The sequence below is a fragment of the Salvelinus sp. IW2-2015 genome, linkage group LG11 (genome assembly GCF_002910315.2).
Source record: "Salvelinus sp. IW2-2015 linkage group LG11, ASM291031v2, whole genome shotgun sequence".
NCBI classification, from domain to species: domain Eukaryota; kingdom Metazoa; phylum Chordata; class Actinopteri; order Salmoniformes; family Salmonidae; genus Salvelinus; species Salvelinus sp. IW2-2015.
Window position 1 is genome coordinate 2104211 of NC_036851.1, and position 115627 is coordinate 2219837.

Genomic DNA, 115627 nt, shown 5'->3' on the forward strand with positions numbered 1-115627 from the left:
ATTCACAAGATCTGTATCTTTCATCTGGTGTCTTGGACTTGTGATTTAATGATATTTAGATGCTACTATCTACTTGTGAAGCTATGCTAGCTATGCTAATCAGTGTGTGGGGGGGTGGGGGGGTGATCCCGGACCCGGGGTAGAGGCTCGTTAGAGGTTAAGTGTACGTCCTAGAACGTTGAGACATATAGAACCTATTTTTAAAACCTCTTATGAAGTTGGTTTTGTAGCTTAAACTGGGAATTTGAATTTTGATGATATTTATGATTGTCTGTTTGTTTGATATCTGCACCTAAACTTTAGGTCACCGGTTACTTTGTGTTCTAAACGTGAAATGTTTTTGGCAATGGGAATTAATATTTGTACATTTCAATTGGGAAATGCAGTTTTGTTTTTCTATTCTATGATTGGGACCTACTGGCTTATTATGTCAGAGTTTATGGACTGCTTATCCTTTCACATCATGCTGTGTGTGACTGCTGTCTTGCCTGATGTAGTGGTGTAGTAGTGCCTGGAGAACTGGGTATACTCTCATTTTGTCCAAAAGTTCCCAAACTGTGTTTTCCTATGGTTTTTTATGAGTTCTCCTTATGAGTTTTCACATAATAAAATGAAATAGAAAAATACAACCATGTCTACTCCGCTGATGCAAACAGCACATGATGACAATTGCACATCACAAAATACCTACTAGCCAACACTTCTGACTAAACTCTGACTACCTGGTTTGCATACCCATTGTTGCCTTAGTTGGCATTTACTTGTAGATATCATAATTAGAAACCAATGTTAAAACTAATTGAGAGCTGCACACACTTGCTGCTTGCAGACGATATTCCACTCAAACTTTGCGATTGTGATTTCTCTATTGTACTACATAATTAAAAAGTCGTATACCTCCACTACACTACTTTGATACGCATCAGTAGGGATTAAGAAGTGAGTATAAGCAATTCCCACAGGACAAATGTGGGTATACAGCTTATAGTACATGCATATACCCTCCTCTACACCACAGGCCCTTTGTGTTTTACAAAAAGTGCACTCTCCTACATCAGTGCGCTGGTATTTCGGTTGCTGTCCTTTCAGAATCACGAATCTGTCACACACTGAAGGCCTATAGGTTCGCCACTGCGCAAACATGTATATAATAGATATAAAGGCTGTTAAGATATTAATGTTTCAAGAAAGGAGTGAATGTATTTGGCTTGGTGGAACGGTTTTATGATCTGACTGAATGGAAGCTGATAATTATGAGTTTTTTAAGTCATTTGAGTCCTCACTGTCTGAGACCGAGTCAAGACCGAGTACAAATGTATCAGACACCAAGACATTTACATTTACATTTAAGTCAGTTAGCAGACGCTCTTATCCAGAGCGACTTACAAATTGGTGCATTCACCTTATGATATCCAGTGGAACAACCACTTTACAATAGTGCATCTAAAACTCTTTTAAGGGGGGGGGGGGTTAGAAGGATTACTTTATCCTATCCTAGGTATCCTAAAGAGGTGGGGTTTCAGGTGTCTCCGGAAGGTGGTGATTGACTCCGCTGACCTGGCGTCGTGAGGGAGTTTGTTCCACCATTGGGGTGCCAGAGCAGCGAACAGTTTTGACTGGGCTGAGCGGGAACTGTACTTCCTCAGAGGTAGGAGGCGAGCAGGCCAGAGGTGGATGAACGCAGTGCCCTTGTTTGGGTGTAGGGCCTGATCAGAGCCTGAAGGTACGGAGGTGCCGTTCCCCTCACAGCTCCGTAGGCAAGCACCATGGTCTTGTAGCGGATGCGAGCTTCAACTGGAAGCCAGTGAGAGAGCGGAGGAGCGGGGTGACGTGAGAGAACTTGGGAAAGTTGAACACCAGACGGGCTGCGGCGTTCTGGATGAGTTGTAGGGGTTTAATGGCACAGGCAGGGAGCCCAGCCAACAGCGAGTTGCAGTAATCCAGACGGGAGATGACAAGTGCCTGGATTAGGACCTGCGCCGCTTCCTGCGTGAGGCAGGGTCGTACTCTGCGAATGTTGTAGAGCATGAACCTACAGGAACGGGTCACCGCCTTGATGTTAGTTGAGAACGACAGGGTGTTGTCCAGGATCACGCCAAGGTTCTTAGCACTCTGGGAGGAGGACACAATGGAGTTGTCAACCGTGATGGCGAGATCATGGAACGGGCAGTCCTTCCCCGGGAAGAAGAGCAGCTCCGTCTTGCCGAGGTTCAGCTTGAGGTGGTGATCCGTCATCCACACTGATATGTCTGCCAGACATGCAGAGATGCGATTCACCACCTGGTTTATCAGAGGGGGGAAAGGAGAAGATTAATTGTGTGTCGTCTGCATAGCAATGATAGGAGGAGACCATGTGAGGATATGACAGAGCCAAGTGACTTGGTGTATAGCGAGAATAGGAGAGGGCCTAGAACAGAGCCCTGGGGGACACCAGTGGTGAGAGCACGTGGTGCGCGAGACAGATTCTCGCCACACCACCTGGTAGGAGCGACCTGTCAGACAAGACAAGACCCACACACTCGAAATGTGGTTTCGAGACCAGACTAGAGGCCGAGACTTGTCTTGAGTAATACAACACTGCTCCCTCTATTTAGTATGATATGTTACATTTCATATGGTATGTATTCATTTGTGGATGTCCATCACCATTTCATTTGATATGTTAGAAATTAGAATTCGTATGATATACTACAAATGACAATTATTACAAAATGTTACGAATTTTCAACACATATGATATGTTACGAATTCCAATTGTTGTGGCTAACTTTAGCTAGGTGGCTAACGCTAACATTAGGGTTAACCGTTGTGTAGTCTTAACATTCTGTATACTCCCCTTGTCCTAAGAGTAAAAAATTACCCTCTTTCACTAAACCCCTAAAATAAAGCAGCTTAATTGAATTTTAAACCCCAAATCTATTTTGCATGAAGAAACAACCTGTCATTCATCACAACACACCTGTCATAATTGTTTTCTTTACTAAAGTACAGGTTTATTATTATTATTGCTAAAGGCACTGCATAGGTGTAAAAAATTTTTTTTTAGCAAGAGATAGCACTTGTATAGCCTAAGAAAGTAGAAGAAATGTGCAGAAAGTAGTTTGGAATGCATTTAATTGAAGGGAACAATAACAATCTTGAACTTTATTTGCAACATAGTGATATTCTTATTTACTGTACAATGAGGAACTACAAATTAGAGGTCGACCGATTATGATTTTTCAATGCCGATACCGATACCGATTATTGGAGGACAAAAAAAGCCAATACCGATTAATCGGCCGATTTATTTAAAAAAAAACATTTTTTAAAAAATATATAATATATATATATATATATATATATATATATAATATATATATATATATATATATCATTACACACACACACATTTTGTAATAATGACAATTGCAACAATACTGAATGAACACTTTTATTTATAACTTAATATAATACATAAATACACACACGCACACAGCTCTGAAGTGACAATGATACTGAAGAGTCTGCTTAGGAGACAAATACTCTCAACTGTTTGAATAAAAATAGAGTTTAAGTTACCTGTGATGAATTTGAAAACAAAAACTTTAATTTCTATATGCAGGAAATCCTATTTTAATAATGGGCATGGTAAGAATTGACAACCAAAGTGCGAGTCATAATTCCCATGACACCTAGCAAAATCTGAAAGCGGTTCCTTCATTTGTTCCATAGGATATTTTTAGATTCACTTAAAATAAGGTCTGTGTTTCGTGTAGGCTTACATCACCATGGCCAATTTTATAACTGTGTAGATATCCATAGGACAAGGTAACTCTGATCAATATTGGCTAAATATAAGCGAAGATAAAAAAATTGTAGAGTGGATTTATGAAAATTATGTTGACAAACGTTACCTTATCCTAGTGAGATTTACACGGGTATCAAAACGTCGAGGCGCGTTTAACTTGTTTGTTGGCTGCAATCCCCACACAGGTACACCTATGACAACTGCCATTTCAAGTGCAGGGCGCGTAATTCAAAATCTATTTTTTTTTTTTATATTAACTTTCACACATTAACAAGTCCAATACAGCATATGAAAGGTAGACATCTTGTGAATCAAGCCAACATGTCCGATTTTTAAAATGTTTTACAGGGAAGACAAAATATGTAAATCATTAGCTAACCACGTCAGCAAAAGAGAGCACTTTTCTAACTCCATCAGTTTTTTTACTCCGTCACTAGCTATCACTAATTCGACCAAATAAAGTATATATAGCCACTAACAAGAAACCACTTCATAAGATGACAGTCTGATAACATATTAATTGTATAGCATATGTTTTTTTTTGAAAATGTGCATATTTATGGGATAAAATCATAAATTACATTTCAGCTACAATCAGAAATTGCACCGAAAGCAGCCATAACATTTACAGACACCAACGTCAAATAACTAATTACTCATCATAAAACATATCTGAGAAATACATACTGTGCAGCAATTGAAAGACAGGATTCTTGTGATTCCAGACAATATTTCCGATTTATTAAATGTTTTACAGCGAAAACAAAATGTAGCGCTATGTTAGCATAGCCACATAGCCAGACACACTTGGGCCGCAGCGACCAGTTGACATGCACGACAGATATATGAAAAACATTATAAATTGGGTCTTACTTTGGCTGATCTTTCATCAGAATGTTGATCAGGGTGTCCTTTGTCCAGATGAGTCGTTGTTTGGAGTCAGGATGGCAACTGTCCCTTCTCACTTAGCATTGGCTACTGGTCGACTGGCACGGATTTGTCCAACGTTAAAAAATCAGAGACCGAAACACGGCAAAACTCCCGAAAAAATTCAAATAATCTGATTAAACTATATTGAAAAAACATACATTACGATGATATGGTCTCATTTATCAAATAAAAACCCAGCCGGAGATTGTTCCCGTCCAAAACAGCAGCAAAACAGACACAATATCACTCCCAAGACGCGCGCTTCAGACTTCCGGAAGTGGTCGGTCACGTCAAAGAAATAGCTCTTATTCAACCTCTGAACAAGATATTCACTAAATTTCTCTCTCTCATACCCTCTGACACCCAGAGCAAGGCGTACGAGGAGTGTACGTAGGGTCTTACGTATAATGACCATGTATAGGCATAACGTTGAAGCGAGCATAGATTTCTGACATTCTACTTCTTGGTCTTTGAATTCCATGCTGTCACATTACCAGCCCTTTCAAGCTTAACATCCTTATCATTTATCGCCTCCAGGTTCCTTGGAGAGTTCATCAATGAGCTTGACGCCCTGATAAGTTCCTTTCCTGAGGATGGCTCACCTCTCACAGTTCTGGGTGATTTTAACTCCCACGTCTACCTTGACTATTCCTCTCTGCCTCCTTCTTTCCACTCTCTGCCTCTTTTGACCTCACCCTCTCACCTCCCCCCTACTCCACAAGGCAGGCAATACGCTTGACCTCATCTTTACTAGATGCTGTTCTTCACTAATCTCATTGCAACTCCCTCCAAGTCTCCGACACTACTTGTATCCTTTTCCCTCTCGCTCTCAATCCAACACTTCCCACACTGCCCCTACTCGGATGTATCGCGCCGTCCCAACCTTCGCTCTCTCTCCCCCGCTACTCTCTCCTCTTCCATCCTATCATCTCTTCCCTCTGCTCAAACCTCTCCAACTATCTCCTGATTCTGCCTCCTCACCCTCCTCTCCTCCCTTTCTGCATCCTTTGACTCTCTATGTCCCCTATCCCCAGGCCGGCTCGGTCCTCCCCTCCTGCTCCGTGGCTCGACGACTCATGGCGAGCTCACAGAACAGGGCTCCGGGCAGCCGAGCGGAAATGGAGGAAAACTCGCCTCCCTGCGGACCTGGCATCCTTTCACTCCCTCCTCTCTACATTCTCCTCTTCTGTCTCTGCTGCTAAAGCCAATTTCTACACTCTAAATTCCAAGCATCTGCCTCTAACCCTAGAAGCTCTTTGCCACCTTCTCCTCCCTCCTGAATCCTCCCCCCTCCTCCCCCTCCTCCCTCTTGCTGATGACTTCGTCAACCATTTTGAAAAAAGGTCGACGACATCCGATCCTCGTTTGCTAAGTCAAACGACACGCTGGTTCTGCTCACACTGCCCTACCCTGTGCTTTGACCTCTTTCCCCTCTCTCTCCAGATGAAACTCGCGTCTTGTGACGGCCGGCCGCCCAACAACCTGCCGCTTGACCCATCCCCTCCTCTCTTCTCCAGACCATTTCCGGAGACCTTCTCCCTTACCTCACCTCGCTCATCAACTCATCCTTGACCGCTGGCTACGTCCTTCCGTCTTCAAGAGAGCGAGAGTTGCACCCCTTCTGAAAAAACCTACACTCGATCCCTCCGATGTCAACAACTACAGACCAGTATCCCTCTTTCTTTCTCTCCAAAACTCTGAACGTGCGCGTCCTGGCAGCTCTCCTGCTATCTCTCTCAGAATGACCTTCTTTGATCCAAATCAGTCAGGTTTCAAGACTAGTCATTCAACTGAGACTGCTCTTCTCTGTGTCACGGAGGCGCTCCGCACTGCTAAAGCTAACTCTCTCTCCTCTGCTCTCATCCTTCTAGACCTATCGGCTGCCTTTGATACTGTGAACCATCAGATCTCCTCTCCACCCTCTCCGAGCTGGGCATCTCTCGGCGCGCCCACGCTTGGATTGCGTCCTACCTGACAGGTCGCTCCTACCAGGTGGCGTGGCGAGAATCTTTCTCCGCACCACGTGCTCTCACCACTGGTGTCCCCAGGGCTCTGTTCTAGGCCCTCTCCTATTCTCGCTATACACCAAGTCACTTGGCTCTGTCATATCCTCACATGGTCTCTCCATCATTGCTATGCAGACAACACACAATTAATCTTCTGCTTTCCCCCTCTGATAACCAGGTGGTGAATCGCATCTCTGCATGTCTGGCAGACATATCAGTGTGGATGACGGATCACCACCTCAAGCTGAAACCTCGGCAAGACGGAGCTGCTCTTCTTCCCGGGGAAGGACTGCCCGTTCCATGATCTCGCCATCACGGTTGACAACTCCATTGTGTCCTCCTCCAGAGTGCTAAGAACCTTGGCGTGATCCTGGACAACACCCTGTCGTTCTCAACTAACATCAAGGCGGTGACCCGTTCCTGTAGGTTCATGCTCTACAACATTCGCAGAGTACGACCCTGCTCACGCAGGAAGCGGCGCAGGTCCTAATCCAGGCACTTGTCATCTCCCGTCTGGATTACTGCAACTCGCTGTTGGCTGGGCTCCCTGCCTGTGCCATTAAACCCCTACAACTCATCCAGAACGCCGCAGCCCGTCTGGTGTTCAACTTTCCCAAGTTCTCTCACGTCACCCCGCTCCTCCGCTCTCTCCACTGGCTTCCAGTTGAAGCTCGCATCCGCTACAAGACCATGGTGCTTGCCTACGGAGCTGTGAGGGGAACGGCACCTCCGTACCTTCAGGCTCTGATCAGGCCCTACACCCAAACAAGGGCACTGCGTTCATCCACCTCTGGCCTGCTCGCCTCCCTACCTCTGAGGAAGTACAGTTCCCGCTCAGCCAGTCAAAACTGTTCGCTGCTCTGGCACCCCAATGGTGGAACAAACTCCCTCACGACGCCAGGTCAGCGGAGTCAATCACCACCTTCCGGAGACACCTGAAACCCCACCTCTTTAAGGAATACCTAGGATAGGATAAAGTAATCCTTCTAACCCCCCCCCCCCCTAAAAGAGTTAGATGCACTATTGTAAAGTGGTTGTTCCACTGGATATCATAAGGTGAATGCACCAATTTGAAGTCGCTCTGGATAAGAGCGTCTGCTAAATGACTTAAATGTAAAATGAAATGTAATGGTCAGGGAAAGTGCTGCCAAATGACTCTCTGTACCACTCAGAGAAAAATTAGAACGGTTTTAGAAACTAGAGATTGTTTTCTATCCAATATTAATATTAATATGCATATTGTAAGAGCAAAAATTGATTAAGAGGCCGTTTGAAAATTGGCACAATATTTTCCAGTTTTTCCAATACGCCCCCTGCAGCATAACACAGACCTTATTTGAAGTAGATCAAGACATTCTCTATGGAAGACATGAACGGTAAAATAACGAAGGAACCCCTTTCAAATTCAGCCGCAAGTTATTACAGGAATTTATAACGCGTCGACTATTTTCTCTCAAACCATAACCTTTGACTAATCCGAAACTATCACCTCGAAAACAAAACGTTTATTCCGTCCGTATTTTATCTAACGGGTGGCATCATGAGTCTAAATATTCCTGTTACATTGCACAACCTTCAATGTTGTCAAATTACGTAAAGTTTCTGGCAAATTAGTTCGCAAACAGCCAGGCGGCCCAAACTGTTGCATATACCCTGACTCTGCGTGCAATGAACGTAAGAGAAATGACACAATTTCACCTGGTTAATATTGCCTGCTAACCTGGATTTCTTTTAGCTAAATATGCAGGTTTAAAAATATATACTTGTGTATTGATTTTAAGAAAGGCATTGATGTTTATGGTTAAGTACACATTGGATCAATGACAGTCATTGATTGATTGTTTTTTATAAGATAAGTTTAATGCTAGCTAGCAACTTACCTTAGCTTACTGCATTCGCTAACAGGCAGGCCCCTCGTGGAGTGCAATGTAATCAATGCAAGATTGGATCCCCGGAGCTGACAAGGTTAAAAATCTGTCGTTCTGCCCCTAAACGAGGCAAAACGTTCCTAGGCCGTCATTGAAAATAAGAATGTGTTCTTAACTGACTTGCCTAGTAAATTTTAATTTTTTTTAATCGGCAAATCGGCGCCCAAAAATACCGATTTCCGATTGTTATGAAAACTTGAAATCGGCCCCGATTAATCGGCCATTCCGATTAATCGGTCGACCTCTACTACAAATACTAGTCTTCTCCCATTTTTTAAACCATTGCCCCCACCCACAAGGTGTATAAACAACAACAATAAGAATAAAATAAGATCATAGATACAAAACAAAAACGTGAAGAACATAAATCAATCAACTCTAATTAGCACATGTAGGACAGTATGCAAGTGTGTGTGCATGGACTTGCAGATGTATATCTCACATGTACAGCACATTGTATTTGTTTTACAGTCCTTCTTTGGGAGACAGAATTGGCATCTCCTCCTCTTGCCTGCCCCAGCTGCAGCCTCAGGTGGATCAGGACAAAAATCAGCCAACTGAACAGCTTTCACACAGCCCACTGAACAGCCTTCACAAGCGCTGCAGAGGCTGCTGTGCCAAGGAGGTGCTCCCTTCTTTGAATGTGTGGGGTTACAAAGCCTTTCCCAGCTGCTCCAGGAACACCCTCCTCTTGTTCCGCTTATCAGGGATCCAGGTAGGGTTGATCTTGTTCCATATCATGAAGGCATTGTATGAGGACACATCAATGATGTTATGGAAGATGACCAGGGACGAGTGGGCAGTCATCCTCCTGCATCTGTAAGTTCCAATCACCTTGTACATGTTGTCCACGCCTCCTTTGTTGTGGTTGTAGTCCAGGATGATGGCTGGCTTCCTGTCCTCACGATCACTGATCTCAGCTGTTTTGTGCAGTGTGCTCAGGAGGACCACATTCTTGTTCCTCTTTGGGAGGTAAGAAACTAGAGTGGTGGTGGGGGTGAAGGCAAACTTTGATGAGAAGGCCTCTCTCCCCCTTGCTGCGAGGAGTGCAGAGGGCAGCTCAGGCTTGTTCTTTCTAACTGTGTCAACCATGGTGTTCTTCCTCTTCAGGAGCTGCTGGCTGAGTTCAATCAGTAGCACACATATTCTCAATTTCTCATTGTGTGTGTGTCTTTGTGTTTTTTGTCGTGCGTAAATGATTTCAATCTTTGTACCCTGGTGGTGTACAGCTTTTTTTTACAGCGATGTTTCACTTTTTCTAATGTTGGAGTCACACTAGGAAAAGCCATCAGATTTCAAGTTGAAAAAATATAATTTAGGTGGTTTTCTCTGCTGTTAAACATTGAGGGTAATTTTTTACCCTTAAGACAACCCAAGGTTTAAGGTTAGGGTTAAGAGTTAGGTTAGAGGGTTCGCTAACATGCTAAGTAGTTGCAAAGTAGCTAAAGAATATGTAGTTTACGAAAGTTCAATCAGAAAGGCTGGTCTGAATGGCTCGTCACTTTTTTCATCATCTAGTAAACACATAATTCACATCGCTTCCTATCTCACTCATCAGCATAGAAGGCATTTATAGGGTTATGTTATGTTACCTCATAAGCATAGCAGGTATCTATGGTAGTGTCATAATCAGTGGTAGGAAAAGTACCCAATTGCTATACTTGAGTAAAAGTAAAGATACACTAATTGAAAATGACTCAAGTGCCCAGTTAAATACTACTTGAATACAATTCTAAAAGTATTTGGTTTTAAATATACTTAAGTATCAAAAGTAAATGTAATTGCTAAAATGTACTAAAGTATCAAAAGTAAAATAGAAGTATAAATCATTTTGAATTCCTTATTTTAAGCATTTTCTAGTATTTATTTATTTACCGACAGCCAGTGGCACGCTCCAACTCTCAGACATAATTTAAAATGAAGCATGTGCTTAGTGAGTTCGCCAGATCAGGGGCAGTAGGGATTAACCAGGAATGCTCTCTTGATAAGTGTGTGAATTAGACCATTTTCCTGTCCTGCTAAGCATTCAAAATATAACAAGTACTTTTGGGTGTCAGGGAAATGTACATGCTACACACATGAAATGCTACACACAATACCTTATGACGTCAAAGTGGAATTATGTTTTTAGATTTTTTTTTAAACAAATTAATAAAAATATAAAAAGCCGAAATGCCTTCAGTGAATAAGTATTAAACCCCTTTGTTATGGCAAGCCTAAATAATTCCGGAGTCACATAATAAGTTGCGTCGATTCACTCTGTATGCAATAATAGTGTTTAACATTATTTTCTTATGTCTACCTCATATCTGTACCCCGCACAGACAATTTTCTGTAAGGTCCCTCAGTCGAACAGTGAATTTTAAACACAGATTCAACCACAAAGACCAGGGAGGTTTTCCAATGCCTCGCAAAGAAGGGCACTTATTGGTACATGGGTAAAAAAACAAAGCATTATTTGAATATCCCTTTGAGCGTGGTGAAGTTAAGAATTACTCTTTGGATGGTGTATCAATACATCCAGTCACTTCAAAAATACAGGCATCCTTCCTAACTCAGTTGCCGGAGAGAAAGGTAACCACTCAGGGATTTTACAATGAAGCCAATGCTGACTTTAAAACAGTTTAATGGCTGTGAGTTATGGCTGGGGGCATTATTGAGTAGCTTGGATGAATAAGGTTCCCAGAGGTGCCCAGAGTAAACTGCCTGCTACTCAGTCCCAGTTGCTAATATATGCATATTATTAGTATATTTGGATAGAAAACACTCTGAAGTTTCTAAAACTGTTTGAATGATGTCTGTGAGTATAACAGAACTCATATGGCAGGCAAACACCTGAGAAAAAATCCAACCAGGAAGTGGGAAATCTGAGGTTGGTCGTTTTTGAGGCTCATACCCTATTCAATATCCTATACAGTGGGATATTCGTCATGTTGCACTTCCTAAGGCTTCCACTAGATGTCAACAGTCTTTAGAACCTTGTTTGATGCTTCTACTGGGAAGTGGAGGCGAATGAGAGGGGAATGAGTCAGAGGTCTGGCAGAATGCCTTGAGCTCGTGACGCTCGTTCACGTGAGAGCGAGCTCTGTTCCATTGCTTTTCTACAGACAAAGGAATTCTCTAGTTTGAACATTATTGAAGATTTATGTTAAAAACATCCTAAAGATTGATTCGATACTTCATTTCACATGTTTCTAGGGACTGTAACGGAACTTTTGACATTTCGTCTGCTCCTAGTGAACGCGCTTCGTGAGTTTGGATTTGTTTACCAAACGCGCTAACAAAAGTAGCTATTTTGACATAAATGATGGACATTATCGAACAAAACAAACATTTATTGTGGAACTGGGATTCCTGGGAGTGCATTCTGATGAAAATCATCAAAGGTAAGTGAATATTTATAATGTTATTTCTGACTTCTGTTGACTGCACAATATGGTGGATATCTTTTTGGCTTGTTTGGTCTCTGAGCGCTGTACTCAGATGATTGCATGGTTTGCTTTTTCCGTAAAGCTTTTTTGAAATCTGACACAGCGGTTGCATTAAGGAGAAGTGTATCTAAAGTTCCATGTATAACACTTGTATTTTCATCAACATTTATGATGACTATTTCTGTAAATTGATGTGGCTCTCTGCAAAATCACCAGATGTTTTTGGAACTACTGAACATAACGCGCCAATGTATCCTGAGATTTTTTTATATAAATATGAACTTTATCGAACAAAACATACATGTATTGTGTAACATGAAGTCCTATGAATGTCAACTGATGAAGATCATCAAAGGTTAGTGATTAATTCTATCTCTATTTCTGCTTTTTGTGACTCCTCTCTTTGGCTGGAAAAATTGCTGTTTTTCTGTGACTTGGCTCTGACCTAACATAATTGTTTGTGGTGCTTTCGCCGTAAAGCCTATTTGAAATCGGACACTGTGGTGGGATTAACAAGAAGTGTATCTTTAAAATGGTGTGAAATACATGTATGTTTGAGGAATTTTAATTATGGGATTTCTGTTGTTTTGAATTTGGCACCCTGCACTTTCGCTGGCTGTTGTCATATCGATCCCGTTAACAGGATCTCAGCCCTAAGAAGTTTAAATGGCTGTCGTAGGAGAAAACTGAGGATGGCTCAATAACAATAACACTCCACAATACTAACCTAAATGACAGAGTGAAAAGAAGGAAGCCTGTACAGAATAAAAATATTCTAAAACATGCAACCTATTTGCAATTGAGTACCACAGCATGACTCATACCCATAAAACCTGGCGGTAATACCCGGAAATGGGTCCAATCGTTTTTCCACGGGTGATTTTAGAACTACTTCATATAAGGTCTGTGTTCCGTTTAGGCTTACCCTAGCGTGACATTTTGATAACCGCAAAAATCTCTCTCTGACAAGGTAACTTTTATCAATATATTTGCCTGTAATTACCCCCCGAAAATGAAATGCTAATTAGCCACTAATGTGGCTATCATACAGAACTACACATCCTGTCGCAAGCTTTGACGTCATCACTCAAGGCAGTGTTGGAAAAAACTCAATTTCTTGACGCAAACTCTCAGCAACAAGTAGCAAGGAATCTAGCAAGTGTAACAGTATAACTTTAAACCGTCCCCTCGCCCATACTCGGGCGCGAACCAGGGACCTTCTGCACACATCAACAACGGTCGCCCACGAAGCATCGTTACCCATCGCTCCACAAAGGCCACGGCCCTTGCAGAGCAAGGGGAAACCCTACTTAAGTCTCAGAGCAAGTGACGTAACTGATTGAAACGCTACTAGCGCGTACCCGCTAACTAGCTAGCCATTTCACATCCGTTACACAAGTACCAAGTAGATATTATAGCCTTTTTGTAGTTTCTCATTTACATGATTGAAATTGTCTATTGTTGTTTGGCATCTTTCCAATTAGCTACCTTAGCATGTTTTTATTACTAGAATTTTGGGAGTTATACTGGCCTTTGTAACTAACTAACCAACCTTAGGTCAGTCTGTCCGTCGATCAGAAGCAAGGGTGGTAACCACTAACGTTACTCCGATATTATCGTTTTCCGACCTCTGTAATCGGGATGCATCGTTGGAGCCATGTGTTAAATGTAAGCCATGTTTTCTAGCTGCTAACAAGTTATTTTGGTTAGGTCAAATATCTGTGGTTAGCTAGGTACTTACGTGTACAATGCATGTTACCTTCATTACAAGTAAAAAGAAAGTCAGCATAATGACTGTTGTGACCTTTTTATTGACAAGTCTTTAGTGAGCTAGCCAGTTAGTTGACCTTAGCTCACGGTCTGTGTAGTTATAATTTTTCATGTGGTAATATGCTAGCTAGTATTAGCCCACCAGAGAAGGGATATTTAGTTAAGCACCTTGGTTAGCTAGTTGGCTACATTAGCTAACGTTAGCTAGCTGACGTTGAACTGCATCTCACTGTGGTGTAGTCAGACTTTCCCGACAGGCGATGACATGCTAGCGAATGTGCCTAACATGAGTAATTAGCGCTAACTAGCTAGCGTTAAATATCCCTGATCTGGTGGACTAGCTAACATGTCACCATGGGGAAAAGTCTGACTAAACGAACGATGAGCTAACGTAACTAGCTAGTAAACATTAGCTAAATATCCCTGCACAGGTGGGCTAACATTAGCTGGCATGTCACCACATGGAAAAGTGTGACTACACGAATGGGTGAGCTAAGATTAACTCTCTGGCTAGCTAGCTCACAAAATACTTTTTGTTTTCCCCATACAAAGCACAGAAAGGGTTTTGTTCCACTAGTGAATCTGTTGTACATGACTAATCAAATGACCTGTGAAGTCTGTTAGAAATGTCAGCAGGGATGGAAATTAACCTAGCCCAAGGCTAGCACTTTTCAGACTGGGCTAGGAGACAAGCTGCTAAACTAGCCTGACACAGCAATGAAGTCTTCCTTAACAAACATTGCATGCCACAGATTTAGGACCTGAATTTTGCCCGGGCTGGTAGAAATCATGGCCCAGTCCATTTTACAGTTAATATATTCAAGTCTTTAGTAATCTATAGTAATCAACCTAGCTATCTAGTTAAATGTTAATTTTTTTGGTCTTTCAGACGGGTGGACCGGAACCCCAGTGACAACACTCGGATCTGCAGCTGCCATTTTCCGGTGGGGAAGAGAAATGGCCCATGTATTTACCAGAAAAGGTGGCACATCCACCATGGCAGAATACAAATAAATTCAATTGTTACAAATTGAACTTTTTTTTAACTAGGCAAGACCGTTAAGAACAAATTCTCATTTACAATGACGGACTACACCGGCCAAACTCGGAAGCTGCTGGGCCAATTGTGCGCCGCCGTATGGGACTCGGCCGGTTGTGATACAGCCTGGAATCGAACCAGGGTGTCTCTAGTGACAGTTGAACTGTTAGCACAGTTGAAGGTTCTACAGGAGAATCAGCTGTATACCCACAAGAGGTGTTCAGCATCACAGATAGTATTTAGGATGGAAACAGGATTTCCAGACAATAACTTGGAAGGACTGCGTTGCCTACTTTGCCAGGTGGAGGGTTGAGATGCTGTCATTTGAGGATCAAGTGTTCATGGCACTTATGAAGTTGCGTCACAGCTACGCTATCTTGCACCTGGCTCAACTATTCCGTTGTAGTGCAAGCACTGTCAGCAATGTTACCATCTCTTTCATTCACGTGATCCACAAGCTTAGTTTAATTAGCATCATGAAGATTGTTCTAAGTCGGAAGAATAACCAAACGTGCCTGCCTGTGTCTTTTCAGGGGTCCAGCAGAAACTGCATGATGATCATGAACTGTAATGACATAGAAGTTGCTACTCCAAGTCTGCAGAAGAGAACCTACTGTTCAATGCACTCCTTCAAACTACTCCTGAGAGTTGCACCTAATGTGGTGATAACATACTGCAGTGATCTGTATCAAGGATCTCTGTCATACAAAGCCATTGTCCAGAAGTTGGGGTTTGAGATAATCTCCACGTCTGGAGACATGATGTTGGCATACAAAGGCTTGTTGTTCCAGAGCTTGATGCCTGCAGGAGTCACTGTGAATATTCTTCCATTCCTGAAACACAGAAGGTTCACAGAGAGTGAGATGCATCTCATGAAAGACATTGCGAGAAACAAGATCCATGTTGAGAGGGTAAATGCTCGACTAAAAGATGGAAAAAACCAACAACCTGAGATTCATCCCACCTCATCTGCGTTGATATAGTAATGTGCTGGTTCAGACTTGCTGTGCACTTGTACATCTCCAAGACCCACTCATCAGAGAAGTAGCTGTTAATTGGGAAACAAGAACAAACAATGAGGCATGAGGATTGAGTGTTGAGGGACCACTTATCCAAGGTGGGTTTGTGTTATAAACAATGCATTTTCTGTCCAGATAAAGATGTTGCTACGGCATTGAAAAAGCCCCACCACTGACCAAAGGTCTCTATGTTTTCCAGTCCAACAGGAGTGCATCCCTCAGGCCAATCCTGAATACAGTAAATTAGCAAAAATGTCTAAAAACATGTTTTCACTTTGTCATTATGTAGATGGCTAAAAATTGTTTTTATTTAATCCATTTTGAATTCTGGCTTGTGAACACAACAAAATGTGAAATAGGTCAAGGGGTATGAATACTGAAGGCACTGTATCATACCAATTTGAGTGTCCTAGATTAATGTTTGCTATGTCTATGTCTATGAGACCAGGCTATGTCAGACATGGAACGGAGCAGCTGCCTGCAGCTACCTCCCTGGACCAGGAAGGAGAGGGAGAATAGGAGGAGGGGGCTACCGTGGAGAGAGCAGCTGTCAAAGGCAAATCAATGTCATACAGGTCCTGTTCTACTGAGGAGCAGGTTGGCATTTATTGTAATGAATCTTACCCTGGAAGCAGCTCTGCAGGGTGGTCACCAGCTGGCAAAGCCACAAATTCATAAAATCTGATTTTAAGCTTAACCCAAAACTTAACCACCCTTCTAACCCTAATGCCTAACCCTAACCTTACATTTTAAGACCAAAAAGCTAATTTTTAAGTTTTCATACGTTTTTACGATATAGCAAATTTTGATTTAGCAGCTGGTCCAGCAAGCGGAAATCGCTCAGTTCGGACTTCATGGCAAGATTCATGACAGTAAACGTCAACCTGCTACAGAGGAGGGCTGCACAGAAGCTGCTCTAATCACGTGCATGCAAAAATACGAACCCGTTCCCTTGCTCATAGGCTTCCAACAGTCCCCAAAACCGAACAATGCAGCTAACAACCTTTATTGCAGCTGGAACAAGTAAACACAAATGACTCAAATATGATTTATGGTACATTATGACCGAATCTCAAAACCTCAGCAGCTAACAAGCATTGAGAGAACAGCTTAGAGACTATACAGTATGCTACACAGAAGACCTGGGTTCAAATACTATTTGAAATCTTACAAATACTTTTAGCATTTGCTTTAGCCTGCCTGTGGTGCCAGATGGGCGAAGTTTGCACGTGTGCCAATATTCTAATGGTTCCATTGAATCCAGGTCTACCACACAGTGTGGCAGTTCTGTAGCTGACAGTCACAACAAAGAACAATATGTTTTAACATAATGTAGGACCACTGCTGCAAAGGGTCATGTTTGAATGCGTGAATGTGTTTAATTACTTTGCGAAGACACTTCCCCTCGCCATGTCTCTCATTGTTGGGGTGAAGGAGCCCAGTGATGTTTGGATGGCCACGATGGAGAAAAAAATGAATGGTGTCGTGTGCTCTCTATGCCATGTCATGCTGTCGATACACAAGCTGCTTGAGTGATGCTACAAACGTGCAGAATTAATCATGGTGTATCCCCAAGGAGGAGGACACAGCATAAACATAGGTTCAGAAATACTGTAAAGGCTCACCCTTCAGTTATAATACAATGGGATTACATTTACATTTAAGTCATTTAGCAGACGCTCTTATCCAGAGCGACTTACTTGTATGGTATTCTAAATTAGTGGGAGAAATACGGGTTATGTGTTATTTTATTGTCACATTTTACCTGGTGTTTATTAAGAGGTTGTAATATTTACCAAACAATTGTGTTTCAGTTCATCTGGGATTCACTGTAACAAGCTGCACTACATAACATTTGGTATCAGTATGAGGTAAGTTATTTTATAATCCTAATTTAACTAACTATGTGGTAGCAGATGGTACCATACTGTAGTGATAGTTTCAATGAACAAACCAAATAAACCCAAACAGAAATGCCTTATTTACATAAGTATTCAGACCCTTTGCTACGAGACTCAAACTTGAGCTCAGGTGCACCCTGTTTCCATTGACAATCCTTGAGATGTTTCTACAACTTGACTGAAGTCCACCTGTGGTAAATACAATTGATTGGACATGATTTGGAAAGGCAGACACCTGCCGAAATAAGGTCCCACAGTGCATGCAATGCAGTTGACAAGCCAAGAGGTTGAAGGATTTGTCCATAGACCTCTGAGACAGGATTGTGTCAAGGCACAGATCTGGGGGAAGGGTAACAAAACATTTCTGCAGCATTGAAGGTCCCAAGAACACAGTGGCCTCCGTCTGTTCGTCTGTATGCGAAGTGGCCTCCGTCTGTTTGGAAGTTTGGATCCACCAAGACTTTTCCTAGAGCCGGCCGCCCGGCCAAACTGAGCAATCGGAGGAGAAGGACCTTGGTCAGGGAGGTGACCAAGATCCTTTATTGTACACTGGCCAGACAGAAGCCACTCTTCAGTAAAAGGAACATGACAGCCCGCTTGGAGTTTGCCAAAAGGCACCTAAAGGACTCTCAGACATGAAAAACAAGATTCTCTGGTCTGATGAAACCAAGATTGAATTCTTTGGCCTGAATGCCAAGCGTCATGTCTGGAGGAAACCTGGCACCATCCCTACGGTGAAGCATGGTGGTGGCAGCATCATGCTGTGGGGATGCTTTTTAGCAGCAGGAACTGAGAGACCAGTCAGGATCGAGAGAAAGATGAACGGAGCAAAGTACAGAGAGATCCTTGAATAAAACCTGCTCCAGAGTGCTCAGGACCTCAGAATGCGGTGATGGTTCACTTCCCAACATGACAATGACTCTAAGCACACAGCCAAGACATCACAGGAGTGGCTTTGGGTAAAGTCTCTGTCATTGAGTGGCCCAGCCAAAGCCCGGACTTGAACCCGATCGAACATCTCTGGAGAGACCTGAAAATAACTGTGCCGTGACGCTCCCCATCCAACCTGACAGAGCTTGTGGGTCTGCAGAGAAGAATTTGAGAAACTCTCCAAATCCAGGTGTGCCAAGCTTGTAGCGTTATAATCAAGATGACTCAAGTCTGTAATCGCTGCCAAAAGTGCTTCAACAAAGTACTGAGTAATGAGTCTGAATACTTATGTAAATGTGATATTTCAATTTTATACACTACTCATTCAAGGGTTTGTCTTTATTTTTGCTGTTTTCTACATTGTGGAATAATAGTATAGACATCAAAACTATGAAATAACACATGGAATCATGTAGTAACCAAAAAATGTTTTATATTTGAGATTCTTCAAAGTAGCCACAGTTTGCCTTGACAACTTTGCACACTCTTGACATTCTCTCAACCAGATTCACCTGGAATTCTTTTCTAACAGTCTTGAAGGAGTTCCCACATATGCTGAGCACTTGTTGGCTGCTTTTCCTTCACTCTGCAGTTCAACTCATCCCAAACCATCTCAATTGGGTTGAGGTTGGGTGATTGTGGAGGCCAAGTCATCTGATGCAGCACTCCCTCACGCTCCCTCTTGGTCAAATAGCCCTTACACAGCCTGGAGGTGTGTTGGGTCATTGTCCTGTTGAAAAACAAATGATAGTCCCACTCACGGAAAACCAGATGGGATGGTGTATCGCTGCAGAATGCTCTGGTAGCTTTGCTGGTTAACTTCTTTGGGATAGGGGGCAGCATTTTCACCTTTGGATGAAAAGCGTGCCCAGAGTAAACTGCCTGCTACTCAGGCCCAGTTGCTAATATATGCATATTATTAGTAGATTTGGATGGAAAACACTCTGAAGTTTCTAAAACCGTTTGAATGATGTGTATAACAGAACTCATATGGCAGGCGAAAACCTGAGAGTAATCCAACCAGGAAGTGGGAAATCTGAGGTTTGTAACTCCTCGCCTATCGAATATACAGTGTCTTTGGGGTCATATTGCACTTCCTAAGGCTTCCACTAGATGTCAACAGTCTTTAGAACCTTGTTTGATGCTTCTACTGTGAAGTGGGGCCGAATGAGAGGGGAATGAGTCAGAGGTCTGGCAGAATTGAAGTGCAGGGCGCCAAATTCAAACAACAGAAATCTCATAATTAAAATTCCTCAAACATACATGTGTCTTATACCATTTTAAAGGTAATCTTGTTGTTAATCCCACCAAAGTGTCCGATTTCAAATAGGCTTTTCAGCAAAAGCACCACAAACGATTGTTAGGTCACCACCAACTCAAAGAAAAATTCAGCCATTTTTCCAGCCAAAGAGAGGAGCCACAAATAGCACAAATAGTGATACATTTTATCTCTAACTTTTGATCTTCATCAGATGACACTCATAGGACTTCATGTTACACAATACATTCATATTTTGTTTGTTAAAGGTCATATTTATATAAAAAAATTGAGTTTACATTGGCGCGTTACATTCACTAGTTCCAAAAACATCCAGTGATAGTGCATAGCCACATCGTTTCAACAGAAATACTCATCATAAATGTAGATATACACATGGAATTATAGATATACCTCTCCTTAATGCAACCGCTGTGTCAGATTTCAAAATAACTTTACGGAAAAAGCAAACCATGCAATAATGGTAAAATTAGCCGCAATGTTGGATTCAACAGAAACCAGAAAATACATGATAAATGTTTCCTTAACTTTGATGAACTTCATCAGAATGCAGTCCTAGGAATAATAAATGCTTGATTTGTTCGATAATGTCCGTTATTTATGTCCAATTAGCTACTTTGGTTAGCGCGTTTGGTAAACAATTCCAAAGTCACAAAGCGCGTCCACTATAACGTGACGAAATGTCCAAAAGTTCCGTATTCAGTAGAAACATGTCAAACGATGTACTGAATCAATCTTTAGAATGTTGTTAACATACATCTTGATTAACGTTCCAACCGGAGAATTAGATTGACTTCAGTTGAGCGATGGAACGGAGCTGCCTCCCACGTGAACGCGCGTGGTCACCTCATGGCTTTGGTTACTCATTCCTGTCTCCTTTGGCCCCCCTTTACAGCAGAGTCATCAGACAAAGTTCTATTGACTGTTGACATCTAGTGGAAGCCGTAGGAAGTGAAAACTCATCCATATCTCGCTGTAATTTCAATGAGAGCTTGGTCAGACATCCTCCAGGCTTGCCTGCCACCCGGGCTTCCGTTGGACCCTGGCCTTTGTGCGGTAAAGCTTTTGGTGGACGACCATGGTCCCAGACATCTCCACTTTCATCGCCGTCTGTGCGCAGAACAAGACTCCTCTGCAATCTCTGGCTGGTCTCCTACAACCACTGCCTGTCCCTCACCATCCCTGGTCTCGCATATCTTCCCCTATCTGATGGCAACACTGCCATCCTGACAGTAGTGGACCGGTTTTCCAAAGCCGTCCACCTCATTCTCCTCCCCAAGCTACTCTCTGCCAAAGAGATGGCCCAGCTCATGGTGCAGCATGCCTTCCGGATCCATGGACTCCCGGTGGACATGGTCTCTGACCGGGTCCTCAGTTCTCGTCCCGGTACTGGAAGACGTTCTGCATGTTCATTGGGTTGTCGGCCAACCTGTCCTACGGGTAACATCCTCAGTCCAATGGCCAGTCGAAGCGAGCCAATCAAGACCTGGAGATGACTCTTTGCTGCCTTGTCTCTGCCAACTCACCACTTGGAGCCAGTAACTCGTGTGGGTTAAATACACCCGCAACTCACTCTCCTGCTCTGCCACTGGGCTCTCGCCTTTCGAGTGTTCCCTGGGATATCAGTCCCCGCTCTACCCGGAGCAAGAAGAAGAGGTTGGCATACCCTCGGCCCAGATGTTTGTCCGCCGCTGTTGCCGTACCTGGAAGAGAGCCCGGGCAGGCCTATCTCAAGACCACCTGCAGGTATCAATGACAAGAGGACCGCCACCGGACCCCAGCTCCCTGGGGTCGTCTTGGGCAGAGGGTATGGCTGTCCACTCGAGACCTGCACCTCGGGGTGGAGTCCCGCAAACTTTCCCCTCTTTTTTTCACCCCTTTCCCCATCTCAAGTTATTAGTCCCTCTGCTGTTCGTCTTCTTTTGCCCCGTACCCTCTGCATACATCCCACTTTTCACGTGTCTAGGATTTAACCTATGTCTCACAACCTTTTCTCTCCCGTTTCTAGGCCCCCCCCTCTTCCCCGTCTCATCGATGGCCAACCGCCGTTCACGGTGAAGCGCCACCTGAAGGTTCGACCGCGGGGCAGGGGATTCCAGTACCTGGTTGACTGACAGGGTTATGGCCAGGTTTATGGACATCCTGGACCCAGGCCTCATCGCTGAGTTCCAACGCTGGCACCCTGGTCAACCAGGTAGGACGCCAGGTGTACCTTGTAACACCACCCTGGATTACTGACCTCTGCCTGCCCTAAGCCTGCCTGCCATTCTGTACCTTTTGGACTCTGCTCTGAACTACTGACCTCTGCCTGCCCTTGACCTGTTGTTTGCTTGCCCCTCTGTTTTTGTAATAAACTTTTGATACCTCAACTGTCTGCATCTGGGTCTTCTCCCGAGCCTTGACACTGATTGGCTCAAACGCATTAAGAAGGAAAGAAATGCCACAAATGTACTTTTAACAAGGCATACCTGTTTATTTAAATGCATTCCAGGTGACTACCTCATAAAGCTGGTTGAGAGAATGCCAAGAGTGTTCAAAGCTGTCATCAAGGCAAACATATATTTTTACTTGTTTAACACTTTGTTGGTTACTACATGATTCCGTGTGTTATTTCATAGTTTGGATGTCTTCACTATTATTCTACAATGTAGAAAATAGTCAAAGTAAAGAAAAACCCTTGAATGAGTAGGTGTGTCCATCCTTTTAACTGGTACTGTATATGAAGAAAAGAAAAAAATCATAATGCAGTAATCAAAATACAACAATGCAAATTGCATATTATCATCCCAATTGAAACTAAATACATATGGGCTGCTGTCATAAAATGCATTTTTGTTTTCAGTGCTGAGGTAGAGCCAGGTAAACTGAAGAGGAGTGCATACTGGAGCAGTGGGGTAAAGTACTTAAGTGAAAATACTTTAATGTACTAAAGTAGTTTTTTTTGGGGTAGTTGTACTTTAGTTTTGACAACTTTTACATTTATTTCACTACATTCCCCCCAAAAATAATGTACTTTTTGCTCCATACATTTTCCCTGACACAAGTATTTGTTACATTTTTAATGCTTAGCTGGACAGGAAAATCGTCCAATTCACGCACTTATCAGGAGAACACGTGGTCATCCCTACTGCCTCTGACTCACAAAACACAAATGCATCGTTTGTCAATTATGTCTCAGTGTTGGAGTGTGCTCCTGGATATACGTACATTTCCAAAACAAGAAATTGGTGCCATCTGGGTTGCATAATAAGGAATTTTAAATTATTTTTACTTTTGATACTAAAGTATATTTTAGTAATTACATTTACTTTTGATACTTAAGTATATTTAGAACCCAAAAAATTTAGACTTTTACTCAAGTATTTTACTGGGTGATTTTCACTTTTACCTTAATAGAAAGTTAAATAAGTATCTATACTTTTACTCAAGTATGACACCTGGTTACTTTTCCCACCACCACTGCACTGGAGCCTATGCAGTCGAGTCACATACTCTCGAGCAGAGGCACTGCTGTGAAGCCATGCATTTGAGGCAGATTCTTGCAGGAATGACCAGAGATGCTAGTTTTGTGCGACTGGTCCTTAAACCACCTATCTATCATGATTTGATTATGTACCACCCCTCCTTCCACATTCACCCTTTTTTCCTTCACCTAACCACCAGGAGATAGATACTGTGTCCCAAATAACACCCTATTCTCTATTTATTGCACTACTTTTAGTAGACACCATAATCTCAATACCCTCATGGGCTGCTCTGTTGATTGAGAGTGTGGGGCAGGAGTACACTGTACATACTGTACTTTCTAATTATTGGTGCTGTTCACTCTTGGACAACTTCCCAAATGATTCAATGGAGTTGCCAAAATTATGTCTCCATTTGGCAAGAGGTGCAACACTGGTCACATGAAAGGACTGACTAGACTGAAACATGGTGGTTAGATTAAAGGACTCTGTGTATCTATGTTCTAATCTTGTCTATTGTGAGATTTGTGATGTACTGCGTCGGCAAGTACGATTCTCCTGTGGCTTGGACATTAGCAGGGTTTTACCTAAGCTATTGTTGATGCAACAGAGACTATAAGTTCACTGAGGTCCAAAATGGTTTTCTACAGAGCTCTTTACAGTATGGGCAGACTTCAGTTTAAATAATGTAGCTTGGAAAATACAGGATGTCTGTGGCTGCTTGCTTTCTCTGGGTATTGTGGAGTGGCCTACAACTGTCCTGTCAATGAATGATCTATGATTTTCACATTTCAATGACATTATTGAAATGTGACTCGTCCCTGACAGTGTTAATTGCCATACTAAAACAGGACAGGTAAAACATCCCTGAGAAATGGCGCCACAGAAATATGATTACAACTTTGCCCCCCATAAAGTTCTGCATGTCTCACCAACAGCAGATATTCTAAAACAACAAATTAGAATATTCAAAATCGGGGCAAACCAGTAGTTCCGGATGAAGTACTCCTTGATTTAGTAATGGTTGTGAATGCCAGTAGCTGTTACATAAGTATTATTCACATAATTTACCAAAAATAAATAGAAACCCTTCCAAGAATGAAAGGATGCTTAGAAATACAAACACGCACATGGACAGCATTTACTAATGAAAAAGTTATTAAAAAGTAGTGGAATATTATATGATGCCATTCATTTTTATACACAGGTGACACTCAGCACAAGTCGGCTGGAGGATTTATGCAACAATGACAGGGTTGTTTTGCAGCTACTGTGACAAAGCATAGAGTCAGCTATGATTCCAGAATTAAAGCCTGTCTCAGATGTCAAACAGCATCTAGAGGAAGAATACTGGGTAGAATTTACCTGAGGCCTGTAACCATGGCTGAGTCACTGAGCACAGCGAGAACCAACATAAAAAAACAACGTAACTGCCTAGCCAAAATGTCAAACATGCCTGGCATTTGAACAATAAACCACTGAAGGCTCGTCCTTAAAGAAGGACAAACGCTACTCTCTCAATGAATTAATTTCAGGACGTTGTTACCTGCAGGGGGCGAAGTATGGTGCATACCAGAGGAGGCTGGCGGGAGGAGCTATAGGAGGACTTGCGCATTGTAATGGTTGAAATTGAATTAAATGGAACGGTATCAAAAACATCAAACATGGAAACCACAAGTTCTATTAATTCCATTCCAGCCATTACAATGAGCCTGTCCTCATCTAGCTCCTCACACCAGCCTCCTCTGGTGCATACTAGCCTTTTTGTTATTATTTTACATTTAATTAATCACACAGTCGTCACTCAGTGTAATTTATCAAGGCCGGGATTCAATCTAAGGAACATTCTGGAGCAGTGCACTAGACAGTCAACATTGCACCTTTTAAAGAGCAACTGCCCCTAAAGACAAACTTGTCATTTAGAAAATGTATAGGCTCATCGATATGAGTCAGAAACATTCATTCTATTTTAACTATTTACTACAAAGTGTTAATAGGATCATTTTGGTCATTAAAGTTAGTCTCGTCTGAGATTAGTTTTTATAGGGCTCCCGAGTGGCGCAGCAGTCTAAGGCACTGCATCTCAGTGCTAGAGACGTCACTACAGACCCTGGTTAAATTCCAGGCTTTATCACAACTGGCCGTGATTCCCATAGGACGGCGCATAATTGGCCCAGCGCTGTTAGGGTTTGGCCGGGGTAAGCCGTCATTGTAAATAAGAATTTATTCTTAATTGTGACTTGCCTAATTAAATAAGGTTAAATACAATTTAAAAAAATACATGAGTATGTCACAATTTAAATGAAGGTTGGAACTAATGTTCCAACATGTCAAAATTACAATAGCTCCAAATTTCAATGACTTAAAAACATCAAACCATCTATAAATTGTAGAAATTCATATACAAATATTGAAAGCGTTTATTAATGAGAAAACAAAAAGGTGTGCAACATGAAAATATTGTCTCATTTACATTGTGACTTTCCTAGTTAAATAAAGGTAAAATGAATAAATAAATCATTTATTGATGGTCCCTAACTAGCCCCGGAGATAGGCTATCCAAAGTTAAGCCAACTTTGCCACGATCGCACACCAGCCGGCTAAAGCTAATTGGCTAAATAATTGGGCTAACTCTTCCCACGTGCGAACACACACACGAGTCACCCACATCAGACCACACCCCAAAACCAACTCACGTTTGAATTCAGTCATGGCCGCTAGAATTTCTTAATGAACCAAATCTAAAACGAGGCCAAATCAGGAAGTGCAGTCACCCTTTTCCACAATGTTTGCAGATATTGCATTCACAGTAAATGCTGCGTATGGTAAAGTGTGCTGCTGTATAAAGTGCCTTGCATAGCAGCACCCACTCGTAGCACGCGCTCCAGCAGGTATATCTCACTGGTCACCCCCAAAGCCAATTCCTCCTTTGGTCGTCTTTCCTTCCAGTTCTCTGCTGCCAATGACTGGAACGAACTGCAAAAATCTCTGAAGCTAGAGACTCATATCTCCCTCACTAGCTTTAAGCGCCAGCTATCAGAGCAGCTCACAGATCACTGCACCTGTACATAGCCCATCTGTAAACAGCCCATCTATCTATCTTCCTCATCCTCATACTGTATTTATTTATTTATCTTGCTCCTTTGCACCCCAGTATCTCTACCTGCACATTCATCTTCTGCACATCTACCATTCCAGTGTTTAATTGCTATATTGTAATTACTTCGCCACCATGGCCTATTTATTGCTTTAACTCCCTTATCTTACCTCATTTGCACTCACTGTATATAGACTTTGTTTTCTTTTGTTCTACTGTATTATTGACTATGTTTTGTTTATTCCATGTGTAACTCTGTGTTGTTGTATGTGTCGAATTGCTATGCGTTTATCTTGGCCAGGTCGCAGTTGCAAATGAGAACTTGTTCTCAACTAGCCTACCTGGTTAAATATCGGTGAAATAAAATCAAATAAATAGCCGCGGGAAGTAGGGATGCTGAGCATGCTGCAGCACCCCCCGAAATTTTTTAATAATAATAATGAAAAAAAATATTACTCGAATTATTAGCAGACCGATATAGCCGTTTGTAGCATGGGCAAAAATAATAATGCAGCTCTTAGCCGCCAATGTTGTTGACCATGACAATAAACTAAACCTTAAAAAATGTAGATGGTGTAACTAGCGTTTGTGTTGATGTGGTCCCCCTTGAATAACAATTGCGCAGGCCAATGCAAATCCTAGTCTCTGAACTTTAAACTGCGTTTTTAGATGTTTTAAGGTCGTTTTACGTATTGTAGGGACACGAAGAGGCAGTTCGTCCGTGAGAGGGTGGCCGAGCACCTTGTTGTAGCAGATTTGTTTTCTAGAAACCTGGCTTGCAGGTTTAAGAGTACCATAACTTAGCCATTTAGGGGTTTTTGCCTAACCTTATTTGAGGATCTTGCATCCTCTTTCGTGCACAAACATTTGACAGCCTCGCAATTTCACATTTGTGCCAGTTTTGACGTATCCAATTTCACGTTTGGGCCAAATGTCAAGAATCTAAGTGAGTTTGCAAGATCCTATTGAAATGCTAGCCTACAGTTGCCCTGCTCTATTTGTTACCCTTCATGTGTTACCCTAAATGTTGTCCCCAATGGAAATGCAGATGTTCTACAGTACATTCCTTGCATTTTGCAACTTGTATCAAAACTTACTTGACTGTCTTGCAATGTTAGAGGAATTTGAAAATTGCATATGTAGCCAATCACATCGTGTTGTGCCACCCAAAATGGCACTTTTTTAACATACTACACTGTACATACACAATAACAATCTTGTACTGAACCAAACATTGCAGTAAGCCTGCAGGTTACCATTTCCCAAGGTTGCAAAAAAAAACTGTTGAACTGCTTTACGTACATATAACAGTTGGAATGTTAATACCGACAGAGTCGGGATTACTTGGAAATAACAAACATTTCATTGCATAATCCCCACAGGCTAAACAGGGGCAGTTTTGGCTGATGAACTGAGCATTCTGTGGTTTTGGAGAGGCCCTTAAAGACTTGGATCAGACAATGGACCTGCACATTGTAAATCTTAGCTGAGTTTCCTCTACTCCACTCGCTCTACGGAGTCCCATTGAAATTTCATTGGGAGGATGAAAGGGACCTGCTGGTAACCAGGTACATAGGCCAGGAGTAATCCAAATGCTCCTGGTCTGCTGTTACTACAGAAAAATCTGTTTGGAGGATTTGCCAGTGAACGGACACAATGTTCACCTAATCCTTTAATTGGATTCTGCATTGGTATGAGTGACACTGTGCCATAGCACAACTGCACTGCAGATGCTGGCGTCAGACAGTAGTTGGTCAAAATGGGACACAAAATGAGCCAGCATCCGTGTCAAAATCAAATCTTTGTTAAGTATATGGCTCCCCTTGAAAATAAAGTATTTTGGGACTTTGGAAAGAAGGATATCAGATCTTCTCCATTATGCAAGGTATGTCAATACGAACCCATTTTCCCCTGGACTTCACAGATGGTCATTTGCTCATCAGTTGCCCACAAACTGTCACATCACAACCTCAGTCGTTAAAAGCTCGTGTTAATCTAACTGAAGTTTCCAGTAGCTATTACAGTAAAATACCATGCTATTGTTTGAGGAGAGTGCACTAAACACTTTTATCATGGCAACTGGTTTGATACAATCCCATCTGAAGGTAAATAATGTACTTACATTCAGTAATCTTGCTCTGATTTGTCATCCTGAGGGTCACAGAGATAAAATGTAGCATAGTTTTGTGTGATAAAATCGATTTTTATATTTAAATGTAGGAACTGGGATCCACAGTCTGAACCCCTGCTGTGTTTGATACACACAGGAAACTGTTGAGCGTGAGTAACCCAGCAGCATTGCAGTTCTTGACACAAACAGGTGCGCCTGGCATCTGCCACCATACCCCATTAAAAGGCACTTAAATATTTTGTTTTACCTATTCACACACTGAATGGCACACACAATCCATGTCTCAATGGTCTCAAGGCTTAAAAAGCCTTCTCCTCGCCTTCATCTACAGTAAACTGATAGAAGTGGATATAACAAATTACAAATCAATTAGCTATCATAGCTTTCACCTGGATTCACCTGGTCAGTGTATGTTATGGAAAGAGAAGGTGTCCTTACTGTTTTGAACACTCAGTGTATATTTACACACTAAAATACAATTTTAGTGTAGAGCTGTTTGAAAAGACTGGTCTATTGGTCTATTAAATAAGTTAATAGACCAATAAGAAAGAGTTCCTAACCTCTCTGTCAAAAACAGCACATTTTATGTTTTCCCCTCCCCATTCAGACCACTCCCAGACAGTCCTAGCAGGTTTTAATCAAGGAACTCTCTGTACTTTGCTCCCTTCATCTTTCCCTCGATCCTGACTAGTCTCCCAGTTCCTGCCTCTGAAAAACATCCCCATAGCATGATGCTGCCAGCACCATGCTTCACCGTAGGGATGGTGTCAGGTTTCCTCCAGATGTGACGCTTGGCATTCAGGCCAAAAATATTAATATTGGTTTAATCAGACCAGAGAATCTTGTTTCTCATAGTCTGAGAGTCCTTTAGGCGCTTTTTGGCAAATTCCAAATGGGCTGTCATGTGCATTTTACTGAGGAGTGGCTTAAAGGCCTGATTGGTGGAGTGCTGCAGAAATGATTGTCCATCTGGAAGGTTCTCCCATCCCCACACACGAACTCTGGAGCTCTGTCAGAGTGACCATCAGGTTCTTGGTCACCTCCTTGACCAAGGCCCTTCTCCCCCGATTGCTCAGTTGGGCTGGGCGGCCAGCTCTAGGAAGAGTCTTGGTGGTTCCAAACTTCTTCCATTTAAGAATGATGGAGGCCACAGTGTTCTAGGGGACCTTCAATGCTGCAGAAATGTTTTGTTGCCATTCCCCAGATCTGTGCCTCAACAAAATCATGTCTCAGAGCTCTCCGGACAATTCCATCAACCGCATGGCTTGGTTTTTGCTCTGACATGCACTGTCAACTGTGGGACCTTATATGGACAGGTGTGTGCCTTTCCAAATCATGTCCAATAAATTGAATTTACCACAGGTGGACTCCAATCAAGTTGTAGAAACATCTCAAGGATGATCATTGGAAACAGGATGTACCTGAGCTCAATTTTGAGTCTCATAGCAAAGGGTCTGAATACTTATGTAAATAAGGTTTTTCTGTTTTCACTTTGTCATTATGGGGTGTTGTGTGTAGATTGATGAAGAAATTGTTTTATTTATCAATTTTAGAATAAGGCTGCAACGTAACAATGTGGAAAAAGTCAAGGGGTCTGAATACTTTCCAAATGGACTGTACATGTGACACGTTAGGCTGCTGCTGGAAGAGCCAACGCTAGGCGGATGATTGGATGTGGTATGCTATTCGGCGGAGCAAACATTTTGAAAGTGAAGGCGCGGTGTTTGAATGTTGACATGGAGGTGGTTGAGCAACACTGGGCTGAACAATGACGGATGGAGATAGAGGTACTAAAAAATAGTAACAGAGAGAAAGAGGAGAGACAGAGCAAGAGAGAGAGAAGGAGACACAAATGGAAGTCCAGAAAAGAGAGAGAGAGAAGGTGAGTGAGAGAGAAAGACAGATGCAGAGAGAGAGAGAAAAAAAAAAAGATAGCCAGTGAGAGCGAAAGATGGATAGGGGATGTAATAAACTTGCGCAGCCCCATTGTGCCGGGGGAGTTCTGCTGACAGCACTAAACCACACCCAGTTTCCCACATCGGCTTTCCTATTGGCTGATCCGCAAAATCCCAGCAACAGCCTGCTCTCTCTCCTCCCCCCCCTCTCTTTCTCCACAAAGGACTTACCAGTGAATGAACTGAGTCAAGCACAAGCTGTTGAAATAGTAAAAGCCTCTCTCCTCCGATCTTTATCACCCAGAGCAACCAGACAGACACCGACGCCATTGCAGTGCACAGGAGAACCCTACCCTGGGTGAAGCTACATCAATAGAGCATGCTACGTAGGAATATACCTTCTCTTCAACAAAACAACAGACTCCACTGAACTGAGAGTCTGTTTTTCCTTTCAATTCTCCCCAGAATTATTCTATTTTCTCATTCTAGGACAGCATTGTTCCTCTCCTCAGCGACTACCCTCGGAGCAGACACTCCCACAACACACCAGGACACCCCAGTCTGACCAAACAAAAGTTGTGGAAACCTATCAACTTTGGAGAGAAGCCTATCTATACGGCCGGATATACGGTGGCCTTCCAGTGCAGAGAGAGAGTGACATTTGGGGAGAGAAAGAGGGGATTTGGGGATTTTTCTCTCTTCTGGTGGGTCTGTGAAAGTCTGTCAAGACGCCGCGTGCCGTGCTCCGCGTGAAGAATGCCCAGGCGAGGATGGCCAAGCCGGCTGAGCCAGCACCAACACCTGGGCTCTACATGGAGCGCTCGCAGAGTCGGATCAGCCTGTCGGCCTCCTTCGAGGCCCTGGCCATCTACTTCCCCTGCATGAACTCTTTTGATGAGGACGATGTCGGTAAGCAGCCTAAAGGTGCTAGCAGCAGCCTCCACGGGCCTCCTCATTCACTACTTCCATCATTTCCATCTTCGCTGCTCGTGGGCTTCTCGTAGTAGTTCATAGTTGTTGTGACATGTTGGTAGACAAGGTTGTGAAAGTTTGTGAGAGGAGCATGGTTATGCATGTCGGTATCCCTCTCTTGAACTCAATTCAAGTGTATTTGTGAGTCTTATGGTTTAGTGGTGGTTTACATGTCTAATAAACCATTTGGGCAGATATTTTGACGTATAGTGAACATAGCTTCTGATCAAATGTTGCCACCATGTAAGTGTGTAATACATTTGCAAATGGCTGATGGGTGACTGTTAACAGCTCCAAAAGGAATATTATAGGTGTCATCCAACTTGATGCATTGCAAATATTAGAACTGCCATTTTAATGTGGTGCTTTGAGCACAAAGAAATTCAATCTCTCTCTGACTGAGAAATGATTTATCCACCCCAATCTCATTATAAATGGCTGGATGCATAAGCCCAACTATTCCCATGACTGCTGCCAACACACACACAAAATTTGGCTACTTTAACTACTGTAATTAGACGGACGCATGGAAAAGAGAGTAGTAGGTCTGTGTCTGAATGCGCAATTGAAATGCTAATTCCTTTGCGATTTGACAAACTACACTTCTCAAGTTCAACACCCACTGATTACAGGTTAATTTCTCCTCTGTTGAGTTGAGCCACAAATATGCCCTCATCATTTCACTTCTCATTCAATCTATCGCTGTCATTATATTTAGGCTGATTTGGACTCTCCCTGGTGCACATTGCCAGCCAAAAGTGTGAAGGTAGAGAGAATTGATTGTGAGATCACTACTGTCGCTATTTTATCTCATCTCTCCTCTCTTTTCGCTGTGTGTGCTCTGTCTCCATCTCCCCTCTCTTTCATTGTCGCCGTCTCCCCCTCTTTTTCACTCTCTCCATCTCCCCCTCTCTTTCACTTTCTCCATCTCCCCCATGACTCCATCTCCCCCTCTTTCACTCTCCATCTCCCCCTCTCTTTCACTGTCTCCATCTCCTTCTCTCCCATTCTCTTTCATTGTATATCTCAATCTCCATAATCTCCCCGGTTGTATGTCTCTACCTCCCCCTCTCTTTCACTGTATGCAGTGCCTTCAGAAGGTATTCATACGCCTTGACTTTTTCCACATTTTGTTCTGTTACAGCCTGGATTCAACATTTATTAAATTGCTATTTTTTATCTTTACGAGGAATTTAAAAACCTCTGTGGTCTTTGAGGTTGAATCTGTGTTTGAAATTCATTGCTTGACTGAGGGACCTTATAGATAATTGTATGTGTGGGATACAGAGATGAATTAAAAAATCATGTTAAACACTATTATTGAGATTGAGTCCACACAACTTATTATGTGACTTGTTAAGCACATTTTTACGCCTGAATTTATTTAGGCTTGCCATAACAAAGGGGTTGAATACATTTCAGCTTTTCCTTTTATATTAATTTTCCCCCAAAAAATCTAACATAATTCCACTTTGATGTTTTGATGACACAAAATCTACATTTTTTCCATTTTAAAGACACAACAAAATGTGTCAAGGGGTGTAAATTCTTTCTGAAGGCATTGTACAGGTATACAGTATCTGTATGTCTCCATATCCTCTCCGCTCTCTGACTGTCAGCCTGTGGGGATCTGCATGTGAGACAAAGTGCTACCAGGCCAGACATCACATCTCCCCAGCTAAACCTCACCGCCAACAGGAACAGCACATCAGACTGCACCTCCCCGTCAAGCTCTAGCTCTACGTACAGTCAGAAGAGTCACACACAGCAGCCCGTTGTCACAGATCTATCACAGATAGAAATCTCTGGATTTTATCATCAGCCCTTCCATGCTAGTATGTCATTACACTCGATTAAACGGCAGACGTTTTATTATATGATTGAATCCTTTCATGTATAGTTAAAACCCATGGTCACTGATCTACGTATGTAGCCTACATGTATTATATGTATCTCTATCTCAGGATCTCATCAGCTTTCCATAACTCGCATCTCATTAGACTTAATCTTGTCAGACAGCAGACATAGACTTTTCATCATGGTCATTTTCTTGCGTGTACTGTAAGAATCACCGGAATAGAATGCAGCAGGTGAGCATATGGTAGTGATGCTACTGTGAAGCTAATGCTGGCAGAATGCATTGCTGTGGCTATAGTGTAGCGGACCTAGTGGTGCTGGGAGCCAGAGGGGAGGATTATTGCCTGTTGAGACATGTACTGGCACTCAGCCTTGATTACAGCTTGAAAACCATCGCTGACCCCTGTCACCATGTCTCAGCCAGGGGAAGAAGTGAATAAATATGAATATACTGTATTTGGGATTATATTTGGGGCCCAATTGTTACGAGCAGCATTTTAATGCCAAAAGTGAGGAAAATGGGGAACAAATAAAAACAGAGTGACGGAGGAAATTAAAAGGTCATAGAAAGAATCCTGTTTCATAATATTTGATACTGTCATATAGATGCAGTACTATAAGCCATTTCATATGGATGAGGGATGCTTCTAAATCCACCAAATCTGTCAAATTTGGTTTGACAGAAAAGTAAAACATTATTTCTAAATATCTACAAACTAACCTAAAACAGGAGTTGAAGAACGCTGTGACGTTTCTAACAGAACATTGGATGAAACAACAGCAAAAACCAACAACATTGGACTAATTAAGGAAATAACCCCAGGGCACCCTCCTACTAATACCTAACATAAATCAATTTCTAAGAGGAGAAATTGGGCACAATATAGAAACAAAACACATTTATGAAAAAATGAAACGACTGTTGTATTGGTTCTGGTGATCTATAAATGTGCAGGTAATGACAAAGCTATTAATTACACATCAGTTATATCCAGAGGAAACTGAACATTTTATGTTGTTCAATCAGTCAGGTCTATGTTTTAGACAGGGCTAGAACATGGAGGAAAAAAGGTTCCCTTGGTGGCCATGTTGGAGAAACAACCCAGAAAAGTCACCAATAAAAAGTTTATTTGCAGAAAAGTAGGTCTAGTCAGTGGTGAAAAGAGGCAATCCATTGAAGAACATACTGTACATTATATCTACCGATTCCTGTGATATTTTGCATTGCATCGTTTTTCAGTGTTAGTAGAGTTGATTTCCTTAAGGGTGGGCTTAAAAATGTAACAGTACTAACATTATTAACATCGTGTTTTGCACATGGGCGCCTGACTGTCTGAAAGTGGGGGTGAAAACGCTTGGTGGTGCACCCAGACTATTTTTGCATTTTAAATGTTTTTTCTACACTGTTTTTCTTAACCCTTTAGACTCATTCCAGTATACGGGTTGAAAATGGCAGATTTGGGCACTGATAAATGCCTAAATTGGAATGCAGAAGCTGTACAGTAACATGCTATACATCAAATAAAATAAAATTTGATTGGTCACATACACAGATTAAGCAGATGTTATTGCGGGTGGAGAGAAATGCTTGTGTTCCTAGCTCCAACAGTGCAGTAGTATCTAACAATTCACAACAATACACACAAATCTAAAAGTAAAATAATGTAATTAAGAAATATATCAATATTAGATTGAGCAATGTCAGAGTAGCATTGACTAAAATACAGTAGCATAGAATACAGTATATACATATGAGATGAGCAGAGCAGTATGTTATTAAAGTTATTATTAAAGTGACTAGTGTTCCATTATTAAAGTGGCCAGTGATTCCAAGTATATAGGGCAGCAGCCTCTAAGGTGCACGGTTGCGTAACCAGGTGGAAGCCGGCTAGTGATGGCTATTTAACAGTCTGATGGCCTTGAGATGGAAGCTGTTTTTCAGTCTCTTGGTCCCAGCTTTGATGCACCCGTACTGACCTCGCCTTCTGGATTTTAATGGGTGAACAGGCCGTGGCTCGGGTGGTTGATGTCCTTGATCTTTTTGGCCTTCCAGTGTCATCGGGTGCTGTAGGTGTCCTGGAGGGCAGGTAGTTTGCCTCTGGTGATGCGTTTGGCAGACTGCACCACCCTCTGGAGAGCCCTGGGCTTGCGGGCGGTGCAGTTGCCGTACCATGCGGTGATACAGCCCAACAGGATGCTCTGAATTGTGCATCTGTAAAGGTTTGTGAGGGTTTTAGGGGCCAAGCCAAATTTCTTCAGCCTCCTGAGGTTGAAGAGGCGCTGTTGCGACTTCATCACCACACTGTCTGTGTGGGTGGACCATTTCAGATTGTCAGTGATGTGTACGCCGAGGAACTTGAAGCTTTCCACCTTCTCCACTGCGGTCCTGTCGATGTGGATAGGGGCGTGCTCCCTCTGCTGTTTCCTGAACTCCATGATCAGCTTCTTTGTTTAGTTGACATTGAGTGAGATGTTATTTTCCTGGCACCACTCTCCCAGGGCCCTCACCTCCTCCCTGTAGGCTGTCTCGTCATTGTTGGTAATCAGGCCTACTGCTGTTGTGTCGTCTGCAAACTTGATGATTGAGTTGGAGGCGTGTATGGCCACGCAGTCATGGGTGAACAGGGAGTACAGGAGGGGGTTGAGCACGCACCCTTGTGGAGTCCCTGTGTTGAGGATCAGCGAAGTGGAGGTGTTGTTTCCTACCTTCATCACCTGGGGGCGGCCCGTCAGGAAGTCCAGGACCCAGTTGCACAGGGCGGGTTAAGACCCAGGGCCCTGAGCTTAATGATGAGCTTGGAGGGTACTATGGTCTTGAATGCTGAGCTCTAGTCAATGCACAGCATTCTTGCATACTGTAGGTATTCCTCTTGTCCAGATGGGATAAGGCAGTGTGCAGTGCGATGGCGATTGCATCGTCTGTGGATCTATTGGGGCGGTATGCAAATTGAAATGGGTCTAGGGTGTCAGGTAAGGTAGAGGTGATATGATAGAGGTGATATGAACCTTAACTAGCCTCTCAAAGCACTTCATGATGACCGAAGCGAGTGCTACGGGGCAATAGTCATTTAGATCAGTTATCTTTGCTTTCTTGGGTACAGGAACAATGGTGGACGTTTTGAAGCGTGGACAGCAGACTGGGATAGGGAGAGATTGAAGATTGAAGAGATTTGTCCGTAAACACTCCAGCCAGCTGGTCTGTGCATGCTCTGAGGACGCCGCAAGGGATGCCGTCAGGGCTGGCAACTTTGCAAGGGTTAACACGCTTAATTGTCGGCCACGGAGAAGGAAAGCCCACAGTTCTTGGTAGCGGGCCACGTTGTTGGCACTGTGTTATCCTCAAAGCGGGCAAAGAAGGTGTTTAGCTTGTCCGCAAGCAAGACATCGGTGTCCGCGACATGGCTGGTTTTCCCTTTGTAGTCCGTGATTGTCTGTAGACCCTTGTGTCTGAGCCGTTGAATTGCGACTCCACTTTGTCTCTGTACTGACGTTTTGCCTGTTTGATTGCCTTACGGAGGGAATAACTACACTGTTTGTATTCAGCCACATACCCAGTTACCTTGTCATGGTTAAGAGCTCTGGCTCTGCACTTCACAACACTGTATGGGTTTTGACTGACAGCAATTCTGAACTTGAGCACCTCGCATGACAAGAAGTTGCCCCCATCCCTCCCGCTATTTGAGCAACTTCTGCAAATGATTATTGTCTGAGTGAGGGAAATGCCATAAATTAAGAGGGCCCCATGTATTTCGAAAGATGAGACGTTGAGAATTATAATAAATACTGCTTTGATGTCATACAAGCAAGCCAAACACCCGTGAGTCCAGATGTGCACTTCACATTTCCATATCATAAAACTCAACGTTTATGATCACTATTATGAAGAAAATTTGCCATGGCACACGCACCTAAATGCATCCATGACTCCTTTCTGTTTTCATTAATTGAATTGTGAAAGCCTTAATATCACTTTATTATCGTATTTTATAACTCAGATAGTCATGTTGACAATATAGAAGCCTTTCAAATTACGCCCACCTGACCCAGACTGCAATATATCATGGACCGTTTTTGGATTGTGTAAACAACAACAGTAATTGTGTGAGGGCAGGGATGCAGGCTTGTGTTCCAAACAAAACAGCTACACGTGTGCTTGCTCTAGGTCCTCAACGGTACAGCTAGGATTATTTAGGAACTTAAGAACTGTACACACATTGGAGAGGTGTGTGGCCACTTGAAGACCCCAGTTAGTCCTCTTACTCAACCCCTTGAAATGTTTTGGTCTTATGTTGCACCTACCCCACATTTTCCAGGAACATTCTTATCATATTACTAAATGTATCCAGAGTACTTTTAGATTTCGCTACCAACAAAAGTACAGTAAATGTGAAATGCACATCAAATCAACAGCGCAATGTTTGGATTCAGTCTTGTGTCAGGTGAACTGTTGTGTCCCCATAATCTCGAAACTGTTCCCTTTCAATAGCTACCATGGTTATGCATCAAATCAAATTTTATTGGTCACATACACATGGTTAGCAGATGTTATTGTGAGTGTAGCGAAATGCTTGTAATACATAAAAAAACTAAATGCTGCAAAGTTTCCTAAGGACTAAAAGCGAGGCAGCCCTCTCTGTCAGCGCCATCTTTTCTATATGCATTTCATATTTCTTCTTTAAGAAACATTTTTATTTAGCACAATTTCCATGAGTGTAAACAGGGGGAATCCATATTTATGAACAGAGCACAACAATATTTCTTAGATTTTCCCACAAAAAAATTATATTGAAAAAGTGTTTTGACTAGGTTACTAATCTTTACCCTTCCCTGAATATCTCACCCATAGTGATCGATTGACAGGTCTGACACCCTACCAACTCTGTGACTCTCACAAATATCCTGGTCCTCCCCTGACAATCCCACTTACAGTGATCTATGACAGGCCAAACTATTAAGAATGTGGCCAGGATAATGCATGTCATTGAAAAAATTAAATAGTAAATGGGAGGAATAATATTGTTTTACCCAAAATGGATTTGAATTAGAATGTTGTCCATGGTAGGTTAAGAAAAAACTTTTAAAAATTTTCTTTCTAAATAAGGTAGTGTAACATGTGAGGGCATTGAACAAGAACTGTCAACTTGAAAATGCAAACTGTGGTTTTGCATTTAAATTTGGTAATTGATTATGTTCACATAAAAATAATATTGCAAAGATATTATACGTTTTTTATTATCCAATTAGCATTTTTTGGGGCAACTATATAAATATCCATAACTTGCGGCCCATGAATCTGCAATAGAAATAATAAAATGTTGCTCCGGTAATATGGGTCATATTTGAACAGTTTGGGCTAGAGCAGGGTTCTCCAACCTTTTGTTTCATAAAAGCTACTTCATACTAAAACATGTTTTCGCAAGCTAATCATATACAGCTTGCATATTTTGTTATTGTGTAGGCCAAATTTGATGACTAAAAACAAAGAACATTCATAACTTAATTGCATTTTGGTTCTTAAAACCACACATGTTTTACAAAAATCATTCTACTGTAGCCGACATTGCGAATCTTGCCTTTTTAAGAGAGAACAAACTGGTTTGAATAGTCCCTGCAGGACAAGGCTACTATCAATGATTTTCAAATGATTGTTAAATTGTCGTTCTGTTTAATAGTGGCCTCTTGAACAATAACCACCGTGAGTAGGCTACATATCTGTTAACAAATGCTGAAGAAACATCATAATCATGAAAATCATTAAAATAATCATCAGTAGATGGCAAAAATGCAGAATGCTGTTAAATACCTGTAAACAGCTTGGGAGGAAAATTATTTAACTGATTTAATTATGTAATATTAGGCCTAATATCACTATCTACTTGCGAGCTACTCATTGACAGCCTGCGAGCTACCGGACAGGCAGTTTTCTGCTCAGGTGCAACCTTTGATAGGCTGATGGAAGGCTACTCAGAGTCAGAGTCTGTCTGGTTCTAACAGGCAAAGTGAAACGATACAATGAATTTGCTGGTGGTGCACGCAGCTCAAATTATATGTAACAGCACCATTGGACCAACACCATCAATAAAAATGTAACAACAGCACAATTTTTTTTATAAACCATTTTATTTTGCAGGTGCCTTTTCATTATAAATACCAGTGGTGCAACTAGTGCTTTTTTTTAACCAGGCAAGTCAGTTAAGAACAAATTCTTATTTACAATGACGGCCTAGGAACAGTGGGTTAAATGCCTTGTTCATGGGCAGGAAGGCAGATTTTTACCTTGTCATCTCGGGGATTCGGCCTAGCAACTTTTTGGTTACTGGCTCAACGTTCTAACCAGTAGGCTACCTGCCACCCCTTTCTAACTAAACTAAAACAGTGGCACACAGGAGGGAAGCAAAACTTTCCAGTGCTCAAAACCATTCATCTTGAGTCCATTGGGGGAGGGGGTGCAAAAATGGAATCTGTACATTTTTATATCATATATAAAATTGTCATATCTATAGTATTACAGAATAGCTCAAAACATTACAATTTTTTTTTAAATGACAGATTTCCCAATGGAGTATGATAATCTGCAAAACAATACATTTGCACCCTTATTTTGAAAGTGGAAGTGCAGCTGCTCCATTGGCTCCATTGCTCCAGGCGCCTCTGGTTATGCAGCAGATGGCTAAGTGCATCACTACTGCCTTCATGACACCTAGAAGTACTGTTGTTGCGGTAACAGAAATGCCTTGGCTTTTCGGGGTCAGTGATATTGATGGTGCTTCTTGGGTATGTTATGTTACGGTGCGAAAGGTTGTGAGTTCATGCCCTGTTGCACTTGACTCAAATCACACAGTCGGGTTTCATCTTGCTGTTGGGGTTGCTGCTGGATGAGGCCAAAGTGTGGTTGATGGCTAAGTGCATCACTACTGCCATCCTGAGACCTAGAAGTACTGTCATCCCGATTCAGAAATGCATTGTCTTTTCTGGGTCAGTTTACAGTTATCTCCATGTTCACTTCATAGCCTCATGGCATGAATGCATACCTCTCTATTGGGTCCTCAGCTCAACCAACGCCTCAAAGGTCAAGTATCTATTACCTTTCACAAGGTCAGTGTCTAAGCTGTGTTCATAGGGTCCCATAATGGACTACATGTAAGAAATGTGTCTTCAGATCCAACCCACCGCACAACCTTCTCCCAATGTATTTAAAGTATCATCTTTTGCTTCAAATGTTCGTGTTTACATTTACATTTTACATTTAAGTCATTTAGCAGACGCTCTTATCCAGAGCGACTTACAAGTTGGGTTTACCACTCGTATTGACGCACTACTGAGGATCTATATGCCAAGCCTGTTTTCTAGCGCCTCCAGGAGAGGAACTGGGATCTATTGAAAAAAATCTCAGAACTTCCTATGCTTCTTACCAGTCCCTCACTGTCAAGCCTGGTTTGATGCTGCCTCTCAAAATATTATTGAGACTGAGAGAGAGAGAAATAGAGAGAACGAGAGAGAGAGTGTCTCGAGAAATGGAGTTCCCATACCCATGCACTTGCAGTCTGCATTGTATTAAACAATGAGGAATTAAAGTTGTCAAGTTGTCATGTGTGTGTAGGGGGTAAATATCCCTTAGTACCTAATGGACTTTGAATTAAAAAATATGTGTATCTGAAGTTACTCAGTGGCAATGTGACTTTTTTAGGCTTTATCAAGTGTATAATCCCTCCATGATTTATATAATCTGTCACTATGTATGAGATTTCATCCTAGAGCAATCCTCTAAAAATGGCAAATCCATATTTGATTTACACAAACATGAGATAGATGAGATGAAGTAACCCTGTTAGCAATCTATTGATGTTCTCTTGTTGGCCATGTAAAGCCCATTCATGCAGCTTGCCTGCCTCAACCCCTCCACCTCGTCCTCCTTTCTTTGCTTGCTTTGTTCCTGCTAATACAGTGCTGTGGATATGCACAAACATGTGTTCTATGAAAGCAAGGTCTGTACAGAACAAGCACTGATCTGACCTTTAAGCAAATGTGTGCTACAGCTACACCTCCCCATTCGGAGCTAGCCTATAACAGGAGCTGTGGAACATTCAGATATAAATATATGATGTAGAACAAACATGCCTCTCTTACATGTGGAATGAGGAATCATATTGGCCCTATTCATGACATTTCTATCTGCAATGTTCCACGTTTGCCTACTGAATGTGGCCCAGGATTGTGTGACAGACCTAAATCATATGTTTCTCTTGGATGTCTATTAGGATGGCTGCTTGTTTTGTTTTAGGCATTTACATAACATGCTCTTATCGGCTTTGCAAAATGGGACTACTTAGGGCTTAACACAATGAGCCCATTCCAAACCCATTGGCCTTACTGCAGCATTGTTATTAGGGCATCTGTATCCTCCACATCAATGTCAAGTTTCATTTCTAGTGTATTATGGGATGTTATTACTCGTGGTATTTGATTTAGATGCCATTGACCAGCATGACTATATCAAGTCAGACAAGTTACAACAAAATAGAGTTGCACAGGTTGGGAAATTGTAATATTGTGTATGGAGGAGTTCCCAACAAAGGATCAGAGTCTGTTTCATCACAGACATCTGAAACCCTGTGTATATCCTTCATCAGATGTAGGATTGCATATTCTGTTCAGTGACTTTCAAACCTCATGACCTGGGTCATCTGATCAAACCATCTAACACAGAAGACACCCCAGAGGCAGAGTGGTCTACAGCAATACCCTTATCTCTGGCAGACCATTCCTTGAAATCATTAGGGATTGATGAGTTACAGGTACCACCAATCCATCACCTGCTTAATGGTTCATTAATGGCAGAGTGAGTAATGACGTGCTATATGATGGCCCAATCAATGATCAGAATTAAAAAGAGCATTGACGACTGGGGTTTGGGATCGATAACACCCCAGGTGATAGGAATGGTACATTTAATTATATTAAAACATTAGAAAATATCCCTTTCACAAGCCATTCTCTATGGGAGGAGAAGCAGATACAGATGTTGATAGAGATAGTGATAAAACATGTTGTTTCTGATGCATGAGATTTTGAAGATAAGAAATACAATTTTCAGTTTCGTCAACTTAAAAAACTAGAATGTATTTCTTCAATCAATGGGATTATCACACCACAGGCATTTACAAGGCCTGTGCCTGTTTTGCAGTGACGTGTGTTCAAGGATGCCAAGGAAAGCCCCAAATATCCCCAAATATTTGACAAATTAAAAATAATGTATATATTTTATATGTTTTTATTAGGATCCTTATTAGTGACTGCTAGTCTTACTGGGGTCCGACACATAACGAAAAATACATTGCAGACAAAAGACTGTTTGGATAATTTTCCTTCAATTCACAAGTGCCTGAATCATATATTGTGCCACTGGCCTGAGACGATATGTTCAATATGTAGCCTAGATGTAGCCTACCTAGGCTCATGTTAACTAGCTAGCTAACTTAGCTGGTTCATTGTTTCCTATGCGAGGAAGTTACGCTTGCAAGCATTTAAGCTAGGTAGCCTATGACAACAAAAACTAAAAGTGTACTGTATGACAGAGCCATAGACCGTTTTGCCAACCTGAAAGTGAGGAGGATGGCATTGGTGTTCAACTAGTCTACAAGTAGTCTACCACACAACACACACACACACACACACACACACACACACACACACACAACACACACACACACACACACACACACACACACACACACACACACACACACAACACATGGTAAATAGTACGCATGGAACAGCACATGAATATAATTAGGAACATTGATTGGACTAAATAGTTTTCAGTATCTTTAAGTTTGTTTTCACTGTATTAAATTAAGCATATAAAGCCTTGTTGATTTGATGATTTTTAAGTTGAAATGGTGCTGGAATAGCTGCGGCAGTGTTCTTTGTGCTGACTTGCAGTAACTTCGTTGTTCTAAATCAGTAGTTGTTTAGTAAACTGTCGAAAACATTAAGTTGCTCGACCATGAGATATTTGCTTTGTGGACTTCACTGGACAGATGTTGCTCTCCGGGTTTTGTAATGAAACACAAAACCGCCACTGTGTGACTGTTGTCTTTTTCTTGTCTTGGCCTTATTGTATATCATGGTGGCGTATGAACGTATGGGTTAAAGAGCAAACAATGCAATTATCACAACATAGGCTTGGCTTGGCTTCACAGCAGTGATTTTACCCATGTACCGCTACTGCTATCTTGTGAACCATTTAATAAGCAAAGTGATCAGCAGGTGCTTTAAAAATACCCCTTCTCTCCCTTTCCCTGTTTCAAATTTATGTGCTAAATGAATTCAGCCAACTTAATCAATGTGCTCTATTTCATTTATATCCCCACACGAGGGACCTCTGTAATGAGACCTACTTGTGCATGTGCTACATTAGACTGGACACCAAAGTTATCAATCTGGTTCACATTGATGGGAAGGTATGTGTGTCATACGGTCCCGATTCTTGTCTTCATACGCAAACATTGTAGATTGGTGGTTTCCTAGAGGCCTCTAAGTAAAGACAAAGTCTCTTTTCATGTAAAAAAAAAAGCAGATGCTTGAAAACAAACCTATGTTGAAATGACAAAACAAGGTAATCAGCTGAAAATGCATTGCTTTCTGAGTCTGTTTTTTAGTGTATATTTGTTACAGAGAATGGAAATGTCTTTAAATACGGTATACATGATCAATGTGTTATATTACTGCTATACTAAACAAAAATATAAACACTAAATGTAAAGTGTTGGTCCCATGTTTCATGAGCTGAAATAAAAGATCCCAGGAATTTCTCTCAAATTCTGTGCACAAATTTGTTTATATCCCTGTTAGTGAGCATTTCTCCTTTGCCAAGATAATCCATCATCCTGACAGGTGTGGCATATCAAGAAGCTGATTATACAGCATGATCACTACAGAGGTGCACCTTGTGCTGGGGACCATAAAAGGACACTCTAAAATGTGCAGTTTTGTCACAAAACACAATGCCACAGATATTTAAACTTTTAAGGGAGTGTGCAATTGACATGCTGATTGCAGGACTGTCCAACAGAGCTGTTGCCAGATAATTGAATGTTCATAGACTAGAGCACATATAAAATTGTACCAATAATGTTTTTTATGATGAGAAATCAATGAGCCTGTGTATTTTACTTCAGGTTACAGCACTGTTTTTAATGGCAAGTCATTTATTATACTATTTGCAACAGAACAGGTCTCTGTGTTCAGGGTTTATTGAACGTTTATTGTCCCTTTCTATGGTATATGAATTCTTATTCCATTTGTACTGTACATCTGTCTCAACCTTGCAAGAACCATTATAGTCCTACCTGCTGTGCATAACACTATTGTTCAGCTGGATCTTGCTGGAAAGGTGAAATAGTGTTACACTCTAAGAGAATATAAGTAAGACATAATGATCCTTCTCTAAAATGTTAACAGGGTTAAAACATTTTCAAAGCCACGGGACACACTTCCAGAATGTCTTTGGTGTGGTCTCCCATAGCAACAACATCCTTTTCGTAATTCTTGTGGCGGAATGTCCTTTTTCAGACATAGCTTTAGAGAAGTTGTTAGGACAGCATGCTGCTCATTGCTTTTATATAGTACACTCGGGTTGATATGGTTTCAGACAGCATGAACAGGTAGTATATAAAATGTGTCTAAGATTCAGCATTTGAATGCTGAACATGATTGTATTCCCATTCTTAATGAGTGGAATTCGGTTACCTGCAGACAGGATGCGTATCAATGCACAATTATTTGAAACCAGTCTTTGAGTAACCCCAATATGCCTATGTTTAATTTCCCAGTGAACAGCATGAAAATAGCAATGTTCTGGGTCACATCTGAGCAATATTAAAAACCTAATCCCTGACACCCCCTACTGGAGTTGCTATGAAAGACTGGGCCATGTACAGATATCACAGTTATTTTACACGCAGCAAATGATCAAATCTCAATAGTATGATTATTGCACAGAAGACTATGGACCAATTCTCTGTATCTTTGGGCAAGGTGTTTATAGTGTTCAGGACTGTACTGCATGGCTGTGAGACAATGGCACAGTACAAAGTTAACATGGAGGTATAGACTAGGATGACCTGAAACTGATATTGCACTCTGTCTGCTCCATCAGGCTGTAAAAATGGGACATTTTCCTGTCCTTAATAATAGATTGACGATGTCAAAGACTTTTTATCAAGCCTGTTGGAGCACTCCATAAAAAAGTGTCTCTTGCTTAGAATGAGAAATGTTAGGTAGGCGAGGCTACTACTGTGAACATCTGATTATATGTGCTGTATTTACTGAGAATTGGAAATAGAAAAAAACATCTACCTTTGTCTCTATAACTTGAATTTGTACCTTTGAAACAACAGATCTTCAACATAATATCCACTATAAGCAAGAAAACAATAGGCTGGGCTGCACCTTCTACTGGAGAGTTGATCTGTCTATAGCTATCCTCTTGGTCTCCCGTCCAGGGTTTTAACCAAGCCCAGCACTGCTTAGCTTTCATATTTATAACTGACTATTATCAATGTGCAATCCTGAGATTGATTGTTGAGAGATCTCCATTTAATAGATTTACCGTTGCTATCGAAGTCATTCCAAAGGTTAGATTTAACAGAGCAAATGAAATGTAACCATACCTTTTCAATCATATATCATCAATATTGCTATTTAGGCCTATATAGCATCTGGGAAGTCATCAATAGCTATTGTTTAAATTCCAGGATTCAACTAAAAATAGACAACAGACAACAGACTTTCAGCACGCTTATAGGGAAAGACATTCAACAAGCACAGCACTTACACAAATTACTGATGATTAGCTGAGAGAAATTTATGATAAAAATATAGTGGGAGCTGTTTTGTTCGACTTCAGTGTGGGTTTTGACGTTATCGTTCATAGTCTGCTGCTGGGAAAACGTATGTGTTAGGCTTTACACCCCCTGCTATATTGTGGATAAAGAGAGGTTGTTCTTTATAGAAGCCTCTCCAACATAATCCAGGTCTTAACTAATTTCAATCTTTACTAATGACACGCCACTAACTTTGAGAAAGCCAGTGTGTCTATGTATGCAGATGACTCAACACTAAATCTTGTAATAAATAATATGAAAATTGAGCAAGTTGAGGTGACTAAACTGCTTGGAGTAACCCTGGAACTATCATAGTCAAAACATGTTGATACAACAGTAGCTAAGATGGGGAGAAGTTTGTTCATGATGAAGCGCTGCTCTGCCTTTTTACAACACTATCAACAAGGCAGGTCCTACAGGCCTTAGTTTTGTCACACCATCAGTCGTGGGTGGTCAGGTGCCACAAAGAGTCACCGTGGAAAATTACAATTGGCTCAGAACAGGGCAGCATGGCTGGCCCTTAAATGTACACGGAGAGCTAACATTAATAATGTGCATGTAAATCTCTCATGGCTCAAAGTGGAGGAGAGGTTGACTTCATCGCTACATGTTTTTGTAAGAAGTGTTGACATGCTGAATGTACCGAGGTGTCTTTTTAAACTACTAGCACACAGCTCAGACACCCATGCATACCCCACAAGACATGCGTAACCAACTGACCATCACCAACAACACCACGTATAGTCTCAAGTTTGACGGTTGACAGCCCGCAGAACTTGTATCTAGCGTTGGATGTAATCCATATCCTGGCCATCTGATTGTTGAACTTTATGGAATCCCATTTTCACTAGAGTAGCTATTTCCCGATCAATATGTGCATTGCAAATCAAGCTGGGTGGGCGGGGTTTGCTCCATTTCAACCATTCCATTGGTTCTCCTAAGGAGAGCTCTGCGGCCATGCAAATCGAAATCTCCCAGGCTTTTCCCAGAAAACACGGTGCCACCACATATTAATAGGCAAAAGGGAGCATAAATTGATGACATAATTGTAATCCAAACCAAACCCTCAGGTAAGTCAGTTACCAAAATCTGTTTTGGACGAGGCTGACTGTATAAACAAAATGATCCTATTTACACGTTTGTAGTACATTTTTACACTATAATGAATGTTTCTGACTCATGTCAATGCCACATTGGCTGTTTAAAACCAGAGAGATTGGTTCTAAGGGGCAGTTGACCTTTAAGAAACAAACACATTCCTTAACAATGAGGTACTTCATTAATAGCTTGAACTGCCCTAGATGCACCAGAGTGTCAAGGTGCAGAGAGCTCCGCAGATCATTCCATTTACGGGGCGCCAAAAAACTGAATGCAGATTTACTTAATTCTCTAGAGATCAACGGGACCTCTAGAGTTAGCCAGTAAAGTGTTACCTCTGTTTACCAAACATGTCTATTCCCTGTGTGAATTGTAGATGCTGAGGGTAGAAGGCTAAAGGGGATCCAAAGGAGCACTGAGACGGGACTGGCTGTAGAGATGCCCAGCCGCACTGTACGCCAGGCCAGCCACGAGTCCATTGAAGACAGCATGAACAGCTACGGCTCAGAGGGCAAGTGAGTACAGAAACACAACTAGCACCATTAGCACTTGGGGCGCCCACTGATTCACAGTGGTTCTGTGTGGATCAGTTAGTATGCGTGTGGCGCTAACAAAGCCAAGCTTGTGGGTCCACTCCAGCGCAAATCACATAAACATACTAAAAGTGTATGCATTTACTGTACTGTACGTCCCTCTAGATAAAACCATCTGCTAAGTGAGGTGAAGTATAGTATAGTGAAGTATATTGTTACTAGTGGCACCCGCCCCTACGGGCGGTAAATCATTGGTAATTAATCATTTGATTCAATGCAATTCCCCCCTCCTCAAAAATCTGTTTATCTGTTCAGCTTTTTGGTGTCTGGATATGCCGCTGATAAGCTCAACTCCGGATCATTGAAAAAACTCCCATAAATCCTGTGGAATCATGGCACTGTCTTTCTCTTGGAAATGCAATGTGTCAAACTTCCCTCTCCCCAGTGTGGGCTGACTAATCTACTAGCTCACGTTTGATGTCTATATTTTGAACCTTGCTTTATTAGTAAGGATTAGAGGGTAAAACAGAGCAGCTATAGGCTATGAAATGCAGTTGTTGATTTGGGAGTGGACACATTATACCTCCAACACCTGCGATAGTTTGATCATTGAGGTTTTTACCCAAAGTATTATGATGCATCCATTATGATGCATTTAAATTACAGCGCATAATGGAATAGAAGCAGATATGACTTTGGGAAATCATTCTACAGTTTCCAAATTGGCCGAGAAAGGCCTAGCCTGGGTACCAATTTGTTTCCGCTATCATTTCACCCTTTGCCACTCGTTGTCATGCCAAACAGACTGGCCTTTCTGCAATCTTCCAATATAAACATATCATTAATGAACGAGGAGAATAGCATTGTCTTCCGACAGCTGGCGTCACTCCTCATGAGCGTCACCACTCATCCCTCAACCGACCTGTCTTGTAGGTTGCGGAACTCACATTACAATTTTAATATTCCCAAGCATCCAACATTCAAAAATGAAAAACATAGTTCCTAATTAAATTGTAGGCAAATTTGGAAACTGTAGGCGAATTTGGAAACACTTTTTTGGTCACTAAATGATTCCATATGTGTTATTTCATAGTTTGGTATCTACACAATTAGAAAATAGTAAAAATAAAGGAAAACCCTTGAATGAATAGGTGTATCCAAACTAAWATATACACTGCTCAAAAAAATAAAGGGAACACTTAAACAACACAATGTAACTCCAAGTCAATCACACTTCTGTGAAATCAAACTGTCCACTTAGGAAGCAACACTGATTGACAATAAATTTCACATGCTGTTGTGCAAATGGAATAGACAAAAGGTGGAAATTATAGGCAATTACCAAGACACCCCCAAAAAAAGAGTGATTCTGCAGGTGGTGACCACAGATCACTTCTCAGTTCCTATGCTTCCTGGCGGATGTGTTGGGTCACTTTTGAATGCTGGCGGTGCTCTCACTCTAGTGGTAGCATGAGACGGAGTCTACAACCCACAAGTGGCTCAGGTAGTGCAGTTCATCCAGGATGGCACATAATGCGAGCTGTGGCAAAAAGGTTTGCTGTGTCTGTCAGCGTAGTGTCCAGAGCATGGAGGCGCTACCAGGAGACAGGCCAGTACATCAGGAGACGTGAGGAGGCCGTAGGAGGGACACAACCCAGCAGCAGGACCGCTACCTCCACCTTTGTGCAAGGAGGAGCACTGCCAGCGCCCTGCAAAATGACTCCCAGCAGCCACAAATGTGCATGTGTCTGCTCAAACGGTCATAAACAGACTCCATGAGGGTGGTATGAGGCCCGACGTCCACAGGTGGGGGTTGTGCTTACAGCCCAACACCGTGCAGGACGTTTGGCATTTGCCAGAGAACACCAAGATTGGCAAATTCGCCACGGCGCCCTGTGCTCTTCACAGATGAAAGCAGGTTCACACTGAGCACATGGACACATGTGACAGACGTGACAGAGTCTGGAGACGCCGTGGAGAACGTTTCGCTGCCTGCAACATCCTCCAGCATGACCGTTTGGTGATGGGTCAGTCATGGTGGTGGGGTGGCATTTCTTTGTGGGGCCGCACAGCCCTCCATGTGCTCGCCAGAGGTAGCCTGACTGCCATTAGTACCGAGATGAGATCCTCAGACCCCTTGTGAGACCATATGCTGACACATGCACATTTGTGGCCTGCTGGAGGTCATTTTGCAGGGCTCTGGCAGTGCACCTCCTTGCACAAAGGCGGAGGTAGCGGTCCTGCTGCTGAGTTGTTGCCCTCCTACGGCCTCCTCCACGTCTCCTGATGACTGGCCTGTCTCCTGGTAGCGCCTCCATGCTCTGGACACTACGCTGACAGACAAGCAAACCTTTTTGCCACAGCTCGCATTGATGTGCCATCCTGGATGAACTGCACTACCTGAGCCACTTGTGTGGGTTGTAGACTCCGTCTCATGCTACCACTAGAGTGAGAGCACCGCCAGCATTCAAAAGTGACCTAAAAATCAGCCAGGAAGCATAGGAACTGAGAAGTGGTCTGTGGTCACCACCTGCAGAATCACTCCTTTTTTGGGGGTGTCTTGGTAATTGCCTATAATTTCCACCTTTTGTCTATTCCATTTGCACAACAGCATGTGAAATTTATTGTCAATCAGTGTTTCTTCCTAAGTGGACAGTTTGATTTCACAGAAGTGTGATTGACTTGGAGTTACATTGTGTTGTTTAAGTGTTCCCTTTATTTTTTTGAGCAGTGTATATATAATTTTTTTTTTTTATATATATATATGTATACACCACACACACACACAGAACATTACCCTTTTTACTATTTACTCCTTATTGTTTTTTTGAGAAATGTCTTAATATTGTGCATTTTTATTATAAATGTGTATTGCTTTTATTATAAATGTGTATTGCACCATTATGAGCTGACAGTTATTTGTTATTTCATTACTTCTTTTTTTGGAAGGGGGTTTGGGATAATTTTTTTCTTCGCTTTCCTTGTACACTTATTTTTTTGAAATGTTTATTTAATTAAAGATGCTGTATTTTATCATCTGAATTTCGTTTTTGACCAAAAAAAAAGCATGTTTAAATGTTTAAATAGTAAACACGTGACTTTTCCTTGAATTGATGACAGAATTAGTGTATGGTGGTGGTGGGGGGCATTAAAGGGAGAGGTGGGGGGCTGTGACCATAAAGGGAGATGGGGGCCGTAACAATGGTCAGGTGTGAATGTGGTGATATCTACAGTACATGGCATGTCTCAGCCTAGACACATTGGCGGTCAGGATCTCTAGTCTCCACCGAACGTTGTTAATACCCCATACTTCCCCACCAACAGTCGGTGGAGAAACAAGCTTTGAGTGTTCAGAGATAAAACACCAAAGTTGGCATAGAAGTATCTAGTCTTCAGAGGTGAAAGACTAGTTAGGAGACTGAAACTAGGGTATTTGGTGCAGTGATTGTCATGGAATTATTTATGTTATGTTTAACAACCAATCAGGGATCGTGCACAAAATCCAGCTGCATATTGAACGTTGAGATTGCAGAAAGGCCAGACTATTTGGCAATGACACGGGGTAAGAGGAGTGAAATGTCAGCACAAAACAGATTCTGGATTTCAGGCCTACATTGTGACATCATGGTTGCTCCGATTTACAAACATCCCAAAAACAATTTGAAAATAAATAAAAATACAAACAAGCAGAACATAAAGTGTCATGTCACTGGATGATTTTCTTCTTTCATGCCTAAAATTAAGAAAACATAAAACATTTTTGTGGCTTATGGCATTATAATATAAATATTCCTGAAGAATTGTTATGAACCGACTGTGTGATTTCAATACAAGTTATTTGCACTTACAAGTACTAATCCAGAGTCAGAATGCAAACGGCCTCTGCTAAGCCTTTGTGTATCCAATGTTGCTGTTCTTTTTCAAAAGCATAGGGAATGTAATGTGGATAGGTGCAGTGTGATTTTGATGTATACCACACAAAACATGTGGATTGGCTGGCTCAGACTAGCACCGATGGTAGCTGGTGTAACAGCGTCCTAGTCCTGTGGTGTTATTAAAAGAACAATGCTTACACACATTACATCAAAGAAGTGAAAAAAGGGTGGCATTATCGGTGCCCTTTTTTGCTTTCATTTTATTACGAGTAAGAGGAAAATACAGTATTTCTTTCCTCTATGGAAGTTTCCCTTGTTGACAGCCGCCTACCAGGCACTACTAAACGTGAGCCAGCTCTGTACTCTGCAAAGTGAGCCATCATCAAAGGACCAGGGATGACCACTGCATGCACACTGTAGTAACATCTGTGGCCACTCCGACAGGGGAAACAGCATCAGGGAGGGAAATCAACCTCATTGAAGCTGGATTACAGGGAATTGAACAGTCGGGATTACTTTTTTGGCACAGAGGATGGTTCACCATATTTTATTGGATCTCATGAACAGAATACATAACATCTTTACATAAACAAGCCGTCGAAAGACTTGGGGCCGACCGGCGGGGGAAAAATGGGCTATTACCTTGATTTGGTTTTCTCCCTGAAAGTTCATGCTTGAAAGGCAAAGAAATGGGTGCAATTTCTTAGTGCATTATACAATACAAACAAGACTATCCTCCTCTGCTCCGGTTCAGATGAGGACTCAATTGAGATGGTTTGGGATGAGTTGGACCCGCAGACTGAAGGAAAAGCAGCCAACAAGTGCTCAGCATAAGAGGGAACTCTTTCAAAACTGTTGGAAAAGCATTCCAGGTGAAGCTGGTTGAGAGAATGCCAAGAGTGTGCAAAGCTGTCAATGCAAAACTTTGAAGAATCAAAAATATATTTGTTTAACACTTTTTTTGGTTAATACATGATTCCATATGTGTTATTTCATAGTTTGATGCCTTCACTATTATTCTACAGTGTAGAAAATAGTAAAAACAAAGTAAAACCCTTGAATGAGTAGGTGTGTCCAAACGTTTGACTGGTACTGTATGGGAAATTGACTCTTGTAGCATCATGTTCCCTAAGTGTCACTATTCCCGAAAAGTTTTGAATTTCTGGTTACTTGTTTATAGCAGGTATTTTCTCATCTCTTTCTATATCTCAGGGAGACAAACGCCCCCTTTAAACACCTTAGAGTAACAAATATAGCTAATACATGATTCTCTATAGAACTTTCAGATCTCATTATGATGAGAAATCAGGCCTGAGCAAAGACAAAAAAAGAGACTTGTTAGCTGATTGGCAGCTTTTCAGACAATTGAGAAATAAATGTACTTCCTCAATTTAGAAAGCTGAATCCAGCTACTTTCTAAGTTCTATTTCTGACTGTTAGTGATCCGTCCCAAAAAATTTAAACAGTAAATGCAATGAAGCGTGGGAATTCCCCTCCTTCCCTGCCTAAGCAAATTCTGTCAGACTCTGGCATCATTACTGGGAAAAATTAAATAAGTGATGCTTTTAATCATGATTTTATCTCAGTACAATTTTAATTTGAAAGAAATGTTGGTTTAGCTGACCCTGGTCAGTCAGTAGATGGCTCCTCCCTCTCCCAGCCCCCGGTTGGCTTGATGGAGGATCAGGCAACTTCTGGTGAATCTTTGTTTTCATTTCAACAACTTTCTACTTGTCATGTGCTATATGCCTTGCTGAAGATTGATGTAAAAACAATCCACTGAGGCAGATTTACGTGATCCCTTCTTGCTGCAGCTTTCTGCTGCTCTGATTGCAGAATCTTTAACACATATTTGTACCCTTACGATTACTTCTGGTATCATCCCCACGGTCTGGAAGGCAGCACATATACCCCTTCACATAGGTGGTGACCCTTGTGACCAAAATAATTACCAGCCCTTTTCCCTAGCAAACATTTTAGAATCTTTGGTAAATACTCAACTTAGATCCTTTTTAACCATAAGATGTATTCTAAATGTACACCACCATATCTGCTTCTGCTAAATTACGTTTTTAATTGTTTGGATAGGAAGAAACATTGTGTGGCCCTTTTTATTGACCTGTCTAAGGCTTTCAACACTGTCAACACTCAATAACTTATTCAGAGACTTCCAATAATTGGCCTGAACCAGGCTGCGTGTTTCTGGTTTGAAAATTATTCATAGGACAGAACACCGTGTATTTACTGATGGTGTTAAATCGTGTTTTGTGGACATAACAGAAGGTGTCCCACAAGGTTAAAGTCTTGGTTGGTTCTTTTCAGGATTTATATGAACAATATTGGTTCATCTGTAAAAGCGTTCAACCTTCACCTGTATGCAGACGATACTTTTGTGTATGCTATTGCCCCCACGGCTGACCAGGCTCTTTCGAATCTTTCAGTCTGTCTTTATTGCCCTGCAGAGGGCCTTTGTTGAACTGAAGTTAGTGTTTAATGCAAGTTAAACGAAGTATAAATATCTGGGCATCCCGATTGACAATAGGCTTTCATTCAAAACACATGTTGATGAGTTGTTAAAAAGTTAAGTATAAAAATTGGCTTCTTTTACAGGAATAGACTGTACCTTACGGTAAATAGCAGAAAACAAATAATTCAGTCGATATTCATTCCGATTTTAGACTATGGCAATATAATTTATATAAATGCAGCTGCCACTGTATTGAAGCCACTGGACACTGTATATAATAGTGCATAATGCTTCATTACGGGCTGTAGGTTCAGCACACATCAATGTACTCTGTATGAGAAAGTAGGCTGGCCCTATTCGAAGTCTCGCAGATCTATGCATTGAGCTCTTTTTGTCTATAAAGCCCTCTTGTGTAAACTACCACCCTACCTGACTTCTCTGGTAACCTATAGAGATACAAGCTATCAGACAAGATCTCAGGAACGGTAAACTCTAGAGGTTCCTTCGATCTCGACAGAGTTGGGTAAATCTGTCTTTATCTATTTTGCACGTTGCTTGTGGAATGGTTTAAATGTCATGAATTGGTGCCTCTGATGCAGTCAGACAGCTATGTGAGGACCTTTTTAAGGAATAATGCGTTTGTTTTTTATATTTCTATGATTAGATTTTAAGATTTTTTTATTTTGTATTGTGTTGTGTTTTTTTGCTTGCTTAGATCTTGTATGTAACTAAGCCTATGTTTTGTAACCTTCCCCAGGTCGTTGTTGCAAATGAGAATGTATTCTCAGTCAACTCACCCAATCTAATTTCAAAAGCTATTTTATATACCATAGGTTGCGTGAGATTGGCTCTCGTTTTCTCAAAAATATGTACATAATCCCAAAACATACCCATGCCTGACGTACAACATTAGATACACATCGCAGGATTTGACCATAGTATTTGTTTCAGTGTCGCTGAAATATGTTGACTTAGTTTTTGTCACAACAAACAAACATGGAAGTCTAAAATGTGATTGAGTATGTGGACACCCCTTCAAATGAGTGGATTCGTTAATTTCAGCCACACCTGTTGATGACAGGTGTATAAAATCGAGCACACAGCCAGTCAATCTCCATAGACAAACATTGGCAGTAGAATGGCCTTACTGAAGAGCTCATTGACTTTAAACGTGGCACCGTCATAGGATACCACCTTTCCAAAAAGTCATTTCTGCCCTGCTAGAGCTGCCCCGGGCAACTGTAAGTGCTGTTATTGTGAAGTGGAAACATCTAGGAGAAACAATGTCTCAGCTGTGAAGTGGTAGGCCACACAAGCTCACAGAACAAATTAATAGTGCGACTGTAAAGTTTGGTGGAGGACAAATACTGGTCTGGGGCTGTTTTTCATGGTTCAGGCTCCTTAGTTCCAGTGAAGAGAAATCTTAAAGCTACAGCATCAATGACATTCTAGACGATTCTATGCCTCCAACTTTGTGGCAACAGTTTGGGGAAGGACCTTTCCTGTTTCAGCATGACAATGCCCCTGTGCACAAAGCAAGGTCCATACAGAAATGGTTTGTCGAGACCGGTGTGGAAGAACTTGACTGGTGTGCACAGAGCCCTGACCTCAACTCCATCGAACACCTTTGGAATGAATTGGAATGCAGACTGCGAGCCAGGCCTAATTGCCCAACATCAGTGCCTAACCTCACTAATGCTCTTGCGGCTGAATGGAAGCAAGTCCCCGCAGCAATGTTCCAACATCTAGTGGAAAGCCTTCCCAGAAGAGTGGAGGCTGTTATAGCAGTAAAGGGGGATCAACTCCATTTTAATGCCCATGATTTTGCAATGAGATGTTTGACGAGCAGGTTTCCACATAATTTTGGTCATGTAGTGTACCTCTGCATATTTCAGCTGGCAAAGTAATGAAGCATGATGATTGAGCATGTGTATTTTAATAAGGTAATGGGCACAGGATCATTATTAATGCATGAAAATAGACCTGTTAGTCAAATTATAATATATTTTGTGTTCATACATTGCCTATTAGAATATACGGTACATTAGGGGTAATCATTTTCATTTATCAAGAGTAAAACTTTAATTTCAGTGGAACAGGATGTAATGCATAATAGCAACAGAGAGCAAAATAGTTATTGGGTCAGTCTGTATTTTGTTATCCCGCTCATTACCCAGAATGGCCGTGTTTCTTCAAGCACATTTGATAAAGAAACAGTGAACCTGAGTCGAGAGTGATGGCAGAAGATAGATGAGATAGGGTGAGAAATCTCCCAAGACTGCCTGTCCAAATGTGTGGCAGCTGGTTTGGACTGTCCCTGAAGTGCTTTAAAAATAGATCAGCGAAGAACCAGAGAGAAGGGGAAAAAAACGAGGAATCGAGGTCATAACTTTAACACAGGGAGGAAATTCATTATGAGTCTTCAGCACCTATGTTCAGCTCAATGAACAAGGTTGGTACAGGGGTGGGGTGGGGGGGGGGGGGGGGTTGCTTGTTCTAGTGCTTTTGTTTTCATTTGAATATTCAGAAAGTGCCTTCCGAAAGTATTCACACCCCTTAATTTTTTTTCTCCACATTTTTTTGCTACAGCCTGAATTTAAAATGTATTCAATTTTGATTTTGTGCCACTGATCTACACACAATAACCCACAATGTCAAAGTGAAATTTAGATTTTTGAAAAAATTCACACAGACCAAGGAGGTTTTCCAATGCATCGCAAAGAAGGGCATCTCTTGGTAGATGGGTAAAAAACAGACACTGAATATCCCTTTGAGCATGGTGGAGTTATTAATTACGCTTTGGAAGGTGTTTCATTACACCCAGTCACTACAAAGATACAGGCGTCGTTCCTAACTCAGTTGCCGGAGAGGAAGGAAACTGCTCAGTGATTTCACCATGAGACCGAATGGTGATTTTAAAACAGTTACAGAGTTTAATGGCTGTGATAGGAGAAAACTGAGGATGGATCAAGAACATTGTAGTTACTCCACAAAGACAGAGTGAAAGAAGGAAGACTGTACAAAATAAAAAATATTCCAAAACATGCATATGTTTGCAACAAGGCACTAAAGTAATCCTGCAAAAAAAGTCGCAAAGAAATTGACTTTTTGTACTGAGTACAACGCATTATGTTTGGGTCAAATCCAACACATCAATGAATATTACTTTTCATATTTTCAAACATAGTGGTGGTTGCATCATGCTATGGATATGCTCATCATCGGCAAGGTCTATGTTTTTTTTTTAACCATAAAAATAAACAGAATAGAGTTAAGCACAGGCAAAATCCTAGAGGACAACCTGTTTCAGTCTGCTTTCCAACAAACACTGGGAGACATCCACCTTCAGCAGGACTTTAACCTAATACTCAAGGCCAAATATAGACTGGAGTTGCTTACTAAGATGACATTGAATGTTCCTGAGTGGCCTAGTTACAGTTTTGACTTAAAGCGGCTTGAACATCTATGGCAAGACTTGAAAATGGCTGTCTGGGCAATGATCAACAACCAACTTGACAGAGCTTAAAGAGTTTAAAAAACAATATTGGGCAAATATTGTACAATCCAGGTGTGCAAAGCTCTTAGACACTTACTCCAAAAGACTTACAGCTCTAATGCCAAAGGTGATTCTAATATGTAATGACTCAGGGGGTTGAAAACTTATCTAATGAAGATATATTAGTGTTTTATTTTTCATTCATAGTTTATTTTCTTCCACTTTGACATTAGAGTATTTTGTATAGATTGTAAAAAAATATATTTAAAAAAAGTAATCAATTTTAATCCCAATTTGTAACACAACAAAATGTGGAACATTTTACTTTCTTTTTGAAGGCACATTACATCTTTGTACTATCAGGTTATGATTTATACTCAGTGACCCATAGCAATCAATTTGAGAGTGGTTACATTACCACACCCCATCCCTCTACTTACTAAACATTGTGGCAGGGTCAGCCAGTTGAAATGACAGATTGTGGCTTTAATTGTTTGTACTGAATTAATTGGACACATGTACCATCAAAATGTCCCTATTATCTAACAATAAGTAACTACAGCGTTCCTAATTATAGAAAGTGAGTCCTGGATTACCCGCTAATGAGTAGAAATTAATCATTAATCAGCTCAGTCGTATAGCCGCTATATAGCCGGCTACTGAGGGGAGGACGGCTCATAATAATGGCTGGAACGGAGGAAATGGAATACCATCAAACACATGGAAACCATGTTTGATGTATTTGATACCACTACACTGATTCTGCTCCAGCAATTACCACGAGTCCGTTCTTCCCAATTAAGGTGCCACCAACCTCCTGTCAAGCTGCTTCATCATAATCAAGGCCATAATTCAAATCAAATCACATTTATTTGTCACATGCGCCGAATGCAACAAGTGTAGACCACCATGAAATGCTTACTCACCGCCATACCAGGCGGTGAATGCAACCAGTCAGGATGCGCTTGATGGTGCGGCTGTATAACTTTTTGAGGATCTGGGGACCCATGCCAAATCTTTTCAGTCTCCTGAGGTGGAAAAATCTGATCTAATCATATCAAATGTTATTGGTCACATACACGTGATTAGCAGATGTTATTGCGGGTGTAGCGAAATGCTTGTGCTTCTAGCGCCGACAGTGCAGTAATATCTAACAAGTAATATCTAACAAATTACACAACATATACCCAATACACACAAATCTAAGTAGGAATGAATTAAGACTATATANACAGTGCAGTAATATCTAACAAGTAATATCTAACAAATTACACAACATATACCCAATACACACAAATCTAAGTAGGAATGAATTAAGACTATATACATATGGATGAGCGATGTCAGAGCAGAACGGACTAAGATACAGTAGAATGGTATAGAAAACAGTATATACATATGAGATGAGTAATGCAAGTTATGTAAAAATTATTAGGTGAATGAGATACCATAGAATAGTATAGAAAACAGTATATGCACATGAGATGAGTATTGCCAGATATGTAAACATTAAGTTACAAAGATACCGTAGAATAGTATAGAATAAAGTATACACATTTGAGATGAGCAATGCAAGATATGTAAACATTATTAAGTGACTAAGATACCGTAGAATAGTATAGAATACAGTATATACATATGAGATGTGTCATGCCAGATATATAAACATTATTAAAGTGACTACTGTTCCAATTCCTTAAAGTGGCCAGTAATTCCTAGTATATGCCTATAGGCATCAGCCTTTAATGTGCTAGTGATGGAAGTTTAACAGTCTGTTGGCCTTGAGATAAAAGCTGTTTTTCAGTTTCTCGGTCCCAGCTTTGATGCACCTGTACTGACCTCGCCTTCTGGATGATAGCGGGTGAACAGGCAGTGGCTCGGGTGGTTAATGTCCTTGATGATCTTTTTGGCCTACCTGTGACATCGGGTGCTGTAGGTGTCCTAGCTTGCCTCCGGTAATGCGTTGGGCAGACTGCACTACCCTCTGGAGAGCCTTGCGGTTGTGGGCGGTGCATTTCCCGTACCAGGCGGTGATACAGCCCAACAGGATGCTTTCAATTGTGCATCTGTAAAAATTTGTGATGGTTTTGTTGTGCCCTCTTCATGACCTTCTTGATGTGTTTGGACCATGATAGTTTGTTGGTGATGTGGACACCAAGGAACTTGAAACTCTCGGCCTGCTCTACTACAGCACCGTTGATGTGAATGGGGGCGTGTTTGGTCTTCCTTTTCCTGTAGTTCATGATCATCATCTTTGTCTTGCTCACGTTAAGGGAGGTTGTTATCCTGGCACCACACTGCCAGGTCTCTGACCTCCGAGGCTGTCTCATCGGAGGTTGTTAACCTGGCACCACACTGCCAGGTCTCTGACAACGAGGCTGTCTCGTCGTTGTCGATGATCAGGCCTACCACCGTTGTGTCGTCTGCAAACTTAATGATGGTTTTGGAGTCGTGCTTGGCCATGCAGTCGTGGGTGAACAGGGAGTACAGGAGGGGACTAAGCACGCACCCTGAGAGGCCCCCGTGTTGAGGATAAGCATGGCATATGTGTTGTTGCCTACCCTTACCACCTGGGGGCGGCCCTCCAGGAAGTCCAGCATCTGGGAAAGGGCAGTGTGGAGTGCGATTGAGATTGCATCATCTGTGGAACTGTTGGCGCGGTTTGCGAATTGTAGTGGGTCTAGGGTTTCTGGGATGATGGTGTTGATGTGAGGCAAGCCCAGCCTTTCAAAGTACTTCATGGCTACCGACGTGAGTGCTACGGGGCGGTAGTCATTTAGACAGGTTACCTTCACTTCCTTGGGCACAGGGAATATGGTGGTCTGCTTGAAACATGTAGGTATTACAGACTCGGTCAGGGAGAGGTTGAAAATGTCAGTGAAGACACTTGCCAATTGGTCCACGCATGCTCTGAGTACACGTGCTGGTAATCCCTCTGGTCCTGCGTTGTTGTGAATGTTCTTGCTCACATCAGCTACAGAGAGCGTGATCACACAGTCGTGTGTGATCACAACAGCTGGTGCTCTCATGCATGCTTCAGTGTTGCTTGCCTCGAAGTGAGCAAAAAAGGCATTTAGCCCATCTGGTAGGCTCGCGTCACTGGGCAGCTCATGGCTGGATTTCCCTTTGTAGTCCGTTATAGTTTGCAAGTCCTGCCATATCCGACGAGCGTCAGAGCCGGTGACTCTATATTGGTTACACGGACTCTTGGCCTCTTCTATCCACCTCTCGCCAGCTTTGTATTCATGTTACCTGATGAAATTGCTGTATAATATGATCTTGTTGCCATCTAATGCACATTCAAATGTCATAAATCAACACTGCAGAGCTCTCCCTGTCCTCTGCCGTGCATTGATTGTATTACTGTTGATGATATCTGGAAATGTGCAAGTACACCCTGGCCTCATCTTCTGTTGCTAACTTCAATTCTGATTTGTGCTCTGATATCTGTTTCACTAATTTCTGCTCTCGTAAAACCCTGGGTTTTCTGCACGTTAACACTAGAAGCTTATTACCTAAAATGGATCAATTGAAAGTGTGGGTTCACAGCTACAATCCAGATGTGTTGATCATTACTGAGACGTGGTTATTAAGAAAGAGTGTTTTGAATACTGATGTTAAACCTTTCTGGTTATAACCTTTTTCGGCAAGACAGATCTTCCAAAGGTGGGGGAGTGGCAATCTTTACCAAGGATCACCTTAAGTGCTCAGTTGTCTCCTTCAGACTCTTCAAGTCTGTCCCGAAACAATTTGATTTGTTAGTTTTAAGCATTAAACTTAAAAAAAGCTCTTTGTTGATGTTGCTGGGTGTTATTGTCCTCCATCAGCACCGGCCTGTACCCTACCTGCCCTAAGCTCTCTCCTGGCCCCTTACACTATGCCTGAATTTGTCCTGCTAGGTAACCTACACCGGGACATGCTTAAACCACCTGACCAAGTCCTAAAGCAATGGGACTCCCTAAATCTTTCTCAGATTAATACCAATCCCACAAGGTACGACTCCAAACACCAAGAAAAGGCTACTCTCCTCGATGTTATCCTCACAAATAATCCTGATAGGTATCAGTCTGGTATTTTCTGTAATGACCTTAGTGATCACTGTTTTACAGCCTGTGTTCATAATGGCTGAAACGACCTGTCCTGATTTGTCCCAGACGCTTGCAATGTTTTTTAAATGAGCAAGCCTTCCTTCATGACCTGGCCTCTGTAAATTATTTTTGGATATTTTCAGTGATATTGTTAACAAACACACCCCCATAAAGAACATGAGAATTAAAAACAGCTTCAGCCCTTGGTTCGACCGTGTTCTTGCAGAGTTACTCCACCTCAAGAATTGCAAATTCTCGAAATGCTCGGCACACGCATACTCAGTCTGACTGGCTCTCGTTCAAGCAAATGAGAAATAAGTGCACTTGGGCTACCTGGAAGGCCAAAGTTAGTGACTTTAAGGAGCAGTTCTCTCTCTGGGGGTCTAACCCAAAGAAGTTCTGGAAAACAGTAGAAGACCTGGAGAATAAACCCTCCTCCTTATAGCTGCCCATGTCCCTTAAAGTTGTGATGTTGATGTTACTGACATGAAGCACATGGCTAAGCTTTTAAATCACCACTTCATTATGTCAGGATTCCTATTTTACTCAGCCATGCCCCCTTGCCTGTCCAACATTTCCTCATCTCCCACCCTTCTAATGTGACAAACCCCGATGCTCCTCCCTCTTTTTCCCCTGCTCCGCTACAAAGTTTCTCCCTGCAGGCGGTCACTGAGTCCGAGGTGCTAAAGGAGCTCCTTAAACTTGACCCCCCAAAAAACATCTGGGTCAGATGGTTTAGACCCTTTCCTCTTTAAGGTTGCTGCCCCTATAATCGCCAAGCCTATCTCTGACCTTCTTAACCTGGCTCTTCTCTCTGGGGGGTTCCCATTGCTTGGAAGGCAGTCACTGTTCGTCCTTTATTTAAAGGGGGAGATCAAGCTGATCCTAACTGTTATAGGCCTATTTCTATTTTGCCCTGTTTATCAAAAATGTTGGAAAAACCTTTCAATAATCAACTGACTGGATTTTTTTATGTCTATAGTATTCTCTCTGGTATGCAATCTGGTTTCTGCTCAGGTTATGGATGTGTCACTGCAACCTTAAATGTCCTCAATGATGTCACCATTGCCCTTTATTCTAAGCAATGTTTTGCTGCTATTTTTAATGACATGGCCAAAGATTTTGATACTGTAGACCATTCCATTATTGTGTGTTGAACAAGGAGTATTGGTGTCTCTGAGGGGTCTTTGGCCTGGTTTGCTAACACCTACACCTACACTTGTGTGTATAAGGTAGTAGTTGTGGAATTGTTAGGTTAGATTACTCGTTGGTTATTACTGCATTGTCGGAACTAGAAGCACAAGCATTTCGCTACACTCGCATTAACATCTGCTAACCATGTGTATGTGACAAATAAAATGTGATTTGATTTGATTTGACCTCTCTCAAAGAGTGCAGTGTATAATGTCAGAACATCTACATACCTCAAGGCTCGATCCTAGGCCCACGCTCTTCTCAATTTACATAGCTCAGGCAGTAGGAAGCTCTTTTATACATTTATATGCAGATGATGCAGTCTTAAACTCAGCTGACCCCTCCCCAGATTTTGTGTTAAACACTCTACACTAGGAGCGCCGCTTCTAGATGAGAATTTTCTTGTTTGTTTATGGCCTTATACAACTCGCTGAGTGCGGTCTTAGTCCCAGTTTGTGGTGGTAAATAGACGGCTACAAAAAACATAGATGAAAACCAGTGGTGGAAAAATTATTCAATTGTCATACTTTAGAAAAAGTTTTTAATAAATTAATAGAAAATGACTCAAGTAAAAGAGAAAGTCACCCAGTAAAATATTACTTGAGTAAAAGTCTAAAAGTATATGATTTTAAATATACTTAATTATCAAAAGTAAATGGAATTACTAAAATGTACTTAAGTATCTAAAGTAAATGTTCCTTATATTAAGCAAACCAGACAGCACAATTTTCTTGCTTTTTATTATTGATGGTTAGCCAGGGGCACACTCCAACACTCAGACATAATTCACAAACGAAGCATTTGTGTATAGTGCGTCTGCCAGATCAGAGGCCGTAGGGACGACCAGGGATGTTCTCTTTATAAGTGTGTGAATTGGACCATTTTCCTGTCAAAATGTAACGAGTACTTTGGGTGTCAGGGAAAATGTATGGAGTAAAAAGTGCATTATTGTCTTTAGGAATGTAGTGAAGGTAAAGTAAAAGTTTCCAAAAATATAAATAGTAAATTAATGTGCAGATACCCCAAAAAACTTAAGTACTTTACACCACTGGTGAAAAATCTCTTGGTAGATAGTGTGGTCTACAGCTTAACATGAGGTACTCTACCTCAGGCAAGCAATATCTCAAAACAGTGAAGACTCCAGGATGCTGGCCTTCTAGGCAGAGTTCCTAAGTCCAGTGTCTGTGTTCTTTTGCCCATCTCAATCTTTTATTTATATTGGCCTGTCTGAGATATAGCTTTTTCTTTGCAATGCTGCCTAGAAGGGCAGCATCCCAGAGTCACCTCTTCACTGTTGACGTTGAGACTGGTGTTTTGCAGGTACTATTTAATGAAGCTGGCAGTTGAGGATTTGTGAGGCGTCTGTTTCTCAAACTAGGCACTATAATGTACTTGTCCTTTTGCTCAGTTTTGCACTGGGGCCTCCCAACCCTCTTTCATTTCTGGTTAGAGCCAGTTTGCACTGTTCTGTGAAGGGAGTAGTACACAGCGTTGTACCAGATCTTCAGTTTCTTGGCAATTTCTCACATGGAATAGCCTTCATTTCTCAGAACAAGAATAGACTGATGAGTTTCAGAAGAAAGTTCTTTGTTTCTGGCCATTTTGAGCCTTTATCTATCCCATGCTCCAGATACTCAACTAGTCTTAAGAAGGCCAGAACAACAGTTTTCAGCTGTGCTAATATAATTGCAAAAGGGCTTTCTAATGATCAATTTGCCTTTTAAAATGCTAAACTTGGATTAGCTAACACAAGTGCCATTGGAATCAAATCAAATCAAGTTTATTTTATATAGCCCTTCGTACACTTAGCTAATATCTCGAAGTGCTGTACAAGAACCCAGCCTAAAACCCAAACAGCTAGCAATGCAGGTGTAGAAGCACGGTGGCTAGGAAAAACTCCCTAGAAAGGCCAAAACCTAGGAAAACCTAGAGAGGAACCAGGCTATGAGGGGTGGCCAGTCCTCTTCTGGCTGTGCGGGTGAGATTATAACAGAACATGGCCAAGATGTTAAATGTTCATATGACCAGCATGTTCAAATAATAATCAGGAGTAAATGTCAGTTGGCTTTTCATAGCCGATCATTAAGAGTATCTCTACCGCTCCTGCGGTCTCTAGAGAGTTGAAACAGCAGGTCTGGGACAGGTAGCACGTCCGGTGGACAGGTCAGGGTTCCATAGCCGCAGGCAGAACAGTTGAAATGGACAGCAGCAAGGCCAGGTGGACTGGGGACAGCAAGGAGTCATCATGCCGGTAGTCCTGACGCATGGTCCTAGGGCTCAGGTCCTCCGAGAGAGAGAAAGAAAGAGAGAAGGAGAGAATTAGAGAGAGCATACTTAAATTCACACAGGACACCGGATAAGACAGGAGAAGTACTCCAGATATAACCAACTAACCCAGCCCCCCGACACATAAACTACTGCAGCATAAATACTGGAGGCTGAGACAGGAGGGGTCAGGAGACACTGTGGCCCCATCCGATGATACCCCTGGACAGGGCCAAACAGGAAGGATATAACCCCACCCACTTTGCCAAAGCACAGCCCCCGCACCACTAGAGGGATATCTTCAACCACCAACTTACAATCCTGAGACAAGGCCGAGTATAGCCCACAAAGATCTCCACCACAGCACAAACCAACCCCCCCTTGGGCGCCAACCCAGACAGGAAGATCATGTCAGTAACTCAACCCACTCAAGTGACGCACCCCTCCTAGGGACGGCATGAAAGAGCACCAGTAAGCCAGTGACTCAGCCCCTGTAATAGGGTTAGAGGTAGAGAATCCCAGTGGAGAGAGGGGAACCGGCCAGGCAGAGACAGCAAGGGCGGTTCATTGCTCCAGAGCCTTTCCGTTCACCTTCACACTCCTAGGCCAGACTACACTCAATCATATTTACTGAAGAGATAAGTCTTCAGTAAAGACTTAAAGGTTGAGACCGAGTCTGCGTCTCTCACATGGGTAGGCAGACCATTCCATAAAAATGGAGATCTATAGGAGAAAGCCCTGCCTCCAGCTGTTTGCTTAGAAATTCTAGGGACAATTAGGAGGCCTGCGTCTTGTGACCGTAGCGTACGTGTAGGTATGTACGGCAGGACCAACTCGGAAAGATAGGTAGGAGCAAGCCCATGTAACGCTTTATAGGTTAACAGTAAAACCTTGAAATCAGCCCTTGCCTTTAACAGGAAGACAGTGTAGGGAAGCTAGCACTGGAGTAATATGATCAAATTTCTTGGTTCTAGTCAGGATTCTAGCAGCCGTATTTAGCACTAACTGAAGTTTATTTGGTGCTTTATCCGGGTAGCCGGAAAGTAGAGCATTGCAGTAGTCTAACCTAGAAGTAACAAAAGCATGGATTAATTTTTCTGCATCATTTTTGGACAGAAAGTTTCTGATTTTTGCAATGTTACGTAGATGGAAAAAAGCTGTCCTTGAAACAGTCTTGATATGTTCGTCAAAAGAGAGATCAGGGTCCAGAGTAACGCCGAGGTTCTTCACAGTTTTATTTGAGACGACTTTCCAACCATCAAGATTAATTGTCAGATTTAACAGAAGATCTCTTTGTTTCTTTGGACCTAGAACAAGCATCTCTGTTTTGTCCGGGTTTAAAAGTAGAAGGTTTTCAGCCATCCACTTCCTTATGTCTGAAACACAGGCTTCTAGCGAGGGCAATTTGGGGGCTTCACCATGTTTCATTGAAATGTACAGCTGTGTGTCATCCGCATAGCAGTGAAAGTTAACATTATGTTTTCGAATGACATCCCCAAGAGGTAAAATATATAGTGAAAACAATAGTGGTCATAAATTGGAACCTTGAGGAACACCGAAATGTACAGTTGATTTGTCAGAGGACAAACCATTCACAGAGACAAACTGATATCTTTCCGACAGATAAGATCTAAACCAGGCCAGAACTTGTCTGTGTAGACCAATTTGGGTTTCCAGTCTCTCCAAAAGAATGTGGTGATCGATGGTATCAAAGGCAGCACTAAGGTCTAGTAGCACGAGGACAGATGCAGAGCCTCGGTCTGACGCCATTAACCTGTTATGGCTGCAGCCCGACGTCAGCCCGACGCCGGTACACCTATGACAACATCCAGCTCAAGTGCAGGGCGCGAAATTCAAAATCTATTTTTTTTTTAAATATTTAACTTTCACACATTAACAAGTCCAATACAGCATTTGAAAGATAAACATCTTGTCAATCCAGCCAACATGTCCGATTTTTTAAATGTTTTACAGAGAAAACACCACATATATTTATGTTAGCTCACCACCAAATAAAAAAGGAGGACAGACATTTTTCACAGCACAAGTAGGATGCAAGTAGCATGCACAAGCCAACCTAACTAACCTAGAACCAACCTAAATAACCTAGAAAAAACTACCTCAGATGACAGTCCTATAACATGTTACACAATAAATCTATGTTTTGTTCAAAAAATTTGCATATTTTAGCTATAAATCAGTTTTACATTACTGCTACCATCATAGCTACAGTCAGAAATCGCACGGGAGTAGCCAGAGAAAATAGGGACACCAACGTCAACTACTAATTACACATCATAAAACATTTCAGAGAAATATATGGTGGATAGCTAATGAAAGAGAAAGATCTTGTGAATAGAGCCAATATTTCCGATTTTTGAAGTGTTTTACAGCGAAAACACAATATATCGTCATATTAGCTTACTACAATAGCTAACATCACAACAGCATTGACTCAAGGCAAACGGTAGCATAGCACAGTTCGACAGATATATGAAAAAGCATCCCAAATTGGGTCCTTATCTTTGTTGATCTTCCATCAGAATGTTCTCCAATGGGTCCTTTGTTCAGAAATGTCTTTATTTCGATCCAGAACGAACAATTTCCCTCTTGAATTAGCAAGCACACTGGCAGTGCGACGCTAACCTCTCCATCTTGAAAAAATTATTGCGTCGCATCACGTCTAAAGTCCAGAATACATTTCAATAATATAATTAAACTATATTGAAATAACATACTTTAGGATGATATTGTGACATGTATCAAATAAAATCGAAGCCAGAGATCATATTCACCTTTACAGAGTGTTTTCCAGGAGCCGAGTCCAGCGGCTACTTTGTGCCCAGAAAGAAAAATAAACTGCGCAACACTCACTCCAAGAGTTGTGTTCAATCCCAGGACGAGATAATCAAGTGATTTCTCTCTCACTTCCGCATGACACCCAGAGGAAGGCGTATGACGTGTTTCTACAGTCCTAAGTGACATGCCCTTTTATAGACAAGGGCTTGAAGAGGCGACATCGATTTGGAAATCTCACTTCCGATAGGAAATGGGCTGTAAAAATAGTTCTGTTCCACTTAGAGAAATAATTAAAACGGTTTTAGAAACTAGAGACTGTTTTCTATCCAATAGTAATAAATAATATGCATATTTGTAAGAGCAAAAATTGATTAAGAGGCCCGTTGAAAATTTGCACATATTTTTCCAGTTTTTCAATACGCCCCCTGCAGCCATAACAAGTTAACCTGTTGGGGACCAGGGGTGCTATTTTCACTTTTGGGGAAAATCGTATGATTTTTAAACGGCCTCGTACTCAATTCTTGCTCGTACAATATGCATATTATTATTACTATTGGATAGAAAACAGTCTCTAGTTTCTAAAAACGTTTGAATATTTCTCTAAGTGAAACAGAACTCCTTTTACAGACCATTTCCTAACCGGAAGTGAGATTTCCAAAAGCGAACTCTCTTCTTCAGGAGCTTGTCTATAAAAGGGCATGTCACTTATGACTGTAGAAACACGTCATACGCCTTCGCCTGGGTGTCAGCAGAAGTGAGAGCTGAAATCAGTTGATTATCTCGATCAGGGACTGAACACAACCTCTTGACTGAGACGTGCGCACTTTCTTTTATTTCCTGGGCGCGAAGTAGGAACTGTACTCGGCTCATGGAAGAACCATTTTTAAAGGTGAATATGATCTCTGGCTTCGATTTTCTTTGATACATGTCACAATATCATCCTAAAGTATGTTTTTTCAATATAGTTAATTATATTATTGAAATTTATTCTGGACTTTAGACGTGATGCGTCGCAAGAATTGGTTCAAGAACGAGAGGCTAGCAACGCACGGCCAGTGTGCTTGCTAATTCTGAGGGAAATCGTTCGTTATGGATCCAAATAAAGTCGTTCTGAACAAAGGACCCCTTGGAGAACATTCTGATGGAAGATCCACAAAAGATAAGGACCAATTGGGATGCTTTTTCATATATACAGTGGGGAGAACAAGTATTTGATACACTGCCGATTTTGCAGGTTTTCCTACTTACAAAGCATGTCGAGGTCTGTAATTTTACCATAGGTACACTTCAACTCTTGAGAGACGGAATCTAAAAACAAAAATCCAGAAAATCACATTGTATGATTTTTAAGTAATTAATTTGCATTTTATTGCATGACATAAGTATTTGATACATCAGAAAAGCAGAACTTAATATTTGGTACAGAAACCTTTGTTTGCAATTACAGAGATCATACGTTTCCTGTCTTGACCAGGTTTGCACACACTGCAGCAGGGATTTTGGCCCACTCCTCCATACAGACTTTCTCCAGGTCCTTCAGGTTTCGGGCTGTCGCTGGGCAATACGGACTTTCAGCTCCTCCAAAGATTTCTATTGGTTCAGGTCTGGAGACTGGCTAGGCCACTCCAGGACCTTGAGATGATTCTTACGGAGCCACTCCTTAGTTGCCCTGGCTGTTGTGTTTCGGGTCGTTGTCATGCTGGAAGACCCAGCCACGACCCATCTTCAATGCTCTTACTGAGGGAAGGAGGTTGTTGGCCAAGATCTCGCGATACATGGCCCCATCCATCCTCCCCTCAATACGGTGCAGTCGTCCTGTCCCCTTTGCAGAAAAAGCATCCCCAAAGAGATGATGTTTCCACCGCCATGCTTCACGGTTGGGATGGTGTTCTTGGGTTGTACTCATCCTTCTTCTTCCTCCAAACACGGCGAGTGGAGTTTAGACCAAAAAAGCTCTATTTTGTCTCATCAGACCACGTGACCTTCTCCCATTCCTCCTCTGGATCATCCAGATGGTCATTGGCAAACTTCAGACGGGCCTGGACATGCGCTGGCTTGATCAGGGGGACATTGCGTGCGCTGCAGGATTTTAATCCATGACGGCGTAGTGTGTACTAATGGTTTTCTTTGAGACTGTGGTCCCAGCTCTCTTCAGGTCATTGACCAGGTCCTGCCGTGTAGTTCTGGGCTGATCCCTCCACCTTCTCATGATCATTGATGTCCCACGAGTGAGATCTTGCATGGAGCCCCAGACCGAGGGTGATTGACCGTCATCTTGAACTTCTTCCATTTTCTAATAATTGCGCCAACAGTTGTTGCCTTCTCACCAAGCTGATTGCCTATTGTCTTGTAGCCCATCCCAGCCTTGTGCAGGTCTACAATTTTATCCCTGATGTCCTTACACAGCTCTCTGGTCTTGGCCATTGTGGAGAGGTTGGAGTCTGTTTGATTGAGTGTGTGGACAGGTGTCTTTTTATACAGGTAACGAGTTCAAACAGGTACAGTTAATACAGGTAATGAGTGGAGAACAGGAGGGCTTCTTAAAGAAAAACGAACAGGTCTGTGAGAGCCGGAATTCTTACTGGTTGGTAGGTGATCAAATACTTATGTCATGCAATAAAATGCAAATTAATTACTTAAAAATCATACAATGTGATTTTCTGAATTTTTGTTTTAGATTCCGTCTCTCACATTTGAAGTGTACCTATGATAAAAATTACAGACCTTTACATGCTTTATAAGTAGGAAAACCTGCAAAATCGGCAGTGTATCAAATACTTGTTCTCCCCACTGTATCTGTCGAACTGTGCTATGCTACCGTTTGACTAGAATCAATGCTGCTGTGTGTTAGCTATTGTAGTAAGCTAATATAACGATATATTGTGTTTTCGCTGTAAAACACTTCAAAAATCGGAAATATTGGCTCTGTTCACAAGATCTTATTCTTTCATTAGCTATCCACCATATATTGTTCTGAAATGTTTTATGATGTGTAATTAGTAGTTGACGTTGGTGTCTGTATTTTCTCTGGCTACTGCCGTGCGATTTCTGACTGTAGCTGTGATGGTGGCTATGATGGTAGCAGTAATGTAAAACTGATTTATAGCTAAAATATGCAAATTTTTCGAACAAAACATAGATTTATTGTGTAACATGTTATAGGACTGTCATCTGAGGGAGTTTTTTCTAGGTTATTTAGGTTGGTTCTAGGTTGGTTCTAAGTTAGTTAGGTTAGCTACTTGCATGCTACCGTTGCTGTGAAAAATGTCTGTCTGTCTTTTGTATTTGGTGGTGAACTAACATAAATATATGTGGTGTTTTCGCTGTAAAACACTTCAACAATCGGAAATATTGTCTGTATTCACAAGATATTTGTCTTTCATTAGCTATCCACCATATATTTGTCTGAAATGTTTTATGATGTGTAATTAGGTAGTTGGTGTCTGTATTTACTCTGGCTACTCCCGTGCGATTTCTGACTGTAGCTATGATGGTAGCAGTAATGTAAAACTGATTTATAGCTAAAATATGCAATTTTTTTGAACAAAACATAGATTTATTGTTTAACATGTTATAGGACTGTCATCTGAGGTAGTTTTTTCTAGGTTATTTAGGTTGGTTCTAGGTTAGTTAGGTTGGCTTGTGCATGCTACCTGCAGCCTACTTGTGCTGTGAAAAATGTCTGTCTGTCTTTTTTTATTTGGTGGTGACCTAACATAAATATATGTGGTGTTTTCTCTGTAAAACATTAAAAAAATCGGACATGTTGGATGGATTGACAAGATGTTTATCTTTCAAATGCTGTATTGGACTTGTTAATGTGTGAAAGTTAAATATTTCAAATCTTTTTTTTGAATTTGCCGCTCTGCCTTTTCAATGGAATGTGGGAGGAGTGCCGCTAGCGGCACCCCTGGCCTAAACAGGTTTAAGTGGTAACAATTCATCACATTTCTGGTACTTCAACAAAAACAAACTGGGTACCAATGTTTGGGATGGTACATGTTTTAATAGATTTCAAAGCTGCAAAGGTGTACATATAGTGAAATGTAAATACCACAGTAAAATCAAATGCACTTGTGAACCTAGAACAATAATTGTATATGCAGTCACAATGTCAGCAGTCTGTAACACTGACCTGGGAGCCACAACAACACACACTGCATTACACTTTATTACAGTATGTTAGTTGCCATGTCCTGTAATGGGCTGAGTTATTCAATGACAACATCTAAACATAGCAATGGCCACCCCTAGTAAAGCGATAACAAATGCCCTCCTCATACACCTCCCTTCAACACAACATCAGCCTTACCCCCTCCAATATTCAAGGCAAACCCCTGTGGGTTCATGTCAATTAAACATTCGATAGAGAACTGCCACTGTATTGGTGCAGTGGAACTCAGTGCTCTTATATAATAGCGGCAGCTTTGGCTTAATGGTGTCTGACAATGAGGCTGGAGTTTGGGCGGCCTGTCTATGGCAGGAAGCAGCACAGAGTGGTCCTCTGGCGGCAGGCCAGCACTGAGGAGCAGCTAAACCACCAGCCTGGAGGCAGAATTAAGGGAATTACTTGATGTGTGATTTTTGGCAGCATTTTCTCTCTGACGGAATAAAATACAAAGGAAAAGGGGATGAGCTGAATACAAGAGCTCAGGTGCCTCTCCAATCGCTGTGGTTGAGTGAGGGGGGGGGGGGGTGAAGGAGGAAAAATATAGTCATTTTATTCAAAGCTAATTATCATATGCTTTTTAACAGACATTTTACAGTTGAAGTCGGAAGTTTACATACACCTTAGCCAAATACATTTAAACTCAGTTTTTCACAATTCCTGACATTTAATCTTAGTAAACATTCCCTGTCTTAGGTCAGTTAGGATCACCACTTTATTTTAAGAATGTGAAATGTCAGAATAATAGTACAGAGAATGATTTATTTCAGCTTTTATTTCTTTCATCACATTCCCAGTGGGTCAGAAGTTTACATACACTCAATTAGTATTTGGTAGCATTGCTTTTAAATTGTTTAACTTGAGTCAAACGTTTCAGGTATATTTCCACAACCTTTCCACAATAAGTTGGGTGTATTTTGGCCCATTCCTCCTGAGAGAGCTGGTGTAGCTGAGTCAGGTTTGTAGCCCTCCTTGCTCACACACGCTTTTTCAGTTCTGCCCACAAATTTTCTATGGGATTGAGATCAGGGCTTTGTGATGGCCACTCCAATACCTTGACTTTGTTGTCCTTTAGCCATTTTGCCACAGCTTTGAAAGTATGCTTGGGGTCATTGTCCATTTGGAAGACCCATTTGCGCCCAAGCTTTAACTTCCTGACTGATGTCTTGAGATGTTGCTTCAATATATCCACATCATTTTCTCCCTCATGATGCCATCTATTTTGTGAAGTGCACCATTCCCTCCTGCAGCAAAGCACCCCCACAGCATGATGCTGCCACCCCCGTGCTTCACGGTTGGGATGGTGTTCTTTCGCTTGCAAGCCTCCCCCTTTTTCCTCCAAACATAACGATGGTCATTATGGCCAAACAGTTCTATTTTTGTTTCGTCAGACGAGAGGCCATTTCTCCAAAAATTACAATCTTTGTCCTCATGTGCAATCGCAAACCGTAGTCTGGCTTTTTTATGTCAGTTTTCGAGCAGTGGCTTCTTCCTTGCTGAGCGGCCTTTCAGGTTATGTCGATATAGATCTCGTTTTACTGTGGAAATAGATACTTTTATACCCGTTTCCTCCAGCATCTTCACAAGGTCCTTTGCTGTTGTTCTGGGATTGTTTTGCACTTTTCGCACCAGAGTACATTAATCTCTAGGAGACAGAACGCGTCTCCTTCCTGAGCGGTATGATGGCTGCGTGGTCCCATGGTGTTTATACTTGCGTACTATTGTTTGTACAGATGAACGTGGTACCGTCAGGCGTTTGGAAATTGCTCCCAAAGATGAACCAGACTTGTGGAGGTGTAGAATTTTTTTCAGAGGGCTTGGCTCATTTCTTTTGATTTTCCCATGATGTCAAGCAAAGAGGCACTGAGTTTGAAGGTAGGCCTTGAAATACATCCACAGGTACACCTCCGATTGACTCAAATTATGTCAATTAGCCTATCAGAAGCTTCTAAAAGCCATGACATAATTTCTGGAATTTTCCAAGCTGTTTAAAGGCACAGTCAACTTAGTGTGTGTAAACTTCTGACCCACTGGAATTGTGATACAGTGAATTTTAGTGAAATAATCTGTCTGTAAACAATTGTTGGAAAAATGACTTGTGTCATGCACAAAGTAGATGTCTTAACCTCTACGGGATCGATGTCCCTCCACCAGGACGGTTGAGCTATTGTGCGCTAATGTGATTAGCATGACCTTGTAAGTAACAAGAACATTTCCCAGGACATAGACATGTCTTATATGGGCAGGAAGCTTCAATTATTGTTAAGCTAACTGCACTGTCCAATTTACAGTAGCTATTACAGTAAAACATAACATGCTATTGTTTGAGGAGAGTACACAACAACAAAAAACTGTTATCACGGCAACTGGTTTCATACATTCACCTCTGAAGGTAAATAATGTACTTACATTCAGTAATCTTGCTCTTATTTGTCATCCTGTGGGTCCCAGAGATATTTTTTGTATTATCTTTTACTAATGTGTTATACTCTCCTACATTAATTTCACAATTCCACAAACTTCAAAGTGGTTATTTTCAAATGGTGGTAAGAATATGCATATCCTTGCTTCAGGTCCTGAGCTACAGGCAGTTAGATTTGGGTATGTCATTAGGCAAAAATTGAAAAAAAGGTCTGATCCTTAAGAGGTCTTTAATAAACACCAAGCAAATTCTTACTGAAACAGTACTGTAAAATAAATGGTAACAATTTGTAAAATAAAGGGTAACACTGGTGGTTACTCATACTTATCTTTTATTTACAAAGTATTAACTAAGAATTCAACAAAAGTTGTTTCACTGAATCTCAAAGAAACCAAAATGTAATTCCTATACAATTATTAGGTAATTACTGCTTTAACTATGTAATTCCTACATAACTACCTGGCAGAGAGCTGTAAAACCAAGCGTTATTAAATAAAGCCTAACTAGGATTGCTCTTTAGAGAAGCAAAGCTAACAGTTTCTCCCATTTATTTTTCTTTCTCCTTTTTGCCAGTCTAAATTACAGTGGGATGTGCCTTGCCTCTGACGCCCAATTCAGTGACTTCCTAGATGGGATGGGCCCTGCACAGTTTGTTGGGCGACAGACATTAGCCACAACATCATTGGGTGAGAGTTACTAAACGCTGTGCTTGAGATAGCTCTGGAGCCAAAAGAGGTCCCTTAAATTTGATTTGATTTGATTGATTTATTCAACCTTTATTTAACTGGACAGATATATTGTGCAGTAATGGACAGAAGGGGCCACACCTCACCACATGCTCAAAATATATATTGTTTGTCTTAAAGTAAAAAGATTTCTGTGGTTTCATGAGTTAGGAAATGCATTAAAATGATGTAATGTGTATGAACCATACAGCCAACATTCAATAGTAGTAAAGTTTGTGAGTGTGAGTGACTATAGTCATAGATATGTTTATAATTATCCAGGTGATGTTGAAATAGGCCTGCTGGAGCGAAATGGTGGTTTGGAGGTGGAGATTGTGCAGGCCAGAGGACTCACACAGAAACCTGGATCCAAAGGACCTCCAGGTGAGCAAGGAGCTGCAACCATCATCTAATCCCTTTAGTACTCTGGGAGATGATATCCAATCAGTACTCAAAACAAACCATATATTGCTACAGTGGGGGAAGAAACAAAACAATTTTTGAGACACTGTAAACCTTGTTCCTCATGGTAGATTTCAAGATGTCAAAGTCTAATCTTTAATCTTGTAATCTGAAATGGGGGATGAAAAGCGTATCTGTGTGATCTGATTGCTTTGAGGTATTATGCCTTCCCTAGAGACACACAATGCAATAATACCTGTCTTCTCTTGTTGCCAGCGGCTTACATTAAAGTGTACCTACTTGAAAAGGGGATCTGTGTTGCAAAAAAGAAGACAAAGTCGGTTAGGAAATCCCTGGACCCTCTGTATAACCAAGTGCTGGTGTTCTCGGAGAGTCCACAGGCGAAAGTCGTTCAGGTAAGTAAAAACAGACTTTAGTCACCATTCACTCCATATACGTAGATGTTCATCAGTTTCATGTTCATAAGGGCACGCATTTGAAAACGTTTAAAAATGTTTTGAAACAGAAAATGATCATGAGCATCCAGGTCCAGGTAGTCCTTCCCCTTTTCCATCTGTTTTCTTCCGCTTGGTGCCCAATGAACATGGCCCTGGCGGTCTCTACGATAATTACAACGGCAGTGACTGCGGCAATCAAAGATATCTCTGAATATTTACTCCTGTTGATGAAAACCTCAAATGCAGGACACCGGGCTAATGTTAACTAGTGTTGTTTTCTAATTATGTAGACTAGCCTATGAAGATGTAAAGACAACATCATGTAAAGTATATCTATAAGTGTAGAGTCATCTACCATCTACCATTACCAGTGGAACAAATTCCTTGCCCCAAAGGTGCAATCAGATGATGGAAAGTGCTCATTTGTACGATTGCTCCAGGAAGCCTGATATACAAGTCCACAGGAGATTTTTTTCCACTCATTCTTTCCTCCCTGCTCCCTCTCACACCTTCTTCCTGTTTACTTCTCACACACACACCTGTGGCCGTACAGACACACAAAATCGGTTTCTATTAGTATGGGATCAGGCTGGCCCACTCGGCTATGAGAACAAGCACAATGGAAGGACTGATGGCATGCTGAGTTTACTCCACCGACATACATTAGTGACTGTGCCAAAGAAAGAATAAAGTATAGTGACTGCCCTATTTTCATATTTTGATAGCCTTATCCATTTGAGCCAGGCTCTATATATCCCAAGTTTAGTTTCTCTATTGAAGCCACAAAAGGGCTCTGCATGGATATGGCTAACTAAAGTCATGCCCTAGCAGTTAGAACAGAACAGAGAGGTTAATAGCCTTTCAAAACAGTCACTGTTTACTCGACAGCTTGTGAATAATCCCAGCAATGATTTGGTGTCCTATCACTGCATAATTAGATCTTTGCACCTCCCTCCTTATCATTCTGTTCAGACACATTTCTGCCTCTAGGAGACTTGGCATGGGAACACAGGGATAAACTGCTTGGTTTTCTGGTATTAGAGAGGAAAGGGGATGTTGAACATTCATCTGAAATAACATTTTCAGAGGAGAACATTTACTCCTTTCTGTCATAACAAGCATTAAAGGCTTAAACAGAACCCAGCCCCTCTGCAAAATGTCCTCTGGAAACCTGAGGTTGAGGAGGAACCATATTTGTAATGGATGCCGAGGCAGGGAAACAATCTTTCATTCCAAAGATTGAGAGAAATCAGTAGAGGTGATTTGTCTACTGAGTCCCAGAGGAAATCAATTATGGTCATTGATTATTTTGTCCTGCAGTAAATAGCATCTCTGTTTGTCTCACTGACATTCCCATTTTATTTCTCCAACAGGTGATTGTTTGGGGAAACTACGGACGCATGGATCGTAAATGTTTCATGGGTGTCGCCCGCATCTTATTGGAGGAGCTGGATTTGACGAGCATGGTGATTGGCTGGTACAAGCTTTTCCCCACCTCGTCCATGGTGGACCCCACGATGGCACCGTTGATCCGGCACTCTTCCCAACTGTCCTTGGAGAGCACCGTGGGCCCATCCTTTGAGCGCTCTTAAGAACTTTGCTTACTGGCTCTTTTTGAACACACCCTTCCCTTTGTGTGCCACCCAAAAGAAATGCACTACCCCTTCAGAGGGACATATACTGACCGTAGTGTACTGCTCTGAGATGGTTAGTGACACTGGCCTGGCACTGTTTTTCAGAAGAAAACAGCAGATAAAGGGGGCACCATAGGTCTAGAAAGACTTTGAGAATAGGATTTCCTTATTCTTACTCTTGACTTGGGCTGTTTTTTTTTTACATGGCCCCAGATAATATGTCAGTGCGTGTCATGGGAGCAAGAGAGAGGTTTGCAAACCTCCTCTGGGGAGGTTTCATTCCTGTGTTCTGGTGGCAGCCATTGGGTCTGAAGCTGAAGGTTGCAACACAGAGGGGAATGTGCAATATCATGGTTATAATGTAGCTGGTACAGAAGCAAACAAGCCAACACAAGTTCTAGACATCTACCACCAAGGGAAGCAGATTATCTCTACAATAAAATAAGCCAAGCTGAGAATTCAAATTTAAATTGAGCTTAAGTGTTGTTTGAATAGATTTAAGATTGTCTTTGAAGCTTGGCTAACATTCTAACAGTTTCAACTGTGCCAATTTACCAGTAAGTGTCTTGACTTTGTGGCTTGTGCCATTGTTCAAAAGGGTAATTTTGGAACGGAAACATCTGATTACAGCTCGTGACAGAGGCACTGAAGCTTCAGTTATAGCTGCCCTTTTTTAAATTACAATCATCATTATGACACTGTCAAAGCAGGTAGTGATTAACACAACTCCACAAGTGAAGCAGTGAGGAAAGCTTGAAATATATTTTTTCATCATCAACAAAGGTCTGAGAGGAAATATGACAGATATATAATTAAATCAAATGAATTTACAGAAAATTGTAGAGCTGTAGGGTAATGAAAATAACATGTATTTTATTTGGCCACTTTATTATAGATGTTTTTTTTATGAATGTTAGTCTTGAGTGAGCCAAAGTGTGTTTTTTGATTTATTTGATTCATGTTCAAAGGGCAGAGATGCAGAACTTGGTAGCATAGTAAGGTTGTAGCATTAGGTGGTAGCATCTGCATGACAGAATACCGTATTAGCTTATCACAAAATAATAATAGTAAGCATGAGATATTACAAGGGAATGTGAAACAGCACAAGTTGGTTAAAACTAAATTGTACATTGATTGAGGAGCTAAACGACAAAACACACACAGTGCCAACGAACAGTTAAAAGTGGTTCAACGTAGAATGGTCGGCAAATAAACAGAAGATTATGGCCAATGTTCTGGTCAGAGGGGATAGGATGGACACCCATGGCTTTTAACCATTCACTGGAACATTGTGTATTATCCTTAACATGTAGCAGTTAAATTCAGATTTATGAAGATTATTGCAATTCTGACTTATGTGCTACTGTCGAAAACAGAATAGCTGTATTAAATATTAAGAAACAAGTGTATTTGGTCCGTTTAAGTACTATACAGAACACCTGGATCTAGCTAGAATGAGCCTACACGTTGTGTATAATGCATTAAGTCAACATTTTTATGAAATGTAAAAAAAAAAATATATAATATGGAGAGAACATTTTGAAAATGCTGAATTAACTTGAAGACTAAATTCAAGTCTTAAGATGAACATTAAATTGTAGGCACAGCATCAAAGTGGTAAAGATTAGAGCTCACTAGAGCAGGTAGCACTGGTACAGGAATATGATACTAAAACTTACTGTTTTGAAACATGTATTTTTCCAACCAATATCTTCATTTTGTAAAGCAATAAGTAGCAGCACCCATCCACAACAATCCACAACAAACCTCCATGTTTTGTCCCTCGAAGTGTGATGTATAAGGCTAAAACTATAATTAAGCTAATACAACCTGTAAGTAATTTATATGCAATCCAGTGTAGACAATAAGTTTAGCACCTGTGTAAAGTATGTATGTACTGTATGTATGTATGCATGCATTTGTCAGTTCAAACATATGCATACACTTATACACTTATACACGTACGCACGCACGCACATGTGTGTGAGTGTATAAGTGTATGAACTGACAAATGCTACATCATTAGGGTGGTACAATAGGACAAGATTAAACAGAGTTGGTGATAGTATGAGAATCAGTTTCACTCACAGTCTGACCAGAAAACTCATTTACCACATTGTAAGAAGTTTACAATCAAAAAAGAAAACATTTGGATTGAACCTTTACTAGCCTGAACATGTTATATAGAATAGACATGAAAAGAAAGATGCCATATTATTAAAGAATATTGGAAAAACTAGTTAAGGATTTAAAACATTTGTAAAAAGTGCATTGTACTGTACGATTGTATTTTGTAAATTTCACACATGAAAAAAAATATTTTGATCAAATGTATAGATCAAATCAATCTACTTATCTTAACTGGAATGTTTTTGTATTTGTTATTTCTTTGTGCCAAAGTATTTTCTTTTTATATGTAAAACAAACCTTTTGGGAAAAATCTATGTTTTCAAAAATAACTGATATTATTTAGTACCATGTAAACTGAAAGATACACATGGCATTAAATAATCTATCTCCATTTTAAAACTGATGGAAGGTTTTAGTTTGAGGAATAACCTTTATCAATTAAAGATAATACCTCCCAGGCTTCTGTTCCTTATACCATTACTTTCAAAATCAATTTAAAGTAGCTATATGAAAAATTAATCAAATCAAATAATATTGACATTGCATGGTTGTCATTCACCTACTTTAGTACTTCAGTGTACCATTTTGGATTTCCAAAATGAAAGGAACATGGTTCATTGTAAAATTGACCAACTGTGATATAATAAAAAATAAATGTTATGATTGAATGAAACACATTGGTATTGTAGGAAATGTTTGAAGAATGCTCAAAATATTAACCATGTAACTACTTACAAGTGCAACCCGATTTCAAATTTAACTTGTGGTTGTTTCATATATCTCAGCCATAGAGGTATGATATCGCCTATCCAACAGTTTAATTAATGGGTCTGATGCAGTGGTGTGTGACTTTGAGTTTGTTATAATGAGATGTTTCAATATGGTTAAATGGTGGAGAATGTCAAAAACACAAAAATATGCTGTCATCAGAATCACTATCCCTTTTGTTTTACTCGTATCTGTCATGCACATCTAAATTCATTACCATCAATTGTGATGCAAGTAGAGGCCTTAAAAACACAAGAATCATACCAGATGACTTAACAATCCTAAAATGTAATTCAAGGAGCAAAAAAAGTGTGAAAATGTGAACAGTTTTTTTTTCTCCCATGTCTCAACTTATTTTGAATTCAATTTTGTCCAATGCTTATTTTTTCACAGTTTCATTTGCCCCATGTTGGCGTCTCTGTTGCTATGCGGGTTTGGGTATTTAAAAGAGGAAAGCACTGTTTTATGTTCATAAAATACATGGGTGTGTTTCAACTAGACCCAGAGCATATCATTTTCTTGTGCAGAGGTGTGGGATGAAATGGGGAGCACATCCTTTCTGATGCTGTTAAGCATGTGGATCCTTGGTTTATTCACAATAATTTATAACATGAATATTTGAAATTCTTTCAAACTAATTGTTGAGTAATGCACAATTTGGTGAATTATTATTCTATTCCAACTGTCAATAAAATCGTTTAGTCCTATTTGTAACAACATGTTGTGAACATTGCTGTGTGTATCTTTGACAGACAACATGAAATCAACAGATTATGGTAAGCAATAAAATCTATACCGATACAGTAATGTTAATTATTTATGAACGGATTATGTAAACAATGCAACCTAGCCTAAAGTCATATTTTCTGCATTTTCAGTGTCTTGGCCGTGGAATAAAGTTACCTACAGCATTTGTAGACTGTATAGGGCACTCCATGGCGGTCATAGACAGAGCACAGCCTGGTTGTTGGTTGTCCTTTGCAGAGTGCACATTACTCTGTGTCATGGTTTTAAAAAATGAATTCCATGTGGCTGCACATGTCATCCCAGTACAGTATCTCAGCCCCTCTTCAGGTGTCCCAACTTTTCTTTCAACAAAAAATATCCTTTTGTCAGCAAGACACATCAATTATTTCAGGCTACAAGAGTGTAAACCCAAAGACAATTGCTGAATGTCATTACACTTTTTGAGCTGTTACACAGTAAATCAAATGCCGCGAGTGCACAGTGCAGTTTGGATGCTGGAATTACTTTGGAGTAACTTACTTTTTGAATTGATTTGTTTGAATTGTTTGAATAGACCTCCGAAGGTCACGGTATAATTCGGCCTCTCGTCCTTTTTCGTGTGAATGTCAACACAACAGACTTCTGCTTGTGTCTGGCAGCCTCTGGGCTCTCCCTCTCTTTTATGATCCGCTTCAACTTCCTCTGATTAGATGAGTGTGTAGTACAGTAAGGTCACACTCATCCACACACCTGACTATACACACCTCATATAGAGTACCAGTCAAAAGTTTGGACACACCTACTCATTCAAGGTTTTTTCTTTATTTGTTCTATTTTCTACATTGTTGAATAATGGTGAAGAAATCAAAACTATGAAATAACACATATGAAATCATGTAGTAACCAAAAAAGTGTTTAACAAATCAAAATATATTTCCTCTTTATGACAGCTTTGCACACGCTTGGCATTCTCTCAACCAGCTTCACCTGGAATGCTTTTCAAACAGTCTTGAAGGAGTTCCCATATATGCTGAGCACTTGTTGGTTGCTTTTCCTTCACTCTGCGGTCCAACTCATCCCAAACCATCTAAATTGGGTTGAGATCAGGTGATTGTGGAGGCCAGGTCATCTGATGCAGCTCTCCATCACTCTTCTTCTTGGTCAAATAGCCCTTACACAGCCTGGAGATGTGTTGGGTCATTGTCCTGTTGAAAAACAAATGACAGTCCCACTAAGCGCAAACCAGATGGGATGGCGTATCGCTGCAGAATGCCGTGGTAGCCATGCTGGTTAAGTGTGCCTGGAATTCTAAATAAATCACCGACAGTGTCACCAGCAAAGCAACCCCACACCATCACACCTCCATGCTGCACGGTGGGAACCAAACATAAGGAGATAATTCGTTCACCTACTCTGCATCTCACAAAGACATGGCGGTTGGAACCCAAACCCTAAAATTTGGACTCATCAGACCAAAGGACAGATTTCCACCGGTCTAATGTCCATTGCTCGTGTTTCTTGGCCTAAGAAGGTCTCTTCTTTTTGGTGTACTTTAGTAGTGGTTTCTTTGCAGCAATTTGACCATGAAGGCCTGATTCATGCAGTCTCCTCTGCACAGTTGATGTTGAGATGTGTCTGTTGCTTAAACTCTGTGAAGCATTTATTTGGGCTGCAATTTCTGAGGCTGGTAACTCTAACGAACTTATCCTCTGCAGCAGAGGTAAATCTGTGTCTTCCGTTCTTGTGGCAGTCCTCATGAGAGCCAGTTTCATCATAGTGCTTGATGATTTTTGCGACTGCACTTGACAAAATATTAGTTCTTGAAATTTTCCGGATTGACTGACCTTCATGCCTTAAAGTAATGATGGACTGTCATTTGTCTTTGCTTATTTGAGCTGTTCTTGCCATAATATGGACAAATAGGGCTATCTTCAGTATACCACCCCTATCTTGTCACAACAAAACTGATTGGCTCAAACACATTTAGGAAAAACATTTCACAAGGCATACCTGTTAATTGAAATTCATTCCAGGTGACCTCATGAAGCTGGTTGAGAGAATACCAAGAGTGTGCAAAGCTGTCATCAAGGCAAAGGGTGGCTATTGGAACAATCTCAAATATAAAATATATTTTGATTTGTTTAACACTTTTTTGGTTACTACTTGATTCCATATGTGTTATTTCATAGTTTTGATGTCTTCACTATTATTCTACAATGTAGAAAATAGTAAAAATAAAGTTCAACCCTTGGAATGAGTAGGCGTGTCCAAACTTTTGACTGGTACTGTATGTACATAGAGACATGCACCCACCCACGCACACACACACACACACACACACACACACACACACACACACACACACACACACACACACACACAATTCTTAGATAAAGGGGCTTTTGGCTCACAACCAAAGACCAGTCACCCACAAGTCAAAGATGATCAAAGAGAGGAAAATCAACATTTCCCCACCAAAAACATATTTCCAATAACAGAAAAATATTTTCATTATAAATACAGCTGTTTGGGGGAAATATAATACAGTCAAGAACAAACAAATAAATAACCTGTATCACTGTATACAAATCTGAAAATGTACAAATTGACTTACTGTAAGAAGACTTACGTGCTTTAATTTTGAAATAAATGTTCACGTTAAGCAACTATCCCTGTCAATATAAAGATGTGACCTGTTTCTTGAATATCATATTTCAATCATGGAATGAAAAAACTACACTGATTGCTGATAGCTTATTGTACGTTCCAGTAACATGATCTTATACTGTTTTAAATGTTTAGCATATCATGTTCAGCATACTCAAGATTGCCTCCCTTATCTAATAGAGCATCGTTAGGCTCTATTTAAAACCAGCTTCTAGCATAAATGGTAATCGAAACTCAGGAACTGCAACCACCACTGTTAGCTTGTGGAACACCACAAGTGTCCTTTACTCATGTCCAATACAGATGTAGGATCTTAATTTGATCACCATGTTGCAGGAGCACTTTCATGCAATGCAGGATTTTTTTTACTTGTAGCGTATTTAAGGATTAAAAAGGCTTCTGAAGTTTGTAATTTCCACTTTGAAATTTCAGACTTGACTTTCCCTTGATTTTTCTACTCATGTCCAATGGCTATCATTGTTGCATGATGAAGAACTGTATCCATTTGCCAATGGCTTGCATAGTTAACATTTTGCAAAGGATTATTTGTGTACAAACAAATGTACATGTACAAACAAATGTACATGTGAAAATCCATGTGAAACCCCGGAAAACCATATCTTACTCATGTAAACAAAATATCCACGTGACATTTTTCAGATGTGACTTGTTCAAGCGTGTGTTCTAGTGGTGTCAGCTGTTTGTTCACCTGCACCCGCCCGCATTTGCTATTAAACCTCCACAACCACCCAACTATATGTGACGAAGTGAAAATCTGACCGCACCTGACTCTAACCAGGAAATATTGAAAATGCGCTGTAGGCTACAGTCAGAGACGGCAGAACAATTTGACTATTTGTTAGTCAACTTGTCTGTAACTAGATACATGCAGCATCTCTCCTGTTATAATATGTTGCCTTAGAAGACAAAATTAACCTTTGTGGACCAGAATTATAAGGGCACAAGGCAAGACCCAGATGCAGACACAGGAGGCAGATGGTTAGAGTCTTTGTTGTTTATTTCATCCAAAAGGAGTAGGTAAGGGAATGGCCGTGGACAGTCAAAAGGTAAAAACCAGATTCTGAGTCCAAGAGGTAAAGAGTGGAAGACAGGCTCGATGTCAGGGCAGGCAGAAGGGTCAGGGAGGCAGGTACGAAGTCCAGAAAAAACAGGCAAGGGTCAAAACCGGGAAGACAAGAAAAAGAGAATGGAGAACAGGAGCACAGGAAAAACACGCTGGTTGACTTGAAAACATACAAGACACACTGGCACAGAGAGACAGGAAACACAGGGATAAATGCACTAGGGAAAATAAGCGACACCTGGAGGAGGTGGAGACAATCACAAGAACAGGTGAAACAGATCAGGGCGTGACAAGAATGATGTAATACATCGATAGAATGAAGGCTACAATCTAGAAAATGCAATAAAATGGAAGTATGTTCTTAGCCATTGCACGCTCGTAAGGAAATAGAAAGCTGTGAAAATGACCAAATAAGATTTGGTCATTTGACACTGATAAGATTTCAGTTCTGCTTGGAGCCACATTTTATGTGGTTGAAATAGCATCAGCTTTTATGATGCTGATAAAGATAGCACCTCTACAGAAGGTCGGTCACTAACTGCACATTCACATTCTTTCAAGATGCTGAAAGAAAGAAATCAAAATGTACACTTGCATTTTTCCTATTTCACACTTGTGAATTGTTTTTTGCGTATCCTACTCCACCTGAGAGTGGGGTCAGAGCCAGGGATCAGCCATTATTGATGGCGACCCTGGAGCAATTAGGATTAAGTGCCTTGCTCAAGGACACATCGGCAGATTTTTCACCTAGTCTATTCTGGGATATGAATCTGCGACCTTTCGGTTACTGGCCCAATGCTCCTAACCGCTAGCAGAGGTTATAGACCTCAGTATCCAGTATCCAGATTTCAGTTACCATTTAACCCAGCTGAACAGTAGGCTACAGTTCCCATGATGTGCCATAGGCCTTTTTTAAGTCCCTGTCTTGTGACTGTCAAATTTGTACAGCGCCTCACAATCATCAGACATACAGTAACATACAGTAACACTGCTTTCATCCTCTTTAACCACTTCACCAATTTTTTTACCACTTCTTTATTTTCAACTCTTCATTTTCGCAAACGTTTCTCTTATTTAATCAATGGATCAACATGAACTCTTTCTGCCCATTACCAAAAGCATTTGGCGAATGGAGGGTAGGCTATTTGGAGCACGAACAGTTAGGTCCTAAAGCTTAGGCTTACACACTAATGCCAGATAGCTTAAAAAATTATTAAAGAAAAAACTCAGTGTAGCCTATAGATATACATTTCACAAGAGTTATACATTTATGGATTTTTTAATGTATTGTTTTCTCTTTTTATAACCGCATGGACTGCGGGTTTTGAGTCAACCCACGCATCACTATTGTGTCCACAAACCACATTTTTTTCTCACTTTCTTTTGTCACATAATTTTTTTGTAATGGCCTGCAGTGTGTTTAGAATATCCTACTGAGGTTGAACTGATGACCAGTGGTTATCATGGTTAGAATGCTAAAGACATCTACTCCTGAACTGTGGCTGGTCAGAATATGAAAGGCACTTGTGGGTCTAGGTAAAATGTGAGGAGAGAGGTGTAGGTCAAAGTCTAGCTCATCTGCAGGTTCAGTCTTCTTTCACATCTCTCAGAGTAATGACGACATGGTCATCCTGGCCTTTCCACAGCATCTCTCCCTCAAAGTCAAGCATTTTGTGTTTACGGCAGCGCAAAACTATGCCCACCACTTTGTCCGAGATTTTGACATAGCGGTCAAACAGCCTGCCGAAAGTGATGTAGGATTTGCCGTTCTTGTCCTTGAGGCCCATGTCCTTGACGATCCAGCACAACTCCTCCATCTCTTTGTACACATGTTTCTGGGCTCGGTCGCCACGCATGGCCGTCTTGGATCCCTCTTTGGGGCGTCCGTAGCCTTCATCACCCTTCTGCAACCGCTGGGCCATGGCATGCTCATAGTCAAACTCCTCACTGAAGGGGTTGAGCTTCTGACCCTCTACGTGCTGCTGGGACCACTGCTGCCACCTGCTCTTGATGTCACCCATGGTGGTGACTCTAATCTGCAGAATAGGAAGGCATGTCAGATTAGCTCAGATTATGAAGTGGGTTTATTTGCATTGGCAATCTCTTCAGTGAGATTCACACAGTGAAAAGTTACACGACTAACACTACTAAATTCACGACAAACACTACAAGTTTTCCAATGTATTATTGACACAGGACCCATATTAACCTTTTACTGCAGGTTATAACAAAACTGTTTGACATAGAATCACCGGATTTTCGTCAGTTTTTTATTTATAATCTTGATTAATTATGAAATGATGAAAAATATGAATAACATTGCACCCACGACACCAAAGAGGGAGCATTTGGTCAATGACTGCAGGAAAGGGCTACGCCTAATTCTTGACCAAAAAACATGCTCAATGGAGATTCTCCATTTAATGCTCAATGGAGAATCTCCAGAACTTTTTAGTCCAGGAAACTGGCTCATATTTATGTTGATTAGTATCCCCACTCCCCTATTTAGGGGACTTTGAATGGTTCTGAACCGGCTCCGACTGACATTTTGGTGTACAAAGCGCTATGTGAATGTCGCAGGGTCCAGTGCCTTATAGTGCCAGAAAGCCCCATCTGTCTGCTTTCCGCTCCCACTGTGTCAGCTGAGCTGACGTGAAGTGTCAGCTTTCACACCTGACATTTGCATAGGGAGTGACGTGTCACATTTTCTGGCCTATCCAGACAAAGATTTCATCTGCCTCTGAGCAACGTAGCCCAGCCTGGGAGACAGCATGTTAAAAGGGAAAGTCGAGCGAATCCAGCTCTCAACATGAAAAAGTACGGAATAATTTTGTAGAATTGAAACACGAGCACCTACTCGTGGTCACAGAGGGATGAAATCACATTCTATGTAAAACTGAATTTATAAGTCTGCAGACATTTGAGGACACTTGGTAGAAAATGCTCGGTCATCAGTTATACGAAATGGGGCAAAATTTGTATTGTCACTAAATATGATAATTATTATTTAACAGTAATAAGAAAGGTAAAATGTTAAAATAAGTTGTTTATATATTTATAGTATAGTATATTTAGAAAGCATTTCAATAATTGAAAGCCCTCTTCCCCCACATACAGTTGAAGTCGGAAGTTTACATACACCCTAGCCAAAAAGATTTATACTCAGTTTTTCACAATTTTAATCACATTTAATCCTGGTAAAAAATTCCCTGTATTAGGTCAGTTAGGATCACCACTTCATTTTAAGAATGTGAAATGTCAGAATAATAGTAGAGATAATGATATTTCAGCTTTTATTTATTTCATCACATTCCCAGTGGGTCAGAAGTTTACATACACTCAACTAGTATTTGGTAGCATTGCCTTTAAATTGTTTAACTTGGGTCAAATGTTTCGGGTAGCCTTCCACAACCTTCCCACAATAAGTTGGGTGAATTTAACTTCCTGACTGATGTCTTGAGATGTTGCTTCAATATATCCACATAATTTTCTTTCCTCATGAGGCCATCTATTTTGTGAAGTGCACCAGTCCCTCCTACAGCAAAACACCCCCTGTGCTTCACGGTTGGGATGGTGTTCTTTGGCTTGCAAGCCTCCCCCTTTTTCCTCCAAACATAACGTTGGTCATTATGGCCAAACAGTTCTATTTTGTTTCATCAGACGAGAGGACATTTCGCCAAAAATTACAATATTTTTCCCAATGTGCAATTGCAAACCGCAGTCTGGCTTTTTTATGGAGGTTGTGGAGCAGTGGCTTCTTCCTTGCTGAGCGGCCTTTCAGGTTGTGTCGATATATGACTCATTTTACTGTGGATATAGATACTTTGTACCTGTTTCCTCCAGCATCTTCACAAGGTCCTTTGCTGATGTTCTGGAATTGATTTGCACATTTCGCACCAAAGTACGTTCATCTCTAGGAGAGAGAACACATTTACATTACATTTAAGTCATTTAGCAGACGCTCTTATCCAGAGCGACTTACAAATTGGAAAGTTCATACATATTCATCCTGGTCCCCCCGTGGGGAATGAACCCACAACCCTGGCGTTGCAAGCGCCATGCTCTACCAACTGAGCCACACGGGACCGTGAGCCACACGTCTCCTTCCTGAGCGGTATGACGGCTGTGTGGTCCCATGGTGTTTATACTTGCGTACTATTGTTTGTACAGATGAACGTGGTACCTTCAGGTGTTTGGAAATTGCTCCCAAGGATGAACCAAACTTGTGGAGGTCTACAATTTTTTTTCTGAGGTCTTGGCTGATTTATTTAGATTTTCCCATGATGTCAAGCAAAGAGGCACTGAGTTTGAAGGTAGACCTTGAATTACATCCACAGGTACACCTCCAATGGACTCAAATTATGTCAATTAGCCTATCAGAAGCTTCTAAACCATGACATAATTTTCTGGAATTTCCCAAGCTGTTTAAAGGCACAGTCAACTTTGTGTATGTAAACTTCTGACCCACTGGAATTGTGATACATTGAATTATAAGTGAAATAATCTGTCTGTATACAATTACTTGTGTCATGTACAAAGTAGAAGTCCTAACCAACTTGCCAAACTATAGTTTGTTAACAAGAAATTTGTGGAGATGTTGAAAAACGAGTTTTAATGACTCCAACCTAAGTGTATGTAAACTTCCGACTTCAACTGTACATGAATATTACAAATATTTTCATATTATTTGTACAATGTACTTAAGCTTGTGTCCTCAAAACTGAGTACATCTCATATATTTATAATATTTTTTACCAGAAAGGTGAGTTACAGACCTTTCTATAACTATGCAGCATTACTAGTTATTGTTTATGACCATCTCATTAAAAAATATACATTTTTGGTATGTCTATTTAGGCGGAAATCTACATTTTGCCACACCATTAAAATATAACACAGTGTAAGGGATCCTTGCTTTGGCATTTCCAAAGAGGTCCCTGGCAGGCGAATCTTCCACAACAGAGTCATTTAAACCGTGGAGAATGCATATTGTGAAACCTGAGGCCCAAGCCTTACACGTCCAGAGCCAAATTAGTAATGTGACGAACACCATTATAAATCTTGCGCCTGACCAAGGATATCAGGACCTCGTAATTATCCCTGAAGGTCAGGGGGAAGGCATGTGTGACTATATTTATTTATTTACTGTATATTCCAGGATAGGAGTTTTACAATACATTTTCATGCCTTTTTAAGGACTTATATTCCTCCAAGTTATGCAACTCTTTGCTAGGGTGAATTGGGCTCATTGGTCTTGTTCAGTTGCTAAAAACTCTACAGTTTGAAGATACAATACCTATAAACCTGTGTATTTTCTTGAAGGCCAGACAATATGAACCAAAGTCCATTCCCCAATATCACAATAACAAAGGCAAAGATATTTTAAGTTCAACTCAGCCTCTGTGAATGTTTGCTCCTGTTTATTGTCTCCTGAACATCACCAGGTAGAATGGCTGCAGCTGCAATAGAACAGTATGTTTAGGCATGAAAATAGGTAGGGCAAACATTGTGGAATTAAGAGGGTAGATTTGGGGGGAAATCACCCTGTGATTTGGGAACTCCCCTCCCATACATTTTTACCCAAGTCCAACCATGATCTACAAAACTTACACATCCTAATGTGCACCTACATGATTGCTAATAGGTCTTTGGATGATATTCCAATATCTGAAAAGCGCAGTCAGTGGTTTTGTTGAATTGATACTAGTGATGGTGCAAAAAAAGCAATACTAATTATTTAATTTACTTTAGAGTTGTACCTTTCTTCAGCCAACCACATTTCTTGTTCACTTTGCCAATATGAAATCAATATTTTTATTCTGATGTTAAATTATATCCCCCATGCAAGATTGTTGAGAAACAAAAGAGGGTTTACCTTTGAAGTGTGTCTACTGTATTGCATTGATTTGTGTATTTAGTATTTTTATGAATGGCCTCACAAAATGAAGGTCCAATAAAATAATGGTACTGTACCTTGGGCCTATTGATCTGTTTCTTCAGCTGGTTCAGGTCACTCTGGTCGCTGTTGTCGCTGAGTCCGGCCTCCTCCCCCAACCCGCTGTCCTCTGTGTCCAGGCTGCTGCTACGGGAGCCCATCTTCCGCTCCTGACTACCCAGATGTACCTTAGCTCTCACACCCAGGCGTCTCCGGGTGGGTGACTTGTTGCCCAGGAAGGGCTTGTTGGCATCCTCAGGTGCCATCTGAATCTTGTCCTTGATTGAGCATACCAGGTCAGTGCTGTACTCACTGTACTTTGGCATGTGGCTCTTGGTCACCTCACCCGTTCGGATCAGACTGCCGCTGTCGGTGTCCGCCTCGACCACACGTGTCTTGACTAGGATTTTTGTCTCGTTCTGCTTCTCCCTTTCTTCATCATCAATGATGGAGGTGGGCATCCACCCGGAGGGTATGGTCTCTTGTTTGACCACGTTCTCGTTGGCCCAGCCCTGCCAGCTCTTGGCAAGACTGTGGACCATGGCGGCACATTTGATCTTCCTCACAGCCCTAACAAAGGGTCTATCCTCCTGGCTGGTACTCATTATGGCTCCTGCTTGACCGTGCTTGCAAGATATTGTGTTGATGTTGTAGGGAAAGTCAGTGAGTGAGTGAGTTGAAATAATCTTTCGCTGCCTTTGCTCCGCTTTAAATAAACTGTCGTGGAGAGCAGTCACAGGCCAAACGTGTGACATTTTTTGCTACGTACATGGATGCCTACCATGACGCAAAAACATTGGTGGAATTTCCCCTCAAGAGAGCCGGGCAACAGGTGGTCACTCTCTGCAGTAATGACAGTCTACAAGGGTTCTGCCCTCGTATGCATATACACAAAAATACATGATGAAACAAACCTCTAACAATCCTTACGTTTGAGTGTCTGACCTACAAAGTAATCGCTCACACAAATATAATACATCATTCTTATTTTTTGTTGCTAGATTTATAAATGCTGTATTTCTATTTCAAAGGCATATTCCTGCTTAACCCACATTGATAGAGGATATGTGTTACGTAACTACTAATTGTCTTGGATAATGAGCATCTGCTAAAATGGTGATATCAATACTTTTGGGTCATGCTATAATTTATTTTCATGCAATGTTGCATATAGCTTGACAGTTCGCTGTGTTGTTCTATTTTGGAGCGAGCCTGTTGGAGGTGCATGCGAGGCTACTGCTGATTGATGCATGGGTCTGGCCAGAGAACTTGAGCTGGGTTATTTTGGGGAGACACACACAGGTCTAAAAGGACGCCCGCTTTGTCTGGCCATCAAACATACTGTAGTTCTGTCGCAGCAACCAAAAATATAATTATATTGGTGCAATATCCTTTGTGTGTTTGTTATTTGTAAAAATTCCACTTGTGTCAGAAACAAAGATTGTAGAAAGAAATCTAATGAAATCAACAGTGTATGAATTCTGATGAGGTCTGCTTGAAAAATAAATCTTTGGTACACACAAATTTGCTCACTCAATAAGTGTGCCTATGATGATACATTTTGCACTAACATGAACGCTGACATGAAGGTGGAACACTCATATGAAAAGTATAACAGGCTTTGAAAGGATTTCTAATATTTCTAAACTCACAGCCATAAATGGATATTTCAATCATCTGGGTCGTATCAATGGAAGATTTTCATTGAGCAATAAAGATGATTTGGTTTCAACACCTTTATCAAACTGCCATTTGTATGTATTTCTCACAACACATTTCACACATGTCCTTTCATTTAAATTAGTTTAATATGGAATTATTGAGTCATTGCCGTACACTTCAAGGGAGCCAGAATTGAGATCTTGTTACTTGTTTGTTCCTTGCATGGTTGTAAAAATATCCTCCACAGAAGGCGGCCAAGCTTAAACGTGGACACAGGGAAAAAACCTGGCAGTGTATGACTGCGAGAGAACAGATTGGGCCTCCATGGAGGAATTTTTCTCTCTCACCACAAACCATGGAGATGACATCAACATGATTACAATTATAAAAGTGGTGTCTTATCTCTAAGCTTTCTACTAAGCTAACACATGGAATTGTTTTATTAAGATGGTCATAGCAAGGATCATTTACCTATTTGATTTAGAATTTTAGGACACCTGTAGGTATCAAATTATTATGTTTTATTATTATTTGATGAAACATTTAATTTGGCCTTACTGCTATTAGCTCATAGAAACGCATTGAATTACATATTCATACATGGCAATACACATAGTCAAATAATACATCAAAAGGAACTATTTTTTGAAGTGTCCTATAGCCGAGATATAAGAAAGCTCAGGAAATTATTGAAATCCCACACCCGCCTTTTAACTTTTACTTGGTACTCATCCCGGATCCGGGAGCACCCCCCACAGTAAAAAAGCTGACTAGCATAGCCTAGCATAGCGTCACAAGTAAATACTAGCATCTAAATATCATCAAGTCCAAGACACCAGATGAAAGATACACATCTTGTGAATCCAGCCATCATTTCTGATTTTTAAAATGTTTTACAGGGAAGACACAATATGTAAATCTATTAGCTAACCACGTTAGCAAAAGACACCACTTTTTTTTACTCCACCAGTTTTTTACTCCATCAGTAGCTATCACAAATTCGACCAAATAAAGATATAAATAGCCACTAACCAAGAAACAACTTCATCAGATGACAGTCTAATAACATATTTATTGTATAGCATATGTTTTGTTAGAAAAATGTGCATATTTCAGGTATAAATCATAGTTTACCATTGCAGCCACCATCACAACTCTCACCGAAGCGACTAGAATAACTACAGAGAGCAACGTGTATTACCTAATTACTCATCATAAAACATTTCTTAAAAATACACAGCGTACAGCAATTGAAAGACACAGATCTTGTGAATCCAGACAATATTTCAGATTTTCTAAGTGTTTTACAGCGAAAACACAATATAACGTTATATTAGCTTACCACAACAGCAAACATCACAACAGCATTGATTCAAGCAAAAACATAGCGAAAAGTATAAGCCACCAAAAGATATAAATTTTTTCACTAACCTTCTCAGAATTCTTCAGATGACAGTCCTATAACATCATATTACACAATGCATATAGAGTTTGTTCGAAAATGTGCATATTTAGTGGCACAAATCGTGGTTATACAATGAGAATAGTGGCCAAAACTTAGAGCAATCTGTCCGGCACCATCTTGGAGAATCACCTATTCTAATCGAAAACTATTCATAAACTTGACAAAAAATACAAGTTGGACAGCAAATGAAAGATAAATTAGTTCTTAATGCAATCGCTGTGTTAGATTTTTAAAATTAACGTTACTGCGCAATACAGCGTGCGCTAAAGCGAGACCGCACCATAATTCATGGCGGAATTATTATTTGACATTTGTCAACATAAGTACGAATTAACAGCATAAAGACTGCTTACTATTAGCTGAGCTTCCATCAGAATCTTGGGCAAGGTGTCCTTTCTCCAGAACAATCGTCTTTGGGTTGAAAGATGTCCTCTTGTCCTGTCGAAATAGCCGCTAATGTTAGCCACCCACTGGAGAGGTGTCCAACTTGTGAAAGTGCATCACAAAGAAATCCAGGAAAATTGCAATAAACTGCTATAAACTGCTATAAGTCGGTTTAAATTAACTACCTTATGAAGTATTTAAGACAAAAAAAACAAATTAAATCAGAGCCGGAGATAAAGAACTGCTAAACCGAAAGCTTTTGAAGAAGCCATGCCGGTGTCCCTGCTGCGTCAGGCGCCTCGTCGAAAAGGTCGATACTTCCGTTCCAAGAGGTTTTATACTCCCCCAGATGGTGCTATCCGCTCCATTCAAAGTCTCACCGCTTACTGACATCTAGGGGAAGGCGTATGCAGTGCATGTAGCCCCATACCTTATAAGGGAATTTATAAACCGACCCTGGAACAGAGACCTCAATTTCAGAAATCTCACTTCTTGACAGGAAGTGAGCTGCAGAATGACTTCCCTTTCACTCAGAGAAATAATTCAAACGGTTTTAGAAACTAGAGAGTGTTTTCTATCCAATAGTAATAATAATATGCATATTGTACGAGCAAGAATTGAGTACGAGGCAGTTTAATTTGGGAACGAATTTTTACAAAGTCGAAATGGCGCCCCCCCTATTGACAAGATGGCGCCCCCCTCTCCACAAAGTGTAATTGGATGTAATGACTGGGTAACTGAAAATATGTTGGTCAATAAAAATAAATGTTTTGATAATAGTGAATGAATTGGTGTATAGTGACTCTAATTATGACAAGGTCCTAAGCTTAAAATAGTATCATTACTATTATTATTATACAGGTGAAATCATCTAGCAGGAGTTTTTATCCTTAGCAGTTTGCGCTTATTAGATGGCATTCAAGGCAACCTGACCCACAAAAGTGCCCTTGAACTGTATACACCATTGCTATTTATAACTTGTTTTGTCAGTAGATTTGGATGAGATTATTTTCTGGTGCTCACTGCAATACACTGCCCTACTCTCAGCTTCCGTGTCAAAGATGACAGCAGACTTAAAGGATTTCACAGCCGGCCATCATCAGAGAGCAAACCTGTCTCTTGTTATTTGAGCTTCCTTTCACTTGTGCCATGGCTAAAATTGCTGTAACTTTTAGTTTGGTTCCATTTCGTTCGATTTCTTTTAGGGCTTAAGGTAACACTTCACAAAGATCCTGTGACGATTATAATGCATTATCAGATATTACTAGGATACAAAGTTCCACACTGAAATGAATACATTGAATGACCATCTATTTTTCAGTATTCATAACTTCCAAATGTATTTTGAGGGTAAACTGATATCATCAAACTCATATATTGTGGTATTTAAAGGGGGGCTGAACTTCCTGATTTTCATATTGCTCATTAAGAAATGCTAGTTGCCTATCTGAAGCCAAACCGGAGTTGGGGGTGTGGTTTGATGTGGGTGTTTCTTGCGTGTGTCTTTGCCATTCATTCACAACAAACAAGGGCAGAAGTGAGCAGTGACAGCGAAGTAAACTTAACTAGCTTTGCTATGGAGAAAAGTTTTGAAGTTCTCACCTCCTGCCTGACTCGCCATCTTGATGGTCAGCAAATTCAGTGCTATGTGTTGGCTAAAGCCTGCGCTGACCTTGTGTTTAGCCAAGCTGACAGCAGCTCGCTAGCATAGCTTGGGGATAGCTGTAGCTGGCTAGCCTATCTAGGTAGCTGATATTTCTCTGTCAAATCACATTTATGCTAAGATAGCAAGAACCAGTGTCTGGAATGTGTTTCATAAGACACTCGTTCTACAACACCTTGCTACAAAAGTAGCTGGCAACTTACTTTCAAAGTTTCATCACGTCATGTGAAGACATGCTACTGTGAAAAAGATATCAACTGTGAGTTGAATGCCCGTGGTCTCCAGTCAGCACAGCTGTCCTACAACACAATATTCTATAACTGGCAAGTTTTGTCTTGTCTTGTCTCTCTCCACTGCTAGATATTTCCCAGGGGACAAATCCCAGAACTACTAACACCCCTACGGGTGTAGGCTACATGTGGACATTGCACAAACATTGCTCTGCTTGAGTGTAGATACATTTATCATCATAAAAACGTATGGGTGTGTTTGTGTTACAAAGATATAACATTACCTGCTGTAAATATCAAATTGATGTGCTTATAAAGAGTGTGTGCCTAGACTTACCTAGCAAATAAAGATAATTTGTGTAGAGTACAACTTCAGCTGTCTAACCAGAACTAGAATGTTCTAGTTGTCTATTTGGCCAAATCTAAGGATGTGGCTGTCTAACCACACACTGACATGCACAGCTCTTTGGGTGAGGTTCTGTCTTCTAGTCTCAAGTGGATGATGAAGTCCCTTCAATCTATGTTATGCAGTCAGGCAGCAGGAGGGGTGGAGTGCATGACATCCTAGATATGACAGAGTTTGCCTCAACCCATGGGTCCAGCAGGCAGAGTTCAATAGCTATAAGCAGATTTGAGATGCAGGAGGATGGCACTCTTCTCATACCACTCTTTAGGCTGCTGATCAATTCAAAGCTTCCTCCAGGAGGCTACACTGCTTCTTGACACACTGCTCACTTAACCCGGAAGCCAGCTGCATCAATGTATCGGAGGAAACATCGTCCAGCTGACAACCGGAGTCAGCTTGCAGGCACCCGGCCCACCACAAGGAGTCGCTAGAGCACGATGGGACAAAGAAATCCCGTCCGGCCAAACTCTCCCCTAACCCGGGCAACGCTGAGCCAATTGTGCGCTGCCTCATGGGTCACCCGGTAACGGCTGGCTGTGACACAACCTGGGATCAAACCGGGGCTGTAGTGATGCATCAAGCACTGAGATGCAGTGCCTTAGACTGCTGTGCCACTCGGGAGGCCCGGGCTGTTTTTTTAAAGGGAATTACTACAAACTAACAGAGTGGAAAGTGAAATCAGGAACACACAGAAAATGTTAAATACAATAATAATAAATACAATAATATATATTTTCTTAATGTGATGAGATTTTAACTAGGACTATAAAATAATGAAGAAATATTAAAAATATTTAAAATGAATAACACCTGGGAACATGTTTAAAACACCAACATCCACTGAAGAAAAGTGTTAAAAATGCATGGAATTCTCGTTTGTTTTTGTCCTTATATTTAAAGGCTGTTTTTAACCCACATTTTACATTAAATAAGAGGTGATATTTTCTTTTGAACAGAAAAGGCACCGGACTGCTAGTTAGCTAGCTAACGTGAGCTGATTATCATGTAGCAGCCAATGCTGACTAGCGTCGCTAGAATGCTAACCGTAGCTAACTAGCTAATGTCGATACACCATAGCCATCGGTACGCAAAATCAAGCAAATGGTACCGAACTCATGACAAAATCATGTTTTGACATTTTGGTGAATATTTATATTTTCATCTTTTTTTGCTTAGTAACATTGCAAATATAATTTTTTGGGGGCATGTATGTATCTATTTATGTCTTGGGATGAGAAAAATTATTCAAGTCACAAATTCTCATGAGATACTGCGAGAATTTGCGCACTCATGGATACGGAGCCTCAGAAATAAAAGATGCTGTTAACTGGCTCATCAGGTGACTCGCAAAAAGCAGTCTTATCAGGTGACTCACAATGAACCTGGATGACAGAGACATCCACCAAATGTCAGAGGTGTTATATTTACTAGATAGCATCATTCATTATCATATTATCAGCATGGTGTTGACGTAAACCTTTATTCAGTCTTCTTACAGTGCCATTATGTTCCACAAAAGGATTCACCCTGGGAGGTGAAAAGGTGTTCATCAGCCAAACTACAGTGTATCTTGCATTGCATGAGGCAAAAAAAGAAAGCTACTAGTGTTTTCAATGAGTCATTCAAACAGTGACTCAGTTGATGATCCTGACACCTTGAATAATTCCTTCAAACATGGCGAGAACACCTGTTCAAGATACATGGGTCCTCAAACAGACATTGTAAAAATAGACTGGGCACCCACAGGCTTGTGCATGCCTGACTAAGAATGCAGAGATATGGAAAATGAAATATAGCCAATGATGCAATGTCCAAAATGTCCAAAACAGATTTGTATTCTCTTCTTTCTTTATACCTGACACATATGATAGTAAATGTTTAGTGAGATTGGCATCCATGCAGTACAGAGCCAAAATGAATTTACATGTATGAAAACAAACACATTTTATACTCAATAGTGGCTTTTTCCATTCAGAAGTTCAAGCCAAATACAACCACTGTCTGCACCATAATTTTTGGTTGAGTGTTGTTTACCCATTTATTTGCAGAAATAAAAATATAAAAGCAATTATTCATGTGAAGGCATATGGATTAATCAACTCAACCTCCAGAAGTTCTCTAGAATTATGACACTTAATTTCGAACTTTAAAAATACAAACAACAATCCCTACAAACAACAATCCCCATGTCCACACCTCCTGTCAGGCGTCAGTCAAACTGAAACCGAAGCTAACGGGATATCTTAGCCTCAATCCTATCCACAACATCCAGAAGCATAATGCCATTACGGGGCTCAGGGGCTCATGCCCCCTCAGAGGTTTTTCTGTGTGTGACATTTTTGTTTTTTTGTTTCTCTGTAATACTACTAGCCACCTAGAAATTTTATGAAGTTGGCTTAGCTAACCCAGATAAATTCCCAATCTCCCAACCTCATAACTAGCTAGCAAGAAGACATTTCAAGCTATCAATCACGTTAGAGTAGCTAGCTTGTCCAACTATCTTAGCTGGCATGCCTGCTTGCAAGGTTGGCAGACTCTAGAAAAGCAAGCAATTACTAAATGAATGAATGAATGAATGCAGAGAAGCATATTTAGTCCCCAAAAATATACCAATCAGGAGGATAGCTCAAGAGGTACGCTTGGATATAAAGAATGAATTCTTCGAAGTCTAAGCCCTGGGTTGTGAGTTCTAAGATGACAAATGGAATTGTTTTAAGACGTTCATACTAAGGATAATTTAGCTACTTAATTTTGAACATTAGGTCTAAAAAATGTAGATATCATTTTTTTTTTGTTGCTTTTACTACTATAGCTCAGAGAAACGCATTGAGTAACACATTCATAAATAGCAAAAAAGACAATCACAGAATAAATCATAACAAACAAGGTTTTGAAATGTCTGTCCTATAGAGTATCTAGGAGATATAAGAAAGCTCAGGAAATGTATTTCGTTTTTTTATACACATATTTAACCCTTTTTTTGGGTAGGCATCTTCCATAATTCTTTTCAAACCCATGAGTCCCATGACAAAAAACGGAGAACACCATCTTGTTCGTGAGGGTCTCCCCTTCCCATAGAGGGGTCATAATAATTTGTAGGTCAAACCGGACGGATGCTAAGGACATTTTCACGAGAAGAACGATTTTCAGGATGTCTCATGATCTGACAAACACCGCTCTAGCTCTGCCACCTTTCACCACAGATGCAGAAGTGCGACATAAGCGGATGCGATAGATTGAGACTCATCCTATGCAAAAAAAAATAAGATATCTCTAGATTAAATTCATGGATTTTGGTGGGGATTTTCTTTATTATATTAATTAGATTGACGCACTGCTGCATCAATTGACTCTAGTGGGTTAAACTTAATGATAATGGCTCGAGATTGCAGGAAAAAGCTGTTTCAGGTGTTTCAAAAATGTATAATTCTCCAATTTAAGCATAATCTACTCACATAACCCACTTGTGTTTGGGATGAGATTAATCTTTTGTGCAGACGAAAATTGCTGTTCAAGGTGGTGATTCTGGTAAACGTAAAATCTTATATCTGTGTGTACTATTTTCTGGTCACCTTTGTGTACATGTGTAGGCCTACACCTAGTGTGCAAAATACAGTACCAGTCAAAAGTTTGGACAGCCTTACTCATTCAAGGGGTTTTCTGTATTTATACTATTTTCTAATAATAGTGAAGACAACAAAACTATGAAATAACACATATTGAATCATGTAGTAACCAAGTGTTAAACAAATCAAAATATATATTAGATTTTAGATTCCTCAAAATAGCCACCCTTTGCCTTGATGACAGCTTTGCACACTCTACTCTGGAATGAGTAGGTGTGTCCAAACTTTTGACTGGTACTGTATGAGAACATCCCAACACATTATATTATGCACTGAGTGTACAAAATATTAGGAATATTGTATTCCACCCCCTTTTGCCCTCAGAACTTCCTCAATTTGTTCGTTCCATGGACTCTACTAGGTGTCAAAAGCATTGCACAGCGATGCTGGCCCATGTTGACTCCAATGCTTCCCACATTGGTGTGAAATTGGCTGGATGTCCTTTGGGTGGTGGACCGATCTTGATACACATGGAAACATTTTATAATGAAAAACGCAGTCAGAAATGGTTCCTACAGATACCCTTCCAGGCATGCAGAGTACTGTAGCAACCCAAGAGAGGCCTCATCTAGTTGATTTATTTCTTTACTCACAGTAACCCCTCTCATATATTACCTTTATTACCTCTAGACAGCAGATTGGAAACATGAAAGGAAGGTGAAGAGAATGGAGGCTATATTTAAATGTGCCGTGGGAAGCTGATATAGCACTGTAAGAGTGCCTGGTAATTGCTATATGTACACAGAAAGCAACAGCAAACACACAAGTTTGAACTGGGTGTAATGTGGGATATTTACATTAATGCTTCATCAATCAGGATGCAGTTTCCTTGTAAATAACGTTCTTTCAATGTGAATGCATTTATTTTAAGCTCGTTTATGCCATACATTACCACTACCCAACAAGAATGAATGATTGAATTAATGCCTACAGTAAGCAAGTTATTGGAAGTACAACCACAACAATAACGTCAACAATAACTAGAGACTCGAAGAGTGGCACAGTATCCCTGTTCAGTTTCCAGGCTAATCATTCCTCCTTAGGAACCGTGGTGGTATAATCCTGCTCTAAGTCACAAGGGAAACAGGCAATGTGTTGGAAATGGGCCATCCACCAACCCAGGATGACTAAATACAGGAACAACTGGGCCACTAGCACATCCATGCTCAAAATACCTTCTTTCACCTATAGCCTCTGAGCAGACACACAAAGATTTAAAACTGGTTCAGAAATAACTGTCAACATAGAAATGTCCAGAAATTCATCAGATCATTACATAAGAGAAAATGCTTTGTTTGTCTGTAATGTAGATGCTCTTACTGTAAAAACAATTGCCGTGGCCACAATCTGCTGTTTGTTAGAATACATATTTTCCTTTCTGCTACATGGAGAGAGTCAGTGGGGTATGTGTGTTATAATGATGCGAGTCGTGTTCATTCATTATTAAGCTAATATAAATCAAGCTGTCAGTCTGAGAAAGTCTTATTAATTATTATTAATGTCTTATTAATGTGGAACACAATTACGTTTTATGGTCATGTCACTATTTTAAGGCATGCATACATCCAGGTAGCTTACATCATTTTTGGTAAAATTGTCATTATATTGTATTAAAACCTTTTCTCAATAGGGGGTGCTGTTTTCACTTTGTAAAAATTCGTTCCCAAATTAAACTGCCTCGTACTCAATTCTTGCTCGTACAATATGCATATTATTAATACTATTGGATAGAAAACACTCTCTAGTTTCTAAAACCGTTTGAATTATTTCTCTGAGTGAAACAGAACTCATTCTGCAGCACACTTCCTGTCAGGAAGTGAGATTTCTGAAATCGAGGTCTCTKTTCYAGGGTCAGTTKATAAATTCCCATGTAAGCTATGGGGCTACATGCACTGCATACGCCTTCCCCTAGATGTCAGTAAGCGGTGAGAATTTGAATGGAGTKGATTGCACCATCTGGGGCACTATAAARGCTMTTGGAACGGAAGGTCCGACCTTTTCAACGGGGGGCCTGACGCAGGAGGGACATCACCATGGCGTCCTGAAAAGCTTTCGTTTTAGCAGTTCTATATCTCCGGCTCTGATTTAATTTGACTTTTGTCTTAAAAACTTCATGTAGTTAATTTAAACCGACTTATAGCAGTTTATATAGTTTATTGCGATTTTCTGGAATTTCTTTGTCACGCGCTGTTGGACACCTCTCCGGCACATGGCTAGCGTTAACTGCTAATTCTACAGGAGAAGAGGACATCTTTCAACCAAAAGACGATTGTTCTGGACAAAGGACACCTTGCCCAAGATTCTGATGGAAGCTCATCAAATAGTAAGAAGTCTTTATGCTGTTAATTTCGGTGCGGTCTCGCTTTAGCGCACGCTGTATGTCGTAGTAACGTTAATTTTAAAAATCTAACACAGCGGTAGCATTAAGAACTAATGTATCTTTCATTTGCTGTCCAACCTGTATTTTTTTGTCAAGTTTATGATTAGTTATTGATTAGATTAGGTGCCTCTCCAAGATGGCGCCGGCCAGATTGCTTGAAGTTTGGCTACTAATCACATTGTATAACCACGATTTGTGCCGCTACATATGCACATTTTCGAACAAACCCTATATGTATTGTGTAATATGATGTTACAGRACTGTCATCTGAWGAAGTTTATGAAGGTTAGTCAAAAATTATATATCTTTTGCTGGTTTGTTACGATCGCTAACCTTTGCTGCTGGTAAATGGCTTGTGTTTCTGGCTATTGTGGTAAGCTAATATAATGCTATATTGTGTTTTCGCTGTAAAACACTTAAATAATCTGAAATATTGGCTGGATTCACAAGATGTTGGTCTTTCATTTGCTGTATGCTGTGTATTTTTCAGAAATGTTTTATGATGAGTATTTAGGTATTTGACGTTGGTCTCTGTAATTATTCTGGCTGCTTCGGTGCTATTTCAGATTGCAGCTGCAATGTAGAACTGTGATTTATACCTGAAATATGCACATTTTTCTAACAAAACATATGTTATACAATAAATATGTTATCAGACTGTCATCTGATGAATTTGTTTCTTGGTTAGTGACTATTTATATCTTTATTTGGTCGAATTTGTGATAGCTACCTATGCAGTAAAAAAATGGTGGGAAAAAAAAGTTGTGTCTTTTGCTATCGTGGTTAGCTAATAGAAATACATATTGTGTCTTCCCTGTAAAACATTTTAAAAATCAGAAATGATGGCTGGATTCACAAGATGTGTATCTTTCATCTGGTGTCTTGGATTTGTGATTTCATGATATTTAGATGCTAGTATTTACTTGTGGCGCTATGCTAGGCTATGCTAGTCAGCTTTTTTACTGATGAGGGTGCTCCCGGATCCGGGATGAGTACCAAGTAGAAGATAAACTATTATTTACCTTTTGCTTCTTTGGGATACGTTAAAACAAACACAACTATGCATCATTTGATACCAGATAGTAAGCAATTGTGTTAAATTCTTGTAAATAAGTACCATAAAGTACTCATTGTACCGTACCCACTATCACATAGTTGTGTGTTAAATACCAGTGGATATATTATATTGCTTCATCTATATTTGTATTCATTCTATTTCATTTATACAGACCATTTTGTAGAGAACAGACTCCATGAGTTACGCATGGGGACACAGAGGACGGCGGCTACTTTGGGTTTGCCAATCCTGTGACGCCGATCTAGGGAGATTCAGGGATGGTGACAGTGACAGGCCTGGACAGCTACATTCTTCTAACACCCAACCCCCCCTCCTGAGTGTTTTGGAAAAAAGTATTTGAGCCCAACATAACTCTTTATTTCCCTGTCAAAGGCATGTTGTTGGGCAGTCTTTCAACACCAGAGGTTATGACCGTACACCTGCAGGAAAGTTGGAAAGCCTGCATTGCCTGTTGCTAAGCTGCCATAGCTATACTTGGTTAACAAATAAATGTTTTGGTTCCCACAGGCAAAACATTTCCCAACATTTCAACATAATAATGCATGTGATGGAGTTGAAACAACATAGAAAACTGTTTGGATTTGCAAAAAGTCTTGATTAATTTTACCCAATTTTTAAGCTAAATCCAATGACGGTGCATTTTCTTTGTTGATTTCACATTTAATTCATGTTAGTTGACAACTCAACCAAATGTATATCAAAAGTAGACTTTGATTTGACGTCTGTGCCCAGTGGGTTGTTATGTACAGTCCATGTGGAAAGTATTCAGACCCCTTGACATTTTCCACATTTTGTTACGTTACAGCCTTATTCTAAAATGGATTACAACGTTTTTTCCTCCCCTCATGAATCTACACACAATACCCCATAATGACAAAGCAAAATCAGATTTTTAGAAATGTTTGCAAAAAAATCAAAATAACTGAAAAATAACATTTACATAAGTATTCAGACCCTTTACTCAGTACTTTGTTGAAGCACCTTTGGCAGCGATTACAGCCTCGAGTCTTCTTGTATATGATGCTACAAGCTTGGCACACCTGTATTTGGGGAGTTTCTCCCATTATTCTCTGCAGATTCTCTCAAGCTCTGTCAGATTGGATGAGAAGCTTCGCTGCACAACTATTTTCATGTCTCTCCAGAGATGTTCGATTGGGTTCAAGTCCGGGCTCTGGCTGGGCCACTCAAGGACATTCAAAGACTTGTTCCAAAGCCACTCCTGCGTTGTCTTGGCTGTGTGCTTAGGGTTGTTGTCCTATTGGAAGGTAAACCTTCACCCCAGTCTGAGGTCTTTTAAGCACTCTGAAGCAGGTTTTCATTGAGGATCTCTTTGTACTTTGCTACGTTCATCTTTCCCTCAAACCTGACCAGTCGCTTTGTCATTATGGGGTATTGTGTGCAGATTGAGGAGGAAAACAATTATTTTATTTATTTTACAGTAAGGCTGAAATGTTACAAATTGTGGAAAAAGGGAAGGGGTCTCAATACTTTCCAAATGCACTGTATGTATTGCAGTGGCTTATGGGTAGGAGCACACTGAGGTGACGGTACATGTGAACGGCAGTAGTGCAGTGGGGGTAGGAGAAACAGTAATACATTGGCAGCCTACCAGTTAAAAGCGTTGGGCCAGTAACCGAAAGGTCAGTGGTTTAAATCCCAGAGCCAACTAGGGGAAAAATCTGTCGATGTGCCCTTGATCAAGGCACTTAACCCGAATTGCTCCTGTAAGTCTCTCTGGATAAGAGTGTCTGCTAAATTATTAAAATGTCAAATGAAATGTATATTAGGTATAATTCAAACCTACTCTATTTGGTAACACTTTACATTATTGCGGTAATCAGCAGTTGAAACAATGACAAAGCGTTATCCCCACCCCTGTTACAGTATAAAGCTGAGGGATGGGGCTGACAAACAATGATATCAAAAGTATAGTTTTAACCATGTTTTTAGGCTATACCGTGTGTGTTTACATTTACGTTGTTTACAAACATTGGAGTAATACAAGCATATATTTTAGGTTCTGATGGGGTACTCCAATTGAACTAAGCTCATTAAGGCATTTATAAGTTATATTCTTCAAGAATCAATGGGTGCATATCATTAATTATATGAGTCTAAAAATGGATGTAGCAACTGCAGAATTGTTAGTTCTTATTCCTGTGTAGTTACGCTTGTTACATAGTAATTACAGTGTTACTACTCAACTTAATTCATGTATAGTGTTACTCTGGTTAATTTCAAAGAACATATAACACTACTTCTTTGTTACAACCCGTAATTCCGAGATGCTTCGGGTTCACATAGTCAAAACCAAAGATGTGAAGTTAAAAAAAGCGATCAAGACAGATTTCTAACCTAGATTTATGTCCAGTGCCTCCAGAGGAATAGGGAACGGGTGGGGGGAGGGATTCTAAAATAATCGAGTTCAGAAAAAGAGAGTCACTGCAAATGAGACCAAAAAAGTATTTTTTCACAGGCTACACTTGAGACTTCATATGTAGCCTGGGTAAAAGCTTACATTTCTGCACTGTTCATATCACACACTATCAGTCTTGAACTCTCTAAAAGGACCCCACAAGAGGAAGTTGCTGCCACTATTTCGACATAATTTCCTGTCCTAGAGAGGAAATGCACTTTTAGGTTCCACCTCACAATAATGATGAAGGCTTCTTATACACATTCATGAATTGGGTGCGTGAATTTCCACATGGAGTTGGTAAACATCAACAAACAGGCCACTGACACCTGTCAGTGTAGCTAGCTAGCATGCTAACCATATCTAGCTATATAGCTATCTTTCTAACCTTATCTAGCTAGCTAATGTTATCTGTTGTTGCTGTTTTTACTAGACTTTATTCAAAAGATTAGCCAGCTGGCTTTATGGCTGGTTCTGGAGCTGGATTTATCATAATCGTTGATTCATGGAAAACTTTGCCATAGATGGATCTTTGACTTCACCATCTATTGCTATATCCAAAGTTTTGCTATCTTACATAAATTGCGGCCACGAATCCGCCATATAAATAGTTAAAAAGAATAAGATGAAGCTCTGGTAATATGGATAACTATTCAAAGATATACCAGCATACCACTGGTCTGGCCCTGGTCGGTCCCTAGATCCCGTGTGGCTCAGTTGGTAGAGCATGGCGCTTGCAACGCCAGGGTTGTGGGTTCAATTCCCGCGGGGGGACCAGGATGAATATGTATGAACTTTCCAATTTGTAAGTCGCTCTGGATAAGAGTGTCTGCTAAATGACTTAAATGTAAATGTAGATGGGAGACCAGATGCTGCTGGAAGTGGTGTTGGAGGGCCAGTAGGAGGCACTCTTTCCTCAGGTCTAAAAAAATATCCCAAAACCCCAGGGCAGTGATTGGTGACATTGACCTGTGTAGGGTGCCGATGGGACGTTAAACAGGTGCCGTGACTCTCTGTGGTCACTTAAGATCCCATGGCACTTATCGTAAGAGTAGGGGTGTTAACCCTGGTGTCCTGGCTAAATTCCCAAGCTGTCCATCATACCATTACGGTCACCTAATCATCCCCAGCTTACAATTGGCTCATTCATCCCTCAACCCTGTAACTATTCCCCAGGTTGTTGCTGTAAATGTCAACTTACCTGGTAAAAAAATATGCTGATATACATTTCTCTACATTGTAATGGGCATGGTGCAACCTTTGGTAGGTAGGCTGCTAGCATGTTTAATTTTCTAGATAGACACTTGTGGTTTCTAGCTAATGTTACACCGAAGTAGAGGAGTAAAACTTTAGTGGTCAAAAACATTCATCTTGGGGCGATGGGGGGGAGCAGCTTTGAAAAATGCTATCATATCATGCAATTATAACATTTATAAAATGGTCAGATATATTTTAATACAGAGTAGCTTAAATATAAGTGAAAATTGACAAACAAAAGGGGAGGTGCAAAAACATGTTTTCAGCCCCTATTTTAATTTTCTCCATTGCTCAGGTGGCCATGTGGGTGTTTGGCATTTGGAAAGAATAACTTTGCAGCTGTTTCTGATTAATAAACAATGCCATGCTGGTGGGTGGTAACATTAATGTGTGAAAGTTACATATTTAAAAAATATATTTTTGAATTTCCCGCGCTGCCTTCTCAGCGGAATGTTGTCGAGGGGTTCCGCTAGCGGAATGCCTGCGCTAGAAAGGTTAACTTCAGGAGGACAGTAGTGAGTGCTACGGAGCGATAGTCATTTAGTTCAGTTACCTTCACTTTCTTGGTTACAGGAACAATGGTGGACATCTTGAAGCAAGTGGGGACAACAGACTGTGATAGGCAGAGATTAATTATGTTCGTAAACACTCCAGTCAGTTGGTCTGCACATACTCTGAGGACGCGGCTTGGGACGCCGTCTTGGCCGGAGGGTTAACACACTTAAATATTTTACTCACGTCGGCCACGGAGAATCAGAGCTCACAGTCGTCGTGAGCGGCATTGGCCCACGTCGGCGGCACTGTGTTTTCCTCGAACAGGAGAAAAACAGTGGAGGCAGCTGAACGGAGGACGGCTCATAATAATAGCTGGAACAGAGCGAATGGAATGGCATCACATCAAACACATGGTTTCCATGTGTTTGATACCATTTCACTCATTCCGCTCCACCATTACCACGAGTCCATCCACCTCAATTAAGGCTCTGCCAACATGGAATTGCAATCGTTGATAAGATGCATTTTCCTTGTCTCAGTGATACCCTTTAGGATTGTAATTGTAATTGCTCATGACTGTTGCAATTGAACTGCTTGCAAGATATACCTGAAATCATCCATGACATAATTCTAATTTCTATGACATACTGTTGACAGGTTCAAATGTTACAGTTCAAATTAAGATCTATGTGCACTTATGAGAAAACATTTGGAATTTTGCTGTACTAAGAGACAGTTCACAATAATCAGTATCATACTTATGCTGAGTGTACAAAACAGGAACATTCTTAATATTGAGTTGCACCCCCTTTTGCCCTCAGAACAGCATCAATTAGTCTGGGCACGCATGGATTCTACAAGGTGTCGAAAGCATCCCACAGGGATGCTGGCCCATGTTGACTCCAAGTCAAGTTGACTTGATCTCCATTGGGTGGTGGACCATTCTTGATGCATACTGGACACTGTTGAGCATGAAAAACCCAGCAGCGGTGCAGTTCTTGACACTCAAACCTGTACGCCTGGCACCTGTTACCATACCCCGTTCAAAAGGCACTTCAACCTGGATTTAACAAGTGACATTAATAAGGGATCATAGCTTTCACCTGGATTTACCTGGTTAGTCTATGTCAGTACATAGACTAACCAGTACATTCAGTACATATTCAGTGCTCCTTGTTTTGCATAGGCCTATGTTTTCAAATATTCTACTTCTGTACTGATGGTAAAGAGAATACTGCATCCGCACAATAGGGTAAGAGGCCTAATATGATTAAGTTCCATACATAAGCACAGCTCCCATTAACATGAGTTCACAATTTATTCTAAAACGTTGGTGTTCACACGTGTATTTTTTTAATTTACAAATGCACAGGACGCCCCCAAAAAATATGTTAAAAAAATACATGAAATTTATATTTTTCACTTGGTCTTGACTAAAATTATAACATTTATTTGGTTGGAGGCAAGTGATTCTAGTTTGTGTGTAAATTATCTCACTTGTGGTAAGTTTAGGTGCCTACCGTGTAATAATAGACTTTCAATCAGAGAAAACAGTTTATTCTGCTCCAGTGACCTCCATTGAAAAAGTGCAAGGGCGCGCCAATATATTTTGGTTGCAACTGTAGCTGTCAAATGTTAAAATAAAATCATGAAGGCCTCACTGTCACAAAGCAATTTAGTGTTAAAGAGTTATGGGACTAATTAATGCTGCATAATGCTATAGAAAAGACAATGACACACAGTGTCAGTCGAACATTGACTGTTATTCTATAAAAAATTTGCCAAAATATGGAATAACTGGCACAGCATAGACACACAGCATGAACGTAACTTGTTTCAACTGTAATTCAATGTGACAATTTACCTTCCCCTAGTTGTATAATAAAGCTTAGGCCAATTACTGTGTCTGATACTAAGTACTCATGAAGTGCATCATCTCAAAAGTCAGAAACAATTTGTATTCACATACTGTAGAAATACTACAAAAAACTAGCTTAGACAAATATTAACAGATTCACACAAAATAGCACAGCAATGAACACAAAAGTTTAACATACAATACAGTTATGAAAAACAATTAAGTCAAAGCTCAGCTTACATTTACAGTATACAAATACAATTTTGCCAAAAATAGTAGGAACATTGAAGCAGGCCTCCCGGTATGATCTGTCCATATCACATCTTGTAAATCGGAAAATATTCTCGCACATACTGACCAAAAATGTCCAACATTTCCATTCAAGTTATTGCTTGTTATTATTCACTTGTCTTTGTGTAGTTATCTGTGGTTTATGTCAAACAGTCTTCTTAGCTCATAAATATGAGACACATTCCCATTTACAGTGCCTTCGGAAAGTATTCAGACCCCTTGACTTTTTAGATATTTTGTTACGTAACAGCTGTGGCGTACAGCAGGTCAGCCACCAGGGGGAGACACGTCGAGGTCTGGTGACAGACGGAGTATACATCACAAGGCAATGGCTCCATCTGCTGGATGTGCCAGGTCTCGACGGGCTCTCTGGCCAGGACTAATTGGGCTGATTGGGGATTGGTGAGTAATCAAAGGCTGATTGCTCACCAGCTGTACAAGTCCCATAAAGCTACCAGAAGGGCAGCACACAGGGGAGAGACTGGGGAAGGAAAGGACTCCTGTATAGTTGGGGACAGTACCAGAGGTAACAGGAGGGAGTTCAGTTTTTAATCCCCACAGGATACAGCAAGACCCGGAGCCCAGAAGACGGTATCCCGGTGAGGGTCTCTTGGAGGAGATCTAATCTTTTATTTTGGATTATTATTTTAATAAACACTTTTCGAAACTGAGCTAATCAAATTAGTAGTTTGTTGAAGCGCCATTGGCAGCATCGAGTCTTCTTGGGTATGACGCTACAAGCGTGGCACACCTGTATTTATGGAGTTTCTACCATTCTTCTTTGCAGATCCTCTCAAGCTCTGTCATGTTGGATGGGGAGCGTTGCTGCACAGCTATTTTCAGGTCTCTCCAGAGATTATTAGGCCAGAATCCCTTCACTGTTGACGTTGATACTGGTGTTTTGTGGTAACTATTTAATGAAGCTGCCAGTTGAGGACTTGTGAGGTGTCTGTTTCTCAAACTAGAGACACTAATGTACTTGTCCTCTTGCTCAGTTGTTCACTGGGGCCTCCCACTCCTCCTTCCATTCTGGTTAGAGCCAGTTTGTGCTGTTCTGTGAAGGGAGTAGTACACAGCGTTGTATGAGATCTTCAGTTTCTTGGCAATTTCTCGCATGGAATAGACTTCATTTCTCAGAACAAGAATAGACTGATGAGTTTCAGAAGAAAGTTCTTTGTTTCTGGCCATGTAATCAAACCCACAAATGCTGATGCTCCAGATACTCAACTTGTCTAATGAAGGGCAGTTTTATTGCTTCTATAATCAGGACAACAGTTTTCAGCTGTGCAAACAAAATTGCAAAAGGGTTTTCTAATGATCAATTAGCCTTTTAAAATGATAAACTTGGATTAGCTAACACAACGTGCCACTGGAACACAGGAGTGAGGGTTGCTGATAAAACCATTTTCAAGAGAAAGTGCAGATTTTTTTCTTCTTCATATTCTTGACCCAAAAATGGTGACTCCGGTCATGCCGAACTAGCGACATTTCAGATAGGCCTAAAAAAAACATTTAAAAAACATTTTCAGGAAAAAGTGAAGATTTTTGTTGTTGAATATATTCGTGACCCAAAAACCGTAACTCCGGTCATGCCGAACTAGCGACATTCCGGATAGGCCTAAAAAAAGATCTTAAAACAATTTTCACGAAAAAGTGCAGATTTTTTTAAACTTTCATATTCGTGACCTAAAACGTTGACTCAGGTAATGCCCGAAATAGCGATAGCCTGGATAGGCCTAAAAAAATATTTTAAACCAGTTTCACAAAAAAGTTTGAAAGACAGATGATGGGTTATGAAAATAGCTCTAGTTACAGATTGGTAGGCCCGATTTGAAATCCTACTTCGTACTTGAAAAGCAGACAAGAAGGGGAAGATTTTATATAGCAGACATTATTTTCTCTAAAATGTTGCGAAAGAGGTCAAAACGGCAGTTGTTTGGGAAAGTTTGAAAGAAACGTGGTAGCATTAGTAAAACTGCTGTAACGTAAGTTCCATACTGAATAAACTGTTTCTGCATTTGACAAGCAGAAGTAGAGGAAGGATGTAATCAAAAATATTTTTGTCTAACTCTTATGTTTAGTGGTCAAAATCATAGTTGTTTGGAATCTAATGAATATGCTAACTTCTGACATGTTTTACCGAAGCCTAAAAGACAGGCGATGGGTTACAAAAATAGCTCTAGTTACAGATTGGTAGCCCCGATTTGAAATCCGACTTCGGACTTGAAAAGCAGACAAGTAGGGGAAGATTTTATAGAGCAGAAAGGGGTCAAAACAGCAGTTGTTTGGGAAAGTTTGAAAAACGCGTGGTAGTGCATTTAGAGAAACTGCTGTAACGTAAGTTCCATACTACATCTTTTTCCTGTAAAATGTTGGGAAAGGGGTCAAAACGGCAGTTGTTTGTGAAAGTTTAAAAAAACACATGGTAATGCATTTAGTAAAACTGCTGTAACGTAAGTTCCATACTGAATAAACCTTCCCCGCATTTGAAAAGCAGAGAAGTTAGAGGAAGTTTTAATACAATATATTTTTGTCAAACTCTTTGGTTTAGTGGTCAAAATGATAGTTGTTTTGAATTGAATGAATCTGCTAACTTCTGAACATTTTTTACCGAAGCCAGAAAAACAGGCGAAGGGTTACAAAAATAGCTCTAGTTACAGATTGGTAGACCCGATTTGAATTCCGACTACTTGCTTGAAAAGCAGAAGAGTAGGGGAAGATTTTATATAAGCAACATCTTTTTCTGTAAAATGTTGGGAAAGGGGTCAAAACGGCAGTTGTTTGTGAAAGTTAAAAAAACACATGGTATGCATTTAGTAAAACTGCTGTAACGTAAGTTCCATACTGAATAAACCTTCCCGCATTTGACAAGCAGAGAAGTTAGAGGAAGTTTTATAACAATATATTTTTGTCAAACTCTTTGGTTTAGTGGTCAAAATGATAGTTGTTTTGAATTGAATGAATCTGCTAACTTCTGACATTTTTTTACCGAAGCCAGAAAAACAGGCGAAGGGTTACAAAAATAGCTCTAGTTACAGATTGGTAGACCCCGATTTGAAATCCGACTTGTTGCTTGAAAAGCAGAAGAGTAGGGGTAGATTTTTATATAGAAAACATTGTTTTTGTAAAATGTTGGGAAAGGGGTCAAAACGGCAGTTGTTTGTGAAAGTTGTTTTGAATTTTATGAATCTGCTAACTTCTGACATTTTTTAACCGAAGCCAGAAAAACAGGCGAAGGGTTACAAAAATAGCTCTAGTTACAGATTGGTAGACCCGATTTGAAAATCCGATTGTTGCTTGAAAAGCAGAGAGTAGGGGTAAGATTTTATATAGAAAACATTGTTTTCTGTAAAATGTTGGGAAAGGGGTCAAAACGGCAGTTGTTTGTGAAGTTGTTTGAATTGAATGAATCAGCTAACTTCTGACATTTTTTACCGAAGCCAGAAAAACAGGCGAAGGGTTACAAAAATAGCTCTAGTTACAGATTGGTAGACCGGATTTGAAATCCGACTTGTTTGCTTGAAAAGCAGAAGAGTAGGGTAGATTTTATATAGAAAACATTGTTTTCTGTAAAATGTTGGGAAAGGGGTCAAAACGGCAGTTGTTTGTGAAAGTTGTTTTTGAATTGAATGAATCTGCTAACTTCTGACATTTTTTACCGAAGCAGAAAAACAGGCGAAGGGTTACAAAAATAGCTCTAGTTACAGATTGGTAGACCCGATTTGAAATCCGACTTGTTGCTTGAAAAAGCAGAAGAGTAGGGGTAAGATTTATATAGAAAACATTGTTTTCTTGTAAAATGTGGGAAAGGTGTCAAAACGGCAGTTGTTTGTGAAAGTTTAAAAAAACACTGGTAATGCATTTAGTAAAACTGCTGTAACGTAAGTTCCATACTGAATAAACTTTCTCCGCATTTGACAAGCAGAAGAAGTAGAGGAAGTTTTAATCCAATATTTTTGTCAAACTCTTTGTTTAGTGGTCAAAATTATAGTTGTTTTGAATTGATTGAATCTGCTAACTTCTGACATTTTTTACCGAAGCCAGAAAAACAGGCGAAGGGTTAAAAAAATAGCTCTAGTTACAGATTGGTAGCCCCGATGTGAATTCCCGACTACTTGCTTGAAAAGCAGAAGAGTAGGGGAAGATTTTATATAGCAAACATCTTTTTCTGTAAAATGTTGGGAAAGGGGTCAAAACGGCAGTTGTTTGTGAAAGTTTAAAAAAACACATGGTAATGCATTTAGTAAACCTGCTGTAACGTAAGTTGCATACTGAATAAACCTTCTCCGCATTTGACAAGCAGAGAAGTTAGAGGAAGTTTTAATCCAATAATTTTTGTCAAACTCTTTGGTTTAGTGGTCAAAATGATAGTTGTTTTGAATTGAATGAATCTGCTAACTTCTGACATTTTTTACGAAGCCAGAAAAACAGGCGAAGGGTTACAAAAATAGCTCTAGTTACAGATTGGTAGCCCCGATTTGAATTCCGACTACTTGCTTGAAAAGCAGAAGAGTAGGGGAAGATTTTTATATAGCAAACATCTTTTTCTGTAAAATGTTGGGAAAGGGTCAAAACGGCAGTTGTTTGTGAAAGTTAAAAAACACATGGTAATGCATTTAGTAAAACTGCTGTAACGTAAGTTCCATACTGAATATACCTTCCCCGCATTTGACAAGCAGAGAAGTTAGAGGAAGTTTTAATACAATATATTTTTGTCAAACTCTTTGGTTTAGTGGTCAAAATGATAGTTGTTTTGAATTGATGAATCTGCTAACTTCTGACATTTTTTACCGAAGCCAGAAAAAAGGCGAAGGTTACAAAAATAGCTCTAGTTACAGATTGGTAGACCCGATTTGAAATCCGACTTGTTGCTTGAAAAGCAGAAGAGTAGGGGTAGATTTTATATAGAAAACATTGTTTTCTGTAAAATGTTGGGAAAGGGGTCAAAACGGCAGTTGTTTGTGAAGGTTGTTTTGAATTTAATGAATCTGCTAACTTCTGACATTTTTTACCGAAGCCAGAAAAACAGGCGAAGGTTTACAAAAATAGCACTAGTTACAGATTGGTAGACCCGATTTGAAATCCGACTTGTTGCTTGAAAAGCAGAAGAGTAGGGGTAGATTTTTATATAGAAAACATTGTTTTCTGTAAATGTT

At 40.7% G+C, this 115627-nt stretch overlaps 2 protein-coding genes across 3 annotated transcripts; one reads left to right on the forward strand and one right to left on the reverse strand.

Moving 5' to 3' along the window:
* The first annotated feature begins 30847 nt into the window (after positions 1-30847).
* Positions 30848-81567, forward strand: rims4 (regulating synaptic membrane exocytosis 4). Of its 2 annotated transcripts, none has more exons than XM_023995810.1 (6): positions 30848-31534; positions 47801-47939; positions 75305-75417; positions 75739-75840; positions 76135-76274; positions 77690-81567. In XM_023995810.1, the coding sequence occupies exons 1-6, from the start codon at positions 31381-31383 to the stop codon at positions 77906-77908; spliced, it is 867 nt and encodes a 288-aa protein (XP_023851578.1). In that variant the 5' UTR covers positions 30848-31380; the 3' UTR covers positions 77909-81567. The 2 variants fall into 2 exon arrangements, with proteins under 2 accessions (XP_023851578.1, XP_023851579.1); XM_023995811.1 differs by having other exon boundaries at positions 30848-31519.
* A 3674-nt stretch (positions 81568-85241) lies between these two features.
* abraa (actin binding Rho activating protein a) lies at positions 85242-91968 on the reverse strand. Its single transcript, XM_023995812.2, has 2 exons — positions 91299-91968; positions 85242-87361 (listed from the first exon to the last, which is right to left on the reverse strand). Exons 1-2 carry the CDS (start codon positions 91863-91865, stop codon positions 86912-86914), a joined length of 1017 nt encoding a protein of 338 aa, XP_023851580.1. The 5' UTR covers positions 91866-91968; the 3' UTR covers positions 85242-86911.
* Positions 91969-115627: the final 23659 nt, after the last annotated feature.

Coding starts and splice junctions, on each gene's coding strand:
- rims4 (XM_023995810.1), top strand. CDS start 31,381: ATGGCCAAGCCGGCTGAGCCAGCACCAACACCTGGGCTCTACATGGAG. Junction 31,535..47,800: donor TGTCGGTAAGCAGCCTAAAG/GTGCTAGCAGCA, acceptor TGTGAATTGTAG/ATGCTGAGGGTAGAAGGCTA. Junction 76,275..77,689: donor CACAGGCGAAAGTCGTTCAG/GTAAGTAAAAAC, acceptor TTTCTCCAACAG/GTGATTGTTTGGGGAAACTA.
- abraa (XM_023995812.2), bottom strand. CDS start 91,865: ATGAGTACCAGCCAGGAGGATAGACCCTTTGTTAGGGCTGTGAGGAAG. Junction 87,362..91,298: donor AACAGATCAATAGGCCCAAG/GTACAGTACCAT, acceptor CCTATTCTGCAG/ATTAGAGTCACCACCATGGG.